Genomic DNA, 142,231 nt, shown 5'->3' with positions numbered 1-142,231 from the left:
AATCTCCTTAGGGAAAACTGTACATGCAGTGCTGTAGGAATTACTCCTGGCTGTTGGGCCACAAATCCTCATTCTCACACAGCCTCACTCCTCTTCCTCTTCTTCTTCTCTCTGGCTGTTGACCCCATCCAATTCCTTGTCCTTCGATTGTCAGACGATGTAACATTGTGTTGTGCTCCAACTATACACTTCAGTTCATGGTTCATGAGATGCACCTTTGAGCTATTTCAGTAAACTGGTTGATCGTTGGTTGATCTAACACTTCACACATTTCCATTCTTTAGAAAAAGTCAAGATGTATCTGGGAGCAATTTACAAATTCAGGACAGATGTCGAATGGAAATTTCTAGAAATATGCTTGACATATTACGACAACTTGTTCAACCATGTAAAGACTTATGCAATGAAATAATGCCTAAATGTTGTGGGGGTGAGACTATTCAATAGAGACCCATTACAATACATTTTGATCAACATGACATAAGCCATTGATAATGTAGGAAAGAGCAGAGAATTGTCCATAATCATTTGCATGAATGTGCTAAAGCATTTGCAACTTATTCAAAGAAATGAGAAACCTTTTTGACATGCACAAGTGACACAATGATGTGAAGACTGAGCAGGTAGTTTTGAGAATGTCAATTCTAATCTGAGAAATGTACCAAAGTGACATCTGTATCTGTAATACCTACACATTTTTTATATTTAGGCTCAACCACTTCAATAACTGACTTTATATAGCAAACCCTATATTCATTGAAAGACTTTTTTATGCTTTTTTATTAAAGTCCCATTCTTGACACTTTCCAGGTAGTAAGCCTTCTAGATCATTTGTATTTGAGAACATACTGTTCAGTGACTTTTATTACTGCTTCTTGTAGATTTTATTGAGACCTAAAGAGTCTTCAGAGAGTTTTACCAGATCAATCAATCTAATTCCATTAAAACGAAAGAGTCTTTCTATACTTTCTATATTATTCAAATGAAAGTGTGACAAATCTTGGAAACAACCCAGCAATGCAACTGAGGCATGCTTAGAACAATGAAGTCGAAAGGCAATGGAATACCAGGTGTCCATTTCCTGGCAATGGACAATGGTTGACTCGAATAGACCAGTTAGTTTGGAAGTTTTCGAAATGTGATCTTGTACCAAGAGTCAGTCTCATACATCGGACTGGCCGCAAGCGCTGCATAACATGTTGAACTTGAAGTAAGGCACAAATATGCATCTGCATCATCTAACACGATATGCACACGCCCGCACACTTTCTCAGAGCTGTGGCCTCTATGTTACCTTCCCAGAACCTGCAGCTTGCTTACCTCTTTTTGTAAGTGATGCACAATTGTTTGTGTAACACTATTCTACCTCGCCCTTCTGCCACAGACTCCTCTTCCTCCTCTTCATTATGGTCTGTTCCCCCTGGACTATAAAGGGCCGGTTTATGGAAATCATGGTCTGCGATTTGGGCTTCATCCTCTCATGAAGCCTGTGTTTATTTCTACTATAGCAGAGCAGCGCCCGTCCACAAGGCCTTGGGAAGTCTCTTCCTCCATTCTCACTCTGAATGAGCCCCCCCTACCCACCAATGATGTTATGTCACAGATAGACCGTTTGGTATGGCTGAGAACCGCTTGAGAAACGCTCTTCTTCTTCACAGCAGGATGCCCGTTTGGGAGCCAATCGAACAAACTGACCAATAAGAACATTGAAGGGCATGGAGACAGACAGACAGACAGACATGTCATGGGTGAAAGTAGCTCAGTGGGTAGAGCAGGTTTCACATAAAATATGGTATTATTAGCAATTCTCTTTCAGGTTAACTTGGACATTTTGAAACCTTGCTCTTTTGTAAGATGGACAGAAGCAAGCAACACATCGTTTGTCATTGTCTTTGATGTCACCTGCGGAACAAAGCTCAGCCATGGCTGTCTGTTGTCTCTCCTGTCTGTTGTCTCTCCTGCGTTATGTTTAAAGGCTAGATGAAAAGAGATACCATTGTACAATTGGAAGGAAGGACAAGTTGTGAAATTGTAAAAATAGATGTGAGAAGATTTCCATTTTGTTATTATATTCTATAGTGCATAGGTATGTACAAGTATATATACATAGGTATGTATATACAAGTATATCAGTATTCCTTCAGCATGTGCTTAAACAATACATAAGGATTTATGTTCAAATGTAAAGTATTAAAGTACTAGTAAATGTAAATGTACATATTCTCTTTGATAACCCTAAATGGTCAAGTGTATACTGGTAAATACTGGGAACCCTGGATGTCATTACGTTCACCATCCCCAATTAGCACTGTGAGGGAGCCGGGGGAAATACGTATAAACCGTTTCAAAATAAACTTTATTGTCGTAGTTTTAAAGATTAGGGGCAGCCAAGAAGGTCAAGTAGTGGAATTCTTACTAGTGGAATAGGTTCCAGGTGCCCCAGGACAATCACGGCCAACAATCCCTTTCTCCTCAATGTCGCAGTTCATGTACTTCAGGGAGTCAAAGCCAAAGTTCCTTTCCTCCAATCCCTTCTCAACCATGGCTGAGATAACCCCCACTATGAGTCTCGTTGCGGAAATACCAGAGACGTCAGAGAACCCGACGTGTTTTGCGCCATAACACCAACAGCAGAACGGTTATCCAAATAACAAAGAAGTGTACAACACTTGCGTTGCAGTGTGTGTATTCACAGACACACACGTGGCGCTCGCACGGTCGTAGCTCGTCGTCGCTTTGAAGGGCCAAATTCTCTGGGCGGGCAAAGCAGAGAAAGGGGAGGTAACTTGGCCCCTTATGACGACATATGAGGCCAAATTCGAAATCAGAGCATCTGAGCTTTCGTTTTTCAAAGGCGGAGCAGGATACCTAGTGCTCGTTTTACACAACCATTTCTAGCTACTAGGGGACCATAGGCAGGCTATATTAATGTCAGAAAACCTAATAAAGCAATCAGTGCTGTGGCCCCTGATAAATCCTGGCAGATTCTACACCAGCGTTGGCCTCTGGGAAATGTTGAAGTACTGTACCTACAATGCTTACAATTATGGTATTCTCGCTCACCAATCCCTCTATCCTGCTGTCGGTATCCAGCCTCAACACCCCTTTGATGGTAATCTGTTTAATCTTCGTCAATTACAAGGTTACACCAAATGAAGCAGCTCTACAGTGAGCTGCAGCGTGGGGATGCCCGTCTTGCCAGGTCTACCAATCCTGCAAAAGGCACTCAAAGAATGTACTCTCTCCCTCTCTCTTTTAATAATGTATAATACTTTAGTAATCCATAAAACTGAGGTCATATGACCTCATATGGCCTCCTCAGTTTGTCGTGGCTGGTGGGTCTATCAAGGCTTATCATGGATGTGTCTATCTGTGTGTTTGCTCAGTCTTGGTCCTGGTTCAAACTTTATAAAGAAGAAACATGGATGTGCTGTGTGTCACACTGTACAAAGAGTGTGAAACACAGTAAGGGGGACGCTGTTTCACATCTGAAAACCTCCCATTTCCATCAAAAATGTCACTGTTATACAGCAGATGTCCTACAAAGTTGTGAAAGATTGACCAGAACTTCCAAGAGCTAGCGAGGCCATCTATTTTTCCAAATTGAAGGCGCCAGAGGGAGGTCACACCAGCCGGTCTTGAAAGACCTATGTTTTTGTTTTTCTGTGAAAGCACAGTTGTCGAAACACCACACTACAAAAAGTTGTTGAAACAACACACCATGTGCCACTTCAAAAAGACAGTTGTCACCTAAAATAACCACATAAGTAGCAGCAACAGCAGAGGACTGTTCAGAGCTTACAGGGGGGACAAGCTTTCCGCCTAGAGTACATAGTACATAGACACATTCCCAATAATCGCCTCTAAATCAGCCAATACGACACAGTAGTTGACATTATCACCAGGGAAATCAGAGCCACTGTTCAATCCTCTAAAAAATTAACAAAAGGGAATGGGCCAAAGCAAGACATGTCGACCTCTGCAATGATGAAAGTGTTCTCTTACATTGGCGCCAGTGGCCAAAATGTCAACATTGTTGATATTTAGAGGAAGTTTCAGAGGAAGGCTCCCTTACTACATATGTGAAACATGATCATTTAATCCAAGCCATAACTCCGCAAGGGAACCTGAGGAGGCATGTGTCTCAGAGGAGGGTCCAGGGTCGTGCGCTGGTAGTGAGGGCCCTCAGAGGAGGCATGTGTTTCAGAGGAGGCCCCAGGGTCGTGCGCTGGTAGTGAGGGCCCCCAGAGGAGGCATGTGTCTCGGCAGAGGGCCCAGCAAGTCTCTCACTACAGATCAGCCGCTGCATCATGGGCCGTCTCTCTGTATAGTGGTCTCTGCAGAGGAGGCGCTGCTAATTGTACCCATGGTCAGTAATCGTTGGGTCTCTAAGTTTTAGTATTGCGTTACGACTACTGACAGGCTATTACATCCGTCTCCATCTTCTGATATTCATGTCCTGTATAATCTTTTGTATTTATGTGTCAATCCGCCCTGGATTGCTGTCATTTGGCGCGTCCCGACTGAGGGACTTATCCCTGTAGTGAGTCGCTATGGGTGCGGCTTAGGAGAGAGGATCCGCCCTACTTCCCCGTTTAGCAGCTCAGTTAGCGGCTCAGGTAGTATCTACTCACACAGCCATATGTTGTGGCTGTGTGAGTAGAACTCGACACAGCCACAACATATAAACAGCTCCATTTAAAAAAACAAGCAGAGCAGACGTCACAGTCAAAACTGTTAATAATCACTTGAGGAAAAAAGTCACGCAGAGCAAATTACATCGCATTTGAACTCCGTTGGGTCGCCGCTACAAAGGTTCTTGTATGGGAACGGACGCCAAGGGGAACCAAGTGAGTGGGCATAGCCAAAACACTGAGCTACTTTCCAAGAAGTCCCTCAGTCGGAATGCGTCTACTGTAGGGGCCGGGGCACTGGACCTGCAGCGGGCCGCTGTGTTGGAGGGCTCATAGGCCACATGCCAGGGCATCAGGGCCTTCAGGTAGAACACGTGTCTTAACTAGAATATGGATTTCCTGCAGAAAATGTGCAGTAGTGCAAAGTGAGGTTGAAAATATGTTTCAATAAAGAAACATAGTTTAAGACGTAAAGGAATGTTAAATGGCTTAAATCAAGTGAAGAGATTTGAACAAAAGTTCAAAAGTCTAAATGGAGTTAACAATGTAAACATGCACACCATTTAAGAAAATGTAAATGGTTGGAAACAAATAAAGTTACCACTGAATGAGCAGCGCAAAGCATTGCTGAAAATGCAGAAATGTAAAATTAATTGAACTGAAGAATCTGAAAGGTCAAATGTATTGCCCTGCACTGCTGAGAAATCGGAAAGGTCAAATGTATTGCAGTGCGCAGTGCACCTGGAAGCTGAAGTTGAAAACTGACTGAGGCTGAACTACATTACCAGAAGATGCAAAGGGCTGAAATACATTTTTACAAAAGCTGGAAGCTAAACTGTAATACTTTCAAAGCTGGAAGATACTAGTAGTAGTGGTACTAGCTGTAGTAGTAGTAGTAGTAGTAGTAGTAATAATAGTAGTAGTAGTAGTAGTAGTAGTAGTAGTAGTAGTAGTAGTAGTAGTAGTAATAATAGTAGTAGTAGTAATGAACTTGTAGTAGTATTAGTAGCTGAAGTAGAAGTAGTAGCTGTAGTAGAAGTCGTAGTAGTAGCTGAAGTAATAGTGGTATTAGCTGCACAAACGATATGCCTTATGAAAGGTATGGTATTGAACGATGTTTGTAGAAAGAATTATAATAATCCCGCCTTTTTTTTTTTAAAACCAGCCGAAATTGAATGTACTCGCCTAATGCTAATTTGTCCAGCCTAACGTTATTAAAACGTTAGGCTGGCAACGCTGCCTGAACGTCGTAAAAAGTAGTCCAATTGAGCGAGAAAAACTGCCCAATCTGGCAACACTGCCTGCATGTCCTCGCTATCTAACCTCAGCGTAACTCAAAGAAAACAAACAATAAATATATTGACTAAGTTACGAAGCCTGAAGTAGAAAGTGTCAGATAATGGGTTCCATTGACTTCCATTAAAAAAAATAGTATTTTAAAAGTAGAATATCTTAAAAAGTATGAAATATTTAAAAAATCTGAAAAGAAGCGCACAATTTCAAGCTAATTTAAACATTTTAAAATTGGAATGGAGTCTCTAGGTGAAAATTTGAAGAAGGAGATAGGTCCCAAAGTTTGTAGACAATAATAAAGAAGAAGGAAGAAAGAAAAAATCTTAAAGGTCCCAAGGCATGCTACTTCCTGGATGCTTTAATATAGATATTAGTGGGCCCCTAACCAGTATTTGAAGACCTTCCCGAACTTCAGCCGTGGCGCAGAATTACAGCCACTACGAGCCAGTCGCACATTGAGCTTTCCCTAAACGCGCCATTCCAGTGTCTGTAGCTTTAATGCAAATGAGGAGGAGAGAGGCGGGTCAAGGAGGAGGGTGGGGGTGTGGCCCTGAGCAGCTTGGGGCCACGGTACCATGCACTCTGTTTACAGTGGATGTATCGCAATGCCGAGGCACACACAGCCTTTAGCCGTGTTCTGTAAATATTCTACAACACACGGCTCTATATCTAAATAATATCATATTACTCATAGATATCTATATCATATTATAGATATTATCACGGCCAAAAGCTGTGTGTGCCTACAGACGATATTATGAATCTCAAACGACTGCGTCGGGTTCTCCGACATCTCTGGTTCTTCCACGTCCACATCAGTCTGAAGCAGACTGAACCACGACATGGAGGAGAAAGGAATTGTTGTCCGGGGTTGTTTCCCGCTTGAGCCCCACTTCTCGCTGCCGAGGGACCACCACCTTGGCAGCGGGCAGCGGGCAGCTCTTAGGCACCAGCGGGGCTCAAGCGGGAGACAATCGCGGGTAACAATCCCTTTCTCCTCCATGCCGTGGTTCATTTAGCCTACTTTAGGGAGTCAAAGCCAAAGTTCCTTTCCCCCAATTCATTCTCAACCATGGCTGAGATAACCCCCACTACGAGTCTCGTTGTGGAAATACCAGGGATGAGAGTCTGACGCGTTATGCGCCATAATACCAACAGCAGAACGGTTGTCCAAGTAACAAAGTGCACACCACTTGCGTTGCAGTCCTGGAGCTCTATATCTAAATAATATCATCTATATCTATATCGTCATAATATACATTATCACGGCCAAAAGCTGTGTGCACCTCCAGACGATATTATGAATCCAAACGACTGCGTCGGGTTCTCTGACGTCTCTGGTTCTTCCACTTCCACATCAATCTGAAGTAGACTGAACCGCACGCTGCCCGCTGCCCGCTGCCCGCTGCCCGCTGCCCGCTGCCCGCTGCCCGCTGCCCGCTGCCGGCTGCCGGGCAGCGGGCAGCAGGACTTCGGAGGGAGACAATCCCTTTCCTTTCCTCCTCCATGTCGTAGTTCATGTACTTCAGGGAGTCAAAGCCAACGTTCCGTTCCCCCAATTCCTTCCTTCCTCCAAGTTTTAGCCATTGGGGGACGATAGGCAGGCTAGGGGAACTCATATTAATGTTAGAAAACCTCAAAAAGTGAGATTTTCATGCCATGGGATCTTTAAGAAGAACTATAGTTGAGCGCTGCATGTAGCACCCACCTAATTAGACTAATCCATTTCTAAAATAATTCATGCCTTTTTAATTAGACGTGTAATACACACTTTTTACGTAAGCACGTAGGGCATTCCAATTATGATCGGGGCGAAAAGTAGTGTAGTGGAAGGACCCGGATGGTGTACTCAAAAAAGGTCAAAACGTTGAGTGTTTTTATAGCTGCTAGGCGTGAAGGGTGCACCGTTCAAAGCGGGATGCTTATGGCGGTTGACGAGCAACGGTGGCAGTCGCAATCGTGATTTCCGGTAAGTGCACCACGGAGTATTCGATGAGTGCGGATAGTTTACTACGTTAAAGTGTACTCATGGAAGTATGGATATCGGAACACAGCCTAGGGCTATTTATATCGGGTGCAACAGATTTGTGTACTTCTCCAGCTTGAGATTCAAACGCCTTTGTAGTTTCATTCGAAGGGGTGAGTCTTAACTGGAACTTCGGTGGGTCGTTTTTCCAATGAGAGCTAACACCGGCATCTCGAACATCTCTATCTTTATAATATTACCTGTGCATTTAGCGCTTCATACAGCCTTGATACAACCTCTAGCACCGCTCAAAACATTATCCATCTACAGCAGGGGTCGGTAAGGCACCGTGCCACCGCTGGCACGGGGCAGCATGATGTGCCAATGATTATTGGCACACTTAAAAAAAACAAAAACAAAAAAAACGTATTTTTAATTTTTATTTTATTATTATTATTTAAAAGAATCACAGCACAATGCGGCAGCATAATCATTACTACCGATTTTTTATGCACTTTATTCTGTTTTGGGCATTTCCTCCCAGTGCAAATATGTTTAAATTAGTTACAGAAACCAGTGTTTCGAAATGGGATCAATTTATATTTTTTAAACCTATGTTGTGAGTAATAGAGAAGAAAATATTTGAAATATTGTTGCAAGTGGCCTTTATGCATCGCCTTCACATGGTTTTGCAAAGCTGTACATGTCTTAATGATATTGATGTGGATGGTTCCAACATTCTCATATATTCTTGTTTTTTACATTTCTCACAGTGCAAATATGTTTTTGAATGAGTTTCTGAAAATAATGTTTTAAGATGGGACATATGTAATTATAATTTGTAAGCCCATGTTGCAAATATAACAACCAAAAAAACATTTAAAATGTTGATGCATGATTGTGGACTATATGTAAATAGCACAATTCCAGGTCTTCTGGAAATGTTTTTGGTCGCAGTGTCATAATTCAGCTTAATTTTTAATATACTGTTGCTTAAGGCACACTCATTTACAACAAAATGTTAAACTGGCATTGCAAGTTGAAAAGGCTGCTGACCCCTGATCTACAGCGCTCTGATGACCTGGATCATCCGCCGTGTTTCATGATGATGAATTGTGAAAGCTAGAAAGACATTTGGCAGTACCCTTTTTGGATGGACAAGCCTTCGTAGAGAGCTGGTGGCCCGTCTAGAGAGAAGGCCTGGCCACGCTCACTTAGCTTAGCTTAAAGGTTGATCCTGTACCCCTCGCTTCAGGGGAAAAGTCCCTAGCCAAAAATAAACCTTTCGCAGAGTTGTAGGTACTCATACTAATACTTTGGTGAACATTTCGGTGTGAGGTTATCACTGATTCTGGCAAATGTATGCTCAAAGAAAACAAGGGACCTCTGCAGCCTGATCCAGGATCGCATGTCGACAGCCAGATATCGGCCATATCTGGGCTCCCCGCTGCCAGACAGACAGATTCTGTAGGTTCACTGCGTCTCCTCTCCTCTTAGAGCAAGGCTGCGCCTGGCAGCCGTACGGAGCACAGAGACATCTGTGGTGCGGAGAACATGGCCTTGTGTCTTCTTACTAAAAGACTGATTCCTCACCGTGGGAAAATTGCAGAAATGTTTCATGCAGCGATCGTAAGACAGAAGCCCTGAGTTGTTGAATTCCACTGATATGTGATCCTTCTGGCTGATGCTCCAGAGAGCTGAAGACTCTCTCCTTGTCTCAGTGACGTAGCGGTGGCTGCAGAGCTCGAGTTTGGCCGCATTACTATACCAAGCGATGAAATAGGAGGTGTACGTTGTCCATCACCGATAGATGTTTTATAACAATGTAAAAGTGTTTGAGGCTTTATTATTACTTGAACTTGTATTCATTGTGGCTGTTACTATGAGGCCATACATTTCTCAAACATGCTCCAGCAAGACTTCTATGACTATTTATTAAAATGAGCCTGTTTACCACTAAGAGCATAACTGCCTTTATGTTTTCGTAACCAAATCCTTGGCAACCAAAGTTAATCAGCCAGTATGGTAACATTGATGAAAGGGTAAATTGGAAAAGTGTGGTTTCATTGAAGCATTTGGACAGACAGGTTTATAAGTTTTCCAGAAAACTTGCTGAGAATGTGACTATTCAGACTGAGCCATTCCATTCCAGCCATTCGCTTAGATGGTCTTATAACAGCTATAACAGCTGGTCTTATAACAGTTGTCCGTGGTCAATATGCTCTTAGGCATTGGAATGTGTGAAACACACACACACACACACACACACACACACACACACACACACACACACACACACACACACACACACTAACCACACACACTAACCACACACAAAGGTGTTTGAAAACAAGCACCTTAATAATCAGCCACCTTAAAAGATGTTGCTCAGTTTAATGGATATGGAGTCATTCAAAAAATAAGTAATCATTTACTTGTAACTTTTCAATCCCTTTAATGGACATCGTTGAAAGGACACAATGATGTTTGATTTGTAAAAAGATCCTTACTTTCACTTTAATGAAAACACTTGAAATAAGAATATCAATCTAAATGTAAACACTTGGCTACAGTTTGTACCTTATACAAATATATACCAAATAAATGTTTCCCAAATTGTATTTTTTGTAAGATATTAGGAATTATCAATAATGACAGTTATATAATAATAATAATAATAATAATAATAATAATAATAATAATAATAATAATAATAATAACAATAATAACAATAATAATAATAATAATATTTTGTTAAATTTCTGATGAAGCACTCTACTCATGGATGAAAACCCAAATATTTGTGTTCATACTGTGTTAATGCTAATATGAAGCAGAAGCGATCCACATTTTACAGTTGTGTTGTAATGCCATCAGGTGGTGGAGTACGTGTAACTACAGACGTCCACTGTAAAAATATTTAAAAACAAAGCCTTTAAAAATAGCCTACATAATCTTATAGATATCCAATTCCAACAATATGACAGTTTTTCTTACCTATGGCCTATGTGTTAAAGAGCATTAGCTCCTAGCCCTATGTGTTAGCAGAGCAGCTCGGTGTATGTGTTTAAAGAGAGAGGCTTCTTTATAAACTAATCCATATCAAGTGGTGTAGGGCCTAGTAACCACTGTTGCAATAATAGACAAGTAAACATGAAAGGATTTTTGAACAAAGCTCATGTTGCACTAACTATTTTCTAAGTGAGGGACCACTTCACAAAAACCTAATGTTTTGCTATGTTGCCTATTCTGCCACCTTTTGAAATCAGTGTTAACACACACAGTGTAAAGCCCCAGTCTATAATGCAGAACACTTGATGAAAACGTAACGTTGTCTTTTTTAAACATGATACACAGGTGTAGATTCATCAGACTTCACTGGGCCTCGTCTCAGAGCTAGTCAGGTGTCAAACGTGCTGTCCTCTAACAACGTTCCCAGTATAGCGTTAAATAAACCACGATGAAAACACTCTGATATTACTAGTTATAATATCATCCATCCTCCAGCATCAGTGTGAAAATTCAGAGATGTTGGTCTATAGTCCCACTTTGGAGAAGAATCAGATTAAAGAGGAGGAGGAGACCCCAGAACACAGGGGGGTGTTCCGGGGTCTTGGGGGGGAGTTTAACATTGGGGGGGACACATATCGGAAACCTGACAGATCCGTTAATGGTTTGAACAGAAATATGTCATAAATTAACTACACTGAAAAAATTCACAAATATATTTTATTCTACGAAAAAGATACATTTGTAAATGTAAAGGAAAACACATTTTGAATGGCAGTAATGAACTGATGAATATCAAATCAATTCTTTAATTGCACGCTCAATCATCCAGTTTTTTAGAATAAGAAGCGGTGACAAGACGCTGTGTTGCGCTTTCAAAATAAAATAAAATATTTTTCTCCCCCCGGTATAATTTTTAGGGTGCCACAAATGCGCCTGTCTCTCAATAATATGTCTTGCAACAGTGAATAAGCAGCTCAGGGTTTTACATGGATTACTAGGTTTTTCAGATACCCTTTCTAACGAAATGGAACTGTGTTATGCGAACCCTTCGACACAAGCCCACCAGGGGGCGCCCTGGGCCTCATCCTCGGCACCATCCCGAGCCAGGCGTCACATGGACGCTCTTCATATAGAAGAGGATCGAGGACCACGGACACTTGTGAGGAACTTCCACACCGAGAGAACTCATCTACTGGTTATGTCCGGAGCCAGAAATGGCCTAATGTGTGCTGTGCCGGAGGTCGTTGGGAAACATAGACTGATATTCTGAGACAACTGTTGTTTGGATAGTCGGAGAAGAAGTTATGGAGTTCAACTTGAGTTTGTTTCTCTTGCTCGTAGTCCTGACCAGCGGAACCGGGTCCCTTGGGGCCTCAGCGGACTCTGTGCACGAAGAAGGAAGAAAACAATCCTATTTAACTTCAAGTCAAATAGGTCAAGTTAAGTTTGCGGATGAGACCATCTCGGCTGATTCCTTCTCGAAGCAAGTCCCTCGGAGGAGACCCGTCCGAGGAGCAAAAGACGGGGTCTTTAAAAAGCGTGAACCACCTGTCCTCAATAACTACAGACAGGCGAGACCTTCCGACCCCCACGGTTATTTCACCACCCCTCAGGGTCCCCCTCACGGTCCGCTTCACGGTCCGCCTCACGGTCCACCTCAAGACTCCAGAAACAACTCCATTAGGGAGACGGTGGTGACCCAGAACCGCCTGTACCCCGTCACTGAGCGCTCCTACGGGGCCTACGCCGTGATGCTGCTGGCCCTCGTCCTCTTCGCGGTGGGCATCGTGGGAAACCTGACCTTGATGTGCACCGTGTGGCACAATTACTACCTGAAAACGACGTGGAACAGCATCCTGGCCAGCCTGGCCCTGTGGGACTTCGTGGTGCTGTTCTTCTGCCTGCCTGTGGTGGTGTTCAACGAGCTCACCACCACCCGGCTGATGGGACACCTGTCCTGTCGCATCGTCCCCTATCTGGAGGTGAATAGTATTAACAGTGTTCTTTTTGTATAGTCGACAGAGAAAAAAGTTTGTATAGTTTGTCAGATTTATTATTATAATTGAGACCTAATGATGCACTGCTCTTTGTTTTAAGTGTGATTGTTTTCTTTGAAATGCATTCCCAATATTTTCTTGACCCATTGGAGCTTCAGTGTCAATGCAGTGGTGTGACCCCTGGCCCCCGCTCTCCTCCTCCAGGTCACCTCCCTGGGCGTGGCCACCTTCAGCCTGTGTGCCCTGAGCATCGACCGGTTCTACGCCACCACCAACCCCAGGAGGCTCCAGACGTCTGAGGTGGAGCCCTGTCCGTCCATCCTGGCCAAGCTGGCCGTCATCTGGGTGGGCTCCATGGTGCTGGCCGCCCCTGAGCTGCTGCTGTGGCAGCTCACTCAGGAGCACATCCCCGGGCCAGCAGCTTCACCACACAGCGGCCCCTCCACCTCGGACCCTCGGGACGCCTCCACCTCCGGAGCCGCGTCCAAACTGCCGAGCGCTGCTTTCTTGGTGGACATGTGTGTCCGCCAGCCCTCCGCGGAGCTCCCGGAGACCCTGTACTCCCTGGTGCTGACCTACCACGAGGCCCGCATGTGGTGGTACTTTGGCTGCTACTTCTGCCTGCCGCTGCTCTTCACCTTAGGCTGCACCCTGGTGACGCACCACGTCGCCGCGCAGCAGCCGGCCCCCCAGGGCGGCCGGGCGGCCGGGCAGCGCTCCCTCACACCCTGCTCCAGCTCCTCGTCCTCCTCCCTTAAGACCCGCCAGCACCTGAGGCGAGAGCGGAGGCACACGTCGGCGGTGACGGCCTTCGCTGTGGTGTACGCCGCGTGCAACCTGCCGGAGAACGCCTGCAACATCACCCTGGCCTACGTCCCCGTCCCCATGAGCCCGGGCACTCGGGCCCTGCTGGAGCTGGGGGGCCAGTTCCTCCTGTTCCTCCGCAGCTCCGTCACGCCGGTGCTGCTGCTGTGTCTGTGCGGCCCGCTGGGCCAGGCCTTCATCAACTGCTGCTGCTGCTGCTGTGAGGAGTGCCTCACCGACGGGGTCGCCTCGCCTCCGCCCCTCCCCCCAGCCACCGTCGCCGCTCATCGCCCCCTCTCCTCGCCCTGCCCCTCCTCGCTGGGCTCCACACCCTCCTCCAATAAGGACCTGGACGTGCCATTGCTGACCCCCCTCTCAGGGAAGCAGGAACCCTTCAAGAGGAAGATGGAGAGCCCCCCTGCGGTGGCCAAGGTGACTTCCTGCTGACCTTGTTCCAGCGCTCCCCTCCTCCTCCCTCTGACGTGTTACACTCAATACAAAAGATGTGATATTATTTGGTGTGTTTTTTATTCTATTCTGTATATTCTGTATTTTCTTCTGAGAGAATGAAGAGTGGCTGAGGTATACTTTGAGCCAGTAAGGTGATCAATCTCTGCGTTTGAATCCTTTAACTTGTTGAATGAAACAAGGGTTTCCTTTTTTATTATTCCGATTATTTTTGATAAGTCGTTGATAGGTGTCCAGTGACTCCTCAGCTCCTAACTCTAGTATGTATCTGGATCAGAAATAAACAAGCTGTCTATTGGTTCTCTGTGTCTGAGATCCTTTTCTGCTGCAAATATCACTACCTAATACTAAAAGACCAAATGAGTTCATGATTCCATATCCACAGGTCTTCTCAGTGCAGGTTGTGATGCAGTTCATCACAACTAGGACCAGTATTGAATCACCGACATGGCGACACCAGGCGGGGCCCCCTTCAAGGGCCATACCCTTTAAAGAGGATGTGTTCGGAGATGAAAGTTCACGCTTTCGTAAATGTTTGTTGTTATTAAACCACTCAGCGCTTCTCCGTCCTGTTGCAAAGAAAAGGGTACGGTATGAAATTGACAAATACAATATCCACTAAAAGTCCCCCTGAAGACATGAACCAGGACGTCTGCATGAAAAGATGCCAAGCAAACCTTTAGGCCTGGACTAGGTGTACCAGACAGATCCCCCCCCACCCAGGATGCTGCCTCTGGCGTCAGACTGAGATAGCAGAACTGCATCCAGTGTTGAGATCACTGACGTGTGCCGAAGTATTGAGCACAGAATATAAGGCTACTAATTGCTTGCAAGTATAACGATTTAGGACCAAAGTGCATATCTGAGTGGTCTGAGGGTTCGGAAGTAGTTGTCATTCCCCACGTGCCTCAATGCTGTATATTTTGAATAAGGGCTCAAAACATTTGCCGCATGTGTAATATTTGACCCTCCAGTTGATTTTACCAATCTGGTTCTTTTCCCGTTCTGTTCTTCATGTCTTTAACCTCCTTTAAATGGCTCCTTGGGATCCTGCTGATGCAGGGCCTGTAAATGGCCCTTTGTTTGAAGGGTATATGAATAAATTTCATATACTTAATGAAATATAATTTCATGAATTTGAAATATTAATAAACTTGCAACCTTAAATATCAACTCTTCCACACATTATGGATACTTTAAATGATTAATATTATAGCCTTCTTTAAATAAAAATCACATACATTCTATCACATACATTCATCTATGAGAGATTGCCAGTCACTTTATAATTCCACAGACATAGCTTCTAGATAGGGGCAGAAAGGGAAGATTCAACCATACATACATACGGACCAGTAGGGCGGTATGATGATAGTTCCTGCCCTATGAGTTGGACAGTGGCTCTGTGAGTAGAAATAGTTGTCCTCCTACTTAGATTAGCCTTTTCCTAGCCAAAGAAAGGGAAAGCCAGACTGCAATAAGGTTTGCATTGTTCACATCTCCCCTCCCTCAGCCCTCTCTTTGCATATCAATAGCTGTCCACCCAAGAGCGTTGCTAAGAAACCATCCCTGTAGAGCCATGGAAGAAGCGGGCTGTCTGGTGTGGGAATGGTTCCCTGACAGGCGGGATCAACATGGAGCAATACTACTGAGGCCCACACACCTCTTCCTGCTCCCGTGAGCCTGCACTTGGCCTGTTGGAAAGTATTCTTGGTGCACAGAAAGTGGAACTATAAACTGAACTCCATTATAAGGGCTTCAGCCCGTGCGACCAAAACAAACCCTTGGCGGGCCTCCCTACAAAATCAAAGGACAATAAGGGGTCCTTATGGTTGCCTTGACAACCCTGGGCGGGGGGAAGGCTGGGCAGCGGGGCAGTGCACGGTTGTTTATTGGTCTTTGTAGCATCAGATTTATTATTGATTTAATATTAAATATTACATAGGCCTGCCTATTCATGTTTGAAGTTACTTTGTAACTTTAATATCCTGTTGTTATAAGTCAATTATTTAGCATATCAAGATCAGCACGAATTTTCGATTATGATTAAGGTGGGTTGAGGTTTTTTATAATCTTCTTATAAAGGGACTTGCTAATCATTTTGGCTATGGGAATTATGTGCTGTTTGGGAGGAATTTTTATGCAACTTTTTTGTTTGAAATGTGAGAGAAGAAGTGACATTCTTGAGGCACATTGTTAATAATTTCCAATAGCATACATAAATAATTCTGAACTGCTGTATATTTTCCGCACCTGACACAGCCCTCAAAAAAAGAGATTTAACAGCTATTCAAAAGAGATAGGAGAGTCCTGAAGAGCAGAGAGGAGCATGTTTTTAAACTAAACCCTAGATCCCGCCTTCCCATGGTTTCTCTGCCATTGAGAAGCATCTGTGATGGAAATGCCTGATGAAGTCCCGAAACCAATCAGGGAAAAGATGCCCTTATTCGGAACCGAAGGCAGTGCCAGATCTATAGAGGCTCATAGAGGCAGTCTCAGATCTATACTGGCTCGTAGAGGCAGTCTCAGATCTATAGAGGCTAATAGAGGCAGTCTCAGATCTATAGTGCTTTATAGAGATGGTCTTAGATCTATAGAGGCCCACAGAGGCAGTCTCAGATCTATAGAGGCTCATAGAGGCAGTCTCAGATCTATAGAGGCTCATAGAGACAGTCTCAGATCTATAGAGCCTCATAGAGGCAGTCTCAGATCTATAGAGTCTCATAGAGGCAGTCTCAGATCTATAGAGGCTCATAGAGGCAGTCTCAGATCTATAGATGCAGTCTCAGATCTATAGAGGCTAATAGAGGCAGTCTCAGATCTATAGTGCTTTATAGAGATGGTTTCAGATCTATAGAGGCCCACAGAGGCAGTCTCAGATCTATAGAGGCCCACAGAGGCAGTCTCAAATGTATAGCGGCTCATACAGAGACAGTCAACCATGTTCCCAAAGAACATGTTGCCAACTAATAAATGACAATCAAATAATAGCTCTGTAGTAGTCTATACCTTTTTCTAGTTTGTCATCTGAAGATTGTGGGATATGATCTGGTCCTCATGTTGTGGTGGTGATTAGCAGGACAGGCTGGTTGAAGGCCAAAGTGTTAGGCTCTTTAATTGCCAGCTATAGAACCAATTGGCATACGTTTCATCAGTTGCCAGTTCATTCAATGGGACAGAAGGGGGAACTGAACCGGATCACCACTCAGCTGGGGATGGATGGAGCCGTGTTGGATGTTCTGGTCGCACAGCCAAGACCAGGAACAGTTCTGTCTGGCTGTTGTTGACTCTTTAAAGACACGGAAAACACCAACAAAGCCTGCAAAATAACCCAGTGTGTAGCTTCCTCTCTTGAATAAACATTTGTTTTACTCAACATTAACAAGCAAAGCCAAGAAATGCCCTGTCGATTGGGTTCCTGAGGGGCCACTGAACCAACAAGGAGCCAAGAACCAGCAGTAGCCTCATGCTTCAGAGCCGTCTCTCTCTGCCCTCCACTGGGGGGTTGCAGGCCTTGGCGTGTGATATGTCACCCTAACAATGCAGTTACAAGTCTTAAAGAGAGCAGTGTGGTGACAACGTTTTGAACCCGACATAAAAAAAGCAAGCTATCGCCCTCTGTTGGTTAAAGAACAGATTGAGAATGGCAATTTTAATACTGCATCACTTTGAGATGAGATGCCACCTCGTGTTGAAAACATACACGGTTTAACATATATGGTATACGGTTTAACGTATACCATCAACCGAGCTAAAGGCAAATCCGGGCTTATTTCGCTTAGCCTCGTTATTTTCAGCTAGAGTTGCGTTCCATTAACCTGATTTATGGGAATCTCCGCTAAGTAACCATGGCAACTCATCCGACCTAACTAACTGGTCGGTAGCAGGCTAACTGTCAGGCCTACTTGAGCAGTAAACCTGGATTATGCGCGCTCACGAGATATTTATTACGCACGCTCAATATGTACGATATTTAATTAAAATATGCTACGCTTAATACTACTTATGCATTCAACAGATAGTCGACTTTTTGCCAGATAGCCTCCCTGAATTTATTAATGGTTACGGTGTTCCCTTTTGAGTTATTATATGCTTGTACTCCTCATATACCTCCAACTTCAGTTTGCCGCTGGAAAAGATCCCGCTCTGTCCTTTTCCGACATTTGATCCATGATTCGACTATCATGGTTCTGGGCTGGTTATATATACCGTGAGCGCGCGTAATCCACGATAACGTAAGCCTGTCTTCAACTAACCTGATCAAGGCGTGGCTGAACTGCGTTGATGGAACGGCTTTAGCCTCAAGTGGAAGTTGGTGTTAGTTCTAACCGGGCTTAATCAACTAAGCGCCGCGTTCGTTAACGACTTTGATGGAATACCCCTCAGCCGGGTGTGCTCAAAAAACACAAAAGTGATGATAATTTATGACAAACATGGCAGTTCAATGACAGCTGAGCCACACAAATAGATTTGATCTGTCAGTGCAACACTTTACAGGACTTAGTTAGACCCGTCGAGCAGAAGTCAGAACTCCTACGTCCCCTACTCATATATTGGGTGGGGTTTTACTCAATACTCATCCTCCACACAATAAATTCATCCAATGGGAAAGAAAATCAACACATTTGCTTTTAGTTATAATTTTGTTCTTATTTATTTTGATTATATTGACATTAATGCTGACAGATTGGCTACTCAAAATTTTAATCAACTTAATTGACAATTTACTCATCTTACACACCAAAGCAATATTTTTTTCAAGAAACAGATTTAAGGAACCAACTGCCTTCATATACACACACTCACACCCATACACCCAGTTTGTTAGCCAGTAGTGCTAGGATCAGATCCTGGTATGTCGACATGTGTTGTAATGTGTTACAATGTGCGGATCAGGTTGTAAAGGCCATTTATTGTTTTGAAGGCAGTTTTCATCTCAATATCAGAGCTGGTAGGAACCCAAACCCCCCCTCCCCCAAGCTAGGTGGGCTGTCCCGAGGCGTCTGGAGACGGCCAAGTGTGTGCTGAGGAACAGGAAGGACAGAGCACTAGGGTGGCACAACCATGTACAAAAGCAAAAAGGGGACCCATGATAAAACCATTCTCCTTGTTCACTTGCCTTACAGAGGATCCTTTGTAGTAAACCCATGTATGTTATGTGTGGAGGTGACAGCTTAAGTATCCCGTTCTTGTCTCTGATACCAATTAAAAGTGTCCCATGCGCCACTGACCAGTGTTCAACTGCAGCAGGGCGCCAGCAGCTCATATTGCCCTGGATATCCATGAACTTCCCTGTCGTGACCGCCAAAATAAAATAAGCCTTAAATCGGGGGGTTTCCTGTACCACAGACCTGCGTTTGTTACATCTGGTCAGGAGAAAAGGTTAGTTTGGTATGGGATCAAATCTAGCACGCTTCAGAAATAATTAACTATCTGTGTGTATTTTACAGTTGAAAGCGCCTAAAAGTAACCCTAACCTCACAGGTTGAGACCTCATCCTGGGCTATATGGCGTGTGCCATTAACCACGGACAGTCCTTCCCTCTTCAAGGCACACCTACCCTTACTAGGACCTGCTCTGAGTTTGGGTTTAATGACCGCATCTCACTGTATGCTCGCCCCACAAACCATTCAGAGCTTTGTTTAAACATCAAAGCACATATCTAATTTCTGTGCTCGGTTAATGTCATGAATTAAAATTATTATTTACAATTATATACAATCACATGTTCAAAATATATTTTGAACGTTACTTTTGGGAACAGTGAAGTGAAGTACTTATGATGAACAAAGGTCTGAAGATAACATCACAGATTGAATAGGGGTCGGTGAGAGAGCTTCAGTATGAAAGCCCGGGAGACGGCCCCCTGACGCACACCTTAGAAAGCAGAACCATCACAGACTATGTTCTGTCCGCTCCCTGGAAAGAGCTCCATCTGCCAGTAGCGTGGATCAGCATACACTAGACGGAGGAAGGGGAGACAAGAGACACTTCAGAGAGGCTTTCTGTGCAAACTAGGACTAATTAACTCAAATGAATATTGCTTGGTATCAGATATGGCGTTGTCTCTGAGGTTAACATTTAGTGTATCGTTGCTGTTGAAGTATAGCTTGGCAATAACCAAAACATAGCAGGAAATAAACCTAGCCTTGACATGGGGAACCAGGAGAGAGAGAGAGAGGTCCCAGGGGTCGGAGGACTGACCGATGTTCCCAGGCTGGAGCCAGATGTGGAATGAGCCGCAGTGTTTCCTGCAGCGATGAACTGGGAGCACGTGTAGAGATGGCAGCCCCTCTCCCACCACCAGCCAACCCAGCACCCCGACCCCCTAAACACAGAGGACCACATGGTTCAGGGGCGAGGGGATGAGGGGATCTAATTAGACATGGCTCCTTAACAGAAACACCTTCTTCCTATACTCCAGGTATTTTTCAGCGCTCTGAGTCACATGCTGGAATGGTGCAGCTAAGCTAGGTAGTCTACATGGGCTCCGATGGTAAGCTAGAGACCCACTTAGGCCCGCTGCTACTCACAGAGCTATCATTTACCCTTTGAGCGACCAAAACTCGGTTTTACCTGATATTGATGTTCCTCTCCTGATTTTCAAACCGCTTATCTGGGTCGCAGGTTATATTTTATATATAACCCAGTGGCGACTGGTGTTTTTTAAAGTGAGGGAGGAAGGACTGCGCGCTTGGTTGCCATTGGCCTGCTTGCACTGTTAGTGGCGTACTGTGGCATAACTATGTGAGACTCAAGTTGTTTCAGGGTGTTTTGGTGAACTACAGAATAGCAGGGAGGGATAATTATGTGAATTGATACAAATCCACCAGTGGCAGCATTGTACTTTGAAAGCTGGTGGGCAGCATGTCTTTGACTACAAGGGCAGAAGGAAAGGATTGAAAGCCAATATCATTGGGCCTATTTTTGCCCTTAATGACTGAAGCGATTGCTTGTAATTTGGCTATGTTTATTTTCAGCTACAATTGTTTGTAGCTGAAGACCATGATGCCAAAAGTGATGCCATTTAAATTGCATCATGCTCTGAATCATTCACTAACATCGTTTCCACAATATCAAACAGAATGGTCAGAGTAACAAACAATTAAAAGAACAACAAGAACATTATTTCACAACTATTTACATGGGCTGTAAGCCTAACATTGTTTGAGGCAAATGTGGATGTTAATGGATGTTTCAGAATGTTGGTTCAGTAAAATATTTTAACGAAACGTAGTTCCTTTTTCATTCGCCGCAACGTTACTTTTCCCAGGGACAGATTTGACAGCGAGACTGCCTTCTCAGGCAGTATGCTATGGCGTGAGCATGGAGTGGAATGAGAGCTCTGGAAGGGACTATTACACAAGCAGGCAGGCGCGCTTGCTGCGCGCCTGCCTGCTTGTGCAATAGTCCCTTCACAAGCTCTCATTCCACACCGTACGAGACAGACGCTGGTAGCGTGAAACTGTCTCTGCATCTCTTCCGCAGGTATTATCCAAAGCCAGTCCTCACGACCAAACAAGCCAGCAGTGGAACGAGATAACAAACGGCCGCGGGCTCCACAGCCCGGCCGCGAGCTACCAAAACGCCAAAGTAAGCGAACAGAGCCGCACTGTACCGCAACGAACAGTAGGGCACCGCTCGGTGGAAACGAGGCATACGACTGGGCGGGTTCGTTGGTTCTCGTAGCCTAGACTTGAGGGGATAACCCCTCCCTCCGGGCTGCTCCACAGCCAGGGCTCCTGCTTATTGGTTCATAGCGCAGCCAGGGCTCCAGCTAGGGTTAGTACTGTATGGACTAAAATGTATATCACGGTATGATTTGAGGCCTAGACGGTAACGGTAATATGTCACGGTATGTTAATTTTATCTTCTAATTTCAATACAAATGCTTCTGAAGGGGTAAAATACTGGTTAGGCAGTAGAACTGCATGAAAAAAAATGCAAAATCTTTTCTCAAGTTACTCTCTGAGAAACACTAATGATAAATAGTATGGATTTCTTTCTCCACTTGCTCGCGGACCTTGCCGTATAGTTTTGGCATCTCAATTTGGCTGAGCAGGTAACGCGTACCTGGGATCAAGTGTTTTGACCATCTCTTTAAAGCCCTTTCTATCGACATTTTGAAAAGGAACCATGTCCTTACACAGGTAAACAGTGACAGCGTTTGTTATCTCATTCCACTGCTGGCTTTTTTGGTCGTGAGGACTGGCTTTCAAAATGCCTGCGGAAGCAATGCCTGATTGCAGAGACAGCTTCACCCACTGTCTCGTACGGTGTGGAATGAGAGCTTGTGAAGGGACTAATTCGCATGCACGCAGGAGCGCTTGCTGTGCGCCTGCATGCTTGCGCAATAGCATACTGCCTGAGAAGGCAGTATCGCTGTCAAATCTGTCCCTGGGAAAAGTAACGTTGCGCCGAATTGAACAAGGAACTAAGTTTCATTACCATATTTTTTCAGTAGTTGCACGTAACTTTATTTTTTCATGAAAAAGTAGTTATGTTACTGTATTAACGTGTTACTTACTCTGTAACGTGTTACACACAACACTGTCTACCGGTCACAATATAACGTCAATATCCATACCGTAGCGCAATTTTACACCGGTGTATGGTCTATACCGTACACCCTTAACTCCAGCCTATTCGTGAATAGACGTAGGCGGGATCCAGATCCCTTAGCTAGTCACACCCACTCAAAGAGGACTTTCCTCCTCTCTCCCGTTAAACCCATGTTATTCACCAGCCACCAACACTTACGGGGAAATGAATGGGAGTCAATGGAGGCTGAGGGAGGTCCTCCCTGAAGTAATTTTCAATAGGCGATAGGGGGTGCTAATGTCCCTTTACCCAGGGAAACAAACATTATATATACAAAGGCATTAAAGTAGTCATATTTAAGGGTATTAATTCATTAAAGTAGTCTGGGCAATCTAATTTTTTTATTCTCAACAATGTTAAGGAGGATTTTACTCCCTCTCCTCACTGGAGAAGCCTCCAATGATATAACCCGAGGTTCAAGTATCGACGTTTATGTTGTAGTTATGGTATAGACTCCACTACAGTATAATGTCTCTACTTTCTGGTTAAGGACTTAATTTATTCATAGATTAATATTTAGTATATTTTTTTGCTAGGTTGTACCACAGGTTTTTCCCTTCCAACATGGCGGCCCCAAAGCTCACCGTGCTCTGAGAGTTGGGGCTGTGGCTGACCAGGCAGCGCTGCAGCGTAGTGCCCGCACCGTCCAGCAGAGGGCAGAGCTCTGCCTTGGGGAACAGCCAGCGCAGAACCTTCTCCCTGGTGGCATAGCTGAACCGCCTTCAGGGTGCGCAGGAGAAACAAGCCAGGCATTGGTGATCAGAACACGAAACAAACACACTAATTCTTCCTCCAACTTAACACGCTGTAGATACGAGTCGAACGTTGTGAGGGAGAAGAGAGAAAGATTGTGAAAATAACATAAAACCCCTCCCCGATTCCTCCATCCCTTAATTTCTCCACCGTTGCATTGCAACAGGGACTCCCTGACACCTGTCAGGTGCGCGATGCCCTGATTGCTCGGAGGGAGCTGGGAGCGGTCTAAGATCTGATAGTCTCATACAGGCAGGCACGGTGACCAGCAGCGCACTAACAATAATACATTTCATTCATACTTGTTTTCTAGATGCTTTATAATGGCAATGATTAAACAACAAATCTAAGAAATATTTGATTTGGTTAATATAAAATAATAATGAATTCATATATTATGAATTAATATTAATATTGGTGGTTATTATTATATTTTACATTTGCCACTTTAGAAACATGAAAGATTTTCTGATCACTGTCATGTTAGATTATGGCCTGTCCTCAGGCAGAGAGCTGTGTTGCATGATGGGAAGGTGGAGAGACAGAGACCAGAGCAGTGTTGTAAACATTATATAAAGATGGAGAGCCAGTGAGAAAGAGAGACCAGAGCAGGGTGAAGTTGGCCGGGCCCTGGGGGAAGCCGTCCTCGGTGGTGTGGGCGCCGTCCTCCTCCAGCAGGATGGACATGGACTCAGAGTGGGCCGAGTACAGCTCCTCAAGCTGCCCCCGCTGTAGGCTCAGGGACAGCCCGCCCTGGAGCCCAGCCAGGGAGAGAGACCACAAGAGGGTTGGCTGGTTGCAATGTCCCCAATGCGTGTGTGGGAGTGTTTGAAAAGCAGCCGAGTGAATGGGTTAAGTTCTTCACACATTAGGTCAAGCTCGGCCATCTGGAGAATCCAGCTCGTCATTTTGTTTTTGAGAGTATCCAACAGCAAAAGCCCCACCCCTCCTTCAGGCCTCCCTCCAAAGCCACTAAACATGTAACTAGTTGCTAGGTTTAGCATTAGTTCTGCCTAGCCGACTCAGGTTATGCGCTAGCAGTCACTGTCAGAGCTTGCGAAGGTAGTCGAGGAGAAATGAAGACAGACAAGTACGCCATCCAATAATTTAATGGAATCATTGGACAGACTTAAATTATTGTAGAATTTCTAGCATTACATACCTTAACAACAAATTGATAACTAAAATCAATAACACCAGACACCTTTCCCAATCAATGGGGAATGTGGACTCAAGATGGACCTGAAGCCGACATGCTGGGTGTGGTTGTTTACCTTGAGTAGGACCAGCTGCGGGCCCCTTCGTAATGCAACCGTCTCCTTTAGGGTCTCTGGGACCTCCAGCACAGAGGAGATCTCCGAGCAGGCCGAGCAGTTGACCAGGTTCTGTCGCAGTGTCCCAGCACTCCACCACTCATGGAAACCTCCAATGGAAGAGGAACAGTTTCAGGCTCCTGCTTGAAGTGTGTTCGTGTTGCAACCACAAGCCTACTTTTACACTGTGTCTGACAACGTTTTCGAAAAGGCTTATAGTTTTGAACGACATTCAACCGTCTTTTGCTGCCCTTTATCGGAGTACAGATACACATATGCCTTTCAAACTTAACTTGATAACATGAAACATCACAACATCTATCCAACGGGTCGATTACAGAAGAGCTGCACACCTTGGAGGTTGTACTTCTTGGCAATGGGCAGAGACAACAAGCGGACGTGGCTGAGCGGTGATGACCAGTTGCTGCAGCCCAGGGAAGCAAGCCCCAGCTGAGGGTCGCTCTGAGGGTAGGTGAAGGCCAGCACCACCAGCAGAAGAAACCCCACCGCCACAATGAACTGGAGAGGACAGAGCAGTCAAACAGGGTTGAGAAGCACGTGCAGGCTGCTTCCTCCTGGCTGTAGAAGTGTCGTAACGAAGGTTTACCGCCTGCTTCTTCCTGCAGTACATTTCAGCAGTTGTTTTAGCGGGCAAGAACTTAGGTTATAAACAACCCTTAAAAAACGACATAGGCCGAAAGAGACAGGGCTGATCCATAAGTACCAAGTTCAATCAACTCAGCAGGTGTGGCTGTCACTGAAGACTTTAATATATCTCTAAAATACTTATATATACGTATATATTATATATAGAGAGAGAGCATCACTTTGTCCATCGGTGTCAATCAGCAGACTAACAAGCATTCTTCAACAATATGACGCAAACCTTCAGGGTGGCTCGCAGGACCGGGAATTGGTGAGGGTCTCTCCTGGGCTCATTGGTCTCCAAGACCTGCTTGATGAACTTCTCGATCTCCCCCTCGGACATCCCGTAGCGATAGCCGGACTGCCGGAGGATGTGGATGCTCTCCGACAGCTTGTCGTAGATGCAGGGCTCACTCCCCGCTGCGCCCATTATGTCCCCTCTACTGCTTCTTACCAGTCATACTTCTAGAAACACTGCTACTGAACACGTCCTCACCACTACATCCACTCCTTGAAGGACAACCTAACTAAAGTTTACACAACGAACCTCGACCAAACATTGTGCTCCTAGAGGAACCAGCAGCTGTCCCCTTCTCACTGGTTCATACCTCGCCCTTTAGACCTCTACAACCACCGCTTGGTGTGTGTCCAGTAACGTCTAGTGAACCGGACTTCACTTTAATTTACCTTCAACATTTACTACATTAAGCTACACTTGACCAAGCGTGTTGACGCAAGACGTCAACGATGTTAATTCTTCTTCTTCTTATGATCACAATGCATACTGAAAGCCTGGACACTACCGCCCTCTCCCGGACACTTATTCATATAAAATTAAACTTGCTATAGCGCCTTTGGTGCAAAACTGCAATACAAGGTGCTTAACAATACTAAAATAAATAAATTATTAAATGGATACCTGAGCTAAATAGGTATGTCTTATGGTTTATTTTAAAGGTGTCTATAGGGTCCTCCTTCCAGAGGACCATAGACACGAAGGCATACCTCCCTATCGAGTGGCGAAGTCACGCCCCTTCCGGTAGAGCCCACGGGACCTATGAGATCGTAAAATATGAATGGGTTTCAATGGAGAGAAAGTAATTATTTTCTGGTCCCAGTCTTTATATGCCCTGGATTACACATATTTTGTTTGTGGATTTAAATGATATTTTTTCATGCCAACAGTTTGACCGTTTATTGTGCAATTGTTCAGTTAAAGGCTGTAGAGAAAACACAATAAGAAAGACTACACTTCTCGTATGTGACGTCACGCTCCCTGGACTGGTGTGGACAAGACCGACTATCTCTCCATCGGCAAAACTAAAACTCTCCACATGCCCAAACTTGTGCATCGAAATGGTTTTCACCTCTCTCGATGCTGTTATCCTCCCCTTGGAAAAAAGAGCAGAGAGATCGCCATGTCTGTACCAGAGTGGTGATGACGTATTTCATTCATGTCGAGAGCAGCGAGGGGCTGTAGTTCACAAAGCGGCCTCACACAAAACCTAACATTACTAAACTTATTCGCGATTTTTTTTTTTTTTGTTTTCTTTGCTTGAAAAGTTACGAGCTCTATAGAGCTCGTAAGTCCGCCCCTTTCCGGTAGAGCCCATGGGACCTATGAGATCGTAAAATATGAATGGGTTTCAATGGAGAGAAAGTAATTATTTTCTCTTTATATGCCCTCGATTACACATATGTTGTTTGTGGATTTAAATTAAAAATTTTCCTGCAAAGAAAACAAAAAAAAATTGCGAAGAAGTTTGATAATGTTTTGTGTGAGGCCGCTTTGTGAACTTCGCTGCTCTCGACGCGAATTATATACGTCACCACGACTCTGCTACGGACATTGCAATCTCTCGGATCCATCGCTTTTTTCCAAGGCGAGGATAACAGCATCGAAAGAGGTGAAAACCATTATAAGTCGGGGCATGTGAAGATTTTCAGTTATGCCGATGGGGAGATTGTCGGTCTTGTCCACGCCAGTCGCAGGGAGCGTGACGTCACATACGAGACGTGTAGTCTTTCTCATTGTGTTTTCTCTACAGCCTTTAACTGAACAATTGCACAATAAACGGTCAACTCTTGGAATGAAAAATGCATTTAAATCCACAAACAACATATGTGTAATCCAGTGCATATAAAGACTGGGACCAGAAAATAATTACTTTCTCTCCATTGAAACCCACTCATATTTTACGATCTCATAGGTCCCATGGGCTCTAACGGAATAGGCGGACGTAAGCCTCCGCCTCACGAATCAAAGGCCAGTGACAGAGGACCTGAGTGACCATCAGAAGCATGTCTGACAAGTCAGTCGTCAGTCGCCAATCCATTGAGTGTTTTGAGCACCAATAAAAGGATTTTTAAATATATTCTAGAACTGACGGGCAGCCAATGAAGGGACTTTAGGGCAAGTGAGATGTGGGCACTACCGCCCTCTGCCGGGCTGGGCAGGTAGTGTCGTCAGCTGTAGGTGACGCACCGTTACGCTGGTTCAGGCAGGTGATGTCACCAATGTGATGAAAACACTAGGTAACGGTAAACGAAGTTGGCGTCCAAAGTTTACTTTATTGTTTTGCAGCGATGATATTTTCAACGGGATATTACGTAGGTCCCTCAATCAAGCATTGGATGAGGAGCTTATCACTTGGATTTTATAGCTACATGCATTATCTTCACTAGAATAAGCCGGTTAAACAACATAGTCGAATTGTATTTGATGTATGTTTGTATTCCGTTCTTGTAAATAAAACGACTTCACCACAGCAACGCATCGTCACGCGTGTCTCGCTTTGCCGTCCCTTCGGATTACTGGTTTGCTCCCAGAGCTTCCATGAGGGGAACATGCCTTCCCACCTATGTGAAAGCAGCATAACTTCAATTTAATGAACAATGCAACGATATAACATAACTGTTGCAATTATGTGTGTCTGAGATTTTTGTTTGCATATATATTCCTTAAATTCAGGTAAACGCAAGAAAAGTCGGAACATAGTTAAAAGGAGACATTAGAAAGCAGGGTAAAAAATAACCAAATAGATTCATAAATAAAATAAAAAATAAAACCATGGCACCACAGGATAAAACTCCAACCAGAATGAACAAGTTAAATATTTAAATAAAAACGTGCACACGTAAATAAATGCGAATAAGTGTTAAAAGGCAAGAAAGAGAAACATATCAAAGTAAAACACGTTCGACCCGTCGCCATGAAGGGAAACCCCAAGGGAGTCATCCCAGGATATCCCAGCGCGGTCCCCTCTCCTGCTGCCCGGCGGGGGTTCTGGGGCCCGAGGGGGCCAAGGTTCTGGGGCCTATGGGCGAGTGTTCTGGGGCCCGAGGGGGCGAGTGTTCTGGGTCCCGTGGCCCTCCTGGACGGATTCTGCTGTGGATAAGGGGCGCTTCTGACCCGCACCAGGCTAGCTATGAGCTGTTGAGTCAACCGCCAGCAGCCCGGCTTCCAGCACAGCGACCAGAAGCAGCGACGTAGGTCGCGACTCACGTCGTTGGTCATTCACGTAGGTCGCGATGTGCGTCGTTGGTCAGTCACGTAGGTCGCGACTCACGTCGTTGGTCATTCACGTAGGTCGCGACGCACGTCTTCGTTCAGTCACGGGGGTCGGCCCTACTGGGCTGTTTTTGGGGCTCAGGTTCGGTTAGTGGGAGGGTATGTGGTTGAGTTAGGGTTCTCTCTCGGTGTCGACATGGATCTTGTTAAAAAAGCAAGACAGCAGGAGAAACATCATGTGGACACTCGGGAGGAATGACTTCCGTAGGAAACGGCCTGCAAGCAGAGGAGGAGTTAAAGAATGCAACGGACGGACTGAGTGAACTGTTCACAAGTTAAAGAAACCCAAACAAGGTAACTCGCATTGAATCCTCAATCCTGTGTTGAATGCACGAGTCTATAAACGCAACGACTGTATAATTCATATGCATACTATAAATATAGTGTTTTGAAAACAAAATGCTGAATTTGCAAAAAAAAACTATTGCACATTATCACGAGTTCACATCACAGTAACCGAAACGAGTGGAATGAAAACGAGTTTTTCATAAATTATGATAGCCTATATATGTTGACACATGCAGCCTTGTGTCACTTATAGGACAGGGTCATGTGATCGATTGCTTATACTACTAGACTGCAGACTGCCCTCCTTGCTTCACAATCATGTTTACCAATACGTTTCTTTAGGATTGTTACACATTTTGAAAAGGATATTTCAGCCTTCTTTCAACATGTCCGTTTTCAACATGTGAAAGGAGAAGTCATAATATTGACCCATCAGCTGAAAGTCATCAGAATTGCAGAGCAGCGTCTATCCACCTTAGGTATCCCCAACACAAAAGACATCCTATTCACTTCAAATAAGTAAGTAGACCTTCATGTGATTTTTTATGATAATGTTTGTAGTTCACAATGAAACAAATTGTACTAAGAACTTTGCAACATTGATCTGCGTGTGACCAATAATATGTACCTGATAAATAACGAATGATCAAGCATGTTTGTTGAGGTATGCACATTCTTTACGCATCCATTAGGTATTCAGTTACTTTATTGAATCTGAAGCAATTGAAATAGAAATACAAAATAAAAAAATCACTCTTTCAGCTAGGGCGGTCTTTATTTGAAAGTCCACTTAAACTGTATATATCCATATATATAAACATACATATCCATGGCTGTCTCCCATAGCGTCATGTCTCAGTACCTGAGGCACTTCACTGCTGTGGGGGATGAGAAGACAGAACTAGGGACTTGGGAAGAGTTGGAGGAGGCCAGTGAGGAAGTGGGTCCCTCCCCAGGCCAGCCTCCTCCCCGCCTGGGCTTCAGGAAGGCCCTTCAGCGTCTCTATTGCTCTACCCGGTTTCAGGTGCAGTATATTAGATGTGGAACAACCATCTGACACTGCATACCAAACGACGCATACCACAACATTTAGAGGGATATATCCACTGCACACCTAGCAAATCTATTTACACGGAAAGCATAAAGAGTATGCTAATATATCTCTCAGAATCATCGGTCTGATAGGTGTTTCCAGATATATGGCTGCTCGAATTCTGAGCTACCCCGGGCGGGATTTAGCGTGAATTTTCATTACGGAGGTTGTAGCACACGATACAATGGAAAGATTTCAAATGACAGACTTGGATGCAAAATGTAGCCCTTTATTATACAGAAATTTGCTGTTGGTGTATTGGCCTAGGACAACTCCCTTACCAGATTATTTATCTAAATAGCCCTATGTTGTTAGAATTTACTAACTTTATGCAAGGCCTACGTTCGTGCAGTACTCGGCGTTGACTTGGTCCTAAAAATACAATATTATTGTAAATTATATCACATTGAAAAAGCGGTAGCTAACGTTAGTTGAATCAAGCAAACAAATAGCTGTTGTTTTGGCTCCAAAAAGCTTGACTTACCTTGAATTTAACACAAGATAGTTCCTTCAAATTAGGGCAGTATGGTATGGACTAAAATGTATATCACGGTATGATTTGAGGCCTAGACGGTAACGGTATTATATCACGGTATGTTAATTTTATCTTCTAATTTCGATATAAATGCCTCTGAAGGGGTAAAATACTGGTAAGGCAGCAAAACTGCATAAAGGAGTTAGTTACTTCCATCTCTGAGAAACACTCATGTTTAATGGTATGGATTTGTTTCTCCACTTGCTTGCGGACCTTGCCGTGGCATCTCAATTTGGCTGAAAATGCCTGCGGAAGCAATGTCTGATTGCAGAGACAGCTTCACGGTACCAGCGTCTGTCTCGTACGGTGTGGAATGAGACTATTACGCAAGCAGGCAGGAGCGCTTGCTGCGCGCCTGCCTGCTTGCGCAATAGCATGCTGCCTGACAAGGCAGTATCGCTGTCAAATCTGTCGCTGGTGTTACGTATTTTAAGCACATCAGCTGCCCCCACATAGCCACAAGAAAGCAGGATCTAACGCACAAGCTGCATTACCTCCACATAGCCACAAGGAAGCAGGATCAAACATATAAGCTGTAATTACTATACAAGGGGAGCAGGACCAACATATAAGCTGCAATAACAACTCCAGCCACAGATGGCAGCACCTTTAGACAGGTGAGGAAGCCGGAACCAATACGTCACATAGGCCATGCCTACTTCACATAGGCCACGCCTACTTCACATAGGCCACACCTACTTGATACAAACGAGGAGCGGGAGTCAGATGAGGTCAGAGACATATGGCAGACCCGTTGAGAGCCCCGGGGAAAGCCCCCCGGGGCTGTAAGATAGCTCTGCGGTATTTCTCTCCACGCGTGTGAAATACAATTCCCTCCTTATGCTTCATAGTTACCATACCAAAATACTTTAACAAATAAAGTGAGTTGAAAGCGACTCGGATTGAACTACTTTCTTCAAGAACACGACACTTGGAAAAGTAACGTCGCGCCGAACTGAAAAAGGAACTATGTTTCGTTACCCTATTTTCAGTAGTTGCGCGTTACTTTACTTTTTACATGAAAAAGTAGTTAGGTTACTGTATTAACGCGTTACTTACTTTGTTACGCGTTACACACAACACTGTCTACCGGTCACACCGGTCTTACGGTAACGTCAAAATCAACCGTAGCGCAAATTCACACTGGTGTACTTTCTATACCGTGTATACCGTAGGCCTACACCCAGGGCCGGCGCTCGGCATAGGCGACCTCGGCGATGGCCTAGGGCGGCAAATGCCTTGGGGGCGCCCTCTGGTGGCGCCCTGGCTCTGCCTACACCCCTACTTCAAATTGACGTTAAGAGTTTCCATCAGACTCGCGCGGTAGCCAGGCCCCCCCCCTTAATAAACCTCTCAGATTCTACGCGATTCACGTGAATGACCCAAGAGAACGGCGATTGTCTCCGAAAAGCGACATGCAGGTGTGACTTTATGACCTGACTTAGAGATTGTCTAAGTCAGATCATGAAGTCAGTGTAGGGCCTCGATTATATGTGGGTAAAGACTCAGGGCTGTAGGGACTGGTTAATAGAGTCAGTGGGTAAAGACTCAGGGCTGTAGGGACTGGTTAATAGAGTCAGTGGGTAAAGACTCAGGGCTGTAGGGACTGGTTAATAGAGTCAGTGGGTAAAGACTCAGGGCTGTAGGGACTGGTTAATAGAGTCAGTGGGTTAAGACTCAGGGCTGTAGGGACTGGTTAATAGAGTCAGTGGGTAAAGACTCAGGGCTGTAGGGACTGGTTAATAGAGTCAGTGGGTAAAGACTCAGGGCTGTAGGGCTGGTTAATAGAGTCAGTGGGTAAAGACTCAGGGCTGTAGGGACTGGTTAATAGAGTCAGTGGGTAAAGACTCAGGGCTGTAGGGACTGGTTAATAGAGTCAGTGGGTAAAGACTCAGGGCTGTAGGGACTGGTTAATAGAGTCAGTGGGTAAAGACTCAGGGCTTTAGGGACTGGTTAATAGAGTCAGTGGGTAAAGACTCAGGGCTGTAGGGACTGGTTAATAGAGTCAGTGGGTAAAGACTCAGGGCTGTAGGGCTGGTTAATAGAGTCAGTGGGTTAAGACTCAGGGCTGTAGGGCTTGTTAATAGAGTCAGTGGGTTAAGACTCAGGGCTGTAGGGCTGGTTAATAGAGTCAGTGGGTAAAGACTCAGGGCTGTAGGGACTGGTTAATAGAGTCAGTGGGTAAAGACTCAGGGCTGTAGAGACTGGTTAATAGAGTCAGTGGGTAAAGACTCAGGGCTGTAGGGACTGGTTAATAGAGTAAGTGGGTAAAGACTCAGGGCTGTAGGGACTGGTTAATAGAGTCAGTGGGTAAAGACTCAGGGCTGTAGGGACTGGTTAATAGAGCCAGTGGGTAAAGACTCAGGGCTGTAGGGACTGGTTAATAGAGCGAGTGGGTAAAGACGCAGGGCTGTAGGGACTGGTTGATAGATTCAGTAGGTAAAGACTCAGGGCTGTAGGGACTGGTTAATAGAGTCAGTGGGTAAAGACTCAGGGCTGTAGGGACTGGTTAATAGTCAGTGGGTAAAGACTCAGGGCTGTAGGGACTGGTTAATAGAGTCAGTGGGTAAAGACTCAGGGCTGTAGGGACTGGTTAATAGAGCGAGTGGGTAAAGACTCAGGGCTGTAGGGACTGGTTAATAGAGCCAGTGGGTAAAGACTCAGGGCTGTAGGGACTGGTTAATAGAGTCAGTGGGTAAAGACTCAGGGCTGTAGGGACTGGTTAATAGAGTCAGTGGGTAAAGACTCAGGGCTGTAGGGACTGGTTAATAGAGTCAGTGGGTAAAGACTCAGGGTTGTAGGGACTGGTTAATAGAGTCAGTGGGTAAAGACTCAGGGTTGTAGGGACTGGTTAATAGAGTCAGTGGGTAAAGACTCAGGGCTGTAGGGACTGGTTAATAGAGCCAGTGTGTAAAGACTCAGGGCTGTGGGGACTGGTTAATAGAGCCAGTGTGTAAAGACTCAGGGCTGTGGGGACTGGTTAATAGAGTCAGTGGGTAAAGACTCAGGGCTGTGGGGACTGGTTAATAGAGTCAGTGGGTAAAGACTCAGGGCTGTAGGGACTGGTTAATAGAGTCAGTGGGTAAAGACTCAGGGCTGTAGGGACTGGTAAATAGAGTCAGTGGGTAAAGACTCAGGGCTGTAGGGACTGGTTAATAGAGTCAGTGGGTAAAGACTCAGGGCTGTAGGGACTGGTTAATAGAGTCAGTGGGTAAAGACTCTGGGGTTGTAGGGCGTGGTCTAAACACATCTGCTCTAGTTTGGTTCTGTTTGGTATAATGATTGGATGAGGAAGATAATTGCTATGTCTTCATCATAAAGTTAATAGCATAACCTTTAGCTACATCAGTGTGGAGTGTGTGTGGTTGATGGCTGGTCAAGCAGCCTGGAGTCAGGCTGATAAGACTATGGGGCTGGGTGAGGCTGCTTAACCAGCCATCAACCACACATACTCCAGTGCGTGTGTCAAGCATTAAAATAGGGTAAACCTGACTTTTAGCAGGCAGGTGATAAAGGGAGAAAACAACAAGCTGATCAAGAGAACAAGCTTTGATCAAACTGGTGCATCATGTTTTTTTTGGCTTTGTTTGCTTACCTTCAAATGGCCAGAGCCATCAGCTATTTGTTGTACATGCTATGAGCATGACTTCCTTAAAACATTTTGTCTTCAGGTGGTGGTTGTGTGTTTGGTAGTCTTGGATGCCATATTTGTTATGGGCGAGGTGCTGATAGATCTGGCCATCATAAAACTGGAACATGATCATGTTCTGCCTGAGGTAAGAATGCCCAAAGGAAATGTGCATTTTTGTGAACAGATAACCAGCCAGTTTTAAAGACTATGAAGCCTATATCTTGGACCTTGGCATACCTCACACAGCTCTCTCCAAAAGGTGTTCCACTTCCTGAGTCTGGCGCTGCTGACGTTCTTCATGGTGGAGCTGGTTGGCAAGCTATACGCTTACAGGCTGGAGTTCTTCCAGCACAAGTTTGAGGTGTTTGACGGTGTTGTGGTGATGGTGTCGTTTGTCCTGGACATCGTCTTCGTGGCTCACGAGGATGTTTTAGACGGGGTGGGCTTCCTCATTCTCCTGCGGCTGTGGCGGGTGGCCAGGATCGTAAACGGTGAGGATCAGAGAGATGATACCAGAAGATCCTCTCAGCTTTATTGTCCCGCAGATAAAAAAGATTTGGACCGTATCGAACATTAAACCATATATACATTTCATTCAGAACCAAAACCAAAAATGACCAAATGACATGAGACCTCCACGGTGTGTCTGTGTACCGCAGGCCCCACACTAACGTGTTAAGGTCTTTTCCAGGAATCCTGGTCTCCCTGAAGACCCGTGCTGACCATCAACTTCATAAACTAAAGGAGAGTTACGATCAGCTGGTCCAAAGATCTACTGAGCTGCAGGAACGCAGTGACAAGATGGTGGGTCCTTTTGAACAGATCTCATTAGCCTTTAAATAGTGCAATACTAAAGACTACTCTCCTCCCTTTATCCCCAGGAGCAAGAGAACAACAGACTCTGTGCCCTTCTGAGACAACATGGCATAGCATTTGAATTGTAGTTGTTCAAACCTTATGCAGTGGTTATTCATTTTATCTGCCTTTCTAGATGTGTTCTCAACATTTAGAACTTCTCTATTCACTGTCAAGCAATATAGCTAAGCTGATATCTTTGAAGTCCTGAAACAACAATGTAACAGATTTTCTACTGAGACTGCTCGTACGCTGCTGAGCCGAACCAAACTCCTTGCATCATGTGAAAGGAAAGAAGAATTCAAAAGGCAGCTTGGCATCGATGGTGGGTGGAGCTTGGAACCCAGGCTCTGACGGGGGGGAAACGGAGACAAAGCTCACTGAGCTGGTGACCGTGACAGAAGTGCTTCCTCCAAAGAGCAAGGCCTGGGTGGGGGGGGGATATGGGGAAGGCACAAGTTAGAGGCAATTAGTTATTCTTGTCCTGATTGGTTGTGTTGGGGGGTAGCCTTAGAGAGAAATGTTGGCCAGGGTGCTTCTGTTTGTACAAAATGCAGTTGCTTTGTTTGTTATATTTCAAATTACCCTGGACATCCAACATGAATGTTATCCTCGAGTTGTCATTATTTCACGCAGAGCTTCCCTACAAACAAATAAAACAACTGATCATTCTCACCATGTTGCTGGAGTTGCTATGTATGAACTCTTTAATGCTGACAATTCGGGCTTGAGCGTTCTCCAGAGATCCATATTTGGTCCATTGAATTTCTAGGTGATGAGACAGTGGGATGATGCAACTCTGAGATTCCTGCACGGACACAAATGGAAACACACATGAGGCGGGAGACACTGTTTCACAAGGAACACTCTGGTAATGTTTTTCTGGTAAAGGGTCAATAGTACTTTGTTTTTTTTTTTAAGGAAATTCAAAACACATAGTAATTGATTTTTCATGAACAGTATTCTAGAAATGTAATTCAAGTGATGTACCACATAAATCCATAATTTACTGTGACTTATTGAAGGGTTATCAAGGTGTGCATTATGCATCAGAAAATGGAATTTCCTTCTCATTTTCCCTCCTGGTCATGTGGCTACGACGGTGCGCATTTAAGGTGTTTTTAGAGAAGTACAAACTACACCAAACAGCAGGGGGGGGGGGGCAGAGATACAGGCCACACCCCTACAGCCCTGAGTCTTTTGACCACACCCCTCACAGATCCCTCTGGGTTACTTCAGGTTTTTAGATCCCGTTGTCATCACTTTGATAATGTAGTATAGACATATACATAGGTTAATTAGTTGTTATTATATAATATATGTATTTATCGAAGCATGTTTTCTGTGTCTCTTTATTATTTGTCCTTATAACACATATTGTATTAATATTCCAATGTACCTTCAGGTAAAGAGGGACTAATGTCAGGCTTTGAAAATACATGGCCGATGGTTGCCAACGTGAAGAATCCAACACCTTGTTAAATGTTGATTTTTAACTTTTACAGCTATTTGGGGGAAACTGAAACATAATTTAATAGTAACATATGTTTCAAATAACTTTACAGAATCTATTCTCACCCCAGACATAAGCACGGTTTCCAGGGGAACCCAGTCAAGTGAACCACCCAGAGTGGCTGTTCCAAAAGCAGCCACATACTGCATCTTGGCTGAGCCTCTCAGGACTTCCAGGAGCAGGTCAGAAACCAGTGTGCAGTTGGCTCCCTCCTCCAACCTAGGCATAGACGACATGTGAACGTCAATCTGCAGGTTGTCCTATCGGCGTGTGAGAAGCGCAGGTAAGAGGGGATGAAGGACGTACTTTAGCGTGCAGCCGGACACCATGGCCTGAGCAAACAACACGGGGGAGCGCGCATGGGCCCCACGCAGACAGTCCTGCTCCCGGCCCCCCTGCAGTATGGACAGGGTTCCTCGGGGGTCGCTGCTCTGTACCGGCCCTGTGGAGATCTGTTAAGGCTCTCTGACGTAGTGCTCCATAAGGTACTCTATGAACGATGTACTAGAACATTTGAAATATAAATAGACATATACACATACTGTCAAGAAAGGTTGATTCATGAGGCAGTATAGTGGACCGATCTAACCATACACACACACACTTATATTGTGGGATACTGTTTGCAAACTAGAAAATGCATTTCCTGCAGAAAATGCGGTGAGTGCTGTAGTACAAAGTGAGGTTGAAAATATTTTCTAATAAAGCCACATAGATAAAGACAAAAAGAAACGTTAAATGGCTTAAATCAAGTGAAGGGACTTTTGAACAAAAGTTCAAAAGTCTAAATGGAGTAAACAACGTAAACATGTTCACCATTTAAGAAAATGTAAATGGTTGGAAACAAATAAAGTGAGGCTTAATGCAAAGCGCAAATCATTGCTAAAAATGCAGAAATGTAAAATGAACTGAAGAATCTGAAAGGTCAAATGTCTTGTTCTGCACTGCTGGTGTGTGTGTGTGTGTGTGTGTGTGTGTGTGTGTGTGAGAGAGAGAGAATAGCGAGCGGGTGCTTGATTAAAAGTAGCCCAATAGAGCGGGAAAAACTGCCCAATCTGGCAACACTGCTGAACGTTCCAGCGTCAGTCAATCAATGAGACCAACTGAAAACGAGGTTTTCTTCCCATACTTTCTCGCTGGAGCGGTCACGGCGCATCTTTCGGGGGCTTAGGCCTAACCCACTCCAATTACAAAACTCAGGCCGAAGTGGAGATTTCTGATTCCCAGGTTAGCCTGGTGGTGTTCTTTATCATTGGAGACAGTTCAACACATTTCATTCAGTCCTTCTAGTTGCAGAGTTCGCTCGTGCTAGGCTAGCGCACGGCAACGGGCAATACTAGCCTGCTAATAAAACAGTCTTACCCCCTCCACAGTACACCCGAGTTAAATCAACTATAACGCCAGACTATAGATGTAAATGTCTGTGTTGACAGCAGGTGGGTCGCATGAATCATCGCATTTTGAGGGACTACTTTCTCAGCAGCAGCGGAGTTTAACCTAGGTATCAGTTCGCCGCTGCCGTAGCCTACTACCAGGAATATAACACTGCTGCTGAGACACAGCAAATCCCTCAAAATACAATGCAAGGTTGGTTTTATTAGGTGAGTGCTGCATGCAGCGCTCAACTATTGTTCTTCATAAGTTATTTTTTCTTTCTTTCTTTATTATTCTCTACAAACTTTGGGACCTATCTCCTTCCTCAATTTTTCACCTAGAGACTCCATTCAAAATATTCAGAATAGCTTGGAATCGCGCGCTTCTTTTCAGATTTTTTAAATATTTTATACTTTTTAAGATGTTCTACTTTTAAAATATTTATTTTTAACATGGGAGGATGGCAGAGCCGTAACTAAATCAATTTTTAACCGTTAATCTTCCTTCAAACCATTTAACAAATCTACACACTTGTATCTTTACTAATATCTAAACGGAATTTCGATATCATTGAAACTTTCTTCGGAATCACAGTTTTAGTTTCATATCGGCTTCGTTTTCAGTTGGTCTCATTGATTTACTTTGAGCTGGAGCGTGATGTCGTTCAGCAGTGTTGCCAGATTGGGCGGTTTTACCCACTCTATTAAGCTACTTTTAATCACGCACCGGCTCGCTATTCTCTTAAACACACACACACACACACACACAGTGCAGGGCAATTCATTTGACGTTTCAGATTCTTCAGTTCAATTCATTTTACATTTCTACATTTTTAGCAAGGCTTTGCGCTTTTCATTCGCGGTCACTTTATTTGTTTCCAACTATTTACTTTTTCTTAAATGGTGTGCATGTTTACATTGTTTGCTCCATTTAGACTTTTGAACTTTCATTCAAATCCCTTCACTTGATTTAAGCCATTTAACGTTTCTTTTTGTCTTAATCTATGTGACTTTATTAAAAAATATTTTCAACCTCACTTTGTACTACAGCACTCACCCCATTTTCTGCAGGAAATGCATTTTCTAGTTTCTAACATTACTCTATCAACACGGACATTTACATAGACAGTCTGGCGTTATAGTTGATTTACTTCGGGTGTACTGTGGAGTGGGTAAGACTGTTTCATTAGCAGGCTAATATTGCCCGTTGCCGTGCGCTAGCCTAGCACGAGCAAACTCTGCAACTAGAAGGACTGAATGAAATATGTTGAACTGTCTCCAATGAAAAGAACACCAAGGCTAACTTGGGATTCAGGCCCTATGTCCAAAATTCTGAACTAACGTCATGTGAGCGCCCGCTGTCTGTCCACAAGTCGCTCGTGTTATTCGTTGTTGATTTAGAGGATTCTGATTGGCTTGCATGGCTTTATCCTTCTCCCTATACTGCATTTTAAAAGTAGAATATCTTAAAAAGAGTAAAATATATGAAAAATCTGAAAAGAAGCGCAGATTACAAGATATTCTGAATATTTTCAAATTTGAATGGAGTCTCTAGGTGAACAATTGAGTAAGGAGATACAGCGCCTTGCAAAAGTTTTCACCCCCCTTGGCTTTTTACCTATTTTGTTACATGACAGCCTATAGTTCAATATTTTTTTAATCTGAATTTTGTGTGATGGATCAGAAGACAATAGTCTAAGTTGGTGAAGTGAAATGAGAAAAATATATACATAAAACTATTTTTTAGAAATTAGAAACTGAAATTTGGCATGTGCATATGTATTCACCCCCTTTGTTATGAAGCCCATAAAAAGCTCTGGTGCAACCAACTACCTTCAGAAGTCACATAATTAGTGAAATGATGTCTACCTGTGTGCAATCTAAGTGTCACATCTGTCAGTACATATATACACATTTTTTGAAAGGCCCCAGAGGCTGCAACACCTAAACAAGAGGCACCACTAACCAAACACTGCCATGAAGACCAAGGAACTCTCCAAACAAGTCAGGGACAATGTTGTTGAGAAGAACAAGTCAGGGTTAGGTTATAAGAAAATATCCAAATCTTTGATGATCCCCAGGAGCACCATCAAATCTATCATAACCAAATGGAAAGAACATGGCACAACAGCAAACCTGCCAAGAAACGGCCGCCCACCAAAACTCACGGACAGGGCAAGGAGGGCATTAATCAGAGAGGCAGCACAGAGACCTAAGGTAACCCTGGAGGAGCTGCAGAGTTCCACAGCAGAGACTGGAGTATCTGTACATAGGACAACAATAAGCCGTACGCTCAATAGAGTGGGGCTTTATGGCAGCGTGGCCAGAAGAAAGCCATTACTTTCAGCAAAAAACAAAATGGCACGTTTTGAGTTTGCGAAAAGGCATGTGGGAGACTCCCAAAATGTATGGAGGAAGGTGCTCTGGTCTGATGAGACTAAAATTGAACTTTTTGGCCATCAAAGAAAACGCTATGTCTGGCGCAAACCCAACACATCGCATCACCCAAAGAACACCATCCCCACAGTGAAACATGGTGGTGGCAGCATCATGCTGTGGGGATATTTTTCAGCAGCCGGGACTGGGAAACTGGTCAGAGTTGAGGGCAAGATGGATGGTGCTAAATACAGGGATGTTCTTGAGCAAAACCTGTACCACTCTGCGTGATTTGAGGCTAGGACGGAGGTTCACCTTCCAGCAGGACAATGACCCCAAACACACTGCAAAAGCAACACTTGAGTGGTTTAAGGGGAAACATGTAAATGTGTTGGAATGGCCTAGTCAAAGCCCAGACCTCAATCCAATAGAAAATCTGTGGTCAGACTTAAAGATTGCTGTTCACAAGCGCAAACCATCCAACTTGAAGGAGCTGGAGCAGTTTTGCAAGGAGGAATGGGCAAAAATCCCAGTGTTAAGATGTGGCAAGCTCATAGAGACTTATCCAAAGCGACTTGGAGCTGTGATCGCCGCAAAAGGTGGCTCTACAAAGTATTGACTTTAGGGGGGTGAATAGTTATGCACATTGACTTTTTTTGTTATTTTGTCCTATTTGTTGTTTGCTTCACAATAAAAAAAAAAAACATCTTCAAAGTTGTAGGCATGTTCTGTAAATTAAATTATGCAAATCCTCAAACAATCCATGTTAATTCCAGGTTGTGAGGCAACAAAACACGAAAAATGCCAAGGGGGGTGAATACTTTTGCAAGGCACTGTAGGTCCCAAAGTTTATAGAGAATAATAAAGAAAGAAAGAATAAAACTTATGAAGAACAATAGTTGAGCGCTGCATGCAGCACTCACCTAACTAATGTCTTGGTTTGTGGGTATCACAATAAGGCTGTAACAAAGGAAAAGGTCTGAATGATGAATGCTTCCAGTATATATAATATAATAAGATGCACTGGACACCAGTAAGGATATTCTGCTGTTTTCATCCCAGATATTACTGGGAGCCCAGTCACATAACCAGGATTCCCACTGCGTTGGACTTTCCAGTCTTGGCCGTCTTCTTCCTACAGGTGGGTTAAGTTACATTATTTAAAGTTCCAAGAACGGACTTCCTGCCATACAATAAGTCCTGATGGAATAAAGGCTAGCATTAATGTCATGTGACCACACAACAGGTAAATGTGAGTTTGCCTCACTCGAGTCTGTCTGACACAGCTGTGGGCCTTGGGCTTACACCTTTGTAGAATGGTACTACCAACTGCCATTACATAAAGCAGTTGTGAGAAGGATAACATGGATGATGACAACACTGCCTGCATATCCCATCCCATTCCTACTTTTTAGTTCAATTCATTTAGCTTCAAAGACTGAGTTCAGCACCTGGACAAATGTAATCCCAAACTGCAGCTCCAGTGAGAGTGCGGTTCCGCTCACAGGCCCCAGCACCAGAGCGGCGGACACATTCACTATTTCTCCTGCAGGGTTGTACTTCACAACCATAGAAACCTGGTGGAACAAACACAGCACGCTTCATTCATCATCATATACATATCTGCATTATGTAGTGTAGGGTGGGGTCCTATACAGGCAGAGAGGGTGGGCTTATAGACAGACTGAGGGGGGTGTTATATACAGAGGGTGGGGTTATAGACAGGCAGAGGGTGGGGTTATAGACAGGCAGAGGGTGGGGTTATAGACAGACTGAGGGTGGGGTTATAGACAGACTGAGGGTTGTCTATAACCCCACCCTCTGACTCTCTATAACCCCACCCTCTGACTCTCTATAACCCCACCCCCTGTCTGTCTATAACCCCACCCTCTGACTCTCTATAACCCCACCCTCTGACTCTCTATAGCCCCACCCTCTGACTCTCTATAACCCCACCCCCTGTCTGTCTATAACCCCACCCTCTGACTCTCTATAACCCCACCCTCTGACTCTCTATAACCCCACCCCCTGTCTGTCTATAACCCCACCCTCTGACTCTCTATAAACCCACCCTCTGACTCTCTATAACCCCACCCTCTGACTCTCTATAACCCCACCCTCTGACTCTCTATAACCCCACCCTCTGACTCTCTATAACCCCACCCTCTGACTCTCTATAACCCCACCCTCTGACTCTCTATAACCCCACCCCCTGTCTGTCTATAACCCCACCCTCTGACTCTCTATAACCCCACCCTCTGACTCTCTATAACCCCACCCTCTGTCTGTCTATAACCCGACCCTCTGACTCTCTATAACCCCACCCTCTGACTCTCTATAACCCCACCCCCTGTCTGTCTATAACCCCACCCCCTGTCTGTCTATAACCCCACCCTGACTCTCTATAACCCCACCCTCTGACTGTCTATAACCCCACCCTCTGACTCTCTATAACCCCACCATCTGACTCTCTATAACCCCACCCTCTGACTCTCTATAACCCCACCCTCTGACTCTCTATAACCCCACCCTCTGACTCTCTATAACCCCACCCTGGGGTTGTGTACTTGTGCTCAGAGACCCACCTGCTGCACCACGTTGAGACAGAGGGTGGGGTTGACCAGGGTGGGCTCAAGGGTCATTGCAGTGCTGAGCTCCACAGGAGACAGACTCTCCTCCAAAGACTTGAGATTGGCTGACGTCAGGACCACGGGAACGATCTCAAAACAAGGCCACAGATAGTTCAGTACAGACGGAGTCTACCGTTACCGGCAGATGGGTTATTCAAGGGACAGTGCAGCTCCGGTGAGTGCGGCAGGCATTCAGTCTTCTGTTTATTGCCCTGTTCTTCACTGCTACACTCGCTCACATGTGCAACCTATTGGGAGGATTGTTGAACTACTACTTTGTTATTTTACTGCTAAATAACATTCCAACTGAGCAAGCCTCACTGTTTATTACTGTGCTATGGAGTAAAGAGGAAAGGGCGTATTACTTACTGTAGCTTTTTCATTCTTCCCCTGATAAAAAAAAAGAAAAGAATAATTGTATTAGTATTTCATTAATGAATGTCAAATATACCAAGATTTCAAATTGTTCTTTTGGAATTAGTTAATGAGAAGGATTTAGTGGTGGGTGATATTATGGGATGGGAAGCAGACAGGGCTGGTGAATGGATGGACCTCATGTCCTTCTGGCACGCTACTGAGAGAGCCACCAATGAAGACGGTGAAGAGACACGCTTTCCATGACAGAGACATTGAGGTCCACTTGATACATTCATGTCCCTCCTCATAAACCAAATATTATAAAAAATGATCCTTTTTAATGGTGTTGAATGGATGCTCTAAACATTATTCCTCATGCATACATGTATACATTCTGCAAAAGACTCAAGACTCTTTTGTTTAGAGTTTACCTGGACTCTGCATAGCCTTCCCCCTTACCCCCCCCCCACACACACACACACACACACACACACACACACACACACACACACACACACACACACATATTGTCTGTTGTACATCCTGGCAATTAATGTACGCACTTATTGTACATTGTACATACTTGAGTTTATAAATAGTACTTAGCATTTTGTAGCATCTTATCCTAGCTATCTTTTTTGTATACAGGGATTGGGTTTACCTAAAAATTGTTTGTGCTTTGCACTTGTTTCTATGAACATCCTTCTGTATCAACAGCGATAGTTTCTTTTTTTCTTTTACAAATGTACTTTTTTTAAGTTGCTTTGGATAAAAGCATCTGATAAATGCCCAAAATGTAAATGTATATGTAATATATGGACACGGCAACTGTTTGATCTTTTCTCAAGTTCCCTTAAATGAATTGTATGTGCTAAATAATTTTCACTCCCATCAGATGATGCTAATTCCCAGTAAAGACAGACAGAGTGAGGACTCACAGAGAGGAGGCGTAGGCCTGTGTAGGTGATCATAAGACAGACAGAGTGAGGACTCACAGAGAGGAGGCGTAGGCCTGTGTAGGTGATCATAAGACAGACAGAGTGAGGACTCACAGAGAGGAGGCGTAGGCCTGTGTAGGTGATCATAAGACAGACAGAGTGAGGACTCACAGAGAGGAGGCGTAGGCCTGTGTAGGTGATCATAAGACAGACAGAGTGAGGACTCACAGAGAGGAGGCGTAGGCCTGTGTAGGTGATCATAAGACAGACAGAGTGAGGACTCACAGAGAGGAGGCGTAGGCCTGTGTAGGTGATCATAAGACAGAGTGAGGACTCACAGAGAGGACGCGTAGGCCTGTGTAGGTGATCATAAGACAGAGTGAGGACTCACAGAGAGGAGGCGTAGGCCTGTGTAGGTGATCATAAGACAGACAGAGTGAGGACTCACAGAGAGGAGGCGTAGGCCTGTGTAGGTGATCATAAGAAAGACAGAGTGAGGACTCACAGAGAGGAGGCGTAGGCCTGTGTAGGTGATCATAAGACAGACAGAGTGAGGACTCACAGAGAAGACGTGTAGGCCTGTGTAGGTGATCATAAGACAGACAGAGTGAGGACTCACAGAGAGGAGGCGTAGGCCTGTGTAGGTGATCATAAGACAGACAGAGTGAGGACTCACAGAGAGGAGGCGTAGGCCTGTGTAGGTGATCATGTGGAGGGCCTGCAGCTTGCTGCAGTCTCTATCCACCACCATGTTGATGGTGCAACGGCTGACCTGCTGCTTCAGGAAAGCTGAGGAGAAGAACACAAGCAACCCCGATATGACTACCCCTACTGAAAACATCCACACACCTCAGTGTGGGACGTGAAAACATACATTTTCAGTTGTAAATTAAGACTTGTGGAGAGTAAATCATAATGCTGCTGTTGTGGTTGGCTATATCAACCCTGGATTCTTATTGGTGGATACATTTATGGATTTTTATTTCCGTAGTGCAAAATAGTGCCAAAATCTTTAGTGTCTCCACAGCAGTTAGTATCCACAGGATGTGATCGACAAATTGGCGAAAGCAGATCCGAACCTTGCAACAAAGGTTCACATTTAAAAAACAGGACAAGGGGCGCTCAGCGGGTGAAGCGCGTACCATTAAGGCCCAGTCCTTACTGCAGCGACCCGGGCTCCATTCCTGCCCGTAGTCCTTTGCTGCATGTCCTCCCCTCTATCTCCCATACCTTCCTGTCTTACTCACTCTAAAAAGGATAAAACTTACAAAAATTGGTCTTAAAAATATTTTATATAAAATACAGGACATCATGCATTTGTCGATATATTCACAGATTACAATATGATTTGGTGTTCACAAATCGTAATTTACAAGTGTAGAGGTTTTTCTTTTCACGTCACAAAACATTATTTACATGTGTGGACGTTTTAAATACGTATCAAGTAATATCGGCACTAAATTCACTCCATCTTGCTAGACACAAGGCTCCCACAAAGGATGCCCTCCAAGATTATAGACTTGTATCATGTACGGGATATACAAATTATAATGGTGAAAGCAATTTCACACCCATTTCTAGCCTTATCCATTGTTTGGGCCCAGAGTAAAGACCATTGGATGATACTTACCAGCAGGATTTGTGTCCAAGCAATTTGTATTAACAGCAGCAGCAGGAAACTGCAGGATTCTCCGCTCTCCATTTTCTCCTAAAGTGTCTATCACATCCCCATACTACAATAAACAGAGAATTTTAAACCTTTAATGTAATAAATCAAATAAGCAATTTCTTTGAAATTCACAGCCTAAATAACGCCCCACCTGGTAACCCGGGGAGACGGGGGAGACGGGGGAGACGGGGTCGCTTCCCGAGCTAGAGGGGAGGTCCTCAAACGCCTCGAACAGGGAATCAAAGTTTGTGTTGGTTGGAATAGCAGGTAGGGAGTAGGACAGACTCTCAACATCTAGAGGAGGAATAGAGACAAAACACAGGCAGGGTCGGCCATTGAACTGAAATACAAAGAGTGCATCAACTAGTGGAGCCGTATGAGGATGTCAGTGATCTCTGGTCATAACCTGATGTTCCCAACCAAGAGCAAATTTTAATACAAGCCTGAATGTTCAACAGGCCCACAAAGCCTGTTTATATTACTACATGTTCAATCATAATGCTTTGATAATATGTCACATAATTATAAAACAATCAATTACAATTTAACAACAAATGAATATCTTGAATATCTTTCCTGGGAAGAAATATATCTCTGGAAAGAATTGCAAAAACCAGTAAGAAGTACGGAAGTAACAGGAAGCTGCATCCTAGGGTGGCTTGGTAAACTTACTGTTCTGTGAGTGAATACAGAAGATGTCAGCATTAACATACTTCTGGATGAAGGTATCCTGTGTGGAGAAGCCCTCTCCAGTTTTCCCTAAAGAATAATGCACAACGTCGTGCTGGCATAGCTGCTGATTACCACTGTAGAGACAGAAATATAAAGGTAAGGGGACAGGAGAGTTACACAGTGAGCTTAGTTGGAATACATATCAATTAACCAACCATTTTAACAGCGTTGTAAACTCCTTAAACCTCATTGGAGGTTGTGTATTATGTAAAGAATGAACCACAGCGGGTAAAACTGGGGGGTGATGAGGAGGACGAGGCCAGCAGAGTGCAGACGAGTGATGGACTGAAGGAGGTCAGACTTGCCTGACGGTGCTGATGGAGCAGTGGGTGAAGAGTGCCGCTTCCCCGCCACACTGCGGGTCACAGCAGCAGTTCAGGTCACATGCGTCCCTCTGCTTGTCACATGGACACAGCCTGCCAACTGGCACACATGTTAGTGAGAACAGCCTGCCAACTGACACATGTTAGTGAGAACAGCCTGCCAACTGACACATGTTAGGGAGAACAGCCTGCCAACTGGCACACATGTTAGTGAGAACAGCCTGCCAACTGACACACATGTTAGTGAGAACAGCCTGCCAACTGGCAAACATGGGAATGAGTACAGCCTGCCAACGGACACATGTTAGTGAGAAAAGCCTGCCAACTGACACAGATGTTAATGAGAACAGCCTACCAACTGACAACATGTTAGGGAGAACAGCCTACCAACTGACCACATGTTAGGGGGAACAGCCTACCAACTGACCGCATGTTAGTGATAACAGCCTACCAACTGACACATGTTAGTGAGAACAGCCTACCAACTGACAACACGTTAGTGAGGACAGCCTGCCAACTGACAACATGTTAGGGAGGACAGCCTGCCAACTGACCGCATGTTGGTGAGAAAAGCCTGCCGACTGACACACATGTTAGTGAGAACAGCCTGCCAACTGACACATGTTAGGGAGAACAGCCTGCCAACTGGCACACATGTTAGTGAGAACAGCCTGCCAACTGACACAGATGTTAGTGAGAACAGCCTGCGAACTGGCACACATGTTAGTGAGAACAGCCTGCCAACTGACACAGATGTTAGTGAGAACAGCCTGCCAACTGACACAGATGTTAGTGAGAACAGCCTGCCAACTGGCACACATGTTAGTGAGAACAGCCTGCCAACTGGCAAACATGGGAATGAGTACAGCCTGCCAACGGACACATGTTAGTGAGAAAAGCCTGCCAACTGACACAGATGTTAATGAGAACAGCCTACCAACTGACAACATGTTAGGGAGAACAGCCTACCAACTGACCACATGTTAGGGGGAACAGCCTACCAACTGACCGCATGTTAGTGATAACAGCCTACCAACTGACACATGTTAGTGAGAACAGCCTACCAACTGACAACACGTTAGTGAGGACAGCCTGCCAACTGACAACATGTTAGGGAGGACAGCCTGCCAACTGACCGCATGTTGGTGAGAAAAGCCTGCCGACTGACACACATGTTAGTGAGAACAGCCTGCCAACTGACACATGTTAGGGAGAACAGCCTGCCAACTGGCACACATGTTAGTGAGAACAGCCTGCCAACTGACACAGATGTTAGTGAGAACAGCCTGCGAACTGGCACACATGTTAGTGAGAACAGCCTGCCAACTGGCACACATGTTAGTGAGAACAGCCTGCCAACTGACACAGGTGTTAGTGAGAACAGCCTGCCAACTGGCACACATGTTAGTGAGAACAGCCTGCTAACTGGCACACATGGGAGTGAGAACAGCCTGCCAACGGACACATGTTATTGAGAAAAGCCTGCCAACTGACACAGATGTTAGTGAGAACAGCCTGCCAACTGACACAGATGTTAGTGAGAACAGCCTGCCAACTGACAACATGTTAGTGAGAACAGCCTGCCAACTGGCACACATGTTAGTGAGAACAGCCTACCAACTGACACAGATGTCAGTGAGAACAGCCTGCCAACTGACCACATGTTAGTGAGAACAGCCTACCAACTGACAACATGTTAGGGAGAACAGCCTACCAACTGACAACATGTTAGGGAGAACAGCCTGCCAACTGACTCATGTTAGGGAAAACAGCCTACCAACTGACCACATGTTAGTGAGAACAGCCTACCAACTGACACATGTTAGTGAGAACAGCCTACCAACTGACCACATGTTAGGGAGAACAGCCTACCAACTGACAACATGTTAGTGAGAACAGCCTACCAACTGACCACATGTAAGTGAGAACAGCCTACCAACTGACAACATGTTAGGGAGAACAGCCTACCAACTGACACATGTTAGTGAGAACAGCCTACCAACTGACCACATGTTAGGGAGAACAGCCTACCAACTGACCGCATGTTAGTGATAACAGCCTACCAACTGACACATGTTAGTGAGAACAGCCTACCAACTGACATGTTAGTGAGGACAGCCTGCCAACTGACAACATGTTAGGGAGGACAGCCTGCCAACTGACCGCATGTTGGTTAGAAAAGCCTGCCGACTGACAGACATGTTAGTGAGAACAGCCTGCCAACTGACACATGTTAGGGAGAACAGCCTGCCAACTGGCACACATGTTAGTGAGAACAGCCTGCCAACTGACACAGATGTTAGTGAGAACAGCCTGCGAACTGGCACACATGTTAGTGAGAACAGCCTGCCAACTGGCACACATGTTAGTGAGAACAGCCTGCCAACTGGCACACATGTTAGTGAGAACAGCCTGCCAACTGACACAGGTGTTAGTGAGAACAGCCTGCCAACTGGCACACATGTTAGTGAGAACAGCCTGCTAACTGGCACACATGGGAGTGAGAACAGCCTGCCAACGGACACATGTTATTGAGAAAAGCCTGCCAACTGACCACATGTTAGTGAGAACAGCCTGCCAACTGACACAGATGTTAGTGAGAACAGCCTGCCAACTGACCACATGTTAGGGAGAACAGCCTACCAACTGACAACATGTTAGTGAGAACAGCCTACCAACTGACCACATGTAAGTGAGAACAGCCTACCAACTGACAACATGTTAGGGAGAACAGCCTACCAACTGACACATGTTAGTGAGAACAGCCTACCAACTGACCACATGTTAGGGAGAACAGCCTACCAACTGACCGCATGTTAGTGATAACAGCCTACCAACTGACACGTTAGTGAGGACAGCCTGCCAACTGACAACATGTTAGGGAGAACAGCCTACCAACTGACCGCATGTTAGTGATAACAGCCTACCAACTGACACGTTAGTGAGGACAGCCTGCCAACTGACAACATGTTAGGGAGGACAGCCTGCCAACTGACCGCATGTTGGTGAGAAAAGCCTGCCGACTGACCACATGTTAGTATAAATAGTGTACGACAAGAATACGTGACCCAGCGCCATCCCGAAAGGACCAGCTGTATTGAAGCAGGTTAGTGGCTATATCGTTACCTTGGGGGACCCCGGTAGGAAGCCGTCCGGACAGCGGGAGAGGCTCAGGGACTGTTAGCGGGACATCGGTCCCTGGAGGTGGGACATCGGTCCCTGGAGGTGGGACATCGGTCCCCGGAGGTGGGACATCGGTCCCCGGAGGTGGGACATCGGTCCCCGGAGGTTGTGTTATCGTGTACCCGGGGGTTGACGTGATTTCTGAAAGCTCGTACTCTGTCGTTGATGAATTAACAAGTTCTTCTTTAAAATCCCCGTCTATGTTCAACTCGACACTGGAGTTGTAACTTGAAGAATTCCCATCGACGGAAGATGCGTTTGATAGAATAATAATAAGTAATATGGACTTCATGCATACAGCAAGCGGCGCCATTTTAGTTATTCCGGTTGCTATGGTAGCGGGGCGGTGGAGGCTGTGGGGATGATGCTCTTCTTCTGTAGTGAGTCCTTCACATGCTGATTCCAACCTGAAGCTGCTTAAAACGCCCCCTGCTGGGCCGTAGTGTGAGGCATGTCACAGCGCTGCGCTGAAGGCTGTAGTGTGCAATAACAAGACAGTGTCCGTGGATACCATCAATCCAAGGTTATAATGAACAAACAAGAGGAGGGCTGGTGTCAGTTAAGTCAGTGACATCCTCAGAACATAGCCTATTTTGACTGGGACAGGAACTAATGGTCCTACCTTAGAAGGTCAGCAGGCGACTCAATAAGTCCCTTCTGTGGTTGCCAAGTCAAATCAGATTTAGATATTTTGTAAAAGAAAAATCTGATGTTTGTGTAGTTGAAACTCACCTTTTCACTACTCGGTGAGGGCCAACTAAATCACTCCAAAGTTTAAATGCACCTGCAGGCTGAAAGTCTTACTTGAGTTGCCATGGGAACATACTGACTGCTGAGGAGGGGAGGGGTGTTTGAGCCATGAACATGTAACACGCGATCGGCTAATGGGTGTTATGTGTTATGTTATGTGTTAGTGATTGAAAACATTTCTGCACGGGCAACGGTGAACCTGTCCAACCGTGATTAGATCACCAAACAGGACTCGCGCTTTATTAGGGATGGGAGCTGTCCATCTCTCGGCCTTTGCTCCTGGAGATCTGGAAGAGGACATAAGTTTGATGCTCACTATCTAGTATTGAAGAATAAAGGAACTATGTATCGACAATGGTGTGTTGTTGCCATGAATGTTCATAGCAGTTACCAGCTGTAGGCCTAGAGCACTATCTTAATTATTTCATGGATTTTTTAAATGGGGATTATCATTATTATTGGTGTTTATATCACTGTGATGTTATTCTATAAGATAGGCTACACAGTAGGAAACACAAAGTGAGTCATTAGGCATTATTGGGCAATTCTATAATTTGTTAAATATTAAATAATTGAAGTTGTGAATAAACCGTAGAGTAGCTTGTAATGACAAAAGGTGGTCAAAGCGTCACATGTTGTCAGATAACGCTGTCCCAACTTGTAGAAACAGCTAGCATTGTGTCCTCGGTGAACAGGGACGGCGTGGGACCAGAACACATGACGGTGTGGGACCAGAACACATGACGGGACCAGAACACATGAGGGGACCAGAACACATGACGGGACCAGAACACATGAGGGGACCACAACACATGACCGTGGGACCAGAACCCATGATGGGGACCAGAAAACGACGGGGACCGGAACACATGCGGGTGGGGACCAGAACACATGAGGGATCATCTGAGATTGATCAATAAATCAATGAGGTTTTCGTCTCGCCAAAGTCCGAAACAAAAAAACAGTCACAATTTTGAAATTTTGGATTAAGTGTGAGCCAAGACTTGAGAAGGTCGGACGCGCGTGACGCGTCCCCCCCTGGAGCGCCGTGCTGGTGATGGGGGGGAGGAGAAGGAGAGGAAGAGGCAAGAGGGAAACCTTCATCTGAGGATGACGCGGAGGAGGGGATCGCAAACAGCGACAAATAGTAGGCCTACGCTGGAAAGGCGAAAATGATTACCGGAGATTCCGACGGACAGATATTCCGATCTTTAAAGGCATTGGATACTCCTTTACGAGCCCCATTCTGCCGGATTCATATTTTTGACTGAGAGACGCTGGAGCTAGAAGAGGGGACACCATCTGGAGTGATGGGCTGTCGTTTTTCTGGACCATGGATCGAAGGAGAACCGGGGGTGAGTGTTGTTCTGCTGCGGATGCTCAGTGGGCTGCATGCTTCAAATACTGTAGTTATGTGCACGAGACCCCCATCACCGCAATCATGGCTTGATGTCAATCACGGCTGGATGTCATTCACAGGGAGACGTCTGGTACCAATCCCACTGTGACGTATGTAGGCCTAGGTTTGATTTGACCAAACAAGATACAGCGATTTAATAACTACACGTTTTCATTTTTGAGTGTGTGTGTGTGTGTGTGTGTGTGTGTGTGTGTGTGTGTGTGTGTGTGTGTGTGTGTGTGTGTGTGTGTGTGTGTGTGTGTGTGTGCGTGCGTGTGTGTGTGTGTAAGTAGAGAGGGACTGCGCATAGTTGAAGGGATAATAATAACCGTTACATAACATGCATTAATTATAGCCGAGACGATATGAACTCCCGCCATTTCCTACCATCTCCTTATCACTACCACACACAGGCTGAGGAGGTTGGCTGAATGTGGGCTTTAACATTTTCCTCCACCTACCCTGGATTTTCCTCACAGGGGCCATTTTGTGTTTTGAGCAAACTGTGCAGCCACTTGCATCTTGAGTTCTCTCTCTCTTCCTCTCCCTCTCTCTCTCTCTCTGCCTCTCAATCTCTCCCTCTCGCTCTTTCTCTCTCTCCCTCTCTCTCTCTCTTTGCCTCTCCCTCTCTCTCTCCCCCCTCTCCCTCTCTCTCTCCCCCCTCTCCCTCTACCTCCCTCTCTCTCTCTCTCTCTCTCTATGCCTCTCTCTCTCCCCCCTCTCCCTCGCTCTCTCTCTCTCTCTCTCTCTTCTCTCTCTCTCTCTCTCTCTCTATGCCTCTCCCTCTCTCTCTCCCCCCTCTCCCTCGCTCTTCCTCTCTTCTCTCTCTCTCTCTCTCTCTCTCTCTATGCCTCTCCCTCTCTCTCTCCCCCCTCTCCCTCGCTCTTCCTCTCCCTCTCTCTCTCGCTCTCTCTTCTCTCTCTCTCTTTCATATACATTTTAATTACCTTGGTGAAGCATCATTTGAATAACCACTAATAAGCCTATTCTCCTAAGTTACTTGAGGCAGCATTGTGTCGTGACTGGAACATGTCCGCTCATGAAACCGACCTAAAGAGTGTGATGTCATCACTATACTCTCGGCCTCTCCCTCTGTGTCGCAGGTGAGTGGGAGGCACGTGTCCCAGCTTAGCAAACAAGATGCCCTGCGCATTCTGGCAGCCTATGAGCAGCCAATCACGATGCAGATCAAGCCACGGAGGCATTTTCGACAGAATGGCAACACACATGGCGATGGCCGTTCCTGGGAGACCCTCCCTCTCAGCCTGCAGAACCTCAGCCTTCCCCTGCAGGCACCGAGGGCCCCTGCCTCGGACCTCAGGGGGAGCCCTGCCTCCCAGGACAGGTCGGTACACACGTCTTGTCTCCTTGTTTCATTATGTTGCCATTCCTATGGACTCATATGTTATTGTCTTGCTGAAGGTTTTATTTTGATGCTTGGTGCTTCAGTTCTTCCTTACCTTCTGTCGGCCCCTGTTCCACCCAGGCGCCATTGGAGACATCTCGTGGTCCAACAGGAACGTTGTGATGAGGGGATGTATGAGTACCTACCGACCGCCCCGCAGGACACCATTGACATGGGGCCTGTTGGCTACCAGGTGATTCAGAAAAATGTATGTTCTCAAGGAGGAGCAAAGTATAACCATTAAAGCTGGTTGACGGAGGATGGCAAAAATTGAGGATTCTATGTTTTCCCTAAATTCTTGTTTATTCTAGTAACAGCGACACAATGGCATACTGCTGCTGTGTTTTAGATCATAGGACACAAGCCATGGACACCCATTGAAACAAAATCATATATTTTTGGGAATCACTAACTTTAAATATTGAGTCATGCAGCTGGAAGTTATGCAGTTATTATGTCAATATGTCCAGTGCTTGCTGGAAGATAGAAATGAACTAATTTTCTGGTGTTTTCCTCAACCTATTTTCCTATCATTGATTCTCTTAGGATAAAGACTTAACCAGTAGAGACCCGAACAGCTCCAGCTGCTTGCTAGGCTGCTGCAACAACCCTGCAGAACCCAGCAGCTTCTACACCCAGGTAGCTCTGCGTGCATACCCGTCCTCCTTCTCCTGTTCTGGTTTGAGATGGGGCTGTTAACGACTACTACTCCCACAGCAGATGGAGGACAGCAGCGTCATGGCTGAGAATCCCCATGGCTACCTCCCCCTTCACCATGAGCTGGACAGCGGCCTCGGCTGGACAGACGGCTCCCTCCACCAGGGGGATCTGTCCGGGCTGGAGACCGAGGAGGGAGGCCTAGACGAATGCCACCAATACAGCAGGGGCTATGTCCAGGGTGGATGTGCGGGGCACGGCTTCGGCCGCGGCTCTCCTTCCTCAGAGTCCTACATGTCCTCGGAGCTCAGTGACTCTGGCTTCTGCAGCGTGAGCACCGGGGAGTTCCGGCGCTTCCAGAGGCTGCTGGAGAAGCGGATGCGGCTGTACAACGCCCGGCTCCACCACCCGGCAGAGCCCTGCGAGAAGAGGGAGCGACGCGACAGCTGTCCCAAGAGCCACCGCGAGCTGCTGGAGGCCATTCCTGAAGCGCTGGCCATGCAGCCCCTGCTCCCGAACCCCCGGGCGGGAGTAGGGCACAGCAGTGACCCAGCCATGGGCTTCTCCCCCTGCGGTCTCTCCAGGTAAACACTATCATAAGAAAGACTGAATGGACGCATTAGAGCTTGGTTTGATAACTAGTACATAGTGGATGTCCTTAACTTGTCCTGTATTTCCAGGGTATCATCTGTCCAATTTCGCAAAGAAGACCCGCCCTGTTTGAACCGTCATAGTTCCAGCAGCGGGGCCCTCTTCAACCCATCACAAGGCCACACCTCCATGGGGATGCCCATCCTTTCCACATGCAGTACCCCTTCCAGCCACCACAGGCCGATGGTGCTCGGGAAACAGCATCAGGCCTCAAACTCAGTTGGGATTCTGAGGAGAAGTCGTACCCTGCACTACCGTCCGGCCCCCCACGAGTACCGCCGCCGGGCCAGCCACCCGGCGTCCCCCTCCTACACCACAGCAACGCTCGACAGCGGGGAGACCGTGGGACCCCAGGCCCCGGAGCAACGGGAGACACCTCCAAGTGTGTTAACGTCGAACCACGCCAGTCATGCTCCATCTCCCCACCCCCATCCCCATCCGACCGCTGTGAGCCATCCCCAGGGGACACACGGCCCCTTCTATAGCACCCATTTACCCCCCCATGACTGGCCTCAGCCGCGGGAAAGAAGCATTAAAACTGAGCTAGTGGTCCCCAAAGAAGAAAGAATCAGAAGGGCCAGACCACGAGAAGCCAACCTGCAGAATGACCCAGAGAAAGACAAGGATCTGCAAGCAGACCGGGTCCAGGACGAAGAGAGAAAACGGGAGTTTGTTGGAGGAAGCAAGAGCGACCCACACTGTTTCAACACCCTGAGTCTGCCTCCCCAGCCAGGGGACATAAATGAAACATGGCCTAAGCCAGCCAGTCGATTGTCTCAGGGCGGTGGGTGTGGCGGAGGTCTCTACAGCACCCTTGAATTGCACTCTAACCCCGGGCCTGGATCCATGCCGCAGTGGGCTGACAATGAAAAGCCAAATACAATCTCTACATCCAATCCCCACGCACACTCAACCCACATCACCAACACAAACCAAAACACTCGGCTCTCAAGAAACCAGCTACTAAGGAACAGGGCTTCCCGGCTCGCTGATGAGCGTGGCGGCATGAGCACCGACGAGGAGACCAATACAGAAATGCTCCAGGGTCGGTACTGGAGCCGCACAGAGAGGAGGGAACATCTGCTTATTGCCCGTGAGCAAAGACAGCAGCAGCAGCGGGCGAGGGGCGCACCAATGAGAGAGGGGCAGTACAACAGGGCAGTCACCGTGGGGGAGGACGGGAGCACAGAGAACCAAGTATGTGACGAAGACCAGTTCTTTGTGGAGGGGCGGTGCAACACTGTTCTTGAACTCAGCCAGAGGAAGTTAAATCATCTTCGGAACAGGAAACTGTACGATGATTGGACCACTGTAGAGGAGCTGTTGTCACATGGAATCAGAATGGACAGCAGGGAAAGCAAAGTCTGTCCCAGCAACCTGCTGACCGTCACCACCGTCTAACCGCTCAGTTTAGCCTAGCATCTGTGGGTGTGGGTACCGGTGTGTGTGTGTGTTCGGGATTTTGGTTATGATCTGTACAGCACCCTTAGTAGTGAGACACTATAGATTATAACAAATCAATAAGGGTCTACCCCTATTTTTTAATGAAAGTGTTGTATGTTAGGGTATTGTGCAACTTGATGTCGTATGGTTTTATTCTACATATATTTCACACATTTGATGAATAAATAAATAAATCCATATATTCTATAATTGGATTCTCAAGAGCAATGCCAAGTGGCCTAATTGTCCGAGCTATACGTCTTCGTTCACTGATGAAGCTTTTGGTGCATATGGCGGGAAGAGAAAAGTAAAAGTGTGATCAAAATGAAAAGATGCAGGTTTTACTGTCTACAATCAAAATATTGCTTAAGTTGGTGTTGTAAATATTACAAGACGTGCTGCTTCTTCATAACCTTTTCTAAGTTGACTTTCTTTCTACCATGAGCCAGGCCCTTTGACCCTACAATCTGCAGCGTGTTTACAGAACCCCTACATGACTGAACTTTACTGCCTTTCCTCATGTTGGATTATCTCAGACGATGGGCTTGTTTACATTCTAAAAAGGCCTGCACATTCAGAAAGCTGTTTGGGATGTGCAATAGTACCTCAGTAGTTCGTAACTCCTTACACAAAGTATTCACCCTTGAAGTCAGGTTCCATCTTATGGTGATACGAATCAGTTTACCCAAATAAAACTCATGCCACTTAGAAAAAAATAGTAAGAAAAACAACCTGTAGATATGGAAGCTTCTCATAACTATAGATATTTTTCATATCATCTTATTTAAGATAGTGTAACATTTTTATTGAATTGCCAAAAGGAGCCCCGTTGTGACTTTAGATGGAATGATTAACTGTGTTGTTTTATATTTAGCAGTTTAAATTTAGTAAGTTATACTTTCATAACTTTCTGAAAGCAGAAAAACAATTAGCAAAAACAATTATTAAAAAAGGTAAACAACTTTGTTTTAAAGTGTGAACTATACATAATTTGTTATTGACTTTACTAGTGTCATTGTACCATGTGCATATTTGATTTGTTTTACTATCCAGAATGTTAGCAAAGAGATTCAACATAGTGTTTTGTTTTGGATGCTCACTGATAGGTTAATGGATAATGTTGGTTTATCGCAGTTAAATACAAGCTCAGCACACGCAGACACACACATATATATAATATATATACATATATACATAAATGTATATACACATATGTGTTTATGTATGTATATATATATATATATATATATATATATATATATATATATACATATATATATATATATATATATATATATAATGTACCAATGTGAAGTTATCTCTTTGAAATACTAATGCTCCTTGTTTCACCTCCTTTCTTAGTAGTTTCTTGTACATAGTTGAATAGTTTGCTTTCAAATACGACAGACCTTCTGCGCTAAGCCATCGTTACTGGTGGATTGATGCGATGCACCAGGGGCCATACAACACACACCTGGTACACAGCCCTCCTTTACACGCAAACACGAGACAGGTTGAAGCACACTTTCAAAGCCAGAATACATTGTTATAGAGGACAATATTTTAAAATATTTTGGATTTTGTCGCAGCTGATCTAATAAAAGAGGTTTAATGAAATCTAGCATTCCGTGTTGGATTCTTTGGAGATGCACTACTACTATAGTGGTATGTACAGTACTCACACCTAGGGTAACGTGCACTACTACTATAGTGGTATGTACAGTACTCACACCTAGGGTAACGTGCACTACTACTATAGTGGTATGTACAGTACTCACACCTAGGGTAACGTGCACTACTACTATAGTGGTATGTACAGTACTCACACCTAGGGTAACGTGCACTACTACTATAGTGGTATGTACAGTACTCACACCTAGGGTAACGACGACGGCACCGTGAAGGATGATCTAAAAAGAAGTGCAGTATGGACCTTGAATTGAATCCAAAGTCCCAGTATTGATCAATTGCAGACCACAATGAGGAAATGCAGGGTTCGGGACGGTCTGGTCGCCCGAGGGGGGGATCAGCGGGCTGAGGGGGCCTTTGGTCCGGTGGGAGACCTGCTGGGGACATCAAGGTCGACCCTGGGCCCTAGAGAGCTGCAGGCGAAGGCTCCCCCCCCCGGAGATGTACCCAGTATAGAACCCAATGCTAGCAGCTTCGACAATAGTTAGTATCTGAGTTAACATCTCTGACACTAGTTTTTACTCTGATTTGTTTTTAACATCTCCAGTTTAGAGCTTATCTGACGTGTTTCTAACGTGTTATTCACCAGTTATGCTTGTTGAATAACATCATTGAAGCAGCGTCAGAAGGATTGCTAGCCCAATGCTAACACTAAACCACAGAGCTAACACTACAAAAATAATCAAGGACCTTTAAGTCTGAATAAACAAAACTACACACAAGAGCAAAATAATAACCACAGCTTTAATATATACTTATAAAAAAACTTTTTCCAAAATTTGCCACAAAAAGGACAATGGCTGTTCAGATAATCGTATCAATAAAAGAGATTAAGAGATCGCACACACAGCTAAACATAAAGAGCAAATTAAGAATTATTCTGACTTTATTCACAGGATTTTTCTAAAAAGTTAAGTTGTGTTTTTCGGGGGTTTGAAGGCTAAACGTAGAGAGGAGCTCTATGGTTCAGCCTGTAGTTTTTCCAGATCTTTTGGTGCAAAGATCAATCCATACCGCCAATTTCATGTTGTTTGTATGACTGTGAAACCAGACTCCCTGCAAAGTAAAATAAAAAATAATACTGTTAAGTTAACATTCTACCCAAAAATACATTTCCCCACTCGAGTCTATGTTAAATCTTTTTTTTATTCAATTGAATTTGCAGTGGCAACACTTTATAAGGCTATTCATCTCCTGCCAAGACCTACATTCACAAGCTAGAACATGAAATACAGACGATAAACCAGAGCAGCAGAAGTGCATTAATTAAAAGCAACCTGTGGAAATCTGAAAAGTTGCTATTTCTTTATATTAATAAACAGAAGCATGTTTATTATTAACTGCCAATATTGTTACTGGTTAAATCCTGGTTAAAAACCACAAAGCTGCCATAATACCACTCTTATACTTCAGATAAAATAAAAGTAATTAGAAAATCAATAAAGTTGAACTTGAACTGCCACAGCCAAAAAATCAAGGTGCACATTTGTAATTGATATTTAGATGTAGTAGTAGTACATCAGAGATATATAGATGTAGTAGTGTGTCAGAGATGTATAGATGTAGTAGTAGTAGTATGTCAGAGATATAAAGATGTAGTAGTATGTCAGCGATATATAGGCAACCTTTGCTTATATTGAAAGCACAGAAAGTTCCACTAAAGCACACACACTCACACACATAATAATAATAATAATAATAATAATAATAATAATAATAAAAACATCACAAACCCAGGGAGGAGCGAGGCAGGAGAAGGAGGGTCAAAGGCCAAGCAGGAAATAGACAGAAACTAGCCACAAAAGTATAGCCAGCTACCACTCATTCAAAAGAGGTTATTTAATTTATGAAGCAACAACATCTAAAATTAACTCTACAAACGATTGACAGAATGAGACAAAGTACTGTGCATAGTATTATACAGCAATAATCTGGAATTAAACTATTCCACAATAGCACATATGTTAATGATGAAAGTACGTACATTAGCCTTAGCATCAATCAGTGACTCAATAGCTGGGATTGACAATGACTGTTGTCATGGTTACCAGGGATGCCCAGATGGCCTCTTTAAAGGACAACGCTGATGTCAACCGAGGGCTCTCTCTAGCCGACTCTTACGAACACATGAGATTCTTTGGGCTTTGTCTGTAGGCGCCAGCACGACCCTTATAAAGTGTTGCTCTGTGGGCCGCCACTAGGGGAGCCACTGAGCGGGACTAGTTCTGGGACTCACTGTGGGCAGCAGCGTCCTGACCCCCGGCCACGCCTCCTTCCACTCTGCCCTTCGTCCCTCCTCCTCCTCCTCCTGCGGCCCCCGCCCCAGACGGAGCCTCGGCGGAGGAGACGGGCCGCTCGCCCCCCCGGTCTGCCGCGCGGTAGGCCTTGGGCCTGAAGGAGAAGTCTTTCTCTTTACCTTTGGAGCCTTTGGGCCGTCCCGCCGTCTTCTTCTTGGACTTGCCGTCCCCCTTCACGCCCAGCAGGGGGTGCACCTCTGAGGGGGGAACACAGAGCAACAGAGTGCAGGTCAGACCAATGGCCCTCATGGACGTAGAAGTCACTCCTTGAGCCATCTACAAGTGCAGAACGTAGAACACTAGTGCGCGGCCAGGTCTGTATCCTCTCTATTCTGTAGTTGGGCTTCATGGTGTCTCACTGGTCAGACTGAAGATGAAACTAAAGACAGCAGACTGGCTCACGACCGGTTGACCGCAACGGTTCACTTTGATTTGCTTCAGAATCACCTCTGGATCAGAGATCTGGATCCTGGGCCTGGATCCTGGCAGGGATCTGGAGGAGCGTATATTTGGCTAAGTGTGAACACTACCTCGGGCAGTTAGAATCAACCCTTTTAGGGATTCAGGAGGATTAAGGAGACTCGGGTCTCTTACTAGGGTTGGGTAAAAATATCGATTCATGAATGAACTGCAATTTATTTGTTCTCGATTCAATTTCATTTCAGATTTTTTTTTGATCGATTATTTCGGTAAAAAGCACTATACACTTTTACATTTGTCCATCTTATGATTATTACTTTTATTTGTTCTAAACCAATACAAATAGGTATATGTAATAATATTTAGGTATTTTGTCATCTGCACGTATTATTGAATCGATATCGGAGCAATTGGATCAATATCGAATTGAATCAAATCGTTACCTAAAGAATTGGAATTTAATTGAATTAGTGAGGTACCTGGCAATACCAAGCCCTATCTCTTACCGTCACTGGGCTCCCCTGCAGCTCTAGGGTGGTGGGCCCTTTCTCTTAACAGGAGTAAGGAGACTCAGGTCTCCTACCGTCACTGGGCACCCCCTGCAGCTCTAGGGTGGTGGGCCCTTTCTCTTAACAGGAGTAAGGAGACTCAGGTCTCCTACCGTCACTGGGCTCCCAGCAGCTCTATGGCGGTGGGCCCTTTCTCTTAACAGGAGTAAGGAGACTCAGGTCTCCTACCGTCACTGGGTTCCCAGCAGCTCTATGGCGGTGGGCCCTTTCTCTTAACAGGAGTAAGGAGACTCAGGTCTCCTACCGTCACTGGGCTCCCTGCAGCTCTAGGGTGGTGGGCCCTTTCTCTTAACAGGAGTAAGGAGACTCAGGTCTCCTACCGTCACTGGGCTCCCTGCAGCTCTAGGGTGGTGGGCCCTTTCTCTTAACAGGAGTAAGGAGACTCAGGTCTCCTACCGTCACTGGGCTCCCAGCAGCTCTATGGCGGTGGGCCCTTTCTCTTAACAGGAGTAAGGAGACTCAGGTCTCTTACCGTCACTGGGCTCCCCTGCAGCTCTATGGTGGTGGGCCCTTTCTCTTAACAGGAGTAAGGAGACTCAGGTCTCTTACCGTCACTGGGCACCCCCTGCAGCTCTATGGTGGTGGTGCGGGCCTTCTTCTTAGCCGGCCCTCCATCGGCCGAGGGCTGCCTCTGCTTCTTGTCGCCCGTGCCCAGGCCCTCCTCTGTGGGGGTCACCTGACCAGAGGCCTCGGGTGGGGGTCCGAAAGGGTTCTCCTCTGGGTCCTCCACCTCTGGGGCGATCGGCAGGTACAGCAGGGCTTTGTAGTCCTCAAGCTCCTCATCACTGCACAGAAGGATGCAAACCAGCCTTGATTACATTTTCGCTGTGCTGGCGGCTGGGACCAAGAAAACAAACAGGTTTTCATTGTTCCATTTCCAAAAGACTTGTGAACCCTCCTGATGTCACTGACATCCCTTTGGTTTCCCTCGGCAGATCTGTCTGGCCTCTCCTAAACGTTTAAAGGGGCCGTGAATAGGATCTGGTGCCCTCTACTGGTGATGTTGCAGTTTGGGGCTGAATCCTCCCGCCTATCGCCCAATGCCAGGTTTAATAGAGCAGTACCGATCCTATTCTTTGGTAAACACTGTGGACTCATCGCTGTGATCGTGTCTTTAGTAACCCGTGTATGATCCCTGTAATTCGGAGCATGAAGATCGGTTGAATATCCAATACATTTAAAAATTGTAACAAGATTCTTGCACCATTCTTAAAGTCAAATTTAAGACCAACACATATATAAATTAAAATGTCTGAAAAATAATTTGATAGAAAAGGGAATTTATTGAGTCACTTATAAGACCTTACTATCAACCTCATTTTGAGTGAAACTTCACATCTTAAACAGCGTACTTTCATACTAAGAAATATGGAATCTGTTATGCAGTTCTGACCATGACCTAGCTTGCTGAACTTGATTTGACTCCACTGAAAAGGAAACAATGTGAACATAGCGTATTTCTTTTATAGTTTTAGATATTATTGTCTTTTATTTATTTGTTTATCTTTTTTCAAACCCATTTAAATGTATGCAAGTGTTAAATGTGTAAAATAATAAATAACTGAAAAAATAAATAACTATCCTGTGTCAAATAGCACAAAGGATAACTTGGAAAGTTGGAAAAAGAAAACATCAAACAAATGTGAATAGATGACACAACAAGAGCCTTGGTCAACCGGTCAACAGACCAAAGTCATTCAACATCTCCTGCCAGACATAACTCCCAAACTCTTTAAGATATGTGGCGTAGTTCTTCTCCTTTCTTCTCAATTTCCCGTTCTGTCCGCCAACTCTCCTTTCTTCTTCTTGCATCTTTTTCTCATCGTATTGGATTTTGTGATAAATTCGGCCACCTTGGTGCCTGTTGTATTCTCAGCCTTTTCTGCCATGCTGTCTGCATCCTTTTCCAGTGTTCTGCATACATTTGCAATGGTCTTTCTTTACCTGCGCAGCTCCTCAAGCTCATCTTCAGCCCGTTTGCTTTTTCCCCGTTCTTCCGTCTTCTGCTTTTTGTTCCTCTCCTCTTCCAAGTGCATCCTGTATCTCCTGCGTGGTGTTCCACACTCAGTGAGCAGCTCTTTGGTTAGGGGCACCTTCCCCACTCCACCACACACCCTCACAAATGAGTCTCTGAGAGACTAGTGTCCTCCTCCATATTGCTCATCTCCACCTCCTTGTTTATGGAGGACCCACGCTCCACAGTAGCTTGTCCATGAGACAGCAGCAGCAACTTTTCAACAAAGCTCCAAAGTTTTGGAAAACCCTTCGTGGCCTTGTGCAGGAACATGTCCACTGTTGCTCTTCCATCAGACACACTGAAGGCCAGGAATTCCTCTCCTCTGGCCTCACTGAATAGGAACTTCTGAAACTGCTGAGCAATCTCATCACCTGTGTTTAGAACAACAAAAGCACATTTTTTCCAACTAATACTATAGCTTTTGAAAATCACAAGATGTAAGATTTTATTAAATATATCCTGTAAAATTAACATATTAGGCAGCAGGACATTTGTTATGTCTGACAGTATGTGTATTGGGTATATTTAATTATATAACACAACACTATTAACAAACAATATTTATCAAAGATACTGAGAACAGGTTAATAACATTTAAAGAAGGTGCCCAAATATTATCTATGTTGAACTCAAGGTAGTTATTAATTCCTTATGTCAACATATATTACCAGCTGTGACTCCTCCTGTCACTTCTTGTCCTGCACAAATTTCAGGATGAGGGCCTTCATTTTTTGGAGGCACATGTCAGTCTCTGAGTACATCTTGGAGGGGTCAAATCTGGAGAGGTCATCGATGGATGTTTGTACTTGCAACCTCTGATTATTGCGCACTTGCACTTTGACTCTAACTTGTTTTATTATGAGTAACTGCAGGCAGTGATCTCCTGTTCTGTACAGTATGTGTGTAATTTAAATATTTGACCACAAGGGGGCCTCAAGCAATATTTCTTACTGTAGCTTTATTTCTTATTTCAAATTGCTACAGAACTACAGAACAGGAGATCAATGCCTGCAGTTAAATTATGTTTTAATATATTTGTTGTCTCTGTATTTAATGTCCTGTCTGTAACTTTATATTGTATAGGCCTAGTTGTTATCCAATCTTAACAGGTATCATTTGAGAATAAGACCCCATGTCTAAAAGAGATTAACTATAAGGTTAAAGAAAAAGTTTCTTATTGATTTGCACCTACAGAGATCAAAAATCTATTGAAGGAGAACACACTGACAGTGAACACTACACACAGACACACACAATTTAATTAATTTACTGTTTGGAATACTTACATTAAAATGATCCAGCATGTCTTCCGCTCTGGAGTGGCCCATGAACTGTGATCCATAGTACCGCGATATGACATGGCTGTCGGTGTCGTCCGTGGTCCAGTACCTCACATGGATATCCATCTTTTTGCTTTTAGCGGTTTTGTTCATACTCTCGTCGAACATGAGGACGTACTGTTTGTCGTTTAAGCTGCTTGACAGCTCTCTTTTTATGAAAGATGCAATGCCGTATTTGGCCAGATAGGCCGTTTTGTTTTAACCACAGGTGAACGACTTCGCAAACTCCGAATCTGGGAACATAGCAGCCAAGACGCTACTAATGTCCTCGTTCGATTTGAAGGATTGTGTCTACTCAACGTGTGGAGAACCCACAATACCTCCGCCTTCTGGGTTTCTGGTGGCGACACAGAGCTGGTTAACATCGTCTGATGTGCAGTACTAGCCACGGATGCTGAACTTTTCGGTCCACTTCTTTCAAATAATACGGGCATCGGTGTAGTCCCGCTAGCTGCCGCGGAGTATCGGATATGTTTCTGCAAGCTCATGTGGGACTCAAGAGCTTTTGCTCCCATGGTCCCTAGTATGAATGACTTTCAGCATAAACGACACCTTGCCTCATAGTCACCTGCCTTCTCCAACCACCCCCGAAACCTATCCTCCTCCAACCATTTCTCATTGAATTTGCACCGTCCCATCCTGAAAGTAGCGCCAGTTGGCCTACTGATGTCAACCGTCACTAGCTAAAAGTAGCGCCAGCCAGTTAGCCTACTGATGCCAACGTTAGCATCCTGAAAATGCCGTAATTAAAAGACACACTATGTGATTTGTTGTGTGCGACAATTTCCCCTTTAGTCTTAAAAAACCCTCTGCAAAATGTAATCCCTAGAGCAAATTTAAGACAATTTATGGCCTTAATTTCACACAAAATAAAGTAAGACTTTTTAAGGACCTGCAGGAACCATGTGTAAACAAGGATTTTGTACACGGTCCCGATGGATCTGTGCTGCTATGTATTTCACTTCAGTCTGGAGACTCCTGCCGGTTCATTATCTTAGAAGGTCAAAGGCGGGGGAACTCCCCCTGGCCAGCTGCACCCTCATGACGCTCAGAAACTATATGTGTTAAATGGAAACAAAGCGTTCATCCAGTCGTGGTCTTTGTTGGCCTGTTGCATCTGTAGCCAGCAACTGGAGGGTTGGGCGGGAAATGAGGACCGCCGTATGGGATACACTTTGGAGAGTCAACTTTCTGTTTTGTAAACTATAGCCGATAAACTTAAAATAAAGATGGGCAGGATGTTGCCTAGGTTTGAATAACTGACTCTGCAATGGGAGTCACTCACACACCAGCTATCTTTAAACATGACCCCCTAATTAACAGGGATGGTGTTCCTCATGAGGCCTGTTTTTAGATCAGGCTGATGCAGACAACATGTTGTAAAGCTAGTATTGGCCAATACAAATAAGGCAATGGGAAAAGAGCTTGAATACCCATTTGTTATACGAGACATGAATAAGTGATTATCGCATTGAAGTCACTTACCTGCTGCAAAATGCAACAATGGGGTCCACAGTGGTGACATCCACCTCCTCATCCTCTGCAGCATCTCCACCTGAAGCACACCAACAGAGCCAAATCAAAAACACACTCAGCAGCAGCAGCAGCCCACCGTACTGATATGCAAAGTGCGCCCACCCGTCTGCTCCGGTTCACTCTTGTCCTCGTCTTCGATGTCAAACTCAGACTCCCTCTCCTCGTACTCCACGTTCTCGTCCAGCTCCTTGAAGTCTGGGGCGAAGGCACTCCAGTTTTCCTTTAACCAGGAGAAGCAAATGGTGATCAGGTGCAGTGTTTCCGCTAGAAAGAAATTGGTGCCGGTCATATGACCTGGAAGGTTTCATTTTAACGTTTTTTTTTTTTTTTTTTACTTCTTTCGATCTCTGGCAGCTGTGAAGCGTGGGTTAGGGTTAGGGTTTTCAAAATGTATCGAGAGTGTCTCTGCTGCTTGCAATGCGCATGAGCCTCGTGGCTCTTCCTTCCCCAAGGCGGCTTCGCTGAGCAGTCTTTATTAGAGCTTAGATCGGGCCCAGAAAATCAAGCCCGGCCCGGCCCGACACGTCAACTGTAATTATGAGTCAGATTTCAACCCAACATTTTTACATAGTTACACAATACATGTGTAACTTTATACACATTTGTTACTTAGGCCTACTCTGCTGAATATATGTGTAAGGAATAATGTATAGAACGCCGGTCATTTGCCAAAACGAAAAAATAACTTCACATGGTGTGTCTTTTTACAATGTAATCGTTACCAGCATTCGTAGTCTTGATCAGCAGTGAGATAGTCCGCCAAAGACGGTGACGTCGCTTAGCAACCGAAGACGCTGGGGTTGACAAGTTACCGGACTACTACCCATGCAAGTGAACGGAGCGTTCCACGGCATTGAGAAGAACCGTGTAATAAAGGCCTATAATATTTCTGTTTATGGCATAGATTACTCCTCAGATTAGGCCAATAAAGCAATGATAAAAAAAAACTAGAAAAAACACAAACGGCCCGGCCCGACCCGGCCCGAGGATAGTGGTGGGAGATATCGGGGGGCCAGGTCGGGTCAATGAAAAACCCCCATTGTTTAACATGAATTGGCTAAACAAATGACCGCTGTAGCATATTTAAACACAATTCAAATTGTGCAGAGAATTATTTCCATTGGTCATTCTGAGACATTTAGAATTTTCAGTCCTCCTCATTTTTTGACCGGTAATTACCGGACAACTTAAACTCTGATCAGGTGATGGCGGCATTTCACCGGAATCTACCACATCTGACTGGATTAGTAGAGTTCCCTTACCACTTGGTTCTGGGCCCAGATGGACACAACGCCACTGGAGATGGAGGTGATGATTGGTCGCACAGGATGCCACTAGAGAGGGGTCAAAGTTCATAGTGGGTAAAACAATATGACTGCAAAAAACGAACCAAACAAGTTGAAATGTTGTGCCTGCACCTCGTTCAACATTCAGTAGTTGTCTGGGTGTTTACTGCCTGCACCTCATTTCAACATCTAAACCACTAAGGTCAAACTGCAACATATTCCTCCTCATCCAAAGGGACCACTGAGCCATGAGCGTCGTTGTGTTCACATCTATAAGGGACCAAATAGACCTTCCACATGTGTGAGGTATGTACTCATGCAGGCACTATGATAAGAGTGGGAGGCCCTTACCGCCACGTCCAACAGCAGCTCCCCCCTGGTACCGTGCAGGATCTTCACCAGGTTGCCGATGCTCTTCTCCCAGATGTACAGTGCATGCTGCCGGGCGGAGCCGGCCACAATGTACTCTCCGTCTCCAGAGAAGCAGCAGCGCTTCCAGGGAGTTCTGATCACAGAAGGGTGATTGATGAAGGCATAGTGGCGATGCTGATGTCGGGAAGGATACCGACATAAGCATCCAATACGTGGATGATGTGTGTAAGTGTCTGTCTGATCATGATAATGTTTCTGTTTCTGATTGCATCTGTGCGTGCCTGTTCGTGCTTGTCTGTGCTGTTAATATATTAGCAGCAGTCTTTAGTTCCAGTAGGCACTTTCCCCTCTAATTAACTATTCTGTCGGTTCTAGTGTGTTGCAGTGACTGCAACTGAATGCCTGGATTCTCCTTATGGTTAACCGGCCAGAACTGATTTAAAATGTTTTGCCTGTATAGATATATAAATGTGTGTCAATTATGGCATCCATTGTATTCCTGACCATCCCTGGGAGGAGGGATCCCCCCTCCTCAAGATTTCTTCCTTGCTAGTTAAGGGAGTTTTTGTGGTGTCATAAATATTTGGCCTGTTAAGCCCTTTGAGACTGTAACGGTGATTAAGGGCTATACAAATACATTTGAACTACATGATTTAATGAGGCCTGTTTGTAGAATACGACCGGGGGTGTTGTTGGGGGCCACTGATCACCTGTTGACCAGATCCTGGAGCTTCTGCAGGGGCTCCGGCTCCCCGTCCTTGCCACACGTGAGGATCTCCCTGCCGTCGTACACCCTGATGATCCGGTCCGCCGTGTTGATGAGGAAACAACTGCAGCACAGACCAAAGGAGGGAACACGGGAGAATCAGCATCAGAGCAGAGAAAGGTCCACTTTTCGGTCCACTTCCCCCTCTATTCACGGGGGTTAGTGTTATACAACAACCAGTACGGCCCTGTGCTATATACAGTGGGGCAAAAAAGTATTTAGTCAGCCACCAATTGTGCAAGTTCTCCCACTTAAAAAGATGAGAGAGGCCTGTAATTTTCATCATAGGTAAACCTCAGCTATGAGAGACAAAATGAAAAAAAAAAATCCAGAAAATCACATTGTCAGATTTTTTTAAGAATTTATTTGCAAATTATGGTGGGAAATAAGTATTTGGTCAATAACAAAAGGTCATCTCAATACTTTGTTACATGCCCTTTGTTGGCAATGACAGAGGTCAAACGTTTTCTGTAAGTCTTTACAAGGTTTTCACACACTGCTGCTGGTATTTTGGCCCATTCCTCCATGCAGATCTCCTCTAGAGCAGTGATGTTTTTGGGCCTTCGCTGGGCAACACGGACTTTCAACTCCCTCCAAAGATTTTCTATGGGGTTGAGATCTGGAGACTGGCTAGTCTCCAGGACCTTGAAATGCTTCTTACGAAGCCACTCCTTCGTTGCCCGGGTGGTGTGTTTGGGGTCATTGTCATGCTGAAAGACCCAGCCACGTTTCATCTTCAGTGCCCTTGCTGATGGAAGGAGGTTTTCACTCAAAATCTCACGATACATGGCCCCATTCATTCTTTCCGTCACACGGATCAGACGTCCTGGTCCCTTGGCAGAAAAACAGCCCCAAAGCATGATGTTTCCACCCCCATGCTTCACTGTAGGTATGGTGTTCTTTGGATGCAACTCAGCATTCTTTCTCCTCCAAACACGACGAGTTGAGTTTTTACCAAAAAGTTATATTTTGGTTTCATCTGACCATATGACATTCTCCCAATCCTGTTCTGGATCATCCAAATGCTCTCTAGCAAACTTCAAACGGGCCAGGACATGCACTGGCTTTAGCAGGGGCACACGTCTGGCACTGCAGGATTTGAGTCCCTGGCGGCGTAGTGTGTTAGTGATGGTAGCCTTTGTTACTTTGCTCCCAGCTCTCTGGAGGTCATTCACTAGGTCCCCCCGTGTGGTTCTGGGATTTTTGTTCACCGTTCTTGTGATCATTTTGACCCCACAGGGTGAGATCTTGCGTGGAGCCCCAGATCGAGGGAGATTATCAGTGGTCTTGTATGTATTCCATTTCCTAATAATTGCTCCCACAGTTGATTTCTTCACACCAAGCTGCTTACCTATTGCAGATTCAGACTTCCCAGCCTGGTGCAGGTCTACAATTGTGTTTCTGGTGTCCTTTGACAGCTCTTTGGTCTTGGCCATAGTGGAGTTTGGAGTGTGACTGTTTGAGGTTGTGGACAGGTGTCTTTTATACTGATAAGGAGTTCAAACAGGTGCCATTAATACAGGTAAACAGCCTCTTAAAGAAGAAGAAGTTACAGGTCTGTGACAGCCAGAAATCTTGCTGGTTTGTAGGTGACCAAATACTTATTTTCCACCATAATTTGCAAATAAATTCTTAAAAAAAATCTGACAATGTGATTTTCTGGATTTTTTTTTTCATTTTGTCTCTCATAGCTGAGGTTTACCTATGATGAAAATTACAGGCCTCTCGTCTTTTTAAGTGGGAGAACTTGCACAATTGGTGGCTGACTAAATACTTTTTTGCCCCACTGTATATAGATCTTTAGTTGAGGAAGGTAACTTCTACTTTACCTGCCCTTGCGTGCAAACTCAATGGACTTGATGGCGGTTGTGTTGCTGGTGCCTGTGGTGACCCTGAAGGAGGCCACCAGCTCCTGGGTGTTGGTGTTCAGGACCAGGATCTACGCAGACAACACTTGACATTTACTTGGAGGTTCCAAACATATTTCTATCAATGTTGTTCTCCACATCTTGAAGATGGGGGGGGGGGGGGGGGGTTCTCAACATCTTGCCTTCTACAAGCCTAAAGTCCCATGAAGGACGCCTTGTTTACAAAGGAAAGTCATAGTGTTTCTGTAACGGCCAACAGACCGAACAGCAGTACAGCTTCCATCATTAGGCAATGTCAAGGTTAACTATTTAAAAATATTCTCGTGAATCTCAAATCAATGGACTTTCTTTCTCATTGAAACCATTTAATTATGACCTGCACTTGTCATTTCCTCAAGATCCTCCACAAACCCATCACTCACCCTGGTGATAAAACCCTGTTTCATCCCAAAATCTATTAAGAGCATAAAAGGGGCGTCAATATAGCACTACAGGTTCTGGATACGGTGAGTGCATAGAGTGAGTGTTGAGAACCGAGGACAGCTTCAGAAACTATGCTAGTAAACAATGCTGAAGATGTCAGCAATAGCGCTGACCTTTCCCTTGGCGTTTCCAGTGTAGATGAACTCTCCCCGTCTGTCAAAGGCGGCCACCACGTTGAGGTCTGAGTCGTCGTCAACAGGCAGGACCACGTGTTTGGAATCTGACAGAGTCAACAACACTGGAGCCGACTTCATGGGACAGACCAGAACTTTGTCCCTGAAACACAGACAGCATGTGTAACGTAAATATACACTTAAAAAACTAAACACTTATCCCTTGCAAGAGCCATTGAACCCCCTCCACAGCCTGGTAATAAGTCTCAAATGAGTGTGAACATAGTTATCTGTGCAATTTTGTCACCGTTACTGAAACATCACGATGAGGCGGTGTTTGTGGATGTGCTGAGCTCTGCCTGGGCAGTGGTTGATGTTGATTGCTACTTCCAAGAGAGGGTTATGCTTCTCGAATACTTATACTGTAACACCAGTGTGTGAAGCATTTCATGTACGACATTGCTCGTACACAACGACGGCACTGAACGTCTTCCAAACATGTGCTGTCTGAATGATGATATCATCGTCTATAATAAATAATGAGTCATCAAACATGTTGATCCACTTACAGGTCTCTTGGATGATACTGGAGTTTTAGGATTGGCGATGGAAACCGGAATCTCTGGTCGCAGTCCCCCGTCAGGACGTCCCACTGAGACACGATGTTGTCTGTTGAGGCGCTGACCAGCTTGTGGCCATCTCGACTCCAGCTGTAGGTAGAGAACAACTGTGTAAGACTAAGAAGGCACGCGTGCGTGTCAAACACCCTCTCTAATTTATTTGATTATTAACTGTAGCTTGCGCTTTAGGCAGTCCTAGAAATTGAGCTTGAGCATACGCACATTTTGCAATTGACAAGTAACGAACAATAGTCTAGCTACAGTTGTGTCTGCTGTATTTCACCATAAGGAGCACACGGGGTGGATGTGGGCGCTGATGATCTTAGCGATGCCTCGCGTGAGGAAGTCCCAGATGACAATGCGCCCGTCGTTGCAGCCCACCGCCAGCAGGGTGCCCCAGCGGTTGAAGGTGCAGGTGAGGGCCATACTGATGCAGTCGAGGGTGCCATCTGCCTCCTGTCAAAAGTATTAAACAAGCACGACTGAATGAGTTCAAGTGAAGACAAATCACCCAAAACAATCAATGCCATTCTAATGTAGGGTCACATAGTGATCCCATCGTGAGATAAAATGCTAATTGTATTTGTTTTTAATACGCCCACTCGGAATGGATATCCTTATCTGAGCCGACATGGGACAACATTTTTATCCACTGAGTATGTAATGTGCATGTTCACTTAAAACACGGCTGGACATTAGTCACAGGTATAAATACTAAAAGACGATGAATGATGAAAGAATAGATCCAGGTCACTAGAGTCCTGGTGATGACGTTAGTGGGTCCACTACAGAGTCCTGGTGATGACGTTAGTCGGTCCACTACAGAGTCCTGGTGATGACGTTAGTCGGTCCACTACAGAGTCCTGGTGATGACGTTAGTCGGTCCACTACAGAGTCCTGGTGATGACGTTAGTCGGTCCACTAGAGTCCTGGTGATGACGTTAGTGGGTCCACTACAGAGTCGTGGTGATGACGTTAGTGGGTCCACTACAGAGTCCTGGTGATGACGTTAGTCGGTCCACTACAGAGTCCTGGTGATGACGTTAGTCGGTCCACTACAGAGTCCTGGTGATGACGTTAGTGGGGCCACTACAGAGTCCTGGTGATGACGTTAGTCGGTCCACTAGAGTCCTGGTGATGACGTTAGTGGGTCCACTACAGAGTCGTGGTGATGACGTTAGTCGGTCCACTATAGAGTCGTGGTGATGACGTTAGTCGGTCCACTACAGAGTCCTGGTGATGACGTTAGTCGGTCCACTACAGAGTCCTGGTGATGACGTTAGTGGGTCCACTACAGAGTCCTGGTGATGACGTTAGTCGGTCCACTAGAGTCCTGGTGATGACGTTAGTGGGTCCACTAGAGTCCTGGTGATGACGTTAGTCGGTCCACTACAGAGTCGTGGTGATGACGTTAGTCGGTCCACTACAGAGTCCTGGTGATGACGTTAGTCGGTCCACTACAGAGTCCTGGTGATGACGTTAGTCGGTCCACTAGAGTCCTGGTGATGACGTTAGTCGGTCCACTACAGAGTCCTGGTGATGACGTTAGTCGGTCCACTACAGAGTCCTGGTGATGACGTTAGTGGGTCCACTACAGAGTCGTGGTGATGACGTTAGTGTGTCCACTACAGAGTCCTGGTGATGACGTTAGTGGGTCCACTACAGAGTCGTGGTGATGACGTTAGTGGGTCCACTACAGAGTCGTGGTGATGACGTTAGTCGGTCCACTACAGAGTCCTGGTGATGACGTTAGTCGGTCCACTACAGAGTCCTGGTGATGACGTTAGTCGGTCCACTACAGAGTCCTGGTGTTGACGTTAGTCGGTCCACTACAGAGTCCTGGTGATGACGTTAGTCGGTCCACTACAGAGTCCTGGTGATGACGTTAGTCGGTCCACTACAGAGTCGTGGTGATGACGTTAATAAGTCCAGTACAGAGTCCTTGTGATGACTAACCTCGGGGTAGTTCTGACCAAACGATTCTTCAGACAGAAATCAGCCATCAGCCCAGTATGGAAGGAAGCAAATTAGCCTTCATTAGAGTAAACCTTTCAGAGTAAATCGTTGCAATTAAAATACACATCCATAAATAAGAAGCTGATGATAGTACGCGTTCTGTTTAATGAATTAAAGTGCAACGGACGTTTTAAAGTCATCGTTGACCAGATTATCCATGTATGGCGCTAGGTAGCTAATGAGTTAGAATAGCTAACTTCGCAGTAATCGATCAGAAACAGACACAGACACATCTCAACATGTTATGAAACACATAAATACATAGCTTACCGAGTAACTCTAAATTCATGTTTGCAATCAGAGATTCCGTCTATTAACTCTGAAAATGCTACGACCACAACATTTAGCGCTTAGCTTCGTTGCTAACAACAACCAATGCGACTGGCGCTCATAGAGGACCACAAACAAAGTGTTCTCAAACATGCCTGTATTAAATAAAGATTACATTATGAAGAATAACAACCAATACAATGATTATATGTATTTATACAATGCAACACAAATACAATTAATATATTTCATATTTCTAATTACACGAAAGAAAAGCAATTTCCAATCGTTTAATGATATATTATCCTGTTAAAGTTGCAGTAGATGCTATGTAACATTTAGTAAAATGCGCTATGAGAAACGGAGTACGGAGGGAAGGAGATATTTTATGTTTGATTAGATTCAAACTCTTAATCTCTTCTAGATATATATATATATATATATATATATATATATATATATATATATATATATATATATATATATATATATATATATATATATATATAAAGATTATTAAGACGCAGCTTGCCTGCGGATTCAGCACACTCTTTTGTGGAGACCAGGGGCAATTTTCAAAAGCAAGTCAGGTCTCTTATGTTTGGTTAGGTCCAAGCCACCATCCAAATACTACCAGGTTTTCTTGTGATATCTCAAAGATCCAAATCTTGTGTTGGGGTCAAATGACGGACAGAGTCTGTATTTATGGACAAATTGGACATATATGAGGGTTAAAGGCAAGGGCGTATGAACCGGGGGGGACGGAGGGGACATGTCCCCTCCAGTATTGTAGACAGGCGCATTTGTCCCACCTAAAAATTATACCGGGGAGAAAAATATTTTATTTTATTTTGAAAGCGCAACACAGCGTCTTGTCACTGCTTCTTATTCTAAAAAACTGGATGATTGAGCGTGCAATTAAATAATTGATTTGATATTTATCAGTTCATTACTGCCATTCAAAATGTCTTTTCCTTTACATTTACAAATGTATCTTTTTAGTAGAATAAAATATATTTGTGAATTTTTTCAGTGTAGTTAATTTATGACATATTTCTGTTCAAACCATTAATGGATCTGTCAGGTTTCCGATATGTGTCCCTCCCAATTTTAAACTCATTCCTACGCCCCTGGTTAAAGGAGACATATTATAGTGTTTTCGCAACAAGTAAACATAGTATTTGAGTTCCAGAAAACATTTTTTTGAAGCTGTTTGCTGGAAATGGCTTTTACGAAAGAAATCTCCCCTACCGCTATTCCCCTCTGTTTCAGTCCCTTCAGAATGCGCTGTTTCTGGTGTCTGTAGCTTTAATGCAAATGAGCTGCTGCCCATTGACCAATGAGCTGTCAGACTGAACCACAGCATGGAGGAGAAGGGATTGTTGCCGTTTGCTGACTCCTGGAGCCGAGTTCCCCCCGCCAGAGCTGCTCGTCTGCTGGTCCACAAAATCGTAGCTATGCTCTGATTGGAGGAGAGTGGGGAAGTGGGAGGTAATATTCAAATGCCCCCTTCCTACATAGAAGGGGGCGCCGAAACTGACTGGCTCGTTTGGTTACTGTAGGCATGGTATTTTCAGAAATGCATATCTCACTCAAAAAACCATGTACTGACTTTTTTCAAAGTTTGTATGCGTGTGGGAGCACCAGAACAACACCCCAAATCCAAGGAAAATTGTTGTTTTCATAATATGTCCCCTTTAACCGTCTAAGTCAATGGTATTTAAAATAGTATTTGAGTGTAAACTCTAGAAAATAGAATGGCACATATGTGGCGCATGGATAGGTCATGCTCTCGATGACAAAAGTCGTTAAGAAAATTGCATGGAGGATTAAAGCTTCAAATGTCTTTGAGCAGCACTCGCCCAATTATTACATTAGTGATGTTGGTTTGCAGAAATATCCGGTTCTCAAGAGTCCACAAAATACATTTTTCGATCAAACTACTGATTGGATGGAGAAAACACAAAAGTAGGTTGAATGATCCCAATATCTTTATTGAAAGGGCAAGTAAGGCATTGACATTAAAACTCACACCAATACTGTCCATTAGCAATGGATTTGCATATACATAACTTACATTTTGCATTGAAATGTTGTAATTCTAACAAAATACTTCCAACATACTCCTGATCTTGCAGACAGTAAACAGGTATTCGATCAAGAAGTACTTTGACTTTCTAGAGTTCCAGTATGTAGGCAAACGACTGGAGCTTTCAGGATTCATGAGGTTAGAAGACACTTGCTTAAATGAAACCGTGTACTTGTCATGAGATAATGACGGTGTGAATGATCCAATTATTCATTTACAAGTGATTCCTAAACACTAACCTAAGCCTGTATCTTATCGCCCTTTGAGAACAGTTTGAGCAGAGTATTGTTGCTAGCCACGAGTCAGTCAAGGCCCTCTTTGACTTTGACTCGATGTCTGAGGAATAATCACACCCAGCGATTATTCCTTACTTCCCTCTCAAGAAAAAACACACTTAAAAAATAAGAGCGCCGAATAAAGTATCCACATGCAATTCACTGGTCTGTACATAGGAAGATAAGAAAGTTCTGGAACGCTGAAAGACAAGGACCAGCCACACATGGAAACGCTCCACGGCTCAGGGTGGGGCAGTAAAGCGAAATGTTGACAAGTCCACGTGATTATCCTCACTCCGCCTTGTCTTTCCTTTTGGCCGTAAAGGGGACCTTATTGGCGACCGTGGAGCCCATGGAAGATACACCCCCGGCCACTGCGGACACGCCCCCCTTCACCAACCCGACGCCATAAGAGGGCACCGTGGTCACTGCAGTCTTGGTGATCTCCAGGCTCTTCCCGCCCACCCAGGCCACGCCCCCCACGGCCGCTCCAACGACCCCTTTGGTGACGTTGAACAGTCCGCCGGTGACTCGCCACACCATGCCGGGCGTGGCCACAGGGTGCTCCTTACCAGGATCTGTAGAGGAATAGGGAAACATGGTGGATTAGGGCCATTGTCCTGACAGGGCTGGATTCAATCTGCAGTGTCTGATTAGGTCCATGGTCCAAGAGGGCTAGATTCAATCAGCAGTGTTTGATTAGGGCCGTCGTCCTGACAGGGCTAGATTCAATTTACAGTGTTTGATTAGTGCCATGGTCCTAAAGGGCTAGATTAAATCTGCAGTGTTTGATTAGGGCCATCGTCCTAAAATGGCTAGATTAATTCTGCAGTGTTTGCAGGACACCGTTTTTCTTTCAAATAATCATTTATCTACGCAGCACATTTAACTGTAATATTGATTGGTATTGGTTGGCAAATATTAAGAAGGGGCAGTAGGTACGATTTAAGAGCTAGTATTTTAGTGTAAGTTGTTAGAAATGGCCCAGCCATCCGTTAGCTTTCAGTGACTCTGACGCTCTGAGCACATCAATCAATCAATCAGATATTCCTTTAACTGAAACAAAAAGGTACCTATGGTAACCACAGGTATGTGAATCATTGGATTCTCATAGTCCTGTCTGGTGATTTTAGGGGCCTCAGAAAGGAAATGAGGACCAAGTAGTTCTAGCTTTCTCTTCACACAGGTGGTTCACTTTTTGGAGCTAAGTGGGCCGAGCCAGTTAATATTGGCCACTGTATCCCTGAATTTGATTGGTCGTTGAATCCCTTAACATGATTCAAGGCAAACACTGTGTTTGCCTCAACTTGAATATATCTTCTCCTCATGCATGAGGACGGTATAAGACCAGTAAGCCGTCACAATGCTTCATGGGGAATTCCTGCTACGTAGAACGAACCAAAACCGTGCGCGTGAATTGGGATCAGAGGGAACAATTTATGAATCTGTTTGTTTTTTTTTCCTTAGTTCTGAGACGGAACTTATTTTTCAGTTTTATGGTATAGGACCGTAATGTATGTACATAATTTAATGTTCATGTTGAAAGTAATATAGCTATACAAGTTGTTATGTATCTCGTCTTGGTTTGCCCTCTTATAGACAATGCACAAAAATGTATGTGAGATTCACCATATGACTCGATTTTCCTCTCTACTTAAAGTTTTGTAGTATTAGTACTCTCATGAACAGAGAAATCCTGCACAACGGTGCAGTAAAAGGGGCCTCATTAATAAAAATCTGCCTGGATGCGTTGTGCGAACAAGAGGTCAGTTTTGCCGCTTTGCGGTGAAATGCCGGCATACTAGGTTTGGAATACATGGATCCCCTACCCTTATCCTCTTCATCCCAGTCTGACCAGAGCCTATAAAAAAAAGCGTCCGCCTCTGTCTGACGCTTTTCAACGAGCTTGTCCCTTACAATGGCTGATTCTTGTTTGAACTGCAGAGAAAATGGCCCTTACTCTATATTGCAGTTTTTATTCAATCCATATACAGTATATTCACATCCACATCCAAACACGGAGTCCATGGTTGGTTTTTGATTAAAAGCTGTGGGTCAGTCAAATCTGGGAGAACAGGGTGTTTCAATCTTTGCTTCAAATTAGTTTTAACCAATCATGTCAGTCTGGGCGATTTGTTAGCATTACATGGATCACAACTATTGAACAATCTGAACCACAACAAACACGAAATGCCGTGCCACTTTCTATTTGTATTTTGGCGTTTGTAACCATTATCTCCCTTTTTGTATTTTAGTTTTTTAAATGAGTGGCGCATTTTTAATAAATTTCTAGTTTCAAATTGATCAAAAAACACCAGTTTCCTTCCTAGCAAAATGAAGATATCCTTATGATTAATTATACCGTCATACTTTTCTTAAAACATTTGTTTATAATAATAAATAATGTAGGCAAATGTTAGTGTATTGTAGGCTGTGTAGTGGCCTCTTTATTCCCCCTGCCTTACTCTTGCTTGACATAGCAGTGGAACAAAGAGAAGAGCAGTAGAACAAAGAGAAGAGCAGTAGAACAAAGAGAGAAGAGCAGTAGAACAAAGAGAAGGGCAGTAGAACAAAGAGAAGAGCAGTAGAACAAAGAGAGAACAAAGAGAGAACAAAAAGAGAAGAGCAGTGGAACAAAGAGAAGAGCAGTGGAACAAAGAGAAGAGCAGTAGAACAAAGAGAAGAGCAGTAGAACAAAGAAAAGAGCAGTAGAACAAAGAGAAGCGCAGTAGAACAAAGAGAAGAGCAGTGGAACAAAGAGAAGAGCAGTGGAACAAAGAGAGAAGAGCAGTAGAACAAAGAGAAGAGCAGTAGAACAAAGAGAGAAGAGCAGTAGAACAAAGAGAAGAGCAGTAGAACAAAGAGAAGAGCAGTAGAACAAAGAGAAGAGCAGTAGAACAAAGAGAAGAGCAGTAGAACAAAGAGAAGAGCAGCAGAACAAAGAGAAGAGCAGCAGAACAAAGAGAAGAGCAGTGGAACAAAGAGAGAAGAGCAGTAGAACAAAGAGAGAAGAGCAGTGGAACAAAGAGAAGAGCAGTGGAACAAAGAGAAGGGCAGTAGAACAAAGAGAAGAGCAGTAGAACAAAGAGAAGAGCAGTGGAACATAGCAGTGGAACATAGAAGTTGAACAAAAAAGAGCAATTGAACATAGACCCTTCTGACTGCATAAGTCACCCTAATTAAGGGGCATTGAGTTCAGTTCTACACACTGGACCTTGAAAAGAAACAAACCAGCTATGTTTGAAGTTAAGGGTTGACAAAAGAACTCCAAAACTGACATTGTTTACGTAATAAAGTTAATTTCACCTTGGACGAATAAACTACCACACCGTAGTGCACCCATCATGCCTAAATACGCAAAGATGTCCTCTCATCCACTAATATCCACAGAGTTAATGACAGAACAGTGAACCAGAGAACAGGGCTACCTGCTGCTGGGTCGCTCTCCAGCCCCTCCGTGTTCTCCCCGGAGTTGCTGGTCCCGGGCTTCTCTTCTGAGCTCACGTGGTTAACGTCCTGGAAGGTTTCAGGAGAAAGGATCACAGTAAGAAAACAGCCCTCGACGTGGGACAGACTACAGGACAAAGCCAGTCTTCTGTAGCTTGAAAGACCAGGGGTTAAACACCTCTTTCTAGGCCTTTAGTTAATGCAGTTCCCCAATTAGCAGGTTAAGGTTCATTTAGACAGGTCAGGTTGTGGGGAGACGATAGTAACAATTAAGTGCATGTTAAGAAACATAGCCCTGTTAGAAGGAACTGTGTTTGCTGTGTAAAGATTACCAGTGTGGACTAAGGGATGTAAACCCCTGAGGACTAAGGGAGGTAAACCCCTGTGGACTAAGGGAGGTAAACCCCTGTGGACTAAGGGAGGTAAACCCCTGTGGACTAAGGGAGGTAAACCCCTGTGGACTAAGGGAGGTAAACCCCTGTGTACCAGGGGAGGTAAACCCCTGTGGACTAAGGGAGGTAAACCCCTGTGGACTAAGGGAGGTAAACCCCTGTGGACTAAGGGCGGTATAACCCTGTGCACTAAGGTAAGTATAACCCTGTGGACTGGACTAAGGGAGGTTTAACTCAGGTGGACTAAGGTAAGTATAACCCCTGTGGACTAAGGTAAGTACAACCCTGTGGACTAAGGTAAGTATAACCCCTGTGGACCGGACTAAGGTAAGTATAACCCCTCTGGACTGGACTAAGGTTAGTATAATCCTGTGGACCGGACTAAGGTAAGTATAACCCCTGTGGACTGGACTAAGGTAAATATTATCCTGTGGACCGGACTAAGGTAAGTATTATCCTGTGGACCGGACTAAGGCAAGTATAACCCCTGTGGACTAAGGTAAATATAACCCCTGTGGACCGGACTAAGGTAAGTATAACCCCTGTGGACTGGACTAAGGTAAATATTATCCTGTGGACCGGACTAAGGTAAGTATTATCCTGTGGACCGGACTAAGGTAAGTATAACCCCTGTGGACTAAGGTAAGTATAACCCCTGTGGACTAAGGTAAGTATAACCCCTGTGGACCGGACTAAGGCAAGTATAACCCCTGTGGACTAAGGTAAGTATAACCCCTGTGGACTGGACTAAATTAAGTATAATCCCTGTGGAGTAGACTAAGGTAAGTATAACCCCTGTGGACTGGACTAAGGTAAGTATAAGGGAGGTATTTAAGTCTGAAGGCACGATGAAACTGCCACGTTGAAAAGGGGCAGAAATAAAGCGCCCATTATGTAACGTGTAACGATTGTGACTCGATGCGTCAGACTCTTACAAGTTATTAAAGTTTTAAGAAACAGAAACCATCGAGCAATACTTAGTCTGTTAATGCACTGTGAGAAGTGGTCTTCTATATTTATACATTCCTGTCAAAGTAAAGATTAGTCTTCGATGACTACTCGTCAAACATTAACAAACAATTTAACAAACAATTGTATAGGATATTGAAAAAGGGATTCCCCGTCATACTCAAACTACTAGAACACACTGTGATAGATCCATCAAGTTACCTTCACCATGGCACCGGGGTCTTCTCGTGGCCGCAGGAGGACTTTAATAGAGTTGAGTTGATATTAAAGTGCACCTGGTGGCGAATCAACAGCCTCCCTCCGCTACTTTATCTCCAGGAGCTTGTTCTGATGTCCACAGGAGTGCAGATCTTCTCCGAGCACAGAGCTACTATGGTGTAAAGGTGTCCCTCAGTGCAGCATCCTCCAGTTTATGCGGACGTGGCGCCTCCACTGAACCTCCACAGCACTGGTTACACTAACATCTCCGGACATGCGTCACCCTACACGTCAACAATCTTTTTTTAACTGTAATAAACTTTCTGGCGCAATAGCCTTCGCCGTGATCTGGAACACATTCAGTGACAACTGGGAATACAACTTCAACGTGTTTTAAAAAGCAACTAAATAGATTAAATCCGTGCGTGGGTGCGCGTACACGTGTGTTAGTGTGTTTACTGGGTCGTACTGGGTGAAATGGTCTGGGCCCCGCCCCCCAGACACTGGGACACGTCACCACGTCCAGTTCCAATAAGTTTACACACTAATTAGACGTCGTGCAGTTCGAGAGCGCTATCACTAAAATGCGAAGCAAAAGTTAGCAAGACTGTGATGCGCAACACACTAGTGTTTTACACACGGCCTCCTGCTGGTTGTGATGATGAATGTTAACATAGGGCCCCCTGCTGGGCGTGAGGATGACTGTTAACATGGGGCCCCCTGCTGGGCGTGAGGATGAAGGTTAACATAGGGCCCCCTGGTGGGCGTGAGGATGAATGTTAACATAGGGCCCCCTGCTGGGCGTGAGGATGAATGTTAACATTCATCCAAAAAGTCATCCTGTTTTTAAATTAAACCCATTTGGAAAAGACGCAGAAACGAATGTGGAGTGGCATTGCCTGGAGAAAGCCCCTACTGGGCGTGAGGATGAGGAGGACCAGAGAACGGGGCTCAGGGGGAAGGCTAAGCTGGAACATCACCGCGGAGCTGCTGGTTTTGGGTTGTCACTAGACTGGCCAGATCAACATTATAAGTGGACAAACGGTCCCACAATTACAAACTCAAATGACAGTTTCATTTCCATGATTAAAAAAACATTTTTATTTAAATGCAAAATGCTAGAAAACAGTAGTTTTGAAAATAGGTCAAAATGGGCCCTTCTAACGAAAGGTACTAGGGTTCTTTAAGAACCAACGGTTGGTGCCCTTTAGCTCCACCCAGGGTGTTGGAAGGAGGGTCCAAGGTTCGGATCCTCTGGAGAGCAGCATGCTAGATGGACGTAGCAGTAGTGGCCACTAACCATGTGGTCGCACTGTTGGAGGAGCCCAAGACTAAAGAATTTCATTGCCAGCGACTGCTCTGTTATTGTTGTGCACATGACAATAAAACCATCTTGAATCTTGAATCTTGAATCTTGAATCTTGAAACAGTCCAACCACCACCAACTTGCTGAACCTTCTTGCATGCAAATTAAAATGGCATAATCACATTTGGTGAAAATATATTATTTGCAGAATAATATAATTTTAGCATTTCAATTAAAGTACTTGAAATCCAATCCTAACTTATCTTTGATAGTGAAGTCATGCAGCACGTGCTTGTGTTGGGAGTATGGGATTTGGCAGTTCATCATTAACCTACTGTAAGGGGAAATGAAAACAATGCGAGATAATCTTACATCCAGTTGTTTTCTATAAACAACAAACAGTTGTTTATAGAAAACAACTGTTTGTTTCCTATATCATACTTACCTTTCTTGCACTGTAAGTTTTTTTTCCATTTTTTGAATTGAAATAAAGTAAGCTTAACTGTCTCAACTTCTTGGCCTTTCCCTGATGTTTACTTATTGGTTTCAAATTGCCGTTTCAAATTCCGTTTTGAATGTCAAATCCTTTACCATGTGGTGTTTTAGTCGTTACCTTACTTTATGTAATACTAGTCTTTGTTAAGTCATTAATCGTAAAATTATTAGCGAAATTATTAAAGGGTACATTGCCCAGGTTTCTCGTGTGAGACATTTTCAACCAAGTTTTCATCAGAGTACAATTTTAGTTACTGCATTGTTCTCAATCCCAATGAATGCGTCTTCTATCAATCTCACTTTTAGTGAGTCATCTCTCTTTCTCTCTAACTGTCTGTCTCTCTCTCCCCCTCCCTCTCTCTCTCCCCCCCTTTCTCTCTTTCTCTCTCCCCCCCCTCTCTGTTACTATGTCTCTCTCTTCCCTCTCACTCTCTGTTACTTTGTCTCTCTCCCCCCCCCCCCTATCTCTAGCTCTCTTTGTCTCTCTCTCTGGCTTACAGTTAGACCAGAGAGCTTCACAACTACATCTTGTGAGCTTTCTTTGGAGTTTCTTTCACCATTTTCTCCCTGTATCCTCCAAGGCCATGGAGCTCCTCTGAATTCTAATGCATTATGTTCTGCTTGTTGTTTATTGTCTGGTATTCTGCTGTACCAAAACTGTACAAGCTCTTGCTTGTAATTCTTCCAATTAGGTGTGTGCGCCAGGCCTTGCATTTAGAAGATCATGCCTTTTGCATTCGGCTTCCTAACTTTCCCGGAAACTGCTCTGAGCTGGCTCTCTGTCCTCTTTGGCTTGCTGAGATGTTTGTTTGTCTGGAGGAGAGAGCTGTCCTTCCACAGGCAGTGCTACCTCCGTCCTTCCCACTCCATTCAGCTACAAGGGCCGACATTGAAGAACAGTAATATAAACATACTGTTTTGAAAGGTGCAATATAAATAAAATTAGTATTATATTAACTATATAATATATATTATTATATAAACATGCATATTTACTCAAATGCAGATGTAAATCTAATACCAATAACACTTTTATAGATAAGACTGTACTCTGCTTGGACTGATTGGACTCTGGGGCCGGGTGAGGCTGCACACCTTGAACATTGAGTGATCAGTGTGCACAGGTTAAAGGTCCCATGGCATGCTACTTTATGGATGCTCTAATATAGATATTAGTGGGCCACTAACACAGTGTTTGAAGACGTTCCCAAACTTCAGCCGTGGTGCAGAATTACAGCCACTACGAGCCAGTCGCACATTGAGCTTTCCCCAAAAGAAGCCGTTTCGGTGTCTGTAGCTTTAATGCAAATGAGGAGGAGCGAGGCGGGTCAAGGAGGAGGGTGGGGGTGTGGCCCTGAGCAGCTTGGGGCCACGGTACCATGCGCTCTGTTTACAGTGGATGTATCGCAATGGTGAGGCGCACACAGCCTTTAGCCGTGTTCTGTAAATATTCTACAACACAAGGGAGTCCTGGAGCTCTATATCTAAATAATATCATATTATACATAGATATCTAAATCATATAATATATATTATCACGGCCAAAAGCCTCCAGACGACGTGCGCCTCCAGCCGACGCACCACCGCCCGCGGCAGTGGTGCCCCGCGGCGGTGGTACCTCGCGGGCAGCGGGAAGCGGGCAGCAGGCAGTGGGCAGCGGGCAACAATCCCTTTCTCCTCCATGTCGCAGTTCGTGTACTTCAGGGAGTGAAAGCCAAAGTTCCTTTTCCCCCAATTCCTTCTCAACCATGGCTGAGATAACCATGGCTCAAATAAGAAAGAAGTGTACAACACTTGCGTTACAGTGTGTGTATTCACACCATAGATAGTATATAAAATGGATGTAGCATCCGGGCAGACCTCAGTTATTCCAACTGCATCCAATTCTCTTGGCTTATGAGCGTCGCCATCTTGTCATAGTTTGACTCCGCCTCATTTCCTCTAACCAAAAAAGGCCATCTAGGTGACGTACACCAAATTAGCTCGTAGCTCGTTAGTTTTCAAACGATCAGGTGGTACAGTTGACCGCAGAGCAAGGCATCTTGGCACCGGAATGAACAATAGGAATGAACGCAGTCGAGGTCCAGATGACTGAGATAGCTCGGTTACGGTTTTGACATGGCCGAGGGTGGACGTGCTCCGAAGCCTCTCCACTAAATTCTCAAATATTGTTTTATAAATATAGCTACTACATCTTCGGAATTACACGTGATTGCTTTAAACAAGTATTAACTAGTTATTGATGTCTGGGAGAAACAAAAGCCGCAGGGGAAGCAGTAGGTCGACGAAATTGACCTACGGCTCTTTGCTAGCTAGCAATTCAACAGGTGAAATGGCGGAGAACGTTGGAGAAGGCATGATCGCCACCTTCCGCACTGAGGTGAAAGCGCTACAGGTGAAAATTATGGCTGAATTCTGTGCAACAGCTCTAACTATGCGCAAAGAAATTGTCAAAGAAATTCGTTCTACACTTGGCTTTACTACAGACAACAGTGAATGTCCATACAAGCAATACAGCTTCTTCCAGAACACTATCCAACCTACGACTGCATGACCGGACAACAGAATTGTAACCTACTTAAGGATGTTACTTGGACTACTTGTTCTTTTTATATTTTTTCAAACGGAACGTTGGAACACAGACGTTAACCTAGTTTGACAGTGCGCAATGGTAAGCCAACCCACTGCTTTTGTCCCAAGTATTGCCAATGTTTACGTAATTGTATTATATAGCAGAGCATACTTTGTGGTGCTTCTGATGTTCATATGCCCCAAGCTGTATTATTTGGAACCATTACATGTTTTGGTTTTCATTTGTACTCATGCTTAGTTTTCAATATGTATTGCTTACAAATTTAGCTGGCTGCTTTTATTTTATTCAGTCTGTTAGTGGTAGCCTTTGACTTATTTTCTCTCCTGAGAATAGGACTGATTGTGGTTACCAGGGTTTAAGTTTAATTTAAGCTACTTTTGTCAGTAGTTCAGCGGAGTTAGTCTGTTAGTTTAATGACAGAGAACGATTGTGTCACCTACACGGTCGTTTGTTGTGACAGGGTTTGGGGTTCAAGGTGCCTTGTTTGGGAAGGCATTGGGGCGGGACCGGGAGCAGAGAATTGATCATTTTTATTTTCCTTCATTTTTTCTTCACTTGTGTGTGTAACGACTATATGGCTTTGTTTGCAATGGCAATATGCTGAACATTACTTCTCCTACATCCCAAATGGCTGATTTAAACATTACTCAGGGTATCCGCTTTGTGTCTTGGAATGTCAAGGGTTCAAACCAGGTTACTAAATTAAACAAAATAATGACCCATTTACAACATCTTAAGGCCGACATAGCTTTTCTCCAGGAGACGCACCTGTGTGCCTCTGATGTTCAGAGACTCAAAAAGGAATGGGTTGGGCACTTATTCCACTCAAAGTTTAATGTCAAAGCGAGGAACCGCCATTTTAATTCGTAAAAACATTGCTTTTGAACTACTCAGCTCTATTGCCGACTCCAACGGCTGCTATGTTATTGTGTCAGGTCTCATCCAAAACACTCCTGTAGTCCTTGCCTGCGTATACGCACCTAATTGGGATGACAGTCAATTTATCACCAAATTATTTTCTACATTACCAGGCCTCGACAACAGTTTCCTAATCATAGGGGGGGATTTTAATATTGCCAAGACACCACTCTTGATAGGTCATCTACCAGAGACGCTGTCCTTTCTAACTCTGCTAGGGTTATGGCTTCCTATGCTGAGCAGCTGGGCTTGTCTGACCCCTGGAGGTTCAACTTCCCATCGACCAAGGCATATTCATTCTTTTCGCACGTACACCATACATATTCTCGGATAGATTTCTTCCTTGTGGATGATAGACTTTTATCAAAGGTTGATTCTTGCAAGTACCACAGCATTGTTGATATATCGTACCACACCCCCACCTCCATGGAGGTCAACCTACCTAGAAGCTGTGCTCCTTCAAGGCAGTGGCGCTTTAACTCCCAAATGCTGTCCGATGATAATTTTAAGGAGTTCCTTACCTCTCAAATTGGATTTATCTTTGAAATTAATAAAAACCCTGACGTCTCCCAGTCCACTGTATGGGAAGCATTCAAAGTTTACCTACGAGGTCAAACAATCTCTTATGTCTCACACGCCAAAAAGTTAGAAGCAATTAAATTGTCTGTGATCTCTGAGGAAATTTTAGAGCTAGACAACCAATATGCAGTAGCCCCAACCCTGGCTCTGTATAATAGACGCCTTCACCTGCAGACCGAGTTTGATGTGTTATCGACAAGTAAGGCTGTATTACTTCTGCTTAAATCCAGACAATGTATTTTTGAGACAGGGGACAAAGGAAGCAAACTTCTCGCCTATCAAGCTCGTTCAGCTGCAGCTTCTAGACTGATCACTAAAATAAAATTACCCACTGGTGATGTTCTCACAGATACAAGAGATATAAACAAAACATTTTAAACTTCAATTCCGATCGTTACTCCTCTGAATGCCCTCCAGATATTTGGGACCATGACAACCCTCTTGAACATATTTGCTACCCAGCTCTTGACAAAACACTTTCTGGCAACCTTGGTGGACTGATTTCACTTCTTGAGATCCAAGAAGCCTGGAAATGCAAAATGGCAAGTCCCCAGGGCCTGACGGATACACTGTGGAATTTTATAAAAAAAACCTTATATCCCCCGAATTACAAAGCATGTATAATGAATCATTTCTGAATGGTCGGCTGCCGGGAACACTGTCTCAAGCCTCTATAACCCTGTTGATTAAGAAAGATAAGGACCCGCTTCTTTGTTGCAGTAGGAGACCAATCTCACTTCTAAACGTGGACCAGAAAATTTTAGCCAAAGTCCTTTACAACCGTCTCCGACAAGTGGTCCCAGACCTCATATCGACTGAACAAACAGGCTTTATTCAGGGGAGATTCTTTCTTTAACACAAGGCGACATAATTCATGCACCAAGTTTGTCCTTTTGTTGGATGCAGAAAAGGCCTTCGATAGGGTAGAATGGACATACCTTTTTTTTGACCTGAGAAAAATGGGGTTTAGTAAAGATTTTATTTCATGGATTCAACTTTTATATTCGGCCCCTGTAGCTTCAGTTATCACTAATGACCTACATTCACCTTTCTTTCCTCTCAAGCGTGGCACAAAACAAGGTTGTCCATTGTCCCCATTGCTGTTCGCGATTGCTATTGAACCTTTAGCTATCTTGCTTCGTAGTGAGGCAGGGTTTGAGGGTATTGCGAGAGGTGGGGTCACCCACAAAGTGTCCTTCTATGCAGATGACTTACTTTTGTATATATCTAATCCAACCTCTTCCATTCCTATTATTATGTCTATACTGGAGCAGTTTGGTAGATTTTCAGGGTACAAGCTGAACCTTCAGAAAAGTGAACTTTTCCCTATAAACCCAATGGCCACTAGAATGCCTCATTCACTCTTTCCTTTTAAACGGACGGACACTGGGTTTAAATACCTGGGCATCGTCATTACTAAATCATTCCCTCATATTTTCAAGGAAAATTTTCTCCCATTACTTGAATGATGATTTAAAGCGTTGGTCCACTCTGCCCCTTTCACTGGCTGGCCGTATTAACCTTATCAAAATGACTGTCCTGCCCAAATTTTTATATCTCTTCCAACATATCCCAGTATTTATTAGGAAAAGCTTCTTTGCAAAATTTGATCAGACTATATCCTCCTTTCTATGGGGAAACAAGCCACCGCGCATTAAGAAAGTGTATCTCCAACGGCCCAGGTCGATGGGTGGGATGGCCCTTCCAAATTTTCTTAATTACTATTGGGCATGCAATATTCAGAAGCTTCTCTACTGGTCTACTCTGGAGAACACTTCTCTTTGGGCGCAAATGGAGATGTCCTCTTCCCAGCAATCTCTTTACTCCTTAGTGAGTTCAAGCTTACCGCTTCTCTCCGTCATCAGCTCGATGCCCACTGTTACACACACTGTAAAGATTTGGACGCAATTCAGCAGGCACTTTGGTCTTAACAGACCATTCTCTCACTCCCCAATATGTTGTAATCACTTGTTTAAACGCAATTCAGTAGGCACTTTGGTCTTAACAGACCATCCTCTCACTCCCCATTATGTCGTAATCACTTGTTTAATCGTGTACTGATCTCACCTTCCAAACCTGGTCTGACAAGGGAATCAGAACTGTTGATGATCTGTACAGCAAAGGGACTTTCTCGTAATTTTCAGACTTATCTGAAAGATTAGATTTAGCTGGATCTCATCTATTTCGCTATTTCCAGATTAGACAGTTTTTACAAAAGCAATATCCAGAATTTCCAAATCACCCTATTCATTCTGAAATTGATTCCATTCTCTCTTTGAACCCCAATGTAAAGAGCCTAATTTCAATTAAACACACTGAAATTGATTCCATTAGGCCCGAAACTCTAAATAATCTTAGTGTGGACGGTGTGGACGTTCCACCTGATCCTCTTACAGCCCTGTTTGGTGCTTCCCCTGGGACCAATGCTCCCTTGCGTCTTATGGGATTATGTCTTTTACCTCTCTCTTAGCTAGACGCCTCATACTTCTTAAATGGAAACATGTATTCCCACATGATCCATTCTAGATGGATCAAGGATAAATTACATTTGATCAAGCTAGAGAAGATTAGATTCTCCCTGAAAGGTTCACTGAGAAACTTTGAGAAAACATGTACACCTTTTCTAGACTATGCAAAGACCTTAACAGTTGCTTCGGAGGATGGGGATAACTAAAGCCATGCAATGTTAGATAGAATGTTCTGCATACGTACATTATTATTGTAATTTTTATTTTATTTTTGTTTTGTTTCTTGTCTTCTTTGTTTTTGCACTCTGCCAATAACCTATTTTGTATTTGAATATCTCCTACTTCCTGTTTACCTCTGCTAAGGGGACAGGAGGGAGGGAGGGGGGGGGATGCATATGTATGACTTGTTTGTTTAATGTGAGAAAACTTGCAAAACCTAATAAACACATTTAAAAAAAAAAAGAAAAAAAAAGAAAAAGATGACTGAGATAGCATGCTAGTCCTGAAAACTAGCCTCTGAGTCAAGGTGAGGGTCAGCGGCTAGGTGTCACTCAAGAGGCCGTGCCCCTAATTCTTCTTTTTTTTTTTACTCCAATAAAATAAAAGCTAGCCTGCTAACCAGGCTGTAAATAGGTTTAATAAGACTGTGGAAACGGCCTGTTTAACAAGTGAGTCAACGAAGAATTGCTCACTTTTGGTACCACCTCGTAGTGGCCACCCGGTGCTACTGCAATGTTTGTCACTTCCGCATTGGATGCTGGTAGAACTCGCTGTGGTTAGAGCTTGATTGACACGCACAAATGTGGCGCTCGCACGGTCGTAGCTCATTGGGCAAAGCAGAGAAAGGGGAGGTAACTTGTCCCCGTATGACGACATACGGGAAAAATTCCAAATCAGCTCGTCTGAGCTTTGTTTTTTCAAAGGCAGAGCAGGATAGCTAGTGCTCTTTTTACACCTAAGGCCATTTCTAGCTACTGGAGGACCATAGGCAGGCTATATGAACTCATATTAATGTTCACTCATAGAAAACCTCATAAAGTGAAATTTTCATGCCATGGGACCTTTAAACCAGCCAGACCGTATGCATGGCAGCGGATCACCATTATCATGTTAATTTACAATAAACTGGATTCAACATCTGCATCCCTTGTCTGGCAGGGATCCTAGATGGCTAGCAATTGGCATTGCTAGTTAAGCAACATCCATCCATGCCATACTCCACCTAGGTGAGTATTATTGGCCTCCTCCAGACAATGGCCGCAGGGTGGTGATGTTAGAAATCCGGTGTATTGTAAAAGTGAACCGGCCATCATCCAAACATTCCCGCAAACATATATTGTCAGTGAATTTGTCCCAATAATACCTGACAGATGTCTGGATTTTTTTTTAAATAAACTTATAGCTCTTAAATATTACATTAAACAGCACATTTAAAGTTGCCAGAAAAGGGAACCTGTAACGCAGAACAGGGACAGCAGTGAGAGGTAGAATACTCGGAAACAGAGGTCTGCTTTCATTTCATTCGGTCACAGGGTTAGAGGGTGTTGCCTCTGCGTCTCTTGACAGTCCTCTTCCAGACATTCAAATACGTGACTTGATTCAGGCGAATTGGAAACGCGTTCAATTTATTGACCAGAGCAGAACCGTTCAAAACGCACCTGCTTGGCACCGTGCGGTCTCCTAGACAGAAGAGCCGCTCTCCAATAACCTCAGCTCGACCGTGCACCTCCTCGGTACAGCCTAGCCGTATCATACAGACAGAGACTCCTCTATTTAGACTGTACACCTGCTCATCTGCTACCGGGAGGGACATTGGAAACGATAACCCAAAGGGCTGTCCGCCCCGTCAAACTGTTTATTTCGGCTCTTCTAGCGCGTGTGTGTATGCGGACATTTTAGAAGCCCTTCTACTTTTAAAGGTAGGTTTAAAGCTCGACCTGACTGTCTTACAAACACTGTCCTTCTCCTATCGTACAGTGGAATTAAATGATTTGAGATGTTTAACCTGGTAAATCAAATTTCCATAGCTGATGAATACGCAATTACTAAAACTATTTATTTAGGACAACATTATTTGTCCTCCTTATTTATTTAAAGTAACCCTCCCTTTTTTAGGCTTCTAAAAATAGCCCACCGTTCTTGCTCAAGGGCACCGTTCCTGTTATTCAGGAGCAACCAGATTTCTAGAATTAGTAACCTACTCATTTCTAAATGTTGTCTTTCTAATTTTAGCACAAATAAGACAGTGGAGAGTAGGCTCTCACGCCGTATGGCCAATCATTAGTAGAAGAAGGAAAGTGTTAGACAATAAATCTAGACAATAAAGAACTCCATCCACGCAGGCTGCTCATCCTAAGGCCACGTTTTCTGTAGGCCTCCCACATACTGGAGGAGTTTCATAATTTCGTTTTTACATTGAAACATTATTACATGAATAATAACTGCCACCCTTGCTGAGTATCAGTTGAGTATTCGTATGGCCTGGGGATATATTATGTGTTTGTTGGGGTAGTAACTGTTGTGGAACATTGCCTTTTCATTGTAAAAGGGAACACAAGACAATTGGATAAGATGAGTATTGGATGATGTTGTTAATGGAGAACCTTTATCAGGTTTCTGAGAAGGAGAGATGGAGATGTTCTCCATTACGCACAGAGTAAATTAAACTGATCAGGAAGGGTAGCAGACACACAGAACAGAGTAAATGATTGGCCCAGAACCAGGACTATTACTGTATGGCCTACATTACAAGAGGAAATCAAAACACATTACTGGCAGTACAACAACATAAAAAGCAAGTCTTTCTGGTTTAGCCAGCCTCTGCAAAGGGAGTCTGTCCTACTCAGCCTACTCAGTCAAGTTTGTCTTACTGATGCAGCCTTTAGGTGATGAAATATTGGTGTAAGTCTAGTTTGTCCTCCTGATACAGCCTTTAGGTGATGAGATATTGGTGTAAGTCTAGTTTGTCCTCCTGATACAGCCTTTAGGTGATGAGATATTGGTGTAAGTCTAGTTTGTCCTCCTGATACAGGCCTGAGGTGATGAGTCACTGGTGTGAGGCCCTATCTAAGTCTAGTTTGCCCAACTGGTAGAATCAGAAACAGATTTATTGCCAAGTAGGTTTTCACATACAAGGAATGTATTTAGACAAGACAAAAACTTCTAGTCACTAACTAGGACTGAAAGTACTTCACACAAGGTATTCACAGCCTATCCTAGCTGTCGCCCTTCTCAAGTGAATCAGGGGCGTAGGCAGTATCTTAGATGCTAAACTGTGCCTCGGTCTTTGTTCCAGCACAGTTTCTTTGTTTTACTGTGTTATAACCCACACATGCACGTAGAGACACACACACACACACACACGCACACACACACACACGCGCACACGCACACACTGGTTTAATAGTAGATGCCGTTTATGTGTGATTTTGAAGTGTTGCATTATTGCTTGAGAGCAACAACTTACTGTGAATTCATGGAATGAGATATCACCACAAAACTATGTACACATGTTAAGGAGTCTCCTATGTTCCTAAGCAGGTTTCAAGTTCCTGCCTCCTTCTGACAAGGACTTGGACAAATTGACACTGCGATGTAATTTCTTTAGCTATCGAAACACAATTTTAACAAATGTTAAGGAGAGTTCCCCCAAAGGGTGTACCAGGAATACAAATGTCACAGACAAATTTGAATTTTTTTGTGCAAACAGGGGCTGGTTTATAGGGGTAACCAATGGGGAATAATACTACCCAAACCCTAGAATAACATAATAATAAGTAGTAGAGAGATAATTGAATTTTTCTAGCTAGAGCCTTTATGTGATGAGTTACTGGTGTAATTCTAGTTTGTCCTACTGATGTAGCTGCAGCCTTTAGGTGATGAGTTACTGGTGTAATTCTAGTTGGTCCCACTGATGTAGCTGCAGCCTTTAGGTGATGAGTTACTGGTGTAATTCTAGTTTGTCCTACTGATAGCTTTAGCCTTTAGATGATGAGTTACTGGTGTAAGTATAGTCTGTCCTACTGATAGCTGCAGCCTTTAGGTGATGAGTTACTGGTGTAATTCCAGTCTGTCCTACTGATAGCTACAGCCTTTAGGTGATGAGTTACTGGTGTAATTCTAGTTTGTCCCACTGATGTAGCTGCAGCCTTTAGGTGATGAGTTACTGGTGTAATTCTAGTTTGTCCTACTGATGTAGCTGCAGACTTTAGGTGATGAGTTACTGGTGTAATTCTAGTCTGTCCTACTGATAGCTACAGCCTTTAGGTGATGAGTTACTGGTGTAATTCTAGTCTGTCCTACTGATAGCTACAGCCTTTAGGTGATGAGTTACTGGTGTAATTCTAGTTTGTCCTACTGATAGCTACAGCCTTTAGGTGATGAGTTACTGGTGTAATTCTAGTCTGTCCTACTGATAGCTGCAGCCTTTAGGTGATGAGTTACTGGTGTAATTCTAGTTTGTCCCACTGATGTAGCTGCAGCCTTTAGGTGATGAGTTACTGGTGTAATTCTAGTTTGTCCCACTGATGTAGCTGCAGCCTTTAGGTGATGAGTTACTGGTGTAATTCTAGTCTGTCCTACTGATAGCTGCAGCCTTTAGGTGATGAGTTACTGGTGTAAGGCCCAAGTTAAGTCTTCCCAGGGCTGGTGTGTTAATGCATATTCATTTGTACAGGATTGGGCAGCAGCCAGAGAGAACGTGGCGGTAAACGAGGTTCCTTTTACAGTGCCATAGACAAAGGCATAATGTACAAACCGCCAGAGGTACCCGGTCGAAGCGATGTGTCCTCAATGGACTGAAGTGGGTTGGTCCACCGCTGTCGCCATAAACCCGCTCTACAACTCCCAACAATAGACCAAAGTATATTTAAAAATATATATGTTCACAACACCTATGCATGGGCTGCAGAGGCAGCTTTTTGCTTTTCACCGGGATGTGAATAAATCTTTTGATTCTATAGAATCTGTCTCTTGAATTGTACTGTTTAAAGTCTCTGTATGTATGTAACTGAATGTAACTGTTAGTGACATGGAAAAATGGATGATTAGAAAATAATCTGTTATTCATGCTCACACAATTTTGCATCGAACATTATACCAAAGATGATACATAAAAACAGTATAAAAATAGAACTTGAGGTAGTTTGCAATCAATATAAAAATAAATACCCGGTTACCCTAACAGCGTTTATAACTGGAAAAAGGTTTTATTTTTAAACCACAAATAGCCGAATAATTGATTGAACTGGTGAATCGAAGTCGACTTGTAAAATGCAGTTATGCATTCTAAAATGCACAACAAAACAGGAAGTAGAAGTATTTGCTGGAAATGAAACGAAAGTGTAGCCTGGCTGTTCTTTATTAGGCTATAAATTGTATTGCAAAATTAGACATTACATATCATTGCCGTATTGCTCACAAACAGAATGTGGTCTCTTATAGTCTGTTAGGTTAAAGGACCGATCTGGGTGATCAAACCATATATATATATATATATATATATATATAATTCTCAAGCAAGCAAGATTAGTAGGGTGTGGCTGGATAACCGCCACAGCCAACATTTGATTCCCACGCGTAAGGATGTCCTGGAAGCCGTTGATGCAGCGCTGAATAAAGTAAAATGAAAGATGGCATTGACTACACAATAGCCCTGCTCACCTTCAACACCAAGATGCTCTCACCAACCTCAAAGACCTCCTACACCTCCTCAAATCCTTCCGGACCCTCAGGCTGCCACATACTCCTAGTCCCACACAAACAGAAGACCTGGGAAACCTTGCCTTCTGTGCGGCTGGCCCCCAGATCTGGAACTCCCTTCCGAGCCACCTGAGGGACTATCAAACCCTCTCCACATTCAAACCTGGACTGTAACTCACATGATCCATCTGGCTTTCAGTCTGGCCAACTGTGCAAAAAATATATACTTTTTTTATTAAGTTACTCAATCACCTCAAAATCTGAAATGTGTATAATTGTTATTTTCCTACTAGCTGCTTGTTTCCCACTTGACAGTCTCAACTGACTGAATTCATGTTGGATGAATGAATAATCATTAATGTTGGAATTCAACACGGGTGTAACCCTTGTTACAATCATCCCCGGCCTCAAAAAGCTTAGGGATTGCACAAAGGGATACATTCCATTTGTTTGACCTTAATTTGAACTGGCAGAACACATAAACATTCAAAACTGTTTTGTACAGGTGATCCGTCCAAAAGGGTGGAAACGCACAAAGCAAAATGAAACCAAATAACATACAGCAGTACATTTAGCGTTCCTCAGAAGACCAAAAACAAAAAATCAAGAATTAACTGCAACGAAAAACGACAATCACATTCTGTTCCAAAGCCTTCCCCGGTTTAGGTCTCATTCTATAAAGCTGAAAAGGTTCTCCCGACACAGACCAGTAGACCACACCGGTGAGAAGGAGCAGTTCCTCTAGGTAAAGACTCAGTGTTTCTGTCTCCTCAGGGTGCAGAGATGTCCCGTCAGTCGGAGGCCAGGCAGCCGGGACCAACTAAGCGCCTCAGCTCATTATTTGTTTCTTTACAGCGGAAGCTCTCAAGAGACCGTAAGAATACATTGCATCACATTACATTACAATGCAATGTAATGATGACAAGTTGGTCAAATATGACTGAAATGGAATTATCTGGAACGCCATTTACAGAAGCACACACACAGAATTACTGGAAAGAAGTAGCAGTTCAATTCTGCAGTCAACTGCGCAAATGTGTAATATTGTTTAGATTGATTTTGTTTGCCAAATGAAACACACAATATCAGTTTTATTTTACAATATTTATACGGGGGACGGGATGTTGGCTGACGCATTGTGTCAGTTGCAGCCCTGCAACAAATTACAACTAAATCAATATGATCTTAATCAAAACAATTAAAACATTATACAAACACAAATAAAATACATATTAAAAATACACACAAGAAAATAAATCATAACAAAAAAAAGCTAAACAGTCGCGGCAGTAGCTCATGAGGTAGAGCTGAGCGGGTTGACTGGCAACCGCCCTCGTGTATGAATGTGTGAATCACTGCCATTCACTTTGGATAAAGCGTCAGCAAAATCACCTAAATGTAAAATGTAAACATTTTGTTCCTCAGAAATGTCTATTTATGTCGGTTTATTTTTATCTAATTAAAATAAACTATTCAAAGCAAATGGTGTAAATATACTGATGGCGAGACAAGGTTTAGAGTAATTTTATCTGGGGCACAGGTGCAATATAATCTAGTTATAGAGTTAGTCAGACACCGCTCCGGCCTTATGGCCAAACGCTCTGTAGCACCATACTCAGCAGTTCCTTTTAATGTATACACCAGCAGCTCCAAGCCGGTTCTGAATGTGTGCATATTCTGTATATACCAGGAGCAGACAGAGTCTCAACACACGCCAGCCAACCTGAAACTACCGAGGCAGGAAGCCCAGCACCCAACCACTTCTTCTTTGAGTTCCTGGTGGTGGTCAGACTACAGCAGAAGACCAAAGACAGCCCCTACGAGCCGCTCGTCATCTACAAGTTCCCTAAGGTGAGTCAGCGGAAGGTGCTGTAGGGAACCAAGAGATTACCCCCAAGAACCTCCCACATTATATAGTATAGTTTTCTCACTAACCATCTGTTATCGCTCTCGTTTGAACACCATGATTCGAGAGTGTGTGTATGAATGTCTGTCTGGGTTTGTCACATTAACATAACTGATCAACGTCCCAACTCTGTTATGTTTGCCTTCTCTTCCTGCTAAATCTTAAATTCATCTTTGCCTTTATTTTCTCTTGTGTATGTATTTTATTTTATTTCTTCATTCTATTGTAGACAATGCATTTTTTTACTTTGCCTTTGATTTTGTTTTGCTTATCTATTTTCTGTTATAATAACATTTTATTTTGTGACGATGTTTCTATGAGTCTGCCTCTTGTATGAAAAGTGCTATATAAATAAAGTGGCCTTGCCCTACCTTGCGTCGTAGGAAATAGGCCTCAGTCCTCTGCAGAGGGAAGGAGAGGAGAAGTCCCTGCAGGCCATCACATTGTTCTGTTTCCCTGAGGGAGTCAACTGGATCCCACTCACTCAATACCAAAGGTTGGCAGCACTGGAGTATATCTCAATCGCTATATTGCAAGTGTGTATACTGCAATGCCACTTGCGCAATGTTAACGTCCATCTGCAACATACAACCAGTGATGTACAATATGTCTAAAGTGCTGTTCCTCAAAGCATTTTGAAAAGGGCAACCTTATAGATTGTGAGAACCGTTAAGCCCAGTACATCCATTTTAATGCTGTTTGTGTCAATCTGCCACTGGTGACCAAAGTATATTTGGTCACCAGTGAGATTCAAAAATGGAAAATGTGTTATCTGACGTCACACTGTTACGGAAGTAGAGTTTGAGCACAAACCTGCTGTTTCACTCACTTAATTAGAGGCGGTGGGTGCGAATGCGCCCCCTGGCTCGGACTTCGATTTTAAAAAACATGTTTATATACGTCAGTCTAAAGCAATGGGAAAAGTTGAAAAAGCATGATATCAACACACTACCCTTTAATGAACACAAAAGTAGTTGTAGAACCTCTACTACATTGAGGCCTTTTGCCATAAGAATAGGGGGGAAGGGTACTAGTTTAATCTGTTTCTTTGCTGTTTCCTAGTGAGACCTTCTCCTTTGTTCTGACAGAGACGGACGGCACCAGGCGGAATGGCTTCTGCAGGCGGCTGTTGGTGAGTGCTGTCCTCTGTGGAAGATCCGAGTGATGACGGGGGATGTGCAATCCATATTGTTTGTGATATTCATACTTTGGGACCAGAGCCTTCAGTGTGGCAGCCGCCCCCTCTTGAAGGAGCTGCTACGTGCGGACAACTGAAATCTACCTGTTGAACGAAGGCCTACTGTCAATAGGTTTAGAGTTGGAGTTTATTCCTGCCATCCCTCCCGAATAGGGGTCAGTGTTTCCATATAGAGCTGCAGCGGGGAGGTGAAGCAAGCTCTTGCGCATTGTGTCATTCATATTATCCAGGCCCAAGCACTCTGCTGCAGCCTGGACGCCCTCTCTGAACATTACAAATGAAGGCTGATAGTCAGACCCTTGTCCAGAACTCAGAGGCCAATAAGTAATGGAAATAGAATGCACTTCTAGGAGGTGTATTTCTATAGGCAAACGTTAATTCTACCGTTTTGTAACTGCTGTTTTTGATTTCTGACTTTTTTTTCCCTTCAGCCTCATGGAAGAGGAAAGCGACCTCCAGAGGCCTTCTGCATCGTGAGCAAAGTTGCCTGCTTTGGCCTCTTCTCGAAGGTGATCCCCCTAGTGTTCAGCAGGGCACTTCGACCAAGCCTGGCCATTCCCAGATAGAAAAGGAATGGATTGTAGTGTAGAAAACCCAGCGCTCTTCTTACTGAATGCATTCATAGTAGAAAACAACCAACATTTTATTATAATCTTTTTTTGGAGATTTTTGATGAGGTGGAGAGGCGGCGAGAGAAGTCCATGGCGATGATTTACCCCTTCATGCAGAGCCTAAGAGAGGCGCCCTTCCCTGAACCTGGAGAAACCGTACAGATCAAGAGCTTCATACCTGAATCTGGCACTGAGGTAACCACGGCAACCCCCATGCAAAACGCCCATTCCAGAGGGACTTTGAATCATTGGTTAAAATAATGGCAACAAACTAAAGAGAAAAACAAACAAAAAAACAAAAAGATCATTAAAGTGATGGACAACAGGATCCAAAAACATAAAATAACATATTACAGAGCAAGGTTTCCACTACACACAAACCACATTTTACCAGATCATTACATCATAGCGCAATGTTTCCACTACACACAAACCACATGTTACCAAATCATTACATCACAGCGCAATGTATTCAATACACACAAACCTTGCCCAATCAGCATTCAGAATGTTGTATATGAGGCAGAAAGGAACCACACAGCATTGGATCTTCACTCAGTGCTGTTCCCACATGTATCTTGAGTTTACACAAGAATATTCCCCATGTATCACCGTGGGTTGGGTCTGGGCAGGGAACAACCTTCTGTGTGCCAGTCTACTGCAGGGTCAGACTCGCCTTCCATCCGGGCTTATGGGAGATCTGGTGTTATTATTATCATGATTAATACCTAAATGTTTGTCTTACTTTATAGATAATAAGCCTTACACGGCCACTTGAATCCAGGTTGGAACATGTGGACTTCCAGATACTCTTCCGCTACCTTTCCAACCAAGAGATCTTGCAGGTCTTTGCCTCCACCCTAATGGAGCGACGCATTGTGTTCATCGCTGAAGAGCTTGGGTATTTATACAAGCCATATCCATATGGGTTATCATTTTGGTCAAGTAGACGCTAGCTTTAATAGTAATCTTTTAATTGCTCCGGCCCCGCACATTCTTTTCACTGGATGTGGCTTAAAAATCGCTATTGGTTTATAATCGAAATAAAGGATATAAATCCCCAGGCAGGTTTGTGTGTAGTAACCCTGAGCCGGGTGTTCAGCACCTTATCGCAGGTCCTCCACGCCGTTGCGGCACTGCTCAGCCCCTTCACCTGGCAGCACACCTTCATCTCCACCGTGCCCACTGTGCTGATGGAGGTGCTGATGGCGCCCACTCCCTACCTGCTTGGGGTGTACAAGAACACAATGGATGGTGTCTTTGACAAGGGTGATGTGGACAATGTAAGTTTATACTTTATACTTGAATGCAGCATCTCGTTCTTCGTAGTGGTATGCATTTCTCTGTATATATGAGAGCAACTTAGCCCCTGTTGCCCATCAGATGCTGATTGTGGATTTGTCGTCCAAAGAGAAGGAACGATTCTTGGCACGCGTAAGTAAAAGAATACAAATCAGTTTATTGTGTAGTCAACCATCCCATCTTTGATTGGTCAATGTCGACCGTCCACCTTCTCTCCCTCAGGTCGGAGATGAGGACTCTATACTCCCAGAGACACTCAGAAACGAACTCCTTGAAGCTCTCTGTGCCAAGAAAGACCATTCCAGTAAGTCATTGGCATTGCCATGTTCCCAATCATATATATATATATTTATATGCATATATATAAGCAATATCACACAAGAGGGAGTTCTGTCGTATTGAATAGTTCTACAAGCACCATTTATCAGTTAACAGTAATAAGCATCAACAGATTATGATTTGTTTGTTTTTTTGATGATTTATTTGGCTACGCCAACACAAATAGATCCGCGACTGGCTAGGACTGAACTGTTGCCAAGCAACACATAAACACACTAGCTTAAAGGTCCCATGGCATAAAAATGTCACTTTATGAGATCTTCTAACATTAATATGAGTCCCCCTAGCCTGCTTATGGCCCCCCAGTGGCTAGTGTAAAGTGTAAAACGAGCATTAGGTATCCTGCTCCGCCTTTGAAAAATTAAAGCTCAGATGCGCCGATCTGGAATTTGACCCCATATGTCGTCATAAGGGGCCAGGTTACCTCCCCTTTCTCTGCTTTGCCCGCCCAGAGAATATGGCCCAGCAATGAGACAATGAGCTACGACCGTGCGAGCGCCACATGTGTGCGTGTGTGAATATACACACACTGTAAAGCAAGTCTTGTAAACTTCTTTGTTATTTGGATAACTGTTCTGCTGTTGGTGTATTAGCGCATAACACACAATATTAGGTAAGGTTTGCATAAAGCTCCCATTTGGTGAAAAGACTAGACTGCATTGGGTTCTCTGACGCCTCTGGTACTTCCACGACGGGATTGTCTCCCGCCGCCCCGGCAGCGGGGCTCCGGCGGGAGACAATCCTGGGCAACAATCCCTTTCTCCTCCTTGTCGCCCCTCAATCTCTACTTCAGATTGACATTGAAGTGGAAGAACCTGAGACGTAGGAGAACCCGACGCAGTCGTTTGAGATTCATAATTTCATCCAGAGGCGCACACAGCTTTTGGCCGTGATAATATATATTATATTATATAGATATCTATATATCATATCATTTAGATATAGAGCTCCAGGACTTGCCCCGGAGCAACCGGAGTGTTCTAGAATATTTACAGAACTCGGCCAAAAGATGTGTGCGCCTCCGGATGATATTATGAATCCGAGCCATTGCGATACATCCACTGTAAACACACTAGTGCATGGTACCGTGGCCGCAAGCTGCTCAGGGCCACACCCCCACCCTCCAACTTGACACGCCTCTAAAAAATGGCATGTATGTGGAAAGGAAATTTCTTTAACACCTTCAAATACTGTATTAGTGGCCAACTACCACCTAAGCATCCTTAAAGTAGCATGCCATCGGACCTTTAATAACATTAACGGTTATTAGAACACATGTAAAGCGGAGCGATACATGTATAGTTAAAGGTCCCAGTGCTGTTATACTCAATATGAGCACTCATGGAATGCCTCTTGTCCAATCAAATTACTTGGTCGGAACTAACTAAACTTCACTAGACCAGCTCCCCAGAAGCTATTGAATGTTATAACATGGGAATTTCTGACCGACCAACCCCTTGTGCAGTAGGGAGTGAATAGCAAAATGAATCATCTTATTAATGACCCAAAATGCCAATCTATCACTGTCTGTCACTTTTTAATTTTCCGTGTCCACTATAAATATAAACCAGCTCTGGTAAAGGCTGAGCAAGATTCTCAATACTCCCATAAATAAAAATGCAACGCTGTTAAGGAATGCCACGTAAGTCAACGGTAACTGGTCCCCGGCTTGGCTACTTAGCCAGGAGGGTAAATCCTCTCTTCCTGTTAATCAGGTAGTACATGATGCTTAACACATACCTTGATAGCCCTTAATAACATCATCAGTACATGATGCTTAATACACACCTTGATAACCCTTAATAACATCATAAGTACATGATGCTAAATGCACACCTTGATAACCCTTAATAACGTCATAAGTACATGATGCTTAATGCACACCTTGATAACCCTTAATAACATCATTATCACATGATGCTTAATACACACCTTGATAACCCTTGATAACATCATTATCACATGATGCTTAATACACACCTTGATAACCCTTGATAACATCATCAGTACATGATGCTTAATACACACCTTGATAACCCTTGATAACATCATTATCACATGATGCTTAATACACACCTTGATAACCCTTGATAACATCATTATCACATGATGCTTAATACACACCTTGATAACCCTTGATAACATCATCAGTACATGATGCTTAATACACACCTTGATAACCCTTGATAACATCATTATCACATGATGCTTAATACACACCTTGATAACCCTTGATAACATCATTATCACATGATGCTTAATACACACCTTGATAACCCTTATAACATCATAAGTACATGATGCTTCATACACACCTTGATAACCCTTAATAACATCATTAGACGTACATTTTGAATTTCTGTTGTCCATCACTTCAAGTTATCCAGCCTCTATTATTTGTAACTTTGGAAACTCTTCCCGTTCAGCTCCGGAGGAGATCAACACCTTAGTGTCAAAGGCCTTTGTTTCATTCTTCGTCAAGACGGTGGGTCACTACTCAGCCCATGTGAAGCGCAGCAAAAGCCAACAGCCTGGAATCTTTCAAAGGAAGACCTTCTGCAAGTCAATAGAGAACAAGTCTCACCAGCAATTTGTCACCAACTTCATAGCGACCCAGATGTTTGATGTCTTCATTCAGGACGTAGAGAGACAACCGGCTTCCAATGACGGTGTGTATGGCAATTAGCAACACAAATGTTTGTTAAAGGGAGTTGTGTAAGCCCTCATTGAGGTAAATTTCTCCAGCCCTCCTTGGTTTTTCCCCGTCTCCCTCTGGAACGTCTCCATCACTAGAGGAACGTCTCCCATATGTGTCTCTCAGGCTCTGTGGGCCGTCGATATTCCTTTGAGCAATATTGATGGCCAGCCCATTGAGGCTTTCTTGAGACATTAGTGATAGAAGGTTTTCATTCGTTTGAGTTTAGAAAAACTGTCCAGAAGCCACTGTCACCAACACAGATTTAGCATATAGCAATGATCTCGCTGAAGCCAGAGACTTGTGGTTAACGCTTGCACTAAAAGGTTTCGTAAATCCCCTTGCGGCATAGACATCAATGTTAAATCACAATTTAAAAATTCAGGAAATTTTGTGATATTAACCACACTCATGGCTCTTAAAAGCATTGATAAAGAAAAATGTATCTAGTGTATGTACTGGATAGCTTGCAATTTGATCTGGTTTGTGTATGATGATATAAGCTTTGCAAATGTCCTGTAAACCTTTGAAACTGATCACATAATCGTATGGGTGTCACTGGCATCACCCAATCATGGAAGAGATGCCATGGTTGGTCAGAAATTAGCCAGATGCGGGCTTAATAAGTATTGTCTCATTTGGAGGCTGGCAGTCCAGTCCGACCCGATCTTCCACAGTGCTCAGTCTAACCATCCCACTAAATATAGCTCTTAAATCTTACCTACTACAATCTAGTGATTATATAATTTCTTGGTTGCTCCATGAATGGAGATAAGTGCGTTTCTTTACCTGACGCTCCCATTTCTATTTCTAGCTTTTTTTAGCATTACGTTTTTATAAAATTCCAAATCCACTGAATCAAAAAATGTAACTAAAATGACAATGTTTAATATCTGCAACATTAACCAACTGTTACATTTGTTGTTGAAGGTTTTTTCTGCAGAAAGATTGCAGAATATGAAGAGACGAAGAAAGAGGCAGACCGGAAGCGATGGAAGTTTTAGAAGGGTTTTTGGTGTAAATTGGGTCGGGGAAGGAATTGTTGTCCCAGCGCACAAGTGAGCGGATCTGATGTGTCGGAAGACATCGATGTTGTGAACTTAATATTCCAATGATACTTCCGTCAACATGTTTGACGGGTTTCCTAATGTGATGAAGGGGACCAGGAAGTCCGGGTTTCCTAATGTGATGAAGGGGACCAGGAAGTCTGGGTTAATGTGATGAAGGGGACCAGGAAGTCTGGGTTAATGTGATGAAGGGGACCAGGAAGTCCGGGTTTCCTAATGTGATGAAGGGGACCAGGAAGTCCGGGTTTCCTAATGTGATGAAGGGGACCAGGAAGTCCGGGTTTCCTAATGTGATGAAGGGGACCAGGAAGTCTGGGTTAATGTGATGAAGGGGACCAGGAAGTCCGGGTTAATGTGATGAAGGGGACCAGGAAGTCTGGGTTAATGTGATGAAGGGGACCAGGAAGTCCGGGTTTGCTAATGTGATGAAGGGGACCAGGAAGTCCGGGTTAATGTGATGAAGGGGACCAGGAAGTCTGGGTTAATGTGATGAAGGGGACCAGGAAGTCCGGGTTAATGTGATGAAGGGGACCAGGAAGTCTGGGTTAATGTGATGAAGGGGACCAGGAAGTTCGGGTTAATGTGATGAAGGGGACCAGGAAGTCTGGGTTAATGTGATGAAGGGGACCAGGAAGTCTGGGTTAATGTGATGAAGGGGACCAGGAAGTCTGGGTTAATGTGACGAAGGGGACCAGGAAGTCCGGGTTAATGTGACGAAGGGGACCAGGAAGTCTGGGTTAATGTGACGAAGGGGACCAGGAAGTCCGGGTTAATGTGACGAAGGGGACCAGGAAGTCCGGGTTAATGTGACGAAGGGGACCAGGAAGTCCGGGTTAATGTGACGAAGGGGACCAGGAAGTCTGGGTTAATGTGACGAAGGGGACCAGGAAGTCAGGGTTAATGTGATGAAGGGGACCAGGAAGTCCAGGTTTCCTAATGTGACGAAGGGGACCAGGAAGTCCGGGTTTCATGTGATGAAGGGGACCAGGAAGTCCGGGTTTCATGTGATGAGCCACGAGCAACCCCCTCTAAATGAAGACGTGTCCCGGTGGGATTCCAACAGCAATGTGTTGGTTAACAGACTCTCAGATGGAACCACATCATCTCAGTTTACTGCTGGCTAGGGAGGGGGAAGGAAAACGGGAGGTCTTTATGTTTATGTTCAATAAACATTAACATATATTTATAATACAAATATACAGTACCGTGTAATATCATCTACATTATATAAAGTATTTATAGTACAAATTTGAAAAGATGGATTGACTTGCAAGGAAATCTTTTGGAAACAGTGAATTACATGTCGTTTGTCATTTGTCATGTAGCTAATGCCATAACAACTCAAAGTACTCAGACTTTGTACTTTGTACTTGTAATAATAAGGGCTAAGCCACACATCCACTCAGGTAAATGTCCAAGTACTATCAGTCTGTTAAAGTTTAAGTAAAGGAGTGCTTGCTCCAAATGTACTTAGCAATTGCTTAGCAGCCATGTTAATTGTTGGCATTGTTTGAGATTGAAATCAGCACTGACCTCTGTAACTCCCGCAACTGTGGCTATTTCATTGTACAATTATTTTGCAGTAATATTTGGATATTGCAAGCCATTGCAACCAAATATCACATTTTATAAATAAATTAAACTGCCCAATACAACACAGTATGTTTAATGGTATACGATCAAATGAACTCCCTATAGTAAGGGTATTTTCTGTTCTCTGGCGCCCTCGTGTGGTGGCATCAGATGAACCCAGAGCATCGTTACCATAACAACCTCAACACACACTACATGGACGACCTGAAGTCGGTAAACGATCAGCGAAACTATCATGCTTCACCGAGTCAATACTTTGGGTGAAAGTAGATAATAGGACGCAGGGTATGATCACGACACCTGCCTAGAATTAACCATCTAAATGACATGAAGGGTGTCCAACCAAAGTGCATCAGAAGACTTCATTTAGGAAACAAGTCGCCGACTGCGATGCCGTCGCCAACCACGGTCTCCTTAAGTAAGTCGGCTCTATGTTTCGCCTCAATTTTCTCTGTGATTTAGACCAGCCTGCACCACTTCGATAAAGTCTACTGTTTGGTATTGATTAATGTTCCACCGGCCTTCAGGCCCTCTGCGAGTCCAGGACTGCCCCCTGGACCCATGTGAACCAGGTAGGCTAAAGCAGGCCAAATGAGGCATGCTACAACGCTATTCAAATGGACCATTTAATATTTTATACACATGTAAATAGATTTACGTTACTGCATATTTAGCTGCTTTGCAGAAATACATACAAATGTGGTTTACCATACGACTGAACCGTCTCTTACCATCTTCTGTATGGGTTGAGGCGGGAGAAAGAAGCCCCAGCAGAAACCCTCCAAACTCCCCGAGGACAAACACTTCCTCCTGCACACTGCTGGCCGGGAGCACCATCGAGAAGTACGCGCATACACATGTCACGAGTGTGTGTGTGTGTGTGCGTGCGTGTGTGTGTGTGCGTGCGTGTGTGTGTGTGCGTGTGTGTGTGAGATAGTCCTGTAGTCACTTGATTCACTCCGCTGGGATCGGACCAGATTCACAAGAGTATCTCAAGGACAAAACATTTCAGAACTGCTGTTTAGTTTGGAGAAACTACTACTCTTCTCCAAAAGGTATCTGAAGAAAATGAAAGGTTCTTCTGAAAATATTGAGGAACTGAAGTTAAGAACAAGCTAGGAAAAAAATTGTTGAATTTCTTAGGCAACTTCTTGAAAATGCCGGACTTCCTCCATCCAGGAGAAGTGTCGCTATCTGGCGCTGCCAGTCCACGAGAAGCTGTCCTACATGGGGCGCATGAAGGCCTCCCAGAGGGAAACGAGGAGGGGGCTGGAGCCACCCCAGGACCAGGAGCAGGAGGGGGGTGACAGCCTGGCGCTGGGCAGCCCCGCAATGAGAATGGCCATGATCAGACGAAGTGAGTGTTTGGGGTGAGGTAGTTGGGGTTGGTCTGAATTCATTTATATTAATGATATACTTATGGTCCCTCCCCCAGGAAACATAAAGAAAGAGAGCATGCAGGAGTTCCTGTACAAGAGGCGGGAGCTGTTTCGGCAGGAAGTAAGGACCAGGAGAAGGTTATTGGCCCGTTGTGTTTGTATGATCGGATGACTTTGAAACGAGGTAGAAACTGGGGGCAGTAAGCAGTGGTCTAAGACGGGACATGGAGGGTCCTCTGGGATAGTAGTTGGAGTGCGAAACGTGGATGTGGTTCGAGAGCAGAAGAAACTTGGTCAGAAAATATAATCATGACCAAGAACAAGATATCTTACAACATAATAGCAGGCCTGTCGCACCAGTTACTGAAGTTGGTCATGAGCGCATGTGCCTGCAGCTCACACACACACATTCAGCACGCGCGAACGCACACATACACCGCAAGCATGCACATACACAGCGCATACACACACCGCACACACACGCACATAAGCACGAACATACACGAAGACGCACACACACACACACACCGCACATCAAGACAAAGGCAGTGACACATACACAGAAGCGCACACACACGCAAGCGCACAACCTGCACATCAAAAAAAAAGGCAGTGACACACAGTGACATTATGTTCTTAAACATAACGGCTCCGCCATCGACACGCGCGCAGGTTAGAACACACAAGCACGCACATACATCGCAGCGACACTCGCCCAGGTAAGACGTTATGTTTTTAAAGGAGACATATTAGTGCGTTTTCACAACAGTAAACATAGTATTTGAGTTCCAGAAAACATTTTTTTAAAGCTGTTTGCTGGAAATAGCTTTTAGGAAAAGAAATCTCGCCTGTTTCGCCTGACACCAGAAAATGCGCTGTTTCTGGTGTCTGTAGCTTTAATGCAAATGAGCTGCAGCCCATTGACCAATGAGCTGTCAGACTGAACCGCAGCATGGAGGAGAAGGGATTGTTGCCGTTTGCTGACTCCTGGAGCTCTATATCTATATAATATAATATAACATAATAATAATATTATATACAGGTATTTATATAATATATCTAATATCACGGCCAAAAGCTATTTGCGCCTCGGATGATATAATGAATCATAAAGACTGCGTCTGACATCTCTGGTACTTCCACAACAAGTAAAGACTCGTAGTGGGGGATATCTCGGCCATGGTTGAGAAGAATTGGGGGGAAGGAACTTCGGCCTTGACTCTCTGAAGTCCATGAACCGCGACATGGAGGAGAAAGGGATTGTACTCCGGGAGCTGAGCTGCCGGACTGCCGCTGCTCCGGCGGCAGTCCGCCGGAGCTGCCGGACTTCCACCGAAGCTTCAGCAGCAGGTCCGGCCACCATCAAAGTTGTCCGGTCACCTCCAAAGCTCCGGCGGCAGTCCGGCAGTCCGGCATTGTACTCCGGTAGCTGAAATGCCGCCGAAGCTTTCCAGCTGCTCCGGCGTTGTACTCCGGTAGCTGAAATGCCGCCGAAGCTTTCCAGCTGCTCCGGCGTTGTACTCCGGTAGCTGAAAAGTCCGGCGGGGGTAGCTCGGCGGCGGTCCGGCAGCTCAGCTCCGGAAGTAGAATCCCTTTCTCCTCCATGTCTCCTCCTCCGGACTGCCGCCAAAGCTCCGGCGGCAATTTGGCAGAGAAAGGGATTGTACTCCCGGAGCTGAGCTTTCGCCGAAGTTCCCCCCCGCCGGATCTGCTCGTCCGCTGGTCTACAAAATCATAGCTATGCTCTGATTGGAGGGGGTGGGGAAGTGGGAGGTAATATTCAACTGTGCCCCCTTCCTACGTAGGAGGGGGCGCCGAAACCGACTCGCTCGTTTGGTAACTGTAGGCGGGCCACTTTCAGAAATACATCTCAGTCAAAAAAACATGTACAGACTTTTTTCAAAGTTTGTATGCGTGTGGGAGCGCCATATATATATATATATATATATATATATATATATAATAATTAATCAGTTTTTATAGCGCTTTTCTAAATACTCAAAGACACTTTACAAATAAGAAAGGAATACATACAGACAGTACAGACACTCAAACAAAAGGGGAAAAAAAATAAACAACACCACAACAATAGGCAACACATTAAGAGAGTGGAAGATGGCGGAGGATGATTTGTCAAATGTTGTAGGTGGTCCTGAAGGGATAGGTTTTAAGTTGACTTTGGAATGAACAGTGTGTCATAGTTTCGGATGGCCAGAGGGAGGGAGTTCCAGAGGGTAGGGGCAGCGATGGCGAAGGCTCTGTTCCCAGGGTGCGATACTTGGTCTTGGTGATGGAGGTGAGAAGGTTGGCATCAGCGGAGGAGTCTAAAGGGCTGGAGCCCACAAGTTGATAATCATATGCGTCCTTTGAGACCCCCTTTGATATAAAAGAGACCCCAGGTCTATAGCTTACTTGTTAATGTCCTCGACTCAGTCACCTATTGCATCACTTCCTTTAGTGCTTCGGCCTCCTAATTGATCATTGTAGTATAATTGAATGATCTCTTTCATATAAACTTAGCACAAAAAGTAAGGAAATTTGTGTTTGGTTGATTATTTCTCTGTGGTAAAAATGCTTTTTGGCAATAAATCTTATACCGTTGGAAAGCCTGTATAGTTCCTTTTCAAATGGTGCCCTATTTGTAAGGAACATGCACTTGTGGGGTGAGCAGCAGAGCTGAGTATTTGGGTTGCGGCCTTGAAAAATTTGCCAATGCCAAACAGCTTATTCTGCCATTGACTCGTTTGGTTTTTGGTGGGTTGGATGATTGAAGTTTGAAGAAACAAGACATATTGGCAATTTAACAATTTATTCATTTCACAAACAGGAGCCTCAGTAGCGTGTGGAAGAACCATACAACCACATACCTCATGCTGGTCACCAGCCTGGTCACACAATGCTGTGGGATGGCATCCCATTCTTCAACCAGCATTTGTCGCAAGTCAGCCAACGTGGTTGTGTTGGTCACTCTGGCACGAACAGCACGCCCAAGTTGATCCCACAAGTGTTCAATGGGGTTGAGATCAGGACTGCTAGCAGGCCATTCCATCCTCTCCACTCCCACATTCTGGAGGTAGTCTCTGATAAACCCCGCCCAGTGGGGGCGAGCGTTGTCATCTTGGAGGATAGAGTTCGGTCCCAGACTGTGGAGATATGGGATTGCCACTGGTTGCAGAATCTCATCTCTATATCTCTCTGCATTGAGATTGCCTCCAATGATGACAAGCCTCTTTTTTCCAGTGAGGAAGATGCCGCCCCACACCATCACACTGCCTCCACCAAAAGATGTTATTCTATCGGTGCAGCAATCAGCATAGCGTTCTCCGCGTCTTCTCCACACTTTGACGCTATGATCCAACTGCCGTAGGCAGAATCTGGACTCATCACTGAACATAACGTTCCTCCACATGTTCAGGTTCCAGGGCACGTGTTGCCGACACCAGCGCAAACAGGCCTGATGGTGAAGGGCAGTCATGGCAGGACTCATGGCAGCCCTATGAGACCGGAAATTGGCTGCATGTAGTCTGTTCCGGATTGTCTGGGCAGAGAGCCGTCGGCCATATCGTCCTGCAAACCTTGACTGCAAATCTGTAGAAGACAGCCTAAGTGCTGACAGGGTGATGAAATGGTCTTCTTGGGGTGTCGTCTTCTTGGGACGCCCACTTCGCGGCCTGTCTTTGACATCCCCCGTTATATGGAACTTGGCCTTCAGTTTGGAGACGGTACTAGGGCTCACTCCAAATAATGCCGCAACTTGGTTTTGCGGAACACCAGCTTGAAGTTGCCCTATCGCAAGGGCCCTTCCCAGATCAGTCAAACGCGGCATGCCGATTCTTGGAGCATACACTTACTGACTGTAGCTGTACTTACAGTAGTAGGGCCCAGGCTCACCTGGGGGTACCAGAAGCTCAAAACAAGTGTCAATAGCAACAGCAAAATAACCTGTTTGGCAATGGCAGAAAAGATTTGGCAAATTTTTCATGGGCGAAACCCACATACTCAGCGCTGCTGCTCATCCCACAAACGCATGGTTCTTACAAATGGGGCACCATTTGAAAGGGAACTAAACAGGCTTTCCAACGGTATAAGATTTATTGTCAAAAAGAATTGTTACCACAGAGAAATAATCTACCAAACACAAATTTCCTTACTTTTTGTGCTAAGTTTATATTATACCACCACCACTGGGACGTGGCAACAATTCTCCATATCCATATGGGGAGGGGGGGTGCTTGTGGACAGTGGGGGTGTACACTAGACATAAACAGGAAGCACACTCAAGACGAGGAATGACCTCTCACACATATTTAATTAATTGTTTCAAATAACCCTGCCTCGTTAAATCAATGAGCTTGGTGTTTTGCTTTCAAGAATAGGTTATAGGCTGTGTCACTATAAAATCTGTCCATGCGCGTCTCTCAGAGTGACGTAACCAGCCACCAGACAGCGATTTAAAAAAAACGTTTTCTTTTTTAAACAAAAACATATTCCAAGGTGCCTTTTGAAGGAAACCTTGGAATATCTGTCTATTTCCTAACCAGCGGACCCTAGTTCACGTTAGGGGTGTAACGGTACACTGAAGTCACGGTTCGGTTCATACCTCAGTTCAGACATCACGGTTCGGTGCGAGTTCGGTACAATGAAGGGAAAAGAAAAAACAAAAATGCAGAAGGCAGTTTTTTATTGTCTCAGGTTGTACCACCTAGTGTCATACAGTCTCTCCCCTGAGCTAGCTGCAACAGCCTGAACTGTGTAATCTAAAATGTAAACAGTAAACAATAAGTACCCCACATCACCTCCAGACTCCATCTGTAACTTGTAAGCATAATAAGACAATCAGTTATAAAACTGAAAATTCATCATGTTTTATTTAAAGTGAAAGTGCAAAGTACACAGAATTTGCCCATTTCCACCGGAGGGTGCGGGTCGGTTCGGGGCGGCTTGGTAGAGTAGTGAAGGTGAAGTTCAGCGCAGCTCAGTTACGGCTCGCGTTTCCACCGTCGACAGTACCCTTATTTAAACCGGATCGCGATAGACTCGGCAGCTACGTTAGCATCATGACCTCATAGCAGCCCGAGACAGTGTAGCCTTCTAATTAATCCAAGGAAAAAGAAGAACGCGCACAATGAACAAAGACAACAAAGACAACAATGTAGGACGTCCAAGAAGGACGGCAAATTTTTGTGCAACATTTTCTTCAATAAACGAAGCTTTCGCCGTTGTCCAGAAATACCTCGAGGATAATGTGTTTGTTTATTATCCCCGTCTCACGGAAGTGCGATTCTGTTGACCAATCAACGGACGGCGTGTGTAGCTCGAACTTGCCGGCACCCTTTAAGGCGTCTGAGTTGTCCCTGAAGATTGCGTATCTAACCTTAGTTCGGGATTACATTAATTAATTTGCACGCCAGTTTTATTTAATTTTATACTGTGTATTCTCCGTGTAAATCCATGCAACGAACCGTGACGTCCGTACCGATTCGGTTCAATACGAATACATGTATCGTTACACCCCTAGTTCACGTGACGCTGAGTCACGTGACGTTGATGCAGGCCCATTGAAAAGAAAAGGCCAAAAAAACGTAGGTATGTCACATGTTTAAAGCCGTTATTGTATTTAATTAATTAACAATTATTTAGTTATAATATTATAAGTAGACCATAGCTTTTATTAAATTATCGTAATAACAAGATCTGTATCTGACCATTGACCAGCCTGAATGAACTTCATATTGACGGTATGGCACTATTCTCGCACACCCATCTTGAATTTAATAGACCATTCTCGTTGCTTGAAGTCTGGTGGTCTCCGTAGCCTATATAATAAATAAAATAAATAAATATCCTAAAAACGATCCAATAGGAAAGATGCGTCGATTAGTGCCATAGTCGGGTAAATACAGGAGTGAACGGGCTGCTGGAGCACCCGCTCTGAACGTCAAACACCGCCGGGATGGCATAACATTTTAGTGATTTGAACCCCTGCAGACGACGCCGAAGGGTACCTTTCCCGTCAGTGACCTACGCTAAAGTGCCCTTGCCAACAGTCAGTATTCACGTTCTCGGAGTGAGACTGTGTTGTCAATACATACCCTACACACCCAGGAGGAGGAATGACCTCTCACACATGATAACTTAACGAATTATTTCAAATAACCCTGCCTCGTTAAATGTGTCCGTGCACATCTCTCAGAGTGACGTTATAGCCTAGGCCTACTAGCCACCAGACAGTGATAAAAAAAGAAAAGAAAAGAGTCACGTTGAATACAAAAGAAACTTATTAATTACAAGTCTAAACTGTGGGAAGTAGAACGATATGGGGGACGAGAGCGTGCACTGTGCAGCCCTTCTGAAGTCGAAAAAAATCTCCCGATTGAAATGCATTGGTTTAATATTGAATTAATTAAATATTAAAATATATATTATGTATGTATATAATTTTTTTTAATATAAAATGATTTAGTTATAATATTATAAGTAGACATGTAGCTTTTATTCAATTATCGTTATAACAAGATCTGTAGCCTAGACCGTTGAAAATCCACTTCCACCAATTTGTAAGTGTGGTTCAGGTATACCAGACAATATTAAACTATTCATAATATAAAAACGATGTAAAAAATAAGGTTATGGGCCGAATTCGGTTAAAATTCAGCCTCTGCTGGCCCACAACTAGATCGTCTCATTTCCTCGTTACACGCTTTCATTTAATTAGCTTTAAATTATTATGACCATGGAGCCTTTATTTTCTTGCGATTATGATTACATCCTTTCTCGTTATAGCACTATGAATTCTCGAAACACAGTGGAAAAGAGAGAGAGGGAGCCACAGAGAGGGACACTGATGCACTGCGCAGCCAAGTTACTGATGGGCTTAAGAGGGCCTCTCCTATATAATGAATATTTATATATATATATATATATATACCTATGCATATTCAGAGAAACGCTCCAATCCAAAATGCATGGGTTTACATTTCGTTCTGTGAATTACGACTAATGTCGGGCAGCGGGGCTCCGGCGGGAGACAATCGCCGGCAACAATCCCTTTCTCCTCCATGACGTGGTTCAGTCGACTTCAGATTGATGTGGAAGTGGAAGAAACAGAGACGTCAAAGAACCCGACGCAGTCGTTTGAGATTCATAATATCTTCTGGTGGTTCTTCTATTATTTAGATATAGAGCTCCAGGACTGTAACGCAAGTGTTGTACACTTCTTTTTTATTTGGACAACCGTTCTGCTTTTGATGTTATGGCGCACAGTGGCGGTGGGTCAATAGAGGGCACTAGGGCGCCGCCCCTCCGTGAAATATTCACTTGAGTATATCTGCCAACTATTAATCAACTATTATCAATATGCAATAAATCAAAAAAAATAAATAGCGTTTATCCTCGTTTAATTGTGTGATATACTTGTCACTGCCAGCAACCATTTAAATGCGTCTGAACGTCAATGATTTGGGCTAGGCTAGTTATTGGTGATTCGAAATAAAGCCCTCCTCCAAGTCAGGGGCGCCAGCCACGTTGAAGTCAATGTAAGCTCGCTAACTGTTTGCTGTCTATCAAGCAGAGACAGCTTTTCATTGGCGCAAGAAAATTCGCCCTCGGGTCGCACCAGTGTGCGTAGCCAGGCCAATGGTATCGCTTTTCTTTTTTGTTATCACCACATGATTGGACAATTCAGCGAATCAATCAAATAGGCTTCCTCCCTCAGCAGCAATCGCGCAACAGAACTACATGAAGAGAAGAGATAGATTGCTAACTAGCAGAGAGTTATAAGCACTTTGCACCCTTTTCAGTGGAGGAATTGAACTCCCAAGCAATGTTATACTTAAAAGGAGCAAGTAAGTTACATATTAATTTAGTCTTTCGGCCTGTAGCATATTAACAAAATGAAGCAACTGTCCCATATTTCTAACTGCATTTGAAGTAGACATTGAGACTCACAAAAAATGGACGCTATAGGACAGTGAACATGATTTGTCTCAATATCAGAATAACAACAATGGGTCAAATAGCAATGGCTGGTGGAGTGGCCATAAAGTAGGTCTGTATGCAGTGTGAGCTTGTCCAGGCCCTGCAAGTCAGGATGTAGGCTATGAATCTGAATGGATAGTAGGTTAATAGGTAGTGGCCTTCCCCAAAATGCACCAGAATACAGGAAATCAAATCTATTAAATTCAATTATTTTTATGGGGGGGGGGCCCAGACCCCCTGTCTATCACTGGGCCCCACCAACATTTTGGATCACCAGCCGCCACTGACGGAGCATAACACGTTGGGTTGTCTGACGTCTCTGGTATTTCCCCAACGAGACTCGTAGTGGGGGTTGTCTCAGCCATGGTTGAGAAGGAATTGGGGGAAAGGAACTTTGGTGGCCCCAGTGGTGATAGTACACAGACTCCTTAAGGGTCCCGGGCTGGCTGGATGGCAGACGTACCCACGCAGGGCAGGTGCACCACATAAAACTCACGCACACGTTCTTAACACAAAGAAACCTAATACGACCGGCCAATCAAATGATGGAGTGGTGTGGGGACCTTGGGGAGACCCCGGACCACGGGGAGACCCCGCTTCAGGGGGAGACCCCGGACCAGGGGGAGACCCCGCCTCAAGATGTCCTTCCACCTGGGCTAGCATCACCAGCCTGGGTTCCTCCACCCTCTCTCAGTACTCTGTGATGGTGAAGCGGGCTGAGATCCAGAGGCTGGAGGAGGCCCACTCCCTGGAGGAGCAGCGGATGCAGAAGGCAGAGCAGCTGCTGGAGCAGGACCAGCTGCTGTTTGAGAAGTTCCTGAAGGAGAACAACCAGAACTCGGTGGAAGCCATTCAGATGTGAGTCACCCATGTGAAGACGTAGAAGATGGCCTGCCCGTTGGGACTCTGATTACACCAGGCTTTGGGATCGTTGTGTTCTCCTTTAAAGACATGTCTGATAAGCATGCATATGAGGTGATGAAATAAAGAAATATACATATCATGCAACAAATTCCAATGTAATTTCCCTTGCCATGTCTGGTCATTTGACAGTGCTGAAAAAGAGACCAAGTGCAAACTGGAGAAGATGGCTGAGATCAAGAAACTTACAACGGAAATGCTCTCAATTAAAAGGTAACTTCTATTCGTGGTACAAACGTGGTGTTTCCTTTCAGTAGCCATAACTGGCCCTCAAATCTGTACACTCAGTGGAACAATCTCATCAGTAGCCCAACATGGATTGTGATTCTTATGAACCCTTTGTGTGCTTCTCCATCAGTGACATCTCGAAGAAGGAGGAGAAGCTGAAGGAGTATCAGATGTACAAGGACTTCCTGTTCAAGCTGTCCCCTCCGGACTGGAGGGACGCCCAGGAGGCCAAGGCCCAGCAGGCCAAAGACCTGCACGCCAAGGCCGACGAGGCCAAAGCCCTGCTAGGCAAGGCCGGGCTAGCCGCTGCCCAGCCTGCCAAGGCCCGGTCAGGCAGAGCCCAGCCAGCCAAGGCCCAGCCACACCGGGCAAAGGCAACACAGGTGGACCGAGACACGGCTGCTGCCCAGGACAAAGGAAAGGATCCAGAGAGCAAGGGAGGAGGGTCAAAGCATGAGGGTGAGCAGGATGTCCTGTATCAACATACATCATAGTTGAACCTTACAGCAGGCCTGTTGGAGATGGGTTGACACAGTAAACAGCTTGAGGGACTTGGATTGATGTTTGCTCTACATATAACAGAAAAACCCCACGCCTAAGGGCTAAGGTCAGTCCCTCCGATGTGCAGGAGACCTTAGAGCTTCAGAACTCCTACATCATGTCATCTTGTTAGAGGGATCAAACTGGGGTGACTGAAGAGGGGCGCCCATTAACAAACGTGAATAACCCTTTGTTCACTCTGTAGGTTCCCCAAGGAAAGTGTCCGCTCATGGTCCAAAGCTCCCGCCCATCAGAGACCCCAAGCACCGGTCCTCAGCCATGAGCACCGCTAGACAGTAAGAGCCATACCTACCTCCACACAGGTACTGTCCCCCTGGTGACGGTACCTGACCTGACCTGGGGCCTGTTTCCTGTGTTTCAGGACACCTGAATCCAACCCCAGCACTGATGGCTCTGACTATGAGGTACCCTAACACATCAAATATAATCAAATGTCCCCATTTCTTTCTTTTGTTAATCTCATTTATTTCTCCATTCCTGCACTATTCACTAGCCAGCCCCTCTACCCCTTCATGGACTTTACAGATGAACAAGTAGTGTCCTTTGCATATGCACCCATTGCATATGCTCCCTCCTTCCCTGGAAGGAGGGATCCCTCCTGGTCCTCCTCAGGGTCGCCTCCTGCTCAGGGCTCGTCCTCCATGGGGCTCTGAAGCCCTTTGAGGTTGAACCGGGGACGAGGACCAAGGGCTGCTCTACAAACCCACTAGAGGGGAGTGACTCTGCCCCCAATCCCCCTGTAGGAGGAGCCAGAGCTGTACTTCACAGAGCCGGAGCAGCTCCTGGACCTGCTGACGGAGCTGGAGGAGCAGAACCTCACGCTGATCCAGAACTCCAGAGAGACCGAGGAGGACCTGGAGGACCTCCAGCGCACCACGGCCACCAGCAAGCAGAAGACGTAAGACCCCCCTCTGCAGCTCCTGAAGCCCACTGCCCCGGGGCGGTTGGGCGTGGAACTAGTGGTACTAGTCAGGCCTGCACGGTACACATGGCCATGAGATAGCCTCACATTGGATAGAGTCGTGGACTGTAGGTTGACCTGTCTTTGGACCACGTGTAGCTTATGAATTCTGGTCCGTATTGATATAACGTCACCTCCCACCATGGAGCCCAGCCAGGTGCGTCAGGTCGCATAGAGAGGTTGTGATGGTAACACGCGTGTGGTACACTGGGCTTCTCCATGTTCAGGGAGAGGGACACGGAGCAGCTGAGCGCCCAGATAGACATCATATCCCAGACCATCACCGCAGAGAAGGAGCAAGCCGCCGAGCTGGAGCTGAAGGCCCGCCTCTACAACTTTGGGAAATGTAAATCAGTGGAAGAGGTATGCAGGAAGTTATTCATTATCTTTTCATAGACGACAATTGATTTACTTTTAATTCTGCCAAAACGAAAGCCAATTAAGCCCCGCCCCATCCGATAGGAGACACACCTTTGACTCTAGCCCAGTGTCATGCCGACCAAAAGGGTTTGGGTGTATAGGATCCACTGTTGTCCTCACCTCTACGGCTCTGCATCACAGGACCAGATGCTGGAGGCCCTTGGCCGCAAGGTGGAGGAGGTGTACCGCTGCTGCGTGGGCGACGTACAGGCCAACCTCACCACCATCCAGATGCTGGCAGTCATCGAGAGCCACCTGCTGCAGCTCCTGGAGAACATGGAGAACATACCCCGGGACACGCTGGACCAGGTGGAGAAGATGAAGGACCGGGAGAGGAGGATGAGGTGGGTGGCCTTGAGACTACTGGGTCGGGAGGAAGATGGGGTTAGGATATACCTTGTACTGTTTAGTCTCTAGTGGTTAGTGTGTTTTCTCCCTACTGAAAGGTTCTTGGTTCTGATCCTCAATGTTCGCAGTCTGTCCGTAGACCTCCTATGTAAGAAGCCTGTGTCTCCCATGTGTGTGAAAGTCCTGTTTGACACGTTGGTCCACACAACCTCTTCCCGACATGCACTTTGTCACGCTGCGCCAACAACCTCCTAAGGCTTTGTGGCCCGTATGTAAGGTACAGGACGTACTGTGTGCACGTCCTGTTCCTTAATCCCATGCATCTGAACTCACTGACGTCACTTTGTACAAGTGTCAGTAAACTGTTTCAGTTTTAGTTTCCGACAGAAGCAACTACATTAAGTTTCAGGAGCGTATGAACTAAACTCCTGAAACACCAACACATGTCAGCGCCCCATCACCCCGCTCTGCAGGCAGCGCGTGCAGAAGCTGGCGCAGCAGAAGCAGCATCAGGAGGACCGACTGAAGAAGGCCATGGAGAGGACCCAGGCCAACAGCAGGAAAACAGTCCGTCTTCAAGCACAACATTAGAACACAAAGAACCACTCGTACACCACACATCTTCTACATCTGGTAACATCTGACAGATTGCCACTAGTCAGGTCATAGATGTTTGCATGGTGTAATGTGCATTTGTTCTCTCGTTACAGAATAACAGACGGTTGATGCCCAGATCCAAGCCTGTTACAGCAAAGATCAAGTACAGCAACGTGAACAACGGCTCGGAACAGGACGAGCTGCACGCCTACTTCTTCACCTGAAGAAGCATAGTCTTAGTAGTAGCCTTAGGTACATCCTACACTAATAAAATGATTAGATGTATGTGTATATTATAGAATCTGGCTTTTCCCTTTTACAATGTCAAGCAAGTCAAGCTGAAGGTCTGGCAAATCCCTTGTTAAAAGGGGTTATATAATGCCATACGGTACGAGTGTGATTCGCCCTTACAAGCCGTTTTGTGTTTTAGTGACAAGCGGGAGTGTCCACCTAGATGTATGATGGCTAGATGAGCGTCATTTGCGGCAGATTTTCAAATGGCTTGAAATGGCTAAACACTAACACACTTTTTGGCCTAATATAACCCCTTAAAAAAGGTACTGCAGCTAAGATCTAACATCTAATGTTGAGTCACTTATTAGAAATGCCATAGCCATCCAGTTTTAGAAATGCATTGAGAATATTTGTTTTGAGTTGACATTGCCTGCATCTTAATCCTTGATGCCAATTCTTCGTCAGGTTAAACATGGTCTGGTAGAACAATACATTTTGCTTTCGCATTTCATTTGCAAGAAGAATCTTTACTAATGAAAAATAAAGGTATGTCAATTTGTACTAAAGATTGAGATCGACAAAAGTTCTGAAAGTAGGGTGTACAGACTGTAGTGATTGTGCTTAGATTTTTAATACATCTCTTGCATTTGGCCACTGCCATTCTGTAAACCAGTTAAAGGGGACATATCATACCACCAGGTGTGGGTGTGATTAGCCATTACAAGCAGGTTTGAAAATGTGCAGCATTGTGACATCACAGGTTGGCGTGTCCATCTATCCGTCACACATCTAGATGGACACGCCCACCTGTGATGTCACAATGCTGCACATTTTGAAAACGGCTTGTAATGGCTAATCACACTCACACCTGGTGGTATGATATGTCCCCTTTAAAGGTCCCATGACATGCTATTTTATGGATGCTTTAATATAGATATTGGTGGACAACTAACACAGTGTTCAAAGACGTTCCCGAACTTCAGCCGTGGTGCAGTTACAGCCACTCCGAGCCAGTCGCACATTGAGCTTCCCCCAAAAGAAGCCGTTTCAGTGTCTGTAGCTTTAATGCAAATGAGGAGGAGCGAGGCGGGTCAAGGAGGAGGGTGGGGGTGTGGCCCTGAGCAGCATGGGGCCACGGTACCATGCACTCTGTTTACAGTGGTGTATGGCGAGGTGCACGCAGCCTTCAGCCGTGTTCTGTAAATATTCTACAACACACGGGAGTCCTGGAGCTCTCTATGTAAATAATATCATATTATACATAGATATCTATATCATATTATAGATATTATCACGGCCAAAAGCTGTGTGAGTCTCCAGACGATATTATGAATCTCAAACGACCGTGTAGGGTTCTCCAACGCTCTGGTTCTTCCACGTCCACATCAATCTGAAGTAGACTGAACCACGACATGGAGGAGAAAGGGATTTTTGACCGCGGTTGTCTCCCACCGGAGCCTCGCTAACGAGGGACCGCCGCCTCAGCAGTGGTCAGCGCTTAGGCACCACCGCCTCCTGCAGCGCCGAGGCGGTGGTCCCTCGGCAGCGGGAAGTGGGGCTCAAGCGGGAGACATTCACGGGCAACAATCCCTTTCTCCTCCATGTTGTGGTTCATGTACTTCAGGGAGTCAGAGCCAAAGTTCCTTTCCCTCAATTCCATCTCAACCATGGCTGAGATAACTCCCACTACGAGTCTCGTTGTGGAAATACCAGAGACGAGAGTCCGACGTGTTATGCGCAATGACACCAACAGCATATACAACACTTTGTGTGTACTAGGGCCCGACCGATATTGATTTTTGAGTGCCGATGCCGATTATTTTCAGAGAAAAATTACGATAACGATTTAATCGGCCGATTCTAAAAAAAAAAAAAAGCATTACAAACTGCTTCACCAGTAGGCCCCTTGGTGAAGTAGTCCCAAACCTTGCTATGAGTCTTATCTGACATCTGTACCTCCCAATGTGCTGCGCTCGTGAGCAGTGACTAACACGTGCGCACTGAGCAGTATGGTCTCACCGTTAGTCTACAGTATAACAAATTAACATGGCCTCGGACCTAAAGGAAAACAGGCACAACATGCTCAAACAACGCGTCTTGTGTACATTGGTGAGGTGAGCGCGCAGCTGCCTGAGCGAGCGTGTTTTCATGTTGTACGGTAAAATTCAATCTCCTCTTTTTTACTCCGGCTAAAGTTGCTAGTTAGCAAGGCTAGGTTAACTTTACTGTATTTGAAGGGTAGTGGGGGGTTAGGTGTACTTTTCCTTTTTTTAAGCATGACCTACACGTTTAAAAGGACCAATTGTTCATTACACAAACTAGTTATAAACTTACCGTGGGGGGAAACTCTGCTCGGTTTATCCAATGAGCTCAGCACATTCAAGCTACATGCGCTCGGGTGTTGTGTCCAAAAATAAGTGCGGTGGGTGAGACTGAGAGCCTTTCTTAAGTAGAATGGAGTAGGAGCGCACTCTGCTGGATACTAAGCGCAATAACATTTCAAAAAAAATAAAAATCGGTTGTAATCGGCGTCTTTTGGCAGATGTTCATTATTTTCAAAAAGGCTATAATCGGCCGATTAAATCGGCAGGCCGATGAATCGGTCGGGCCCTAGTGTGTACGTGTGTGTACGACACACGCGTTACAGTCCTGGAGCTCTATATCTAAATAATATATAATACATAGATATCTATATCATATGATACATATTATCACGGCCAAGCTGTGTGCGCCTCCAGACGATATTATGAATCACAAACGACTTTGTCGGGTTCTCTTACGTCTCTGGTTCTTCCACATCAATCTGAAGTAGACTGAACCGCGCGCTGCCTGCTGCCGGCTGCCCGCTGCCGGGCGGTGCTGCTTCGCGGCGGTGGTGCCTCGCGGCAACCGGCGGCAGGCAGCATGTCTCAGTTTATGTACTTCAGGGAGTCAAAGCCAAAGTTCCTATCCCCCAATTTCTTCTCAACCATGGCTTAGATAACCCCCACTACAGTCGTTGTGGAAATACAAGAGACGTCAAAGAACCGACGTGTTATACGCCATAACATCAACAGCAAACATTTTTCCAAAGGTGAGCAGATCACCTAGTGCTCGTTTTACACCGAACGCAAGTTTTAGCCACTGGGGGACCATAGGCAGGCTAGGGGAACTCATATTTATGTTAGAAAACTTCATAAAGTCAGATCTTCATGCCATGGGACCTTTAATAAATAACAAATAAGGAGATAACAGGAACTTCAAATGAAGCAGCACATTTTCAACATGTAAAGACTGCCTTAAAAAACGAGGAGAAAGAAAAGCGGTGAGGAAGGAGTTCACGGTAAGAGGACCTCAGTGGAGACGTGTCCTCCAGCGAGGCCCTTGAAAACACTCAGCCCCAGCTCAAAGCATGTGCTTGTGGGCTATCTATGGATTGGCGCATGACGTCATGTAGAGTGCCAGGTCCCAGGTTAAATCATTGGAGCTCAAAGTGAGGCCCCTTCACACCGGCAGCAGGGCCCCGCCCTGACTGCCGGACAAGCAGGGTGTGTGATGCCACTCATCGGAGAGCTCCTTAAGGCACCTAGAGCACAGAGTTCTGAACGTCCACAAGGTGCATCTCGAGCCTGGAGCAGAGTTATGAACATCCACAAGGTGCATCTCGAGCCTGGAGCAGAGTTATGAACGTCCACGTGGGCCATGAAGAAGACAGTAAAACGTTGAATTAGAACAAAGATTCAGCAACAAGGCGAAACAGGTCTCATTTAAATAGAGTGCCATTGGTCTTGATTGTGTAAAAACTGGGTTTCTGGACTGGTAATAGAGGACAAAGCAATGATTATAAGTGTAATCATTTCAAGGTGCATAACGCCAGGACCAAAGCCTTCTGTGGTCCCATGGTAACCATTAGCAGCTCAGAAGATCCAAACAGGATGGGTGTGTCTCTGGAAACTTGACCGGGCTCCAAAGTGTTCTACTCCAGATCCTGCAGATTGATGGTGCTACCGGTGAACTGGGAGGTGTCCGAACCGTTGTCGTCCTCTGGCATCACTGATGATTCCTGGAATATTGCCAACAGAACAACAATCAGCTTGCACAGGGCTTCCAGAACACAAACCTCATAATATATGCACACAATACACAGACTCAAACTGCAGCTTTCTGGGAGTTTGACTCCAAACTCGTACAGTGGCGTCGAAATGTTACCTGTAATATGTTGACGGGCAGGTCGACGGTGAGCTGGGAGTGGGAGCTGGAGGGCTGGGAGCTCAGCTGGAAGGCCAGGTCCCCGTCACTAGGCGGGTCATCCTGGAGAACACCACAGAAACAAACGGCTGTCAAAAGTCTCTCCAGGCGGTCAGCAGCAAGGAGGGTTGTTGTTGACATCTTACCTGCAGTAGTTGTATCTGAACATACTGGGTCCCAGTGACAGGGTCTCTGAGTGTTAGCCCTCCACTGGCTGCTGTGTGGGCACCGTCGGGATAACGAACACTAGAAGGAACCAACGACGTCAAGGCACTGCCAGCTTTTCCAACCTTGCTTTTTCTCTGGCTCAACCCTGAAGCTGAAGTAAACACAGGGGAGGAAACCATCAGTGGCTGTGGTCAAAGGGCTGTAAAGTTCAATGAGGGTGGCATTATACTGACTCTTTACACTCGTCCCTTGGTTACCAACACAACAGCTAATCTAAATCAGACCTGCAAACTCCTCCGAGTAAAAAAGGTGACAGTGGCAGGAGGGGGATGGGGGAATCATCCCTGGGCGGGATTTAGCGTGAATATTCATTACGGAGGTTGTAGCACACAATACAATGGAAAGATTTCAAATGACAGACTTGGATGCAAAATGTAGCCCTTTATTATACAGAAATTTGCTGTTGGTGTATTAGCCTAGGACAACTCCCTTACCAGATTATTTATCTAAATAGCCCTATGTTGTTAGAATTTACTAACTTTATGCAAGGTTCGTGCAGTACTCGGCGTTGACTCGGTCCTAAAAATACAATATAATTGTCAATTATATCACATTGAAAAAGCGGTAGCTAACGTTAGTTGAATCAAGCAAACAAATAGCTGTTGTTTTTGCTCCAAAAAGCTTGACTTACCTCGAGTTTAACACAAGATAGTTCCTTCAAATTAGGGCAGTATGGTATGGACTAAAATGTATATCACGGTATGATTTGAGGCATAGACGGTAACGGTATTATATCACGGTATGTTCATTTTATCTTCTAATTTCGATATAAATGCCTCTGAAGGGGTAAAATACTGGTAAGGCAGCAAAACTGCATAAAGGAGTTAGTTACTTCCATCTCTGAAAAACACTAATGTTTAATAGTATGGATTTGTTTCTCCACTGGCTTGCCGACCTTGCCGTATAGTTTTGGCATCCCAATTTGGCTAAAGTGTGTGCGGGCAGGTAAAGCATACCTGGGATCGAGTGTTTTGACCATCTTTTTAAAGCCCTTTCTATCGACATTTTGAAAGGGAACCATGTCCTTACACAGGTAAACAGTGACGGCGTTTTTTATCTCGTGCCACTGCTGGCATTTTGTCGCAAGGACTGGCTTTCAAAATGCCTGCGGAAGCAATGACTGATTGCAGAGACAGCTTCACGCTACCAGCGTCTGTCTCGTACTGTGTGGAATGAGACTATTACACAAGCAGGCAGGAGCGCTTGCTGCGCGCCTGCCTGCTTGCGCAATAGCATGCTGCCTGAGAAGGCAGTATCGCTGTCAAATCTGTCCCTGGGAAAAGTAACGTGGTGCCGAATTGAAAAAGGAACTATGTTTCGTTACCATATTTTCAGTAATTGCGCATAATTTTACTTTTTACATGAAAAAGTAGTTAAGTTACTGTATTAACACGTTACTTACTTTGTTACGAGTTACACACAACACTGTCTACCGGTCACACGGTAATGTCAAAATCAACCGTAGCGCAAATTCACACTGGTGTACTTTCTATACCGTGTATACCGTAGGCCTACACCCAGGGCCGGCGCTCGGCAAAGGCGACCTAGGCGATGGCCTAGGGCGGCAAATGCCTTGGGGGCGCCCTCTGGTGGCACCCTGGCTCTGCCTACACCCCTACTTCAAATTGACGTTAAGAGTTTCCGTCAGACTCGCGCAGTAGCCAGGCGTCTCATCCAAAGGCGAGCTCAGTTGGCGCTGTGTGCTTCAAGATTCTGAAGCAAGTGCTGAGATTCCGATTGGCCCAGAGAAATGTCAATTATAACAATTATCCAATAACGTTTCATATGAAGGACAGCCTTCCCCGCACCCCCCCCCCTTAAAAAACCTCTCCGATTCTACCCGATTCACGTGAATGACCCAGTTGACCAAGAGAACGGCGATGGTCGCCGAAAAGCGACAAATTTGCAGGTGTGCTAAATCCCCCCCCCCCTTCTTTAGTCAGGTTAAGGTCTTACTGGAAGAAGCAGGTGATCCTTTCTGCTTCTTCTTCTTGGCTAGCTGGATGGCCCTGTAGTCCGTCCTGGCTGAGCCTCCACTCTCCTAGCACCCCCCAACAGGAACACAGGGTTAGCGATCCTTCATAACTCACAGTGAGTGGTGGCGTGGTGTCACGCGGTGCAGATGCTCACCAGGAAGCTGCAGGGAGACACGGCAGGGCTGGTTTCCGGGTCCTTCTGCGGGCTGAAGCTGCTGCTAGGGCCGGGGAACACAAACTGGCCCGGCCCCTTCCCGCCTCCCTCCTGGGGACCCAGGCCCTCTACGCAGTCCAGCAGGGGGCCCGCTGGGCCCTGACCACGTGCTAGCGCCACCTTAGAGGGCGACTGTGCCAGGAGGTCGGGGCCCGGGGCCACGGGCAAGGAGGCGGGGGGCGGCCCCCCACTGAGCACACTGGAGGCGGCCAGGTGGGGTGAGAGCCCGTGTTCGGCCGACATCGCGGTATCGGGGGTCTGCATGCTGAGAGCACCCAGGGCCTCCGGCGTGACCGCCTGCACGTCGTCCAGGTTGAGTGTGCCCTGCGGGGGCAGCACGTGGCCCACTGTCCCCTCCAGCCCCTGGCTGTGATGGGAGGCCATGTCGGCCACGGCTGCCAGGACCAGTGGATCCACCGTCTTCATGGTGCCACCTGCCAGGGGGTGGCTAGGGCCTGTCTGGTGGAGGGCGTCGGGCCCTGCCTGGTGGTGGCTAGGGCCTGTCTGGTGGAGGGCGTCGGGCCCTGCCTGGTGGTGGTTAGGGCCTGCCTGGTGGTGGTGATGGTTGGGGGCTGTCTGGTGGAGATGGTTGGGGGCTGTCTGGTGGAGATGGTTGGGGGCTGTCTGGTGGAGATGGTTGGGGGCTGTCTGGTGGAGGTTGTTGGGGCCTGCCTGGTGGAGATGGTTGGGGCCTGCCTGGTGGAGTTGATTTGGGCCTGCCTGGTGGAGGTTGTTGGGGCCTGCCTGGTGGAGTTGATTTGGGCCTGCCTGGTGGAGTTGAATGGGGCTTTCTTGGTGATGGTGCTTAGGGCCTGTCTGGTGGTGGTGATGATTGCTGGGGCTTGTCTGGTGATGGTGGTTTGGTCCTGCCTGGTGGTGGTGGTGGTGGTTGGGGCCAGCCTGGTGGTGGTGGTGGTGGTTGGGGCCAGCCTGGTGGTGGTGGTTGTTGGGGTCAGCCTGGTGGTGGTGGTTGTTGGGGTCAGCCTGGTGGTGGTGGGGGCCGAGTGCGGAAGTGACCGACGAAGGGTCAATGGTGAGGATCCCCGAGCTCACCAGGGAGAAGTCTGCTGTGGAGAAGGCGACCGCCACGCCCCCACCTACAGAGGCCACGCCCACTCCCAGGCCGGCAGGAGGTGAGGGAACCCTGGGAACGCTGGAGAACAGGGAGCTGAGGTCCAGGTTGCTTAGAGGGTCGCTCCCGGGCACACAGGGCCCTGCGACCGTCGTGGGCGTAGAGCTGACCAGTTCGCTGCTGGGTGTGAGGGTGGGCGTGTTCTCCATCTGGCTGAGAACATCTGCATGGCACGAGATACGGCTCAGTGAGTCATGGCAAGGCAGAAGGACATTGGTTTTGATTTACAGATCCCATGAAATACCAAGAGTTTAATGTATCCTGGAGATGTGTGAAAATGCAGTACATTTTCAGAGTGACGGCATCAGTACTACAGTTGATTAAGCCTCCGTCAGGCATTACATAGAGACTGTGGTTGTGACTGGATCAAGGCCCTAACTACAGAAGACAACATTGTGGAGCCCTGCGTGTGGATGCGTACTGACCCGCCGTGAGGTGGTGATGTTTGACCATGTGGCTCTTCAGGCTGCTCCGGGAGGAGAAGTGCTTAGAGCAGTCGGCCATGGGGCAGCGGCTCCGGAGCGCGCCGGGGTCCTGCTTGTGCTTCTTGGAGTGGATGTAGAGGCTGCTGCGTGCCGAGAACTTGGCACTGCAGCCTGCCAAGACAGCGGCGGCCTCTCAGCAAATAAACCAACAACAGCTAGAGATAGCAGGCTAAACCCACTGAGTGTACAGAGACACACCCATCAGCAGCTATACACACACACACCATGCTATACACATTGAATATGAAGAGAGACATTCACTAAAAAGCACTAAGGATCCCAATTTTTTGGAAAATATGACTTTACAGGAATGCTCGCTCAAAATGTTAGCAATGACAATATCTATGGAGTGCGTCAGCAGGGTGCCGTTAATGTTCCTACCTTCGGCATGGCACTGGAAGGGCTTGGTGCCCAGGTGGGTGATGCTGTGGCCCTTGAGGTGCTCCGCCCTAGTGAAGGACTTCCCACAGCCCTCCTCTTGACAGGTGAAGCGGCGGTCGTCGTCGTGCTTCCTGGGGAAGAGAGAGGAGTGGCATGGTGTGGAATAACATGTTAGCGACAGTTATCATGGCCCGGATATCAGGCCTTAAAAAAAAAAAAGACACTTTAACCAGTTCATCGTTTGTTTCTTTACCGTTTGTGTCGCAGTAGCTTTGACATGCTGGTGAACGACCAGCCGCAGCCCTCAGAGTCGCAGACAAACGGCCTCTCTCCTAAAGGACACAATACATTCAGAGTCAGACACAAGCCGCCTCTCTCCTGGAGGACAACACATTCAGAGATTGTGGTGGGGGGCGTACCGGTGTGACTCCTCAGGTGGATCTTGAGCCGGCAGGCCTTGTCGTACAGCTTGCCGCAGCCCGGGTAGGAGCAGGTGAAGTGGCCCGCTTCCCGGAAGTGGGTGCGGTTGTGAGAGAAGAGGGCACTGAAGGTGATGAAGGTCTTCTCGCACCCTGGGGAGGAAAGGTGAAACAATCCAATACACAAACAAAATGGGAATACATGGCACCATACTCCTGAGAGAAAGGTCCCTGCCGCGGCGAAGCTTTCCCTGCCTGAATCACAGCGGCGGAGACCACTGGTGCAGAGACTGATCCATTTGTTATTTTTATAACGCAAAAAGTAGGATTGCTGCGTGGACCTCAGAGGCCTTCGGACCACTCATTGGTCCAGATACGACTGTTACGGAAGAGCTTAAGCGCAGCCTTAAAGTTTCAGAGGACGCGAGGTGAAGTGATCTACACTGATACCAGCTACTGAGACATGATTGTGATCATCGTTGAGAATATTAAAATGGGTAGAGAGTCATGGTGTGTCAAAGGCCTTGCTGCAGGCGTTACCTGGGAAGTCACACTTGTGGGGCCTCTGGGGCTCAAAGTGGGCCCTCTGGTGGTTGGTGAGGCGCGTGGCGCTGCGGAAGCACTCGCTGCACACCTGGCAGGCGAAGGCGTTCTCCTGGGCGTGCACCTTGAGGTGCGCCTTCAGGTTGTACACAGTGGTGAAGCGTCGCCCACAGCCCTCGAACTGGCAGGTGTGGGGCCGCTGCTTGTCGTGGGACTGGAGGTGGCGCTTCAGTTTGTAGGAGGTGGTGAACGCCCAGCCACACCCCTCCACCGTGCAGCGGTACGGCCGAGGGTCCTCTGCGTGGTTCAGAAGGTGGATCTTTAGTTTCTGCCGGTTGTCAAAGATGCTGGGGCAGCCGGGTTGGGTACAGCCAAAAGATATGGTGGTTTCCTTCTTAGACCTGATGAAGTGCACGGACTGAAGCTCATGATTACCGTCACAGTCTAGGGTGCTTGCGGTTTTCGAGCAGGGGGTGACGAGATCACTCTCTGTTATGGCACATAACGTGCCCACTTCCTGTTTTATGATTGGACAGGCGTCCAAGGAGGACTCCGTCAACGGACAGTCATCCACCAGGGCCAACTCTGAGTCAGCACCGGACAGACCCGCCCGGGGCTCGTGTTGACTGGAGGAAGCCACCGCCAGCGTGCTGATCTTGCCTATGGATTTGGTGCCGCTGTCATAGTTGAGGAGAACGATGTCCTCGTGGTCTTTCATGCCCAAATGTTCCTTCAAACTGACCATGTCGTCATCTGTGTGGACATAACCCTCTGGGGGAGCGGCCAGTGTAAGTATTCCGTTTTCAATCGTCACTATGATGCTTTGGTTATTGATCATGATAGTTCCCGAGAAGGTTTCGTTTGCAGGGCAGCTTGTGGACGCAGTGTCTGCAATGTTATTCTCCTCAAGACCTGATGGGTCGGAAATAAAGTCTGAAGTGTCCATGTTCTCACTGGTGTTCATAACGACCAGGTTTTCTGAAATCAACGGCCCCAGCAGCTTTCCATCTATCCTCTCAGGTCCCACCTTGACCTCCACCCTCTCAGGGCCCACCTGGTCGGTTTGCCGGAAAGCGTTGGCTTTGCCATCGGCAGTTAGAGCATTGAATAGGCTATCAACACACTCGGCTTTCATACAGGCCTTACCGTGGACATAATGGAAATTCTCGTTTGAATAAAGCACATTAGTCGTCTCCACATCCGTCGAGTGATATGGATTCATTGTTGAACACTCCGGATCTTTACCGTTGATCGCATCGTCCGTTGGAAATAACTCATGCCTCCCGGGTCGTCCCTCTTCCTGAACCACACTGAACACAACACGGGGCTCCTCCGTGGCTCGGTGAGGGAGAGACGCGTCGAGGCTCCCAGGGGCCGTCCGCTGCAGGGCGGAGCCGCCTGCACGCTGCTGCCGTGCGGAGCCGCCTGCACGCTGCTGCCGTGAACCCGCAGACTGGAGCAGCTGGGAGGGCTCCTCTCCCCCCCGGAGCCGCTGCTCCTCTTCCCCCTCCGAAAAGGGAAACGCCATTTGTATCGCTGCATCCCCGCCTTCCACGTCGTGTTTCCAGACGCTTCTTACGTGTTTTTGCGACAGTAAGTCCGTCTCTTTCACGTTCAGTCCGGTATCGGTGACCGTAGCGTCGCTCTGAGGAGGATCCTCGCCGTTCGGTCGCTGTTTTCCGACCGACAAGCGGGCCACGCTGCCATGTTCCGCCAGTGGGCGAAGCGGAGGAGTCCCCGGCCTGCTGCTGGGGCTTTCCTGGTGGGACTGGTCCGGGTCCGCAAGTCCATCAGACCCGTTTTCCTTCGACAAAGAGCGAAAAATGGTGTGTGTGTTCGATATAAGCTGCGACAGAGCCTGGGTGTGTGTGGCGCCATGTTGAGAGTGGATGTTCGGGGCACCAGAAAGCCCCTGTATTTCCATCTTGGTATCCCTGTAGCAGCGGCACACGAAGGCCCGCCCTGCGCGGACCCGGAACTCCACTTCGTACTTTACAGACAGCCCCTTCCGACCTCATTTAGTTTAATGAAAACACGGACTGGACTTCTGTATAGTGGATTTACGTAGATTTTGAGTGGCCCCTTCCGGTAGAGCCCATGGGACCTATGTGATCGAAAAATATGAATGGGTTTAAATGGAGAGAAAAATATTATTTTCTGGTCCTAGTCTTTATATGCCCCGGATTACACATATGTTGTTTGTGGATTTAAATGATAATTTTTCATGCAAAGAAAAATAAACATTTTCGTGAAGAAGTTTGATAATGTTAGGTTTTTTCCAAGGGGAGGATAACAGCATCGAAAGAGGTGAAAACCATTATAAGTCGGGGCATGTGGAGAGTTTCAGATATGCCGATGGAGAGATTGTCGGTCATGTCCACGCCAGTCGCAGGGAGCATGTCGTCACATAAGAGACGTGTAGTCTTTCTCATTGTGTTTTCTCTACAGCCTTTAACTGAACAATTGCACAATAAACGGTCAAACTCTTGACATGGAAAATTATAATTTAAATCAATCACAAACAGCATATTTGTAATCCGGGGCATATAAAGACTGGGACCAGAAGATAATTAATTACCACCAATTAATTACCACTCTATGGAGTGGCGAAGTCACGCCCCTTCCGGTAGACCCCCATGGGACCTATGAGATCGAAAAATATGAATGGGTTTCAATGGAGAGAAAGTAATTATCTTCTGGTCCCAGTCTTTATATGCCCTGGATTACACATATGTGGTTTTTGGATTTAAATGATAATTTTTCATGCAAAGAAAACTAAAAAATTTCGCAAAGAAGTTTGATAATGTTAGGTTTTGTGTGAGGCCGCTTTGTGAACTACAGCCCCTTGCTGCTCTCGACGCGAATGATATACGTCCCCACCACTCTGGTACAGACATGGCGATCTCTCTGCTCCACTTCACCGCTTTTTTCCCATGGGGAGGATAAAAAGCATCGAAAGAGGTGAAAACTGTTAGAATGCCGATGGAGAGATAGTCGGTCTTGTCCACGCCAGTCGCAGGGAGCTTGACGTCACATACGAGACGTGTAGTCTTTCTCATTGTGTTTTCTCTACAGCCTTTAACTGAACAATTGCACAATAAACGGTCAAACTCTTGGCATGAAAAATTATCATTTAAATCCACAAACAACATATGTGTAATCCGGGGCATATAAAGGCTGGGACCAGAAAATAATTACTTTCTCTCTCATTGAAACCCATTCATATTTTACGATCTCATAGGTCCCATGGGCTCTACCGGAAGGGGCGTGACTTCATCACTCTATTCCGAACCCGAAGCCGACATTTTTTATAAGTTTTCAAGGAAATAATTAATTAACATACAACGAAAATAATTCCCTGTAAATGCTCTGATGTCAGAGCATACAAAGGCAACATATAAAGACACCGCTGTATTCACCAGGATAAAATTGTTGCACTTCTGTACGTCACCACTGGATGGGAGTATTGTATTTAAATCCAAAAATAAAAAGGCAAAAAAAGTCCCGTTGACCCCACTGCCGAAACACACACACACACACACACACACACACACACACACACACACACACACACACACACACACACACACACACACACACACACAATGTTTTTATTATGAAATGCACATAGACTAACATTTCCATTTGTATTTATTATTTGATTTTATGTGTAGTGTCAAACATATTGTGATTCATTGAGTTTAAAGACAATTCAGTGATTAACAACACAGTAACCTCTGTTCACCCTTTTCACATATTTATTTGATTCCTAAGCAATTGTTGAAGTACATACAAATCCATTAATAGCTGTCGCTAATGGAGACTAAAATAACACATGTTAGGAGTTACCAGTGGGGAAAAAACTAGGAAGACTATTCACAAAATACTTATTGTCCAATGAAATGTATTTACAATTGCACATCTCTACTTGAACGTTTTCACATATACCGCACTAGGATGGAAAAGTGATCCGCAGCATTATATTATTGGTCATGATGGTTTTTACCTTATATACCAGATGTATACAAAGCACAACATGCTTCATCCAAAAATATCTTAACATGTGGTGTGGCTGAGGACGACGTTCTGACCACACAACGTATTCATGCATGGGCCATGGTGGGAAAATCTGTGGAAACACAGGATTAAGGATTTGAGAAGCTACCATCTCTACAGCTCCTACCGGTGGGAGATAATAATGTAGTTTGCTGTCATTCAGATGTAACTAAAGAACTTTTAGAAGACTACATTAGAAAGAAAGACGCACCCTCACAGAGCACAAACATTTAGGAATGTCGAAGTGTTTTCTAGTAGGATTAGACATCTGATGTCTTTATAAACAAACCCTCCTGCAGCAGGGCCATTAGCTAAGCATGCAAAATTACAAGAATATCCTTGCATTGAGTGGTCATATAAAAATAGAATACCTTCGTGCACACTTTTGGGTTTATGACGGAAATAAGGCCACATGTCCAAGTCCTTTCTGATACAGCACACACTGAACAATAAAAAATAAAAAATTCCTCACCTTAACACAAGTTGGCAGTTTCAATGTGAGCGTAAAAGGTGCAGAGTGTAGGATCTATTGTCATCTCACACCCCTCCCTTTAAACCAGTAGGAGGTGCTATGGTGGCCTGCACTGGCCGGTAAGGTGCCAGTAGATTGTGTGATCTCTAGTGACAGTGATCCATTTCTAAATTGTATTTAGATATTTAGTCTGTAAAACGGTCTCTAGAGCTGTTTGTCCGTTCTGGGTTACTGTACCCCCATGTAGGTACAAAGGGCTCATTCCTAGATAACGCAAACACAACCATTTGGATTATTATACACTTTGAACATTTGGATTATTAGGGCCTTGATTATTATTATACTTAAAACATACTTTATTATATTGTATTTCATTTCTGCAAAGTAAATTTTTTTACTTTGCAAATCTACAAAATCATTTGTAGATTTCTGTCTTTCCACAGGCCTGTTTGATTGGAAATCCAAGTGGAGAGGGGGAAAGAAAACAAGTAGAAGCAGTTGAGTAAAAAATAAGTCAAAATGACAAACCCATGTTCAGGATACGGCCGCTTGCATCAGCTCTGGAGAAATCAAAGGCGCACAAATGCAACATAAATGCAGTCATGCCTCATGAACGAATCAACTAGTATCTATGGTTGCGTCACATGACTGTAACAACTAAACTCAAATCAATATGTCAAAATATCTCTTCATCCGAACAGATTGACCGACACAATAACATCTACCTGCTTCTCTTTGGGACAGGGAGCTTGACCTCACTTCCTCTGCTACATGCTGTGCTAAGTGTGTCTGGTCGGTGAGATGTGCATTGACCAGCCATTCAGATTCTAAACCGGCTCAGACTAAACTATCTTTAGCTAGCGACTTGGAGAGAAACACACCGCCATGACCCGCTTCACAAAGAAGTTAAAACAAATACCAAAATAGTGCTTACATAAACAGTTTGGAGAAAATGGGAAAGGAAAAAATTGAAAAAATAACTCGTTATATATAGAGCCAGTCTTTGTGAGGATTCTGTACAGTGGCAGTTTGAGAGGTGAAAAGAGCCCAATTACATGAAAGACCAAGTGAAGTCGTTCATGTAATTCAAAAGAACACGTTCATTTACAGCGTAGACTGGCAGATCTAGGGCAACATTTTCGTTCCGCATTTTCACATTTTAGGTCCTTTTCCTATGAGCAATGTGTGGATGTCTTCAAATCGGTCCCTGAGGAAAAATCGAATCACCCCTCTGAAGTCTCCAACTATGTTTTAGACAAATCACAGCCCTGCTACCTTAACAGAATGTACAAACATGAAGCTCACCACCACCAACACAACGGAGAGGGGCAGACAGCGTGGGAACTATTTGCTTTTGACCGGTGGAGAAAGACAAGCCACTCTGCTTCCTGCACCGCTGCAGGCGTGAGGTCATTGTTTAGCAGGACCAGCTGTCGCCCCTGCCCTGGTTCGGTCTTTTGATCAGCCTGTACAAACATGCTGCCCATTGCAACGGGGGAAAACACCAGTTTTCATCCATCTTCGTCAAAAGTATTTTACTAATTCATGTTTGCGAAAAAACGTTTGGCACCACAGTGGCCCTTTGGCAATGGTCGTGCCAAAGGGATCCTGGCTGTTCAGCTCTGAAGTCCAAGGGAGCTCCAGCCCGACCAAGTGTTCTAGAACGAGCTCAATAGAAGCAATGGCCCATCAGACCGTGTTTGATTCTCCATGTTTACCGCCACTCTTCAGGGACTTAATTCTCCACCCAGGCAAATATTCTTAACCCCTAAAGACGGAAGTTCAGACACACACATACTGACGCATGCACACACACACACATGTATTCACGCATGCACAAACACTCAAACACACATACAGACACACACTATCACCCGCACAGACACATTATCTCATGCACACACACAGACCCACACATACACACACACACACCCACACACACAAAGACGCACACAGACACTATCTCACGCACACACACCCACATAAGCACAAACGCACACGGACACAATCTCATGCACACACACACCCACACACACAAGCATGCACAGACATACACACACACACACACACACACACACACACACACACACGCACACACTCATCCTCAGGTGTATTTCAGGCATGTGTGTTTCTTCCTTTAGCGATGCTGCTGATGCTGGTGGAAGTGGTGGTGGCTGTGCTGTGGGACTGAGAGCCGCTGGCTGGAACGGCAGGCCGCGGTTCGATGGCCCGGCTCCTCATGAAGGACAGCAGCTGGTCGGGGATCTCTGCCAGCACGTCTTTGGCCAGCCGCGCCATGCTCAGCACCTGGTTACCGGAGCGGTCGATGTAGTCCCGGAACGGCACGAACTGAGACGGGAGGGAAACCAGAGCAGTCGGTTAACAGCGGATTCTGCTCTGATCTGTCAGTGGATCTGTTTCAAATCAACCACAATGAACCATTGAACTCAACCAGCTCTAACAGGGCAACATGCATCCGTCATTAAATGTGTGCACATTGATCTTAAGGCTGAGCACAATTACGGCCAGGACTCAGAGAATTGGTTTTCCACTGTGTGCGCGTACTTAGGATACATTTTACACTAAAATTGTACCATACATAGATCACCACAAATACCACAAAGTAAACATATTGAATCATTGTTGCTGGTGGTGACGGCCACATGGCTCTAAGGCCAAGAACCATAGAAGAAGAGGAATAAATGTAGACTACCTGGACAGAACCATAGAAGAAGGGGAGTACATCAAGGCGTTACCTGGACGATGTCTCTCTCAGCAGAGCGCCCCCTGGAGGACACTCTGACCTCGTCCCCGTCTAGCTCCTCCATGGCTGCGAGCAGAGTGATGGATGATATTTGACAAGTTTGAGAGATTTTAGAGACAAACAGCCTATTGTCTACAAAAGCACATATTATGAACTATTTCTTTTGTGTGGTCTCGTCTCGATTCTTGCTAAGACCGTGTCCTGACTCCTCACTTTACCTTGAGACTAAGAAATACTGCAGCCACCACCGGCATTATATTATACTTGTCTCCTTTCCTTATGCATCGCCAGAGACCAATTAGAAACTGATTTCACTTGCCCTCTCCATATGCAAATTGGTACCTTCAATGTATTTGAGTAGCAGCAGCCTACTAAAGGCACGTGCTGGTCTGAGTCGCCCCCCGCCTGCCTGGACAGCAGATTAACTGGGAAACGCTATAGGCTTTCATATAATGGAGGTCAACCTGATCACTTCAATATGCCTCAAATAGTAGGCTGATCCATATAGACGATAAGGTACAAACATGTTCTAGCTATGAAGTCACGAGTGTCCGCTGAAGCACACTTTGTAGGGTAACCAGGGAAACCCTTGGGACTAATCACACCCGCCGTGTGGCTAGGAGGGTCCCGGTCTTTCTGCTGCCCCCTGGACCTGTTCACACCTGTCTTCTGAGACATCTCAGCCATTCCAAAGTACCAGCTCATGACCCTGGTCCATGATGGTTTCAGGTCCTGATCCCCACAGCTGTCTCTGCCCACGGACATGACCGTCAACTATCGTCATCATTATTTCTTGTTAACTGTGTCTCACGTGGACTTTGTGAGTGATTAGCAGACCGGACTATGGGGAGGTTTAGGTAAGGTCTGGAGAGAGGGAGCCGGAGGAGCAGATAGGGTCCTCCAGCTCACAAGGCTGATGCCAATGTAATTGAGGTTCAATGGAGTGAGATCTTTGAGTGTGTATGTGTGTGTGTGTGTGTGGGGGGGGGGGCTTTACTGCATCGCATCACACAGAGATCTGACAGATGGTGGTAAAGTCATGCCTGGGAAAAGGGAGAGAGAGAGAGAGAGAGAGAGAGAGAGAGAGAGAGAGAGAGAGAGAGGGAGAGAGAGAGAGAGAGAGAGAGAGACAGACAGACAGAGACGAGATGGTACAGAGATGTAGCAATGAGCTGAAGAGAACATAAATGGGGATACAGGCAGCAACAAGACATTGCAACGTTTTTTTTTAAATGCCGTGTACCGTGTCAACAACAAAGTGCATTCTCGCCTCTAAATCATGCGGTCAGGTTCTCACTACCATTTAAAGAACGGAGTAGAAGGATCATATTGGATCTTAAAGCCGACCCTCCAAAGCACTGATCCTCTGTGACATTACCTTTCAAAGCCTCTTTCAAATAAAACATGTGTCCTACATGGATACCAACGTTTCTATTCAATTTAATGATGAAACATCCTGAGAATCTTCTCCCTCCAAATTGTCAGTCTGCAGAGGAAGCATATAACTGTGGGTCAGTCTACAGAGGAACCATCTAACTGTGGGTCAGTCCATCATGAACCACCTAGCTGTGGGTCAGTCCATCATGAACCACCTAGCTGTGGGTCAGTCTACAGAGGAACCACCTAGCTGTGGGTCAGTCCATCATGAACCACCTAGCTGTGGGTCGGTCTACAGAGGAACCACCTAGCTGTGGGTTGGTCTACAGAGGAACCACCTAGCTGAGGGTCAGTCTACAGAGGAACCACCTAGCTGTGGGTCAGTCTACAGAGGAACCACCTAGCTGTGGCTCAGTCCAATCATGAACCACCTAGCTGTGGGTCAGTCCATCATGAACCACCTAGCTGTGGGTCAGTCCATCATGAACCACCTAGATGTGGGTCAGTCCATCATGAACCACCTAGCTGTGGGTCGGTCTACAGAGGAACCACCTAGCTGTGGGTCAGTCTACAGAGGAACCACCTAGCTGTGTCTATCGAGGACTTCCACATCCTGGGAAAAGGCGGGAGACATTTGACTTGCCTTGTTTCACAACACCATCACAAACAACAAGTTAGTTGATGAGTCTACAAATTGTATAACTTATAACAGCTTTACGCCTTATGTCCTGAAGTTGACCATCTCATACCCCAACTGAGAAGTTTCTAACTTTTTGCTATTCATTTTCAACCTCATACATAATCCAAATCCCTTCAGAGCTTAACCAGGTCATGAGTGCAGCCCATCTCAGGGAATGAACAGTACTGCTTCTCACTGCTGTTTTCTGCCTCTCATTCCTGCTTTCTCCATCTCAATTTGTCCTCTTCCCCTCCTTACTGTCATATATGTTGCCTGATAATATTTCTCTGTCACACATACACAAGAACACACACACACACGAGCACAAGTGCACAGACACAACCACACACACAGACGTTCCCCTTGACCCCGGGCTATGTATAATGGGTCCCACTGAGAGCTTGTGTTTGGCCTGGATCAGCTCTTGGTTCTCCCCTCCCCATGCTTGTGGGGTTTATTCTAATCATTTGGAAAATTAAGGTCTGTAGAAACCCTGTGGAGCCAAGGGGACAGCACTTTGCCGTTAGCACAGGGTCCTACTCAGTGTTTGGCCATCACAACTCCACGGTTAAGTGTCTGGAAACGATGATTCCTACATTAGCAAACCATTACAGTGGATTGGAAGCTCTGTTCTGGGCTGAAGCTAGCTTCATAAGGTATGGCTGCGAGGTCACTTATCTGCTCTGATCACACGCTTGTAACACACCAAGCAGTCTATTCTGGTTTTAATATGTGTTCAGAAGATGGACTCTAAAGAATGTCTACTCTGTCCTCAACCATTAAAATTGGGCAAATAAACAACCTATTTAGGGAATACTTTATCATTAGCACAATATTAAGAGAAAATCATGAGATATTTTCAAACAGAAGCCTTTTCTTGTGAAAGTAGAAGAAAATTAGAGTAAACAGGTTCCCTGATATGTGTTGCGTTTTTCTTTCAAATTAATCTTGTAGACTACCAAAAAATATTCTGACAGTGTTTGAATAATTGGAGCAGAATAACCTTAACAGCTGTGGCATTTATGCACACCCAACAAGAGCGCCATTACCTGTTTCTCAGCCCCCTAGAGACACTCTGAGGAATGTAATTGCAAAGTTCACCGTAACATACTATTATTATACCCAGTGCCAATCAACCGTCCCCCTGCTGAGCTGTTCCAGCCTTTCAAAGAGCACTGATGGGGAAACAAAATGAGGCCTCTAATTTTGCCTTTCTTATATGTTAGAACAGTCAAAACCATTTCTAGAACATTCCAGTTTTGACTCACCTTTATATATGAACCTCTTTATAGACAGTTTTCTTATGTGGCATTGTTTTTAATAAAGCCATAGGGAAGTGACCATGACATCTCGTAAAACAAGGATCATTGTCAATTGTATTTGGCTGGCCATCACGGCGTGTTTTCCACATAGATCACTGTTCGTCTATTAATCCCCACATGGTGGTTTAGAGGGGAGTGTCATGTGCCGTGGTCACTCAATCATGACATGTAAGACACAGTGCGGTCTCTACCTGGATGAACCATGGACGAGCACAGCTCTAAGGGGCTGTTGTCAATGTGTTGTATGGGCTATGTAATGTCATAGCTAGCCATCCCAACAGCAGCTATTATGTTGAACAGATGTAGCCTGCTTCAGTGTGTAGTGTGGTCTAAGTTAGTAGACTAGTTTCTGCCGAAGAAAAGCTAGAATCTAGTTTATGCAGATTCTAAGGCTGAATCCAGCTATTGAATCCAGATTCTAAGGCTGAATCCAGCTATGTGTCCAGCTATGTGTGAGTGAGTGAGTGAGTGAATCTATGTGAGTGAGTGAGTGAGTGAGTGAGTGAGTGAGTGAGTGAGTGAGTGAGTCTATGTGAGTGAGTGAGTGAGTGAGTCTATGTGAGTGAGCGAGTGAGTGAGTGAGTGATTAAGTGAGTGAGTGAGTGATTGAGTAAGTGAGTGAGTGAGTGAGTGAGTGAGTGAGTGAGTGAGTGAGTGAGTGAGTGAGTGAGTGAGTGAGTGAGTGAGTGAGTGTGTGTCTGTATGCGTATGCATATATGCATGTGTCTGTATCTGCATGATCATTACATCACCATCACTCGTTGCCTGTCCACAGCAGATGGCTGACTGATGACACGCGTACATACTCAAATCACATCCATAAACATGAAGCCACTGACCGTCAAATTCTGCAGGGCCCACTCCCACGATGATGATGGACATTGGTAGACCGGCTGCCTATGGGGGGAAAATACACACACACACACACACACACACACACACACACACAGTGTTGTATAGTACTTACACTTTATGTATTAACATCGTATGAGAGTACAGAAACTATTTGTGTTAAATTTGTGAAGCTTATGTGCGCGTCCCCTTAGTGAATGAATGTGCAGCACGTCTCGTAGCTCACATTGACTACCGCTTCTTTGGTCTGCTCCATGTCCGAGATCACGCCGTCCGTGATCATCAGCAGCACGAAGTACTGGGAGCCATCCGTCATGTCCGCAGCACACCTGCGTGCACACAGGCAAAAACACACAACCACACACACAACCACACAGAAACACACACACACACACACACACAATGATAAATACAAACATACACGAAAGCATGCAAGTGCACACACAAACACACAAACACAGCCACTTAACGAGGAACAGCAGCTGGTGTGTGTCTTCATGTAGGAGGGGTATTGACTCTGTAGGAGCAGTGATCTTCCTCCTCTCTTCATGTAGGAGGGGTATTGACTCTGTAGGAGCAGTGATCTTCCTCCTCTCTTCATGTAGGAGGGGTATTGACTCTGTAGGAGCAGTGATCTTCCTCCTCTCTTCGTGTAGGAGGGGTATTGACTCTGTAGGAGCAGTGATCTTCCTCCTCTCTTCGTGTAGGAGGGAAATTGTGGGAAAGTCCTCTCCCCCCCTCCTTTCTAGACCCCACATTGTAACCACCCGCCGCAACCTCAAAACTCTCTCTCCCTCTACGTTTGCCTCAACTGTTCT

General features: G+C 45.1%; 10 protein-coding genes across 15 annotated transcripts in view; 4 read left to right on the top strand and 6 right to left on the bottom strand.

Moving 5' to 3' along the window:
• Positions 1–12,156: 12,156 nt before the first annotated feature.
• On the top strand, positions 12,157–14,251 carry gpr37l1a (G protein-coupled receptor 37 like 1a). Its single transcript, XM_079748032.1, has 2 exons — positions 12,157–12,887; positions 13,107–14,251. The coding sequence occupies exons 1-2, from the start codon at positions 12,210–12,212 to the stop codon at positions 14,151–14,153; spliced, it is 1,725 nt and encodes a 574-aa protein (XP_079604158.1). The 5' UTR covers positions 12,157–12,209; the 3' UTR covers positions 14,154–14,251.
• A 4,577-nt stretch (positions 14,252–18,828) lies between these two features.
• On the bottom strand, positions 18,829–26,240 carry cUnh6orf89 (chromosome Un C6orf89 homolog). Its single transcript, XM_079747423.1, has 7 exons — positions 25,728–26,240; positions 25,195–25,360; positions 24,803–24,951; positions 24,133–24,281; positions 23,360–23,495; positions 20,379–20,502; positions 18,829–20,135 (listed from the first exon to the last, which is right to left on the bottom strand). The coding sequence occupies exons 1-7, from the start codon at positions 25,914–25,916 to the stop codon at positions 20,053–20,055; spliced, it is 996 nt and encodes a 331-aa protein (XP_079603549.1). The 5' UTR covers positions 25,917–26,240; the 3' UTR covers positions 18,829–20,052.
• Positions 26,241–28,668: 2,428 nt separating this feature from the next.
• On the top strand, positions 28,669–35,732 carry hvcn1 (hydrogen voltage-gated channel 1). Of its 2 annotated transcripts, none has more exons than XM_079748116.1 (7): positions 28,669–29,351; positions 29,756–29,864; positions 30,192–30,369; positions 34,645–34,749; positions 34,864–35,095; positions 35,296–35,408; positions 35,486–35,732. In XM_079748116.1, exons 3-7 carry the CDS (start codon positions 30,196–30,198, stop codon positions 35,546–35,548), a joined length of 687 nt encoding a protein of 228 aa, XP_079604242.1. In that variant the 5' UTR covers positions 28,669–29,351; positions 29,756–29,864; positions 30,192–30,195; the 3' UTR covers positions 35,549–35,732. The 2 variants fall into 2 exon arrangements, with proteins under 2 accessions (XP_079604242.1, XP_079604241.1); XM_079748115.1 differs by having other exon boundaries at positions 29,688–29,864.
• A 6-nt stretch (positions 35,733–35,738) lies between these two features.
• On the bottom strand, positions 35,739–50,866 carry LOC307084008 (tectonic-1-like; the record flags this gene model as incomplete). Its single annotated transcript, XM_079748118.1, has 15 exons — positions 35,739–35,885; positions 36,136–36,267; positions 37,038–37,191; positions 37,279–37,414; positions 41,763–41,856; positions 42,173–42,298; positions 43,307–43,441; positions 43,721–43,741; positions 44,985–45,005; positions 45,344–45,435; positions 46,277–46,379; positions 46,467–46,609; positions 46,988–47,121; positions 47,353–47,470; positions 50,497–50,866. The coding sequence occupies 15 exons, from the start codon at positions 50,864–50,866 to the stop codon at positions 35,739–35,741; spliced, it is 1,926 nt and encodes a 641-aa protein (XP_079604244.1).
• Positions 50,867–59,272: 8,406 nt separating this feature from the next.
• rbbp5 (retinoblastoma binding protein 5) lies at positions 59,273–74,651 on the bottom strand. Of its 2 annotated transcripts, none has more exons than XM_079747553.1 (14): positions 74,521–74,651; positions 74,191–74,216; positions 72,518–72,690; positions 72,184–72,324; positions 71,615–71,777; positions 70,980–71,089; positions 69,095–69,214; positions 68,364–68,517; positions 67,989–68,060; positions 66,829–66,946; positions 66,676–66,745; positions 62,383–62,618; positions 60,784–61,041; positions 59,273–59,603 (listed from the first exon to the last, which is right to left on the bottom strand). In XM_079747553.1, exons 1-14 carry the CDS (start codon positions 74,537–74,539, stop codon positions 59,551–59,553), a joined length of 1,713 nt encoding a protein of 570 aa, XP_079603679.1. In that variant the 5' UTR covers positions 74,540–74,651; the 3' UTR covers positions 59,273–59,550. The 2 variants fall into 2 exon arrangements, with proteins under 2 accessions (XP_079603679.1, XP_079603680.1); XM_079747554.1 differs by having other exon boundaries at positions 60,964–61,041.
• A 1,864-nt stretch (positions 74,652–76,515) lies between these two features.
• On the bottom strand, positions 76,516–82,236 carry LOC307084009 (transmembrane protein 263). The gene is made up of 3 exons (XM_079748119.1): positions 81,894–82,236; positions 80,313–80,400; positions 76,516–77,462 (listed from the first exon to the last, which is right to left on the bottom strand). The coding sequence occupies exons 1-3, from the start codon at positions 81,900–81,902 to the stop codon at positions 77,176–77,178; spliced, it is 384 nt and encodes a 127-aa protein (XP_079604245.1). The 5' UTR covers positions 81,903–82,236; the 3' UTR covers positions 76,516–77,175.
• Positions 82,237–91,784: 9,548 nt separating this feature from the next.
• dennd2db (DENN/MADD domain containing 2Db) lies at positions 91,785–106,709 on the top strand. 4 transcript variants are annotated; one of them, XR_013812296.1, is made up of 14 exons: positions 91,785–92,168; positions 96,724–96,823; positions 97,640–97,800; positions 98,239–98,351; positions 98,918–98,987; positions 99,485–99,562; positions 99,719–99,859; positions 100,417–100,565; positions 100,767–100,947; positions 101,048–101,098; positions 101,189–101,270; positions 103,732–103,974; positions 104,931–105,130; positions 105,339–106,709. XR_013812296.1 is itself a non-coding variant. In XM_079748194.1 (13 exons), the coding sequence occupies exons 2-13, from the start codon at positions 96,733–96,735 to the stop codon at positions 105,002–105,004; spliced, it is 1,434 nt and encodes a 477-aa protein (XP_079604320.1). In that variant the 5' UTR covers positions 91,785–92,168; positions 96,724–96,732; the 3' UTR covers positions 105,005–106,709. The 4 variants fall into 4 exon arrangements, 1 of the variants encoding a protein (XP_079604320.1); XR_013812297.1 differs by having other exon boundaries at positions 105,167–106,709; XR_013812298.1 differs by having other exon boundaries at positions 104,931–105,733; positions 106,023–106,709.
• A 341-nt stretch (positions 106,710–107,050) lies between these two features.
• On the top strand, positions 107,051–120,276 carry cfap100 (cilia and flagella associated protein 100; the record flags this gene model as incomplete). The annotated part of the gene is made up of 15 exons (XM_079748426.1): positions 107,051–107,078; positions 107,188–107,232; positions 107,412–107,503; positions 107,840–108,017; positions 108,096–108,160; positions 116,711–116,874; positions 117,070–117,150; positions 117,296–117,624; positions 117,911–118,001; positions 118,088–118,130; positions 118,470–118,624; positions 118,915–119,050; positions 119,249–119,451; positions 119,929–120,022; positions 120,166–120,276. 15 exons carry the CDS (start codon positions 107,051–107,053, stop codon positions 120,274–120,276), a joined length of 1,815 nt encoding a protein of 604 aa, XP_079604552.1.
• A 3,214-nt stretch (positions 120,277–123,490) lies between these two features.
• LOC307083502 (uncharacterized protein) lies at positions 123,491–131,890 on the bottom strand. The gene is made up of 10 exons (XM_079747411.1): positions 129,889–131,890; positions 129,349–129,501; positions 129,183–129,261; positions 128,930–129,060; positions 128,489–128,659; positions 126,872–128,226; positions 126,698–126,782; positions 124,660–124,832; positions 124,475–124,576; positions 123,491–124,328 (listed from the first exon to the last, which is right to left on the bottom strand). Exons 1-10 carry the CDS (start codon positions 131,813–131,815, stop codon positions 124,242–124,244), a joined length of 4,263 nt encoding a protein of 1,420 aa, XP_079603537.1. The 5' UTR covers positions 131,816–131,890; the 3' UTR covers positions 123,491–124,241.
• Positions 131,891–136,534: 4,644 nt separating this feature from the next.
• LOC307083655 (copine-9-like) overlaps positions 136,535–142,231 on the bottom strand; it is a gene marked incomplete at both ends in the record, with an annotated part of 79,783 nt that continues 74,086 nt past the window's right edge. Inside the window, 4 exons of the mRNA XM_079747605.1 lie at positions 136,535–136,768; positions 137,176–137,249; positions 141,401–141,458; positions 141,640–141,742. Of these exons, the coding sequence (XP_079603731.1) occupies positions 136,535–136,768; positions 137,176–137,249; positions 141,401–141,458; positions 141,640–141,742 (469 nt within the window). The remainder of the gene's footprint in view (positions 136,769–137,175; positions 137,250–141,400; positions 141,459–141,639; positions 141,743–142,231) is intronic.

This window comes from Pollachius pollachius, assembly GCF_949987615.1.
Source record: "Pollachius pollachius genome assembly, chromosome: 12".
In the NCBI taxonomy this organism is placed as follows: Eukaryota; Metazoa; Chordata; class Actinopteri; order Gadiformes; family Gadidae; genus Pollachius; species Pollachius pollachius.
Note: the sequence above shows the minus strand (reverse complement) of the source record. Positions and strands in the feature narration are given on the sequence as shown.

Coding starts and splice junctions, on each gene's coding strand:
- gpr37l1a (XM_079748032.1), top strand. CDS start 12,210: ATGGAGTTCAACTTGAGTTTGTTTCTCTTGCTCGTAGTCCTGACCAGC. Junction 12,888..13,106: donor GCATCGTCCCCTATCTGGAG/GTGAATAGTATT, acceptor CTCCTCCTCCAG/GTCACCTCCCTGGGCGTGGC.
- cUnh6orf89 (XM_079747423.1), bottom strand. CDS start 25,916: ATGGGCGCAGCGGGGAGTGAGCCCTGCATCTACGACAAGCTGTCGGAG. Junction 24,952..25,194: donor CAAGAAGTACAACCTCCAAG/GTGTGCAGCTCT, acceptor CTTCCATTGGAG/GTTTCCATGAGTGGTGGAGT. Junction 20,136..20,378: donor GCTCCAGCCTGGGAACATCG/GTCAGTCCTCCG, acceptor TCCTCCGTCTAG/TGTATGCTGATCCACGCTAC.
- hvcn1 (XM_079748116.1), top strand. CDS start 30,196: ATGTCTCAGTACCTGAGGCACTTCACTGCTGTGGGGGATGAGAAGACA. Junction 35,096..35,295: donor GGTGGCCAGGATCGTAAACG/GTGAGGATCAGA, acceptor GGTCTTTTCCAG/GAATCCTGGTCTCCCTGAAG. Junction 35,409..35,485: donor AGGAACGCAGTGACAAGATG/GTGGGTCCTTTT, acceptor CTTTATCCCCAG/GAGCAAGAGAACAACAGACT.
- rbbp5 (XM_079747553.1), bottom strand. Junction 71,778..72,183: donor CAGTATCATCCAAGAGACCT/GTAAGTGGATCA, acceptor TCTGTGTTTCAG/GGACAAAGTTCTGGTCTGTC. Junction 69,215..70,979: donor GAGTTTGCACGCAAGGGCAG/GTAAAGTAGAAG, acceptor TCTGTGCTGCAG/TTGTTTCCTCATCAACACGG.
- LOC307084009 (XM_079748119.1), bottom strand. Junction 77,463..80,312: donor GGAGAGCGACCCAGCAGCAG/GTAGCCCTGTTC, acceptor ATTCCTCTACAG/ATCCTGGTAAGGAGCACCCT.
- dennd2db (XM_079748194.1), top strand. CDS start 96,733: ATGTCCCGTCAGTCGGAGGCCAGGCAGCCGGGACCAACTAAGCGCCTC. Junction 97,801..98,238: donor TCATCTACAAGTTCCCTAAG/GTGAGTCAGCGG, acceptor CTTGCGTCGTAG/GAAATAGGCCTCAGTCCTCT. Junction 99,563..99,718: donor GCTTTGGCCTCTTCTCGAAG/GTGATCCCCCTA, acceptor CTTTTTTTGGAG/ATTTTTGATGAGGTGGAGAG.
- LOC307083502 (XM_079747411.1), bottom strand. CDS start 131,815: ATGGAAATACAGGGGCTTTCTGGTGCCCCGAACATCCACTCTCAACAT. Junction 129,262..129,348: donor CCACCTGAGGAGTCACACCG/GTACGCCCCCCA, acceptor TGTGTCCTTTAG/GAGAGAGGCCGTTTGTCTGC. Junction 124,577..124,659: donor TTCAGATACAACTACTGCAG/GTAAGATGTCAA, acceptor GGTGTTCTCCAG/GATGACCCGCCTAGTGACGG.